Source organism: Coturnix japonica, chromosome 2, assembly GCF_054131305.1.
Source record: "Coturnix japonica strain WE chromosome 2, WE-NBRP24, whole genome shotgun sequence".
In the NCBI taxonomy this organism is placed as follows: Eukaryota; Metazoa; Chordata; class Aves; order Galliformes; family Phasianidae; genus Coturnix; species Coturnix japonica.
Genome location: NC_140664.1, coordinates 12,944,604 through 13,088,782, shown reverse-complemented (window position 1 = coordinate 13,088,782; position 144,179 = coordinate 12,944,604). Strand labels below are relative to the sequence as shown.

At 40.9% G+C, this 144,179-nt stretch overlaps 1 protein-coding gene and 1 long non-coding RNA gene across 2 annotated transcripts; both read left to right on the top strand.

Annotated features, from left to right (window-relative positions):
* Positions 1-41,212: 41,212 nt before the first annotated feature.
* On the top strand, positions 41,213-58,192 carry LOC146761699 (uncharacterized). Its single transcript, XR_014942460.1, has 3 exons — positions 41,213-41,395; positions 43,795-43,929; positions 57,396-58,192. It is a non-coding gene; the product is annotated as an uncharacterized LOC146761699 (long non-coding RNA).
* Positions 58,193-74,351: 16,159 nt separating this feature from the next.
* On the top strand, positions 74,352-96,947 carry SLC30A8 (solute carrier family 30 member 8). The gene is made up of 8 exons (XM_032442889.2): positions 74,352-74,575; positions 83,560-83,768; positions 87,562-87,708; positions 89,696-89,849; positions 90,351-90,540; positions 90,939-91,044; positions 93,098-93,232; positions 94,196-96,947. Exons 1-8 carry the CDS (start codon positions 74,496-74,498, stop codon positions 94,339-94,341), a joined length of 1,167 nt encoding a protein of 388 aa, XP_032298780.2. The 5' UTR covers positions 74,352-74,495; the 3' UTR covers positions 94,342-96,947.
* The last annotated feature ends 47,232 nt before the right edge of the window (positions 96,948-144,179 follow it).

Genomic DNA, 144,179 nt, shown 5'->3' with positions numbered 1-144,179 from the left:
CTTCAACCCACCTTCCTAAGGAAAGTAGGCTGTCTCTGTATTTCATCCACAAAGTATATAATCTTTGTAAAAAGGTTGAAAGCATCTTCCTACTGTGACATTTTTATGTATAAGGCTGACTGCTGTGGGGCTGAAGTTTCTGTTGGAAAAAATGTCATTTTCAAGGAAGATAAAATTCAGGCTTTTACTTTCAGTAATTTGAATGGTGAACTCTTTGAAATTATTCTTCTTGTTTCCCATCTTCAACAAGACTGACCAGCAAATGGTTCTGTAAACAAAACAAATTATTTTTCTATTAAATGAAATGTATTATGCTAAGGCATACAATGGAGAGTGGCCTTTTTCACTTTTTTTTTTCTTTTTTTTATTTTTAATCCTCATTATCATTTATTATTTGGTATTTTTCTACAAAAAGAAGAGATAATGTATTCAAAAAACTCTTATTACACTTTTTTGTCTTAATCACCTGCAGGAATGTTGGGTGTAACATACAAACAGACCCAGAGGAGGGTTGTGAAGATGACCAGAGGGCTGGAGCACCTCTACTGTGAAGGATGGCCGAGGGAGCTGGACTCCTTTAGCTTGGAGAAAAGAAGGCTCCAGGGAGACATCACTGCAGCCTTCAAGTACATGAAGGGAGCTTACAAGCAGGAGGGGGACTGATTTTTTACATCGTCAGATAGCGATAAACCAAGGGTGAATGGTTTTAAACTAAAAGAAGTTCTTTACACAGAGGACAGTGAGGAACTGGCACAGCTGCCCAGAGAATCTGTGGGTCTCCATCCCTGGAGGCATTCGAGGCCAGGTTGGATGGGGCCCTGGGCAGCCTGATCCAGTTGGTGGCAGCCCTGCCCAAGGCAGGGGGTTGGAAGTAGGTGAACTTTAAAGTCCCCTCCAACCTAAGGCATTCTATAATTCTATGAAGGATGTATGGGAATGATTAGGTCATAGCCTGAATTGGTGATTCAGTAGCTGGTGAGCATAGCCAGACCTGGGAGCACAGGTGCAAGCAATTCACCTTTGTGACCAGAAGTGGTAGACTCTGAGTCCTCCCCTCTCTAATCTCATTTAAGGGCTGGCAGCCAAAGGGGAAGCATCTTTACTTAGAGATTGCTTCTTTTGGGAGTTTTCCCTGCAAACCCTTATGCTTGGAAAAAGGTAAACTGTTCCTTTTTTGTTACTGAATTGTGATCAGTGCATTTCTTGGATGACCAGGAAGTTGTTCAATGGCAGCTAGAGCCTCTGCCTTATACAATACAAAGGGTATATTTTTTCTTGGTTATAGGGAGGTTGCTCTGCTTGACCTTCTTTACTATGAATATTTAATAACTGAAAAGTCATGAAAAAAATCAATGTTTTCTTCACATGCTGCTACCTTCCTAAACAATGCATCTAGAGCAAGTTTTCCTCCTGTACTATTCCAGAAGTTGATCTTCTAGTAACTGAGAGAACTCAAAAACATCCAGTCCTGATACTTTAGTCTTAAGGCTGATGTGGCTTCAGTAGTCACTGTGGTCTCTTCCTCAGAAGAAAGTCTGAAAATAGGGGTCCCCACAGGGTTTTGTTCTGTAGTTTACAGAGACTATAAGTATATTAATCAACCCTAATGATTCTCCAGAATATATTCACTTCAATACTAATGGCTAGATTGCCTGATAATGAAGAGAGATTTTATGATATTTTTGTCTAGTTCTATTGCACTTCTAGTGGCTGGAGAGATTCCATTTAAGTTAATCTTATGTTTCTCCTTCAGGAAGCAAGGTCAAGTTAAATATAAGGCACTACATCTATCAAGACTTTTGGATCTTGCAGTTCCAGGGGGCGATTTCAACACATGCAGTCCTTTGCTAATATTAAAGAGCAAAATTGCCTTAAGCATCACTAAAATTGTTGTGATTTTTTTGCATCTTCTGTTTGTCTCTCACTTGAATCTGACCTCTCCTTGCTTTTTGTGCCTTTGAAGGGTAAGATTTCTTTGGTGTTCTCTCTCTGTGCTCACTCTTCAGCACAACCCCTACTGCTCCTGGAACAGCTGTTTCTCTGTTGCTCCATCTCAGTTCTTTGGCTTCTTTCACTCTGTAAACAAGGCTGTATGTTTCAAATTGACTTTCCAACACTCATTCTCTGCTAGCATATAACAAACTTTATTAGTTACTGTTAGTATCTGCGAGTCCACTTTTGCCAATAGACTTTCCTAGCCAAGTGGGCTTCTTTCTATTCAGATCCTCCTTAAAGCTGCTGTAGTATCACTGGTGCTTCAAATCTCTACCTTATTCTTCAACGAGCCTGCATTCCTGCTTTCTGGTTTTCTTCAAGCCTTGTTCTCTTCAGCACCTCCTCTGTCAGATACAGCCACTCCCAATCCGCTGTCTCTTGGCACCCTCCAGATTTACACCCTCAGTCCTTCTCCTTTCATTTTTGTAGTATCTATTTTGGCTAACTCATCCTCCCCATCAGCTTCTGTTACTTATAACTCTCCCTCCTATTGAGGATGTTTACCTTCTTTGACATTGTCCTGCCATCCCCAACTCTCGTTGACTGGGGCTTTCTTAGCTATCTCAAGTATGCTCTTTTCTCCCACTTTCACTTATTCAAACTTGTACCATCTTCCTTGTCTTGCAGCTCTAATGTCAGTGTTGATTTCTCATTCTCCCCCTGTGACTCTGTCTACACACTTATTAAATCAGATTTTATTCCATATGGCATTAGCTAGTCTATCCATGGCAGTTTGTCTTCATTGCTTCAAGACTTGCTCATTTTTTGCTCATTTCCAAGCATCCTTTTGCTATTTTCTAAAACAAATTAGCTATGCTTATATTCATTCTTTTCTGACCATATCTCCCTCTAAGCCAAATCATTTCACCTACTTCCTGAGTCTTACTACATAAGCCCTTTGAATGCCCTGGATAACCTCTCTCTCCCTGAACCTCTTTGAATTTACCTACAACCTTCATTTTTTACCTTGCCAAAGTCCTCATTTCATTGTCATATCTTTTCAGGCTTCTTGCAGCCTAGGGAGGATGTAATTCTCTTCATTTTGGCTTTTTATCCTATTTCTCTCATTAGCAAACTAATTAATGACACCAAACACCAGCATGTGTGCTGGAGTGGCTACAGCAATGAGGTGAAGCTTCTGAAATGAACTTATGTCCCTCCAATTCATCACTGATTTGTCATTCTCCAGAAGTCTCATATCAGTGTTCACAATTTGTGATTGGCATCCTTTTGTCTCAGCAGCCCAGCAAGTTGGAGAGCAAAACAGAGAAAGGGAAAGAGCTTTTCTGCATTTCCTAAGAGTGGATTGAGTTAGATGAAGGAATAGTCTCATTCTGTTATGAAAAATATCAAGCACTCCCCTGCAGGAGACAGCTGGGAACACAAATAGTGCAATGGGAACATGTAGACAGCATTTTAGCCCTGAAAAAAACAGTGAAACTAGTGTTGTCTTTGTCTTTTTATGTACTGTTTTATAGGTCTGTCCTTCATTTTGTCTTACAGCAATACTCTTTGGCAGTTCAACAAAGACTGCTTTTGCAGTTATTAAAATGCTGAGGTGTTTACTCTCAAATTCTTTGTTGCAGCATTTTGTTTCTCTTGGGCACCAATCTTTATGGAGATGCATCAACAAAATTCCGTGGTACTTCCTTAATTCTGTCACTTTCTGATTCTAACTGCGCAGGGTGGTGCAGTATCCTCCTGCAGACCAAGTCCCCGCTGCATTTTTGAAGACAGCGATGTAGCACCTTTGGTAGGTGTCTGATGACAGCCTCAAAGGATGGAGTTGAGGTTACTGCCCCAGTTCATGCACTGTGCAGACTGCCTGATATTGCCTTACCTCTCTGTGTATGGCAGATACTGCCACCAGAGGACAATGTGGCAGTTATTGGATGTGTTGCTGCATTTGCCAATCGGATTCATTCATGGTGATGAGTTTTGTGATATGGACACGAGTATACTTTAAACCAGATGAAGTGAGTCCAGTGGTTTCAGTGAGTACATCAAGTAACCAGCAGATGGTAATTTTCATTAATGATTAGGCTGTTCTGGAATTTAATTGGGAACCTTCAGCGGAAGAGTGCTGCTAGATGCAATCTCTAGCACTGTGCTTTCTCCATCCTTGTTTGTGTTAATTTTGCTGTACCCTCAGATGTTTCTAAGATCTTATTTGATAAGTATTTGGGGCTGTATTTTACAGTCCCATAGGAAGATGGTGTAATATAAATGGGTTGCTCATATATTTTCATAATTTGCTATATAAAACCATAGTGGTTGAAAAGCAGAACACAGTAGTGCAATACTAGCAGAAGGCCTCCCAGCCCTGTAAGAAATGAAATACTTCTGTCACCTTGTTGGGAAAACATCTTTTATTTTGCTGGATTTACCTTGAAACCATAGAAGTCTGTTTCCTATTCTGTGCCTGGAACCACCCAGCAGGATTACAGCCTAGCAAAAATCCATGACAATAAAAAAAAAGTACAGCAATTGAAATTTACTGGAGAGCAGACAATGGAAGCTGTTAATGTGCAAGTGTGAAAAGTTCACCCAATTTTTTTAAATTTATCCAATGCACAAATGTTAATTACAGTTTTAAACGCCTGAAGCCTGCAAGTTTAAGTGCACAAAGGAAACTGTAGTAACCTGTTAGACACTTGTCCTTTGCTTGGACTTTTCTTTGGCACCCAGATAAGTGAGGGCTTAGTAGAAAGGCTGACAGCACAAGTGCATTTCTGATGCAAAGCACCAGGGCTGGGATGAACAGTCGGACTTCTAGGAGAAGAATGGGGCTTCTTTATTGTGGAAATGAAGCTGTGATAATGTTCCCAGACTATAAACTGGCTGTCTGGAATAGCAAAAACCATAGGAGCTTTTTCAAATTCTTTATCAGTGTCAGCAGATTATTTTTCTTTCTGTTGGGGTTTTAGTGAAGAAAAATGTGAAAATTTATGTGAGCAGTTTGATACTATATATAGCTCTTAGCAACGAGGCTGGAGAGCAGAAAGGCAAACATTTTATTGTCCATTCACGAGCAGATTAATGCTGTTAATGAGGGAAAATCCAATGGACTGAGGTGTTCTGTTTCCTGAAATTAGAATATTTTAACATGAAACAGTCTCTGCAAAAAGTGATCTGTGAGCAGGTATTTCATAGTCGTATGACTACATGCTTAATCTGTTTTACTCACAGAATGAAAGGGGCAGAACAACCTGAGGCACTGTCTGTCTCAGGATCTTGGTAAGCTGTTGTACTGATATGATTAATATCACAGAATGGTTTGAGTTGGAAGGGAACCTGAAAGGCCATCTAATCCAACTCCCCTGCAGTGAATAGGGACACCTACAGATAGAGCAGGTTGCTCAGAGCCTTGTCCAGCCTGACCTTGAATGTCTCTAGATATGGGGCATCCACCACTGGTCTGGGCAACCTGTGTCAGGTCAGTGCCTCACCACCCTTACCAACTCTTTGAAAGGGTAGATAACAGCAAGACAAGGGGAAATGGTTTTAAGTTGAAGGAGGGAAGATTCAGGTTGGATGTCAGGGGAAGTTCTTTCCTGTAAGAATGGTGAGGTGCTGGCGCAGGCTGCACAGAGAGGCTGTGGATGCCCCGTCCCTGGCGGTGTTCAAGGCCAGGTTGGATGGGGCCCTGCGCAATGTGGTCTGATATTAAATGTGGAGATTGGTGGCTCTGCCTGTGGCAGAGGAGGGTTGGAGCTTCGTGATCTTTGAGGTCCCTTCCAAGCCAGGCTATTCTGTGATTGTAAAATCTTTTCCTTATATGCAGTTTAGTCTCCCCTCCTGTGTCAGCATACAGCAGCTACCACCTTCTTGGCTATGGGTTGTGTTAAACAACTCAGTGTTAATGCCAGTGTGTGCTGACAGCATTGGCCACACACAGCAGAGTCTTCTTGTTTGGGGTTTATCAGTTATCTTGAATTCAACAGGACCACAAGTCTCTGGAGCTTATCAATTTGGGAGTTCTGGCTTTTTCTCGTGCTGTTTCCTGGTAACTTCTTCTGTATTCGTGCCTGGGGATAAGCCTGTGCCTAGTGCTAGCTCAAGTAGCAAAAAGCATCTTCAGGAGGCTGGTACAGCCCCTGGTGCTTGGTGACATGCTCTATGTGAAGGTCCTCTTTAATAAGATATAATTTAAAGCTCGCACAGATGCCTCTGTTCTGCACTGCTACTTTCACTGCAAACATAGGATTCTGACAGGGCATCTGCCCTGGAAATGCAAAAGTGTAGCCAGTGAAGACAAATGGTAAAATGAATGCAGAGAGAGAGATAAGAAATACATAAACCTGAAGATCATGTTGCACTGAATCTAATCTCTTGATTTTCTTAACATTCTGATGATTGCATTTTTTTTTCTTTCTTGAAAAAATAAAAGGGATCCCCAAGATGGTTAAATAATCAAGAAGTCAATGATGGATCTGGGCGAAAAACCCAGAGATGCCTCAAGACCAGTTGCCTGCCACAACCATTGAAAAAATCTTTATTCTTTTCCATGTGTTTTTGCTGAAATAATGACAATTCTTAAATTCAGCATAATGCAGCCTTCATTGCTAAGAACTTCTGACTCAATTCAGCACGGTCGGTTCCTCCACAGAATATCTGGATGGGGCTTTTCTACTTCACATTGATATATTCTTTTTCACAGAAGCCAACATTCCTCTACCCCATAAAGTTCAGAAAGGTGAACTACACATTTCTCATCACATATTATCCAGCCAGTCTTACAAGCCATGTTCCAAGATACGATCAAACCACTTAATGGTCAGCAGGATGGTGAAAATTAGACTAATTTGCTCTTGCCTGATATTGCCTACAACTCTCCCTGCATTTTTGCTCTGGAGATTGAGATGGAGAACTGATTTTAAAATGTATTTTAGTAGAAATTCTAGACAAACTTTGTAGATACAATAAGCTGAAAGTATAAAAATACCCAGAAGGGACTGAAAAACAACAATTTAATTCCCCAGCAATACACAACTGTTCTATGAATCCACTGTATGGGGACCAAATCATCAGGAACTGCATAGGGACTAAAATGAATGGAATAGCAAAACCCTCTGTTTTCCCATCTCTGTTCATGATTAGTCATATTCTTCACTAGTATCCATATTTGTAGTAGTTTCTACCTAGTCATCAAGCAAAGAAGTTGTGTCACCAAATCATAGAATGGCTTGGACTGAAAAGGACTAGGGTCATCTAGTTCCATCTCCGCTGGTGCAGCCAACCACTAAATCAAGCAGTAGATCAGGTTGCCTAGGGCTCCATCCACCATGGTCTTGAACATCGCCAGGAATGGGGCAAAAATGTAATCCAATTTCCTCTTGCTGATCTTTCAGTCTTTTAACATACCAATTGTTTAACAAAACACTGTGAATACTTTCTCATCTTCTTCTACTAGAAGTTTCATGCTCCCAATGGGACACAATTGGATGCTTAATACAGATGCTTTATGCTGTGGTGATTGATGGGACCCACTGCAATCCTAACAGCTTTGCGTGATTCAAAATAAAACAACAACAACAACAAAAATACCAAGCCCATGAACCACATCATAGGTTTTCAGTAACGCACATTACTGGTAATGGGTTTCTGAACCACCACAACTGGATGCTGCTGTGGCTGCTTTCAGCAGCAGGAGGAAGGCTGATATGGCCCCATCCCCATTCATCAGGGGCCAGGGCTCAAACACATTATTTCTGTTTAATTTGTCACATGCATTAAGCAGAAGTAAGATGAGGCTGGAGGGAGAGCACTCTGGAAATGTGTGTCTCCAGGGCCGTATTCCGATGTGGTAAAAACGCTGTCCAAGGCAAGCTGTAAATGAGCAAGGCTGAGTGCTGGAAGCAAACTGGCTGCAGTAGCACTGTGTTTTGCATCAGCAGTCTTGAGTAAAATTAATCCATGTGGAGCTCTGCTATAGTATGTCTGTAAGGATTCTCCTACCCATATTTTTTTTTATTTAAAAGTAGTTCAGGTGCCTGCCTGTCCCTGCAGCAAGCAGTGCTGGTGTATGCTCTGAAACCACACAAGGTCTGTTTCAGTTAACGTAAGGGAGGGACTGCATTTAGCAGCAGATGAGGATAACTTGAGTTATGACATCCCCAGTAATTTTGTAGTTACTTCCATCTGTAACTTAAATTTTGCCCATGCACAGTCTCCTACTAGCAATAATCATTATCACGTGATGCCTTGACTTCAAGGAGAGCTCAGCCCTAGCTAGTAGATGCAATGAGGAAAAATGGTTTACAACAAGCTACTAATGCTAAATCCAATCATTTCAGTAAGCATCTTGCTTACTTAAGCTAATCGATGAGCTTATGTTTGTACTAGTGAGCTAAGCAGAGGCCAGGTGGAGTGAAAAGCTATTGTCTATGCACAGAAGAAAGGTTTGAGTAGAGTAGAATCATCTGACATTAAAGCTTCTGTGCTCTGTTGGGGCATTCCAGCTAGCTGCAAACCACTACGGGCCCTGCAGGAAGAGGCTGTTTGTGTGACTGTTCCTTTGCCCTGTGAAGGTGGATTACTTCTAACTATTGCCAGAGCCCCGTGCATCTGGAGTGCTGTGTCCAGTTCTGGGCTCCCCAGCACAGGAGACACATGGAGGTGTTGGAGAGAGCCCAGCAAAGGAAGGGTGCAAAGGATGGAACCAGGTTTTGTTCAGGGGTGCCCAGTGCCAGTTCAAAAGGCAGTAGGTACAAGCTGGAACACAAGTCTCCTCTTGAACACCAGAAACACTTCGTTGTTGTGTTCAACCGAACATTGGCACAGGTTGCCCAGAAGTTGAGAATGTTCCACTTTGGAGATCTCCAAAAGCCACCTGGATGTGGCCCTGGGCCCCCTGTTCTGGGTTTCCCTGCTGGAGCGTGAGTTGAACCAGATGGACCCAGAGGTCCCTGCCAGCCTCAGCCATTCTGTGAATCTGTGATGCTTATCTTTATCTTGCTCTCTAAGTATATCCGAGTGAGATGGAATTTCAGTGTGATTGAAGTGTGACTGGTAATATGTTCCACCATCGAGATAAATTATACAGCTTTTACTTCACAAAGTACTATTTGCCATCAGTTGATCCACAATAACATTCTGTGCTTACACTCTCTTAACCCAGGAAAGATAAGTAAAAAAGACCTCCTGTTTGATCATGAGGCCACGGTATGTGGGTTCAGCCATCTCACGGAACTTTGCCCTCAGTCTGTGTTACACTGTGTAGGTTTTTGTCATTGCAGTGAGTTGCTTGGAGAAACCCAGAGGAGTAATAGAACTCACTTCAGGAAATTCTGTACTAGCCCTGTACAACCTGAGCTACCCAGCCATGGTGCAGGCTGCCCAAAAACCAGCAGGACAGAAAGAGTGCACTTTCACATTAAAACAGCAGAGAATGCCATGTGCAGCTTTGCTTGGAGCTAAGGGTGACTCCCCAGCTCATCCCCAATTTAACTTTTATTTTCCCTGGTCAAAGGGTAATTTCTGCAGGGAAAATCCACTCAAAGCCGTAAGTCTTTTGCTGACGGCAGGGAGGGGAGGACTGGAACATGCTCAGTGCAGACCAGATGCCCAGTGATATTTTCAGCAAATGTTCATTAAGTTCTGCCAAGCACTGTTTGTACAAATTGCACATATATTTTATAGATAATATAAAATACGTATATATTTTATATACATACATATATACATAATCTTGTTGTGTGTCCAAAGTACATTTTGTCATGGACACAGCGCAAGGTTTGCTAAGTTCTATTTTCTTATACCTATATGTAAATATAAAGAGTATGCTAAAGGGAAAAAAAGCTTATAAAATATTAGTTCAAGCTCCTGAAAAATTAGTGACATTTTTTCCCTTGTAATTCTGAGAAATAGTCGAACTGGCTGTACCAGAGCCTGAAAATCAAAACTAAACCATAACCAGCAAGAGTGAAGAAGGAAAGTGAAGTCTAAACAGTTGTGTTTGGCAAAGTGTAAGCTACTGAAAGCAAGGACTTCAGGGGAAGACATCAGACAGCCAGAATTACCAGGATCACCTATCATGGTCTGCTTTTTCATTTAATAAAGTTAAAAAGGAAATTAATGTTGACTATAATCAAATCACATTATGGTTTTATTTTGCATTTATAGGAAACATCTGGGAATGCTGGAACGTATTCAGACTTTATGATTCTTAACTCTTTTTTACCTCATCTCTGGGGTTTTTGAGACTCTCACAGTAGTCAGCAACTTTCATCTTTGCAACAGAAAGAGGAGAAATTCCCACAGAAGAAAAGAACAAATAACCAGATAAATACCAACCAAGCTTTAAATAGGAGTAGGATACTGAATCCCTTCCTACACCTAAATCAACCTGAACTTGCTAGGAAATTAATAGTGTGCAATATCCAGTGCAGGAAATGTCCAGCATTTCTGTGACTATTATCTTTTCACTGCTTTGCGTGATAGGCAAAACGTGATACCTATTGCTGATAAGAAAATGTTAAAGAAAACAGAGAATGATGAGAGAAGTACGTGCTTAGGGACTAAACTTCCACAGAAACTGAAGAATTCATTTGAAAAGTACTTAGGATTTATAGGGAAGGCTGGAGGAGATTGTCCCAAAAAAAAAAAAAAATCTTTTAAAATTCAATTATCTCTCTAAGTTATGGTCATGTAAAGTGGCAATTCTAATTTAAATGTTTGTAAGTAGAGAAGCAATCTGATGGATCTGTATGCTTATGCCTCTTCCTGTGTCTGTATATTTTGGAAGCCATATACCATTAAGCCTTTCACTGAAAGGCGTGTGAAATCATGTAATCACAGAATGGCCTGGGTTGAGAAGGACCTCAAAGATCATCTCGTTTCAACTCCCCTGCTATGTGCAGGGTCGCCAGCCACCAAACCAGGCTGGCTTTGAATGCCTCCAGGAATGGGGCATCCACAACCTCCTTGGGCAACCTGTTCCAGTGCGTCATCACCCTCTGTGTGAAAAACTCCTCCTAATATCTAATCTAAATCTCACCTACCTCAGTTTAGAACCACTCCCACTTGTCCTATCACCATCCACCCTCATAAACAGCCTTTCCCTACCCGGTTTATATGCTCCCCTCAAGTACTGGAAGGTCAAAATGAGGTCTCCCTGGAGCTTTCTCTAAGCTAAACAAGCCCAGTTCCCTCAACCTTTCCTCATAGGAGAGGTGCTTCAGCCCTCTGATCATCTTAGTGGCCCTCCTTTAGACCCACTCCAAGAGCTCCACATCCTTCTTGAAAAGATGAAATGAACATACCGGGGACAATCTAGCAAGATACTGGATGCTGTATCTCTGTTCAGTACCCCACTGCAACAACTGCCTCAAGACATACCCAAGAGTCCAGTGAGATGTGTTCATAGAGAGGGTGCTTAAGAGATTTGCTGGGCTTGGTTCAGAGGGCAGCTCTTTAGAAGATTAAGTCTGGATTAATTTGTTCACTTGCATTTGATAGTATATTTCAGCTTGTGTATCACTCACTTTTTGATCCTAATTATTTTTTGCTTCCTTTTCAAATTATGTAGATTGCCAATAAATACATATCCAGTAGTTTCCTCTCCAATGAAGGATTATTTTGGCTGACCGCAGCTCAAAAGAAGGAAATATCACTTGAAAAGTGTTTAAGGAATGCCTGTTCTTCTGATGAGCTCTCTAGCAATTACCTTTATGTTCCCACTCAGATTTATCTATCTGCCCTTTAAGAGTCACACTGCAATTTAGGCTGATGGTTGTCTTCTGCTAATAAAAACCTTCTCTTCTGTATTTAGCAGGAGGAGGTGCACTCTCAGAGTCACCAGGTTGCCAGAACTCTCCTGGATTTAGACACAGAAATGCAGAGACAGAGAAATAAAAACGAACTGTCAGCGGGTTTTGAATCCAGAGCATTGAATGTTGCCGTGAGCCCAGAATAACAAACTGTGTTTCAAGGCACAGGCACTGAAGATGAAGCACACATTCCTGAGATGGTTCTGACAGCGGCGTTATGGATAAGCTGCACAAGCTTCTTGTTCCGATCCAGTAGCAGAACATATGGCATTGTTTGGAAATTACAGCCGTGTTTTAGAGAGGGTGGAGGGAAAAGAGATGTTTATATCAGAGTTGGCAGTTTTACTTGTCTTTGGGGGAGAAAGGTTGCCTTTTTCAAAGCAGTGCCTACAGAGTAGTGCAAGAAAGGGCCTTTTCTCATTCTGAAGTTATTCTTCAACAATTTAATTTTGTCTATTTTTTTTGTTCTCAGTATTGCCTTGAAGTGCCTCTGCCCATTTCATCAGAACACCTGTCACTTCCTGGATTTAATGCTTTAAAGATACACAAACGACAGTGGTGCCGTGCAGCATTTTAACTTTCCTTCCTAGATTCTAACAGCTAAAGAATCCAAGGATGATTCATAAACACAGAAATGTGTAGGTGATAAAAATCAGCGCATATAAAATGTATGTAACTATAAAATTTAACTTCTAGCTATAAAAACTAGTATCTACAGACAGAGGAGAAGTTCACTTATTAACCCTCTTACTGTATTCCGGGCTTTTAAGGAGGTTTGTGGAATGAACAAATTTTACACTCATTTTGGTAAATGTGCCAAGGAAAGACCATATGGTGTTCTGCAGGCATAAAACCTATTATAAACTCCATATCCACTTCTCAGCTACTTTCTCGGAGCAGACAATGAGGACCCGCAGGCGATTTGTCACTTGGGATTCATGCATGCTCCATACTCCTGGGCTCCTCCTGCAGATCTCCACACTTTTGGTGGAGGTGTGAGAAAGCTGCACCTTGTGATCCAGTACTCACGTTAACTGTTATCCCTGACAATGTGCCTTCTGCATCTTCCCAAGAAAACACAGTTCTGACAGTTCTGGTGTATTTAACTCATGGAGGAAGACAGGATGCTAAACCTCCCCTGGTTAGTGAAAGCTGTGAGTGGGTTTGGAGGATGTTTGTCTCAAGCTGCCCATTGGTCACTCTGTGCACCCTGCTACTGCTGCAGATTTGGGGGAAGATGGAAAGCAGAGGGTGTTATGCTTCAAATAATGTTGTGGGCAAAAATTTGAATCCCATGATTTCTTGTTAGTGTGATTTAAATCTGTTTTAGTTTCAGCTGAGATGGAATTGTTTTCTTTAGAGTGTCTGGCATGATGCTGCGTTTTGGTTCTAGGAGAAAAACCATGTTGATAACACATCAACGTTTATAGTTGCTGCTGAGCAGTGTTGTAGAGAGCCAAGGCTGCTCTTGGTGAAGGGCCCAAGGAGCTGGGAGGGGACAAAATTAGGACAGCTGACTTAAACTGTCCAAAGTCATATTCCATAACACACGACATCAAACAGAATGACTTGTGAAGGGGGTGGGAGTTTATCTCACTCTCTTTCGCTGCTTGGGGGCTATCTGGGATTGGACAGGGAGTAGGGAGCAATTGCTTGTGCTCCTGTGGTTCCTTCTTCCTCATGCTTAGAATCTGTGTAGGGATCATTTCTGTGTGTCTGCTAACACACATCTGCACCTTGCTCTTTTTAATCCTGGTTTAACTCTGTCAGTCCATATTGCCTCCAAATTTACTCAGAAATTGGTGCATGTTATGTATGTTTAATTCTTGTTTTTAATTTCCCTTGTTGCTCCTAAAGGTGTTTCTGTCCAGATGCAGCATTTATCTAACAGGCAGTGGCTGAACTGGCTATAGCTGGAGGGTCTCTAGCACCAGCCTGCCCTCCATCCCTTCTCATCCCCTGCCTCTCTCCACTTCACTGCAGCCCACTCACCACTGCTCAGGAGCTCTGTTATCATGCCAACCCTGTAGTTCTCCGTACTTCATCATTATGTTAGTCACATATATCTCATTCTCCATGGAGTAACTGCTTGTTACAACTGTCCATATAATACTATGCTGATGCAATACAAGATAAAACAAAGCAAAATTTAGTAAACCAAATAAAAGCAAAACTCTGGGCAGGTCAAGACAACCTGACAACCTGCTCCTGAGCCCTGCAGATTGCAAGCACTCTGACCATCGCTCCAATGGCACTGCTCTGTTGCTGGCACAAGGGATCCTGCTCTGGGGTTCTTGCTCATTCCTTTGCATCACAAGGAGCTGTGCACTGGTCGGTTTGCCCTGTTTTCCTCCCTGTCTGTGTGTGGTGGCTGGAAGAAGCAGGCAAGCCAAAAAAGTGATATTCTGCAACTCTTCTGCGTTTTCTGTGTAAATGACTGTGAGTTTTATTTCAGTCTGGCAACAGAACGTTGATGGGAGAAGCTAACAAGCAATTTACTTCAATGAGGACATACTTGAGGCCCAATTTGTTTCTGACTGATGACAGCAGTAGTTTGCCATTGGCTTCAAAGAAAGCTCGATGAGCATTACTCAGAGGCAGTAATGCTGCATCTCCTGTAGTCTGCAATTGAAGTAGAAGAGATACTGCAATCTCTGTAATTGCTTCACTGTGTAACAAAGCTTTTGTCTTTGTAAAAGGCTTCGTCTTAATATGAGCTAGAAGGCATATAAAAGTATCTTCTGTAATAAAAATAGCTGTTGATTCACACTTCACAGGAAAGTCAGCATTGAAAAGAGAACAGGGAAAATGTGCTTATTTACATAGGAGAAACTTTAAAAAATATTTTCAATAACTTTTATAAATCATACATCTGAAAACTGAGAATGACAGTCTATTTAGAAATGCAAATTTCATCATAATAAAACTGTTGATGATTGGATAGCAAAATTAATAGGATAAAGAAAGCCCAGCATTATAATCTGTATGGTTGAACTCCAGTGTCTTCAGTGAGGATCTTATTGGTGCAAGATCCATTCTTAATTAAGGATTTTAATATGATTTCTGAATTTTTACTAGGCAGTTCCAAATGGTGCATTCATTGAGGTCTCTGTCCTTACTGGATGGATGTGTCGATGTCAGCACAGCACACTGGTCTCATGGCACTGTGGTCGCTTACATTCATCATTACAGCATTTGGGTGAGACATATTACCCCTTTGATATGCAAATATGATATTTTCTGCAGATAGGAAAAAAATTAATACTTAGATTGGACATTTTAAAAACCACCACGTACACACTTTGCTAAATAATGCACAGTTTACATAGCCTTCGTATCTCCACATCCTAAATACCATATTAGCATTAATAAAGAATGCTATGTAAACATTTTCCATCACAAATTAAAAAACAAATTACAAGCACGTGAGAAGGCTGATCATCACTTCTGTTCATGCTGTAAACAGCTACATTTGGGATCAGTAATTTTTGCTACTGTTGTCTTTGAAGGGGCTCATGCATTTCTTGAGAGCAATCTAATTGGCCTGCAAAATGAATATGAATTCATTTCTTGTTTTTGTTGCGGGCCTGCATGAGAGATAATGCCATGTTTTGCAGGATGATCAGTCTTACACAGGCAGCATCAAAGTAATCTCAAAGTAATTAACGAACGCTTGAGCTATCAGAGTTTAATAAGTAGATAATTGTAGACTCTCTGCCTTGCAGGGGCTGTGGCTACCGATCTGCACAGGGTGACCTTCCTGTTTCCGAACGCTATTAAGTCCTAATGGCAAGAGACCTCTGCATCCTGAGGGAAGGATTTAAACCACCAAATCCACGCTGGCTGGCAGAACAGAATTTACCAGCCCTTGGAGGAAAGCTAGATGAAATCTGAACAACCTCTGGAGCAGCCCGTGGCTGCACAGGAACCATCCACCCATGGAAGAGATGTTTGCACTGTTCGGGTGCTGCAGTGCTGTGCTGGCAGTTCCACCACAGCCCCCAGCAGAGGCATCTGGTGGGGCTGCCTCCAGCCCAGCTCAACAACATGAACTAAATGAGCCCAAGTGCTTTCTGAAAGCACAGCCGTGCCCAGATCAGAGCTGTTCCTGGCATTGCTAGGTGCGATTTTTCCATGCTCATAGCCAGCATAGCTATGCTTGTGAAACTTTGTAGTAGAGACCTGGCTGGAATCCTTCAGATCCTCGCTCTCAGTCTTGGCAAAGAAAGCCCTCTAACTCAGTTGGAGCCAAGGCAGCTACATTCTTCCCATTTAACAGTCCAGACCTTGTTCTTTCAGTGACCAAAAAAAGTTGTTCCTGTGGGAATGGCTTATCTCTCTGTTCATTGCTTCGTATCCTGCCTGAAACACAACCATGGGATGTATGGCTGCTCTACTGGATGCCAATATCCATCCTGCGCTTTTGGAAAGGCAATTCAAATTCTGTGCATGCACTTCTGGTATGCTGAAATCTTTTGGTTGCCTGTGTCCAAAGGGTTTACTTGTACATGTGTGCAGTGCTGTGATAGCTGGCAGAAAATACTACATTTCCAAACTCTCTGCAAGGAATCAGTGCTGAAGTTCTGCCTCCCTGATCTTGTATTGACGTTTCCTTTGCTAATGGTGTGTTAGAACACAAGTTTTATTTACCCAGGATAATATTACGTTTTGTCCATGTGCTGAAGTGTTAAAGTACTTAAATACATTAGATGATCTTTTTCCTAATGCTGTTCGGTGTGTTTGTGTGATATGGTGTGGTTAAGCAGTAGCTACAAAATTGCATAAAAAACATCTAAATCATAGAATCATAGAATCACAAGGTTGGAAAGGGCCTATAAGATCATCTAGTCCAACCATCCTCCCTTTACCATACCTACAGAAAGCTACTAAACCATATCTCCTAGGTCTCTATCCAGACACTTCTTGAACTCTGCCAGTGATGTGAGTTGGGGCTGTCTGCTGATATCCTCTAAAGCTACACAGCAGTGCGTCTACAAGAAGTAAGCAGAGGCAAAAATAAATGACTTAAACAAGTGCAAGATTATGGATCTGAAAACAATCAGGGTCCATAATGAAAACAGGACAAAGATATAGTGGGGCTCACATCACCTCTGTTCTATTTTAAGGAACCGTTGTTGATCACACCAGTCATGGAGAGTGATGTTGGATGTTCTCCCATTGATACTTTACAATGGTTTCAGTGGTAAATTTGCCCAGCTCTGTAAAATCCTGGTGTAAGGGAATGAGTTAATAAACATTAAGTTTATTGAAGCTCATTAATTTGATGAAATATATTGTGAGGATTGATTTATTCACAATATTAAGCAGCTGCTTACATGAAACTCTGCTTTCTGACTGGGAACATGAAAACACACATTGGTTGCTTGCTGATTTTGTTAATACTTACACAAAACCTTTTAGCAAAGCCGTATCAGCCTCTCTGTTTGTCTGCTGTTTCTCACAGTTTAGCAGACAGAAACATGCACTTAACAAAAACAGAGAGCTTTATTAGGCTTAGAGACATGTGCAAGAGACAGCTTCAGAAAAACTCTCAAGACATGCTAATTATCTCTAAGAAGAAAATATGTTATTGGCCCAGTAACCAAGGAACAGAGAAAGCCTTCAGGAGATATGCAGGCTTTAAAACAATCTGTAGTATAATTCCATACAAATGGCACCAAAGCAATCTCCAAGGGAGTTGCTGCATTGTTTTGTCACAGCTCAGCACAACACTTGGTCACTAAATGCTGCAGCTCTTTGATATCTCATTCTCCAAATCCAGATGATCTCTGCCCTGTGCATCAGTGGATGCTACAATCATCATGGCTTACGTCCCCATCCCACAGGAAGATCCACTGGGATTGTTTAGTCTGGGGAAAAGGAGGCTGAGGGGAGACCTTATTGCTCTCTTCCAGTACCTGAAAGGTGCTTATAGTGAGAGCGAGGCTGGTCTCTTCTCACCAGTGACAGGTGACAGGATGAGGGGAAATGGCCTCAAGTTGCACCAGGGTAAGTTTAGGTTGGATATCAGGAAAAACTTATTTATTTACTGAAAGGGCGGTTAAGCACTGGAATAGGCTCCTCAGGGAGGAGGTTGAGTCACCATCCCTGGATGTATTCAAAAACTCCTTGGATGTGGTGCTCAGGGACATGATTTAGCAGAGGGTTGTTAGAAGTCGGGCAGTATGTAACCATGAACTTGATCATCTTTGAGTCTTATCCAACCTGAGCAATTCTATGGTTCTATGATTCTGTGATTCCTGTTCTGGTCTTGGCCAGCACAGATCACTAACTCCAACCCCTGGCACCTGCACCATCCCAGCATTCCTTCTGCAGATTTGAAATTCAGCATAAACAAAACTCACCCAGGTCTAGGTGATAACCAGCCCTAGGCTTTAAAAACATGGTGTTGTCAATTTTAGTTTGAGTTTTGACTAAATATGCAAGGATTAATGGTGCAAGTGATTATTTCAGCATGTCGGAGAGGTCTTATCCTCTGTAAAGGTGAACAAACAGCATGACAGCAGTGGTGGGCTACCTGGCATGGGGTTGGTTCTTGTTGAAACAGTGAAACGGTCTCCTCCTCTTACCAAACAATATCTGCCCATGGTCTAATATTGAGTTAAATTGTTCTTACCTTAAATAAATGAAAGATATCTTAATGCTTCATTATTGCATATATTTTTGAGCTTGGATATGGCAACAGCTTGAGTAAGAACAAAACTAAATATGTCCCTCAGTCAAAGAATATACTAGGTTCTTTAGCTTCTCTTTGAAGGAGGTTTTAAATTAATAGAAGCAATACAATACAGTGATAACTCTTCACATTAAAAAATTATTTATTATACATACACTGTAAAAATAGGTAGCAGTTGTCCTTGGTGTGTATCTAGCATCGGCCCTGTTTAGTTTGGCAACCTGTGAGCAGAGCAATGTTCATTTAAGTGGTGGAGCACTCCCTCTGGGTAAGGATGCTCCAGCAGAGCACACTTGCTCTTCCAGGCAAGGCGGAACCCTTTGGCACTGGAACTGCCCAGGACAGGGATAACTTGCCTGAGCTAATGCTGAAGGGCTGTACCTCTGGGCTTCTTCCATTAACCGTACACATATGGAAATAAAAAATCTAATTCCAGCTCCATCTGTCAGTCTACTAGACATGTTTTCAAACTGTTACCAGTGATGCATGGAAGCAATATTTTTTGCCCTCTCTGCTTAAAAAAACAGTAATCCTGACACAAACCCACATGATACCCTACATACAATGCCATCTTTCAGCTACACCAGTTTTGTATTCTTCCCTTTCCATTTAGCTTTAAAAGTAGAAGAGCTGAATGACTCTCTGGTTCAATGGAATCTCTATTGTTAGAAGGAAGGATGATGAAGCAAGAGTGCATCTTGAGATACAGCAACTTCAAAATGCTGCAAGTCTACCGGCTTATGTAATTTGAAGAACGTAAAGCACTTTGTTGTCAGCCTGCTGGTACAAAGGACTGTTTGGCACAGTAAAGAACTATTAGGAATTCAGCAACAATTTTGAAACTAAGAACCCGTGCGTGATATTAACCAGGCAGCAGCAGAAAGTGTCTTGTAGTTCTCATCTCACATTTGTCTGTTTTACACCATTCTGCAAATCCACATAGATTCAACAGAAAACTGCTTTGAAATTAAAGCAACAGCAAGGAAAAGTTGCAAACAAGAATGAGCTGGCAACACCTTGAGACTCTCAGTTATTAAAGCAGATTTCAGCAAGAGCCTTGGAATCACCTAGCTGTTCATCTAGACTTTCTGGGACAGGTCATTCGAGGGTACATCAGGACTGGGCTATGTCCTGTGCTGCTCTTCACCAGCCGTGTAGCTCTCCTGCAGCCCTTCATCGACCCTTTCAGTGAAGTTGTGTTGCTTCCATCTTTGTATCAACTTTCATGTATATTCCATTCCTATCCACCTTCATCAAACAAGCAGAAAGCTGTACCATGATGGCATTGCACCATTACATATAGTACTGTGGTTATATCAAAAGGGAAAAAATCTTCTTGACAGAATTTTGCTCGTGTAAGTTGAAACCTGTTGAATTTCTCCCTGGCCAAACTTCCTTTCTTTGTGGCTTCTGTTCCTGGCGGGTCCTTCTGGAGCTGTGTCCTCCAGCTGCAGCCCGTGGCGGCTCTTTTGTAACAGCTCAGTTCTTTCCTCTCTTTCCATGGACAAAATCCCCAAACTGTCTTTTTCCTTGCTGCTGACATAATGCTGCTTCCTCCCAAGAACAACAAAAGCAGACTGGCAACACAATAGCTGGCCTTTAGTCTAAATATTTTGTAAATACCACATGAGTATTTTAGGATTAACGACCTATTTGCATTTGTCAGTTGGGGACTTTGTCTAAATCTCTGTCTTCTCACTTTGTTTTGCTTCTGTGTTAACTGGTGTCAATGTTCCCGTGTTAATCAATGCAAATGTCCCTAGTGGAGAGTACTGTTGATTTGGTGTCAATATTCCTCACACCATTAATCTCATAACAGCTATAATGCTTTGTTGTTAGCATGTTATGAGCTCTGAATATGTATATTTAAGCCATTAAAACATTTTTTTTCTTCTTTTAAGATTTTTCTTTTAACTATGCTGGTCAATTAACAATGAGAAGATCATTTCTTCAGTCTAAGCGGCAACCTTTGTGCTGACTATTGGACAAACAGAATGGCTTCATGGATTTAGGAGGAGAAAGAAATGAATGCAGAACTTCATTGAAAGGATTAATTGAATTGTTGCTCATTCAATAATGACATGTAGCTATATGCTGCAACCAGAGCAGCATTTGTGGAAGGCAAAAGGGATGCTCAGAGAATCATTTGAGGTTCCCTATCTTTAAAATTAAAAGGATGAGGATCTTGCTATAATACTGAAGACATTTGATCACAGACAAGTACAAATGAAGATAAGGGCAATAAGAAAAGATAGACAACTTAGGAAAAAATACTGAGAGGGTTGATAAACCATTTAGGAAATGTCTTCTAACAGAATGACAGTCTTGTTCATCATTGCTACTCAGGCAAAAATGACTTGTGCAACAAGGCTGTTAAGAGGTAAACAACAGACTAACTGGAAAATAAGATCATGGAAAAATTAGCATGGTTTGAAAAAGCAGGAGGACTGGAGGGTGCTTAACAACTACCAAGAGAAACTAAGTAAGGAGTTTCTTGCTGTACAAAGAACTGTTGAAGTTCTGAGCTCTGAATGGATGCTGGCAGCTAAGAAAAGGCAAACATTTTCCTGAACACGTATTTTGCTCTTTCATTCTCATTTTGACTTGCCAAGAAGTGTAAATGTGGTATTTCTTTCTCCTTCTAAGAGGAACAGAAAAGGACTACCCATATAAGCTTACCTTTCAATCAAGAGACAGAAACACAACTGACCTAATGCCTTCTGGAAGGACATCTCAGTACACATACAGGTGCAGATTCCCAAACATACACAAACACTATCTTGTGTATATTGACATGGAATCTTTTAATAAATGCAGATGTGGCACTCCAGAGGACTGTGCATGCCAGTTCTTGGATGTCACAGCTGCCTGAAGTTAAATAATTGTGCATTGAAATAAATACATTAGTGTCTGCATATATTTGGAGTACTGCACCTGAATACAACACAAGGCAGCCAAATACATCCACTAAGTATGAAAGGTTGCTTGATGAAAACAGATGTCCCAGTGTTTGGCTCCAGACGTCTGGGTACATCGTGCGCTGGGGTTGTGCATGTGATTTTTAGTGTGAACTTTATCACTATAAAGATGTTAGGTGCTGGCACTCTTGGTATGGGTGGGAGGATGCCCACTCAGTAGACTTCAGACCAGTTGCCAGATTTGTGTTTCATATGAGACCTTCAGCTTGAGTGCAGTTCCATAAAAGCAATGGAGCCCAGAGGTTTGTGCTGGCTGAGGATTTGGCCCATACGATCCTCTCTGGTAATGTTTGTGTGTAGAGGAATTACTTTCAATACGTTATTTATAAGTAGTCTGAAGTGAAGTGGAGTATTTAATTTCCATGGGGTGAGAGAGAGGGAGAGTAATCTTTTATCTAGATTCAAAAAATGCAGAAAGCACTGGAAGAATAGTAGTGATGAGCTTTTATTCAATAAATCAGTGCTCACAGAGGACATGAAAGCCCATCAAAATATGGACACCAGCCTCCGCATCCCAGATGAGCTCTTTGAGAGGTTTGGAGGAGAAAGGCCAGACCAGCTGGGGGCAAATGTCTCCACCTCCATTTCTTATCTCTTACTACTGCCCAGGCAGGAGGGATGCATGGTACCTGGTGACAGAGGAGGGCAGTTTGAGGTGGAATATGGGGCTGGAAAATGTCCATGTTTCACAGAAGCATTTGGAATTGATTCTTTCCTCATTCTCTTCCACTGGGCTTACTCCAGCTTCTATAAAAAATCATTGGAGTAAGGACTGGAATTTCAGTATTCTGTTTTTGATGAAAATGTTTGGCACTGAGGTATTTTTATGTTTCAGCAAGGAATAAACAAGATTATTTAGCATATTAACCCTATTCCTCTCACCACTATCAATTTCAACCTGTAATTCCCATCTGTAACTTTTCCTAATGTGTAGCTACAAGTCAAAACACACCATAAATGATAATGTCAGGCATCATTTTGCCAAGCCCAAATCATTACATCTCCGAGGTGGGAAAGTTACTTAGGAAGTCACCACGTAATACTGAGAAGGTTGCTTTCATCTTCATCTGCCTACACTTGAAAACCTCTAAGGAAAAAGGCACTGCAGCGTGCTGGGTAATGTGTTCCACAGATCCTCGGATGAAAAGACTTTCCCTTATGACCACTCAAAATCTCCCCTTTTCCAATTTATGGCAATTGCCTCTTGTATTCCCATGAGGCTTGTCCTCAAAGCCTGGCTCTGCGTTCTGAGTCACCTTCTCTCGAGCTGGGGTCCCCGATATTTTCTTGTCCCTGCTGTCTGCCTCTTCAACCTTATGGAGTCTAGAATTATGCATAGAGGCTTTTCAAAGCCACTCTTCCAAATTTCAGAATGTGTACAAGCCTTGTGAACAGGTTTCTTTCCTCTTCTTTTGGCCATTAGCAGATAATTATTTAATGTTTGAAACCCAGTGAAACACAATATCTAGCTCTGCAGATAAGAAGTTTCTCAAAATACTCCCTACAGTAAAGAGTCAGTATCACCAGATCTCACGTCAGCACAAAATCAGAGGACTTGAGGGAGATGTTGAGGCTTTCCTACTTATGCATGCAGAAAACTGTGCTAAATAGGCTTAGTCTGTGCTAAACCAAGATGACACGGTAATGAATTTGCATTGAACAGAATGATATAAGGGATAGATGGTATCGGACAGATCTATTGCAATATGCTGATATGAAGAAAATAACTCCAAACTTTTTTTCGGTTTATGGAAAGAATTTACATCAACATTTATAGCAGCTGCCTGCTGAGAATGTGGTTTAGGCAGCCACAGAGTAAGAAGAGAGAGCAGTACATCTTAGAGAACTGCATGGGAAAGGGAAAAGGCAGAAATGGAAATTAGTATGAGAAAACTAACAAACCACGAAGAAATATAATAGAGACTCAGCAGACGTACCCACAGCACTTAAATCAGGCATTCGTTTATTTGTATTATTTCTTGCATTATATGATCATTACTGTGGTTTGTACAATTATGACTCGGATATTTTATTTCACTATATGTCATAATGCTATAAAATGATTTTAAAGTAAAGCATTTCCAAAACTTTTCATGATGTTTTCAGTGTATTCAAGTTGAGATATGTAATGTACTAGGCAGAAGAAAACAGCCTTTGTTCCAAAGCAATTGCAAACTAATGACGTGAAGGTATAGATTCCTTAACCTCGTAGGTGGAATTAAGAAATTTGCTACTACAGAAGCCCGAGGTAAAGCTATGAAAATTCCCATTGTTTTGTTGTGTGTTTTGACAAAATGTGCAGTTTTGCAGATGCAAGCATTTTGCTCGGACCAGCAGCAGGGAAACCCGCAGGGTGAGGAGAACCATTTGACAAGTGGAAATTGTGAAATACGTTTGCCTATAAAATTTTAATTAAAATTGCTGCTCTTACCTTACTGCTGCTCAAAGCTATAAGGATAACAATTTAGCTCTCTTCCATCCCAAACAGTATGGATATTAGAGATAAGCAGAACTGTCTGGTAGAAACCTGGTTTATGATCTTACATAAGGATCCATGTAAATGATCCCATTTCTTAATGCAGTTGTCATAGTCCTCAGAAATATAGTGATTATGAAGCCACTAAGGCTTGCAGTTACCCATATCTTACGTACAGTTTAGGGCTCTAAATTAGAGTGATAATATGGTCATAGGCTCTGATTAGCTCTGCGTCAGGTTTTGTGCTGGCAGATGCCTGCTCAGCTTGTACAGATTTGGTGGGGTTTGTAGGGGGAGAGAACCCACCACAGGACAGGTTCCAGAGGTTGCTCCTCTGATGCTCTGTGCTTTAATTCTGTCCCTGGAGACATTCAAGTTTGGGCTGGGCTCGGCTCCGAGGAACCTGCTCTAGCTGTAGGTGCCTCTGTGCATTGCAGGGGAGTTGGACTAGCTAGCCTATAATCTCTTTTAACTCAAAGGATTCCATGATTCTATTATTCTACTCTGTGGAGCTCATGGGGCACTCCAGAGAAAGTCTTGGCCAAGATGGAGAAGAGTAGGATAATCAAGAGGGTGAGTACATAACTAAAGCCAAGGGAGTGAGTACACAAAGTTACTCGGAGGAGAGGAGTCTGCTTCCCAGCCTTTAGGAAGTGAAACTGTACTCTTAAAACTGCTATTGCGTACGCTTTTGCAGGTAGATAGAGTTGGAGCTAAAGATGAAAATGGCCTTGCCAGAGGTTACAGAACACATCAGCAATGGGAGACAGAAAAAGACTTACTCCTGAGTGGGAGTCTATTGATTTTTATCTGCCGTGCACATTTGACTGCTGACAGAGTCCTTGGGCTCAAATAAGATACAAGAATGAATAATTCACAGCAGACCTCAAAGATGAGACATGTTTTGGCTATGCGTCTTACTTCTTCCCTCATTTCTTTTCTCAATTATGTTAATGAAAGAGGGTGAAAAGTGATGTAGAGATAAAAAAAAAACCAACCCAAACAATGAACCTAATGGGATTTTGTCTTCAGCAGCATCTTCCACAGATAACATTGCGATTATGTTCTTAAAAATGAATTTCTGCACCTCATGAGCAGTAAAGTATGTCTCTGCAAGGGAACAGTGTCCAAAAGGATGACAGGAGCCATCCTGACCCCAGCTGTCAGCCATTCTGTTGCTTTCCTGGGTTCAGGGTTGGAGTCCCCTCCAGAAGACCTGCTGTCCATGCTGGTTTGTAGCATCCTCTGAGCACTGCATCACCCTGATAGGAGTGTGCCCCACTGGCAGCTCTAGGAATTCCTCATGTCAGAAAACAGAAGATGTAAGTCATAATCTTCTTGATCATTCTGTGACACAGAAGTTCATTCACTTCTGCTGATGGGAATGTAATTTGTACTTGATTATGTAAAATCCTAGCCTTCCTTAATTAACTTGGATTATTTAAAGTATTCAAAGTGTTCTGAAAATATAAACCACAGAGGGTTCAACATTCACCTTTTGCTAAAAAAAAGGTATAACTTTGTAAGAAATATAAATATCATTAATTCTTGATTCCTGCTTCTTGTATAAATTGTTTTAATTCCATTTTTTCCCACTCCATTACGTATATTTGGTGATGGACATCAGTGTCCTATAGGAATCTATTCATATTCATATGACTCTATGAAGAGTAAATACTCGAATATATGGCCTGGCTATTGAAAGTTCTTTCTTGTATTTCCGCTTTTAGCTCGTTCCTGTGTGAAGTATCTGCCTGTCATTATGTCTAAACATAAAATAAAGTTATAAATGACAATTTTTAGGCTTCCACAGCATTGTGGTTTGGAATGAGAACATTACGGAACAGTGAGATTACTGACCTGAGACATGCAGAATTATTACTGATGTGCTATTGATTGTATGTACATCTTTGGATGACTGTATGTCTCATGGCTCTGAACTCCTTCTGTAGACATTCTTATAGGAATGCAGCTCCTGAAGGAGAGCTCCTGAAAACAGAAGGTTGGGACGGGTCTGCTCAGACTTGGAGAAGTGCTGGCCCTGTTACCCTGTCACTGAGCTCCTGCTTTGGGTCTTGGCTGCCAGCATAAAGCTGTTTCACCCATACTTAGTTCAACAAGATTTTCAGATGTAGAGATAAGAATGATCACTGCAATGGTGCCAAAATAACTCATTGGTTGGATGTGTGTCAGACACTGTCTCAAAGTCTTTGACAGTAATGTGTGGAGGTGACTTACCGAGTGCACAGAATTACCTTGTGTAGTCTTAGTATCTAGAATGAATAATCATCCCAAATTTTAGAAGTTCTGCTTCATTCTGTCAGAGGAGTACATTTATGAGAAAAATGTACCTGAATCTCATTTGAAATCAGGAAGAATTTGGAATTCAATCAAGCTGTTATCTATATTTCACTGTATGCCTGGAATTGTGGTGCAGATTTTAAACCCTTTTCTTAGATTTCTGCCTCTAAAAAGTACAACTTTTTAAAAGGCACAGTGTCTTCTCAATTGTGAAGGACCAGCATGAAGAAGCAGATAGAAGCTGTTGATGCACTCAGCAATGCTGAGCTGCTCTGCACCCTCGCAGGTCTGAGCAATGTTAGTACAGACCTCTATGGATGGTACAGTTATAACTACATGAGTGTTCTTACCTTGAGGCTAAGGATTATTGGAAGGCAGAGACGAGAGGAAACAAGAGTCAAACTCCAAGAGCATCACAAGAGATTGTACTGGTGCTCCCTTCTACTGTGTGGACAGGATCTGACTCTCAGATCTCCCAGAGCAATTGCACTCTAATGAGCACCACACAATTAGGAGCTTGTCTGGACATACTGAATCTGCAGAATGGGGCTGTGCTGTGCAGTGGTGGGGCTGACAGAAGGGCAGAAGGGAAATTTTGTCTGTTTGAGTTAGTGAACCTATTGGTTCAGCTTGGATCACAAATGAGGGAGGTCAAAGTGTCTCTGAGCTCAACAGTTAACCAGAAAGTTTGCCCATCTAGAGGCCCCCAGGGTAGACCATGGCTATGGATCAACTTCGTTGATCCAAAGTTGGCTCAAATAAGGAAGACACTGCATCCTTCTGACTGAACAGTCTTATCAAGACTCATACAGTCTCAGGGCAGACAACCTACCCTGTCACTTGACAGCCATGGCTGTTGACAGACCTTGGATCACAGGGCTGTAATATTACTTTCACTTCATCAGAGCTATGAAATTAACTCACAATTTATAGCGCTGGTAAAATACTTCTGTCTTTTTTATGTTAGTTATTAACCAAGAATATTTTTCACTAGAGATTTATTTTGCTAAAAAGCTCTGAAATTACTTGCATCAGTGAACTATAATATAGGTAAAGCTCCATATAAATTATTTGATAGGGAATACAAAAATAACAAGACAGCAAAGTTTAGATAAATTATTCACTCTTTGATTGGACTTGAGACCCTGCAGGTGAATTGGCTGACTTTCCAGGAAATGTGAATTTTAAAACCAGGCCAACAAGATACATAGAATATCCTCAATCCAAACCAAAAGCCATGCCTGAAAGTGGAACACACAAGGTTTTAGCATATACTCAACTATGACTGACTGAGGTTTTTATTATTCCACACTGCCCAGGGGTCTCTCTTTTAATTAATATCAAACACTGCTGTACCAAAAGAAATACATTAAAAAGGAAATATTACTTTTTCCCCCAGCTGTTATTGCTAGATGTACCGCATTTTTGACTAGTGGTTATTAATAGAACACTACACCATAATTCTGGTGCTGCTCAATTACATATCTTAAAAGTCAAGAACAGCCTGGAAATGTGAACTCGGGACTGAGCTGTGAGATTATTATTTAATCTCTTTCACAGTGTGACCTTAGGAGACTCCCTCAATTTCCCTCTCCCTCCCCTAAGTTAATAACCACTTACTTCCCATGGCCAGTGTGAGATTTAATTAGTAACTCAGATTTATCTTAGATCTACAGTTCCTCTTCTTGTGCTGTAGACTTCAAGTGGAGGGAAGAAAGGGGAAGGTAGGGGAAGGTAAGGGAAGGTAAGGGAAGGTAAGGGAAGGTAGGGGAAGGTAAGGGAAGGTAAGGGAAGGGAAGGTAAGGGAAGGTAAGGGAAGGTAAGGGAAGGTAAGGGGAAGGGGAAGGGGAAGGGGAAGGGGAAGGGAAGGGGAAGGGGAAGGGGAAGGGGAAGGGGAAGGGGAAGGGGAAGGGGAAGGGGAGGGGAGGGGAGGGGAGGGAAGGGAAGGGAAGGGAAGGGAAGGGAAGGGAAGGGAAGGGAAGGGAAGGGAAGGGAAGGGAAGGGAAGGGAAGGGAAGGGAAGGGAAGGGAAGGGAAGGGAAGGGAAGGGAAGGGAAGGGAAGGGAAGGGAAGGGAAGGGAAGGGAAGGGAAGGGAAGGGAAGGGAAGGGAAGGGAAGGGAAGGGAAGGGAAGGGAAGGGAAGGGAAGGGAAGGGAAGGGAAGGGAAGGGAAGGGAAGGGAAGGGAAGGGAAGGGAAGGGAAGGGAAAGGATGTGCCTCTGAAAGAACTGCTGCCCTAGAACAGTAACTACAGTCTTCATAAAAGATGGAAAGCGACAATCAGTTTCTGTGATCTGTTATCTGGTCTCAAGGACAGAACTACAGAGAAGACTGGAACTATGGCCAGAATCCAAGGATTTCATTGCTTTGTGCCATTTCCTGAATAGCAGGCAATTAAAATGCAGCAACTTGTGCTGTTCCACTGCAGTGTTAAGCTTTGGTTTGTACATTAGGGTCCTATTTGGCAAGCAGAATATTTGTGCTTGCTGTGCAAAAAGACACTGCAGGATCATAGACATCCCTGAACACCCAGTGTGACCCTTCAGAAAATCTGAGTGTGATAAGCTTATGAGATCTGCTGAGCTGATGAAGGTTTCAAATACAGTAAGCCACTTTTATACTAGAAACACAGTACCACTATCAGACTGTTAATATAAATACAAAAGCATTCATGGTGTGGCCACCAGCAAACTTCCCTCCAAAATGAAAGAAAACAACAAGCAGTGTTTTGCTATAAAATCAAACTTTGCAGGGAGATTTTTGCCTGCACGCCAGGGTGAGCTGGGAACCACGGTTCTCAGTGTGCTTGACTGAAAACAACTTCTGCAAGCTGAGATGTGTGGACTCAGTAAACATGGCATCAGCGCTTTTGCTAACCAGGTCTCTATATCCATATTTAGGCCAGAAAAACTGACACAAAACCCAGAGACTCTTAACCTGGATAATCTGCAAGCAGAGTAAAACTGTGAGAGAGATGCAGCACCTAGAAACAGCAGGTCCCAAAAGTTTACTTGTGTGAGAGAACAATAAAGCCAAGGAAAAATTCTAGCTGAAAAGAAGGAATGAAGAAACATGTTTCAAAAACTTTCTCTTACTGTCCCAGAATTCAGACGAATGAGAGCACAGGTGTGATTTGATCTAAAGAAGGTAAAGGGAACTTGGAAAAATTCTGAAAAGAGGTGACACAAAGAGGAAAATCCCAGCTTAGCAGTAAATGGGAACAGGCACTAACAGTTCTAACAAAAGACAGGAGGAGATGCTGAGGAAAGGACATGCACAAGGGCTCTTCAGGCAGGTCCTGTATCTCCTTTGCTCTTGAAAGCACTTAGGAGTTTATTGTCTCCTAGCCAAACAGCATCCTGGGAGCTCCTAACAGAATGGAGTGCCATCATCTCTGCTCTCGACCTCACCCACTCCCATTTCTTGCTCAGATGCACTCTGAACCTTGCAGTTAGCTGTCTTCACCTCATGAATTTTCCTGATAAGTTAGATAACAAATGGAAGGATGCAGGGAGGAGAGCTTTAGGTGGTGGAGTTGGAGTAGCAGGGTATTTAGAGGCAGTGAACGTAAGACCAAGAGTCTCCCATCTCCTGCAGAAGGTAGCAGGTCAACGAGTTCTGCATGGGAAATGCCCAAGCCTGCCTCTGGTGCTTCCTCCATCTGAGGAGAACCTCAAAATCCTCATGTTTTCTGTGTCAAAGGATTATAGAACCATGGAATAGTTTGAGTTGGAAGGGACCTTTAAGATCATCTAGTTTCAGCACCCCTGCTGTAGGCAGGGACACCTCCCTCTAGACCAGGTTGCTCACAGTGCCATCCAGCCTGGCCTTGAGTGCTTCCAGGGAGAGGGTATCCACTACCTCACTGGGCAACCTGTTCCAGCATTTCACCGCCTTCACAGTAAAGGCTTTCTTCCTGATATCAAGTCTAAATCTATTCTCTTCCAGTTTAAAACCATTACCTTTTATCCTGTCTCTGTGTCCATGTGAAATAAATAAGACTGTAACATCCAACTTTTGCAGTCCTTTGTCTTGCAACTGGAGTGAAGAAGGAAATCACAGAATCATGAAGGTTGGAAAAGACCACTAAGACCATCCAGTCCAATCATCGACCCATCGTGGACAGGACTGAGATCTCTATCTGACTTTGAACTTTCAAAACTTTACAGACCTGAGAGCAATCTGAAACAGGCTGGTTGCTCTTTAGGTTTATGAGTTTCTTTATTACATGAGAATGGGAGCTTTCCAGATAATCTGATCTATAATACATTGTACCGAAATGACCATGTAAAAAGCATTAATTTTTACATGGTGCTCATTATTTTTAATTCTTTATCTATTTATTCCCAGAACTCCTCTGCCAAATGTATAAAAGTCCTATAGGTAATGGTTTATTTTCAGGCTGCACCAGTATCTGCAACAAACAGAGAAAAATGAGAAGACAATTATGGATGTTGTAACTGCAGAATGAACAATTTACACATAATAAAAATCTCCCACTTAAAAGGAGGGAACTATTTTAAGTTATCACAGGCATTTAAAAGCAGAAATCACTTCAGATCTCAACAATTTTTAAAGGTTTGTAGTACTTTTTAAAAACAGCTGCTGCATGTGGAGAGGTGTTCAGGATCTGCAAGATGAAGGTGCAGGACTCTATTCACTCTTATATTAATCTCAGTGGAAAAAAATACGTGACATTTGGAAAGCCAAGCTTCAGATCTGTCGCTGATGTCTGCTCAAGGGGCTGGTGCTGTGTTCAGCACAGGAGATTACGTGGCATGTGTCAGCAGCTGTCCCCATCCCAGTACAATACAATCAGAAAATGCCCATGGTGATACTTAGTCAGCTATTAAGCTCAATTCAATTTTTATGGCACGGTGTATTTGTGAGCTGTCTGTGCCCAGGGACAGGTAGGATACTGTGAGTATTGTGCAGGGTTGTACAAGGACAAGGGGAAATAATTTCAAATCAAAAGAGGGGAGATGATGTAGACTGGATACAAGGAAAAAGTTTTCTACAATAAAGGCAGTGAAACACTGGAGCAGGTTGCTTAGGGAGGTGGTTGATACCCTATCCTTGGAGATACTCAGGGTCAGGCTGGACAGGCTCTGAGCACCCTGCTCTAGCTGTAGACATCCCTGTTCATTATAGGAGAGTTGGACTAGATGGCCTTTAAGGATGCCCCCAAAATCAAATGGTTCCATGACTCTATGATTCCATGATTCTGTGCGGCAGTCAAGGCGGCACTGCTGTGGGTGATGATCTCTAACGTCAGAGGAAGGCAGTGCAACCTAAGCCAAGAAGTGATGATGGAGGGGTCAAGAAGGCTGTTGCAGCTCCTGAGCGGGGGCAGAGTGTGCTGCCACCCGCTCAGTGCACAGCAGCTGTGTCCTCTATAGCTGGGTGCGCAGCATCATATTTCTATCTCTAAGTTAATTCAATTAAATGGGCATCATGTTGTACAAATTGATGTATGGCTCTATTTCTGTTTCTGTTCTCAGTCCAAGCAAAACATATTGTTACATTTCAGGAGAGGATTTGACTTTAAGTACCTCTAGAAGGCATATTTGAAACAGTTGATGTGTGTACACAATACCAGCACTGCCATGGAAGAGCGGTGATGTTTGGGGACATGAGTAGTGTGACAACTGCAACAAATACCTTTTATGGTGATGATGTCTCCTCAGGGAAATCTCCTGAAACTCAGGGGCCTACTTAAAAAATGAATACATTTTCAAGAGTTCAGTCTTGATCTGCCTCCCCAACAAGGCAAGGCAAATTTTGTAATATCCCCATCATAAATTTCCACTATCTTGTATTAGAAAAAAAATACAATGCTCGACCCAACTAGAATGACATGAGTTTTGTCTTCACACTATTGGAGCTCTCCTCACATAAGGAAAGGTTGAAGGAAGTGTGCTTACTTAGCTTGGAGAAGATTCCATGGAGACCTCATTGTGACCTTCCAGTACTTTAAGGGAGCTTATAAACAGGAGGGGAACTGACTTTTTGCACTGTTTAATAGTGACAGGGCAAGAGGGAATAAATTCAGTCTGCCCAGAGAAGCTGTGGTACCTCATCCCTGGAAGTACTCAAGGCCAGGTTGGATGGGGCCCTGGGCAGCTGAACTGATGGGTGACAGCCCTGTCCAGGGCAGGGGGTTAGAAGCAGATGATCTGTAAGGTCTCTTCTACCCCAATGCATTGTATGGCTCTATGATCAACTGTCTTCAAAAAAAATGATTGTGAAGATGTTCCTAGGTTACAGAGCTCAATTAGCATTCTGTACTACACTGAGCTCTACTAAACTTTTCTTGTGGTCTTGCTGTGACTCCTTGGCTAGAATGACTGCTACGTAAGATGAATCATGTTTTAAGAAATTTTGAGAAATCCATCAGTTTTCTGAAGTCCTCAAGGTGACCTCAAGGATGTTCATATGGTCTCATGCCTGGTCCAATGACTCTCTAGTGACTGAGTTGCTTAGTCCCATCATTATGGAGTCTCTAAGGACTCAGCCATCTGGAAAACTTCCCTAAATTGTTTGCAAATTTGTAGCTGAACTGCCAAAGGTTTTGGACTTCAAAAGGAATCATTCATACAGCATGCTTAGAACGCTTTACTAAGCCCAGGAGAGATTAGAAACTCTGCATGTCATCAAGCTCACACAAAAATCTTCCAGAAATACTGAGATGTTTGCCACAGCTCTCATGTTTCAGGAGTTTGAATACAGATCCATCCTGTCATTAGAAATAGTGACGTAAATCTGTTCACCTCGCAGCTAAGAAAATGCCTTCTCACTCCCCAACTGCCCCAGCTTCCAGAGCCTGGTGAAAGCCCCGTTCTACCAAGTTAAGATTGTAAATGCTGTGTAATGGAAAATTATGCTTAACTGAAAAGCAGTAGAAGTGGAAAGAGAAGGTTAAAATAATCTCATCTATACTTGCATCTACCTACTCTAATTCATCTAATGTATGTCTGTCAAAACTGCCTTTCTCAGCTGTCAGTCTAAACATATCATTCATCTCCATGGATATTAACTTCCTCTGCACATTCTGTTACATTCCACTTTCTTCCTTTCACCAGTGCAGCACAACTTTTCCCTGTCCTCTGCCTCCATAACTGCAGATATTCTTTGTCAGTAATGACATGCTGCTCTTGCTCTGCAATTCCCTAACTGCCATCACTCCTTTTTGTCCATTTTGATGGAAAAAAAACCCTCAGAACTCCAGGTCACAGAGTTGCTGTCTGTGCCTTACTTAGTGTTGTATAGTTCCAAACAAACAACAACAACAAGCATTATAAATGTCAGGAGAAACATTTTTGTGTCTATGCTCAGAAATACATCTGCATCTAAACAGAAAGGAATAGAACAAATCTTTTTCATCCCCAAAAGCTCCTCACAAGCATCTGATTATTTTTTTCTTCAGTGGACATAAGCCATTTGAGGAAAAAATAGCTAATATGATACAAACCAGAAAGTGCTACTGAGTGGGAGAGAATTAATATGTAATATAGAAATGAAATGGTGATACCTGAAAAAGTCTTTGTTTCACCCAAAGAAAACTCTTGGTTCCACATGAGCTGGCTGTTGCTTTGGGGTAAGCAAGAAAACCTATTTAAAGCTGAACAGTGAAACCAGAACACTGTTCCTCACAGAGCACCCATAAACTAGCTTGGAATAAAATATCTTTCAAATGTCTCATTCTATAACAATATGTGTGAAACATTCTAGTGGAAATCATTTAAATCCAAATTGCAAACGTGCCTGGAAATCATATCAATTTTCCTAGAAGAAAGAGTGCTAGACACAAATATGATTGAAACCCTGCCTTTTTCCCTTTGTAATTAGAAACTTAACAAGATCACACTTTGCTGGGGGAATTGCTGGTTACGGCTGGAAGGATTATACAGCTCTGTTTTATTTGCTGGATCCAGTGGGTACACAATAACTTCTGTGTTTTAGCTCCCTGTTCCCTGCAATTTATGGCATCTTTGGCAATCCAACCTCTGCTGGGTTAAGTGGTTCAGCTGAGTTAATAAACGCTGTCTTCAATTCATGCAAACAGCGCGGTGAAATTTACTTCCCCAAAACACATCAGGTGTGATCAACACCCATCTGCTGCTTCTAATGACCTTGTTTAAACAAATAAAACAAGTCTGAGAAAAATGATGTTTTCCACGTTAGACCTGTTGCCATGTACAGAAGATCTCAGCAGTGGGTGGCAGCCAAGGCTTGGGGCACAGCGCAGTGGGGCTTTCGTCTCCATGGGGCTGAAGGATAAAAAAGCCATGACAAGCTACTGCTTTGATGAGACGCATCTTTGTAGCCTTGGCTAAAAACTCTCTTCCCCTGCAAAACCCCCAACCAAACGTCATGCCTATGTGTGGCCACCAGAGCTGTAAAGACACCTGTAAGAGAAATTCAAGAATGAAGGCTTTATGGGTGCACTATTTTGCCATTCGCTGCCCTTTTATCCCCTTGTTACTTCTGCAGGTGTCCTGACCATGGGTGTGTGATCCCACTGAGTTTTGCTTTCAAGGTATCAAAATAGCTCACTTGCATGACAAGAGCCTTGTTGCCCCATTTGTGTTCTCCCCAAGGCCCCACGTGGATCTGTTGGATCTGCACAGTCTTGGTACTCTGAAATCATGTTGGTGATGCCTTCTATCTCATAGTGATAAGGAGAGGGACATTAAATAAAGAGAGGAGTTGTTTTCCCTCTACCTCCCACCCCACATGATTTATGGGAGCTGTGGGTTATCAGCCCAGCCACGCTTATGTGCCATGAACCTCCTGAAGAAGCTGGAGGTCAGGTTTAGTTAAATAGAGCAAAAAAACCTTCCTTGGTCAGCAGGACAGCTCTGAAATAAAGTAGAAATGTGTCTTCAAGTTCTCAGCTCTGAAAGGTGATGTATTTATCTCTGGGGCTGAAGCCTCATTTGTTCATTTGCTTTATTTTGTGCTGATTGCTGCCAAGCAGAGGAGGAAGGGTTGGAAAGCAACCTGTCTCCTTAGCAGTGAGGAACAAGGTGTTCATCCGGTGAATCTTGTTGATTGCACTCTACTGGATGGCTTTAGCACCCTTCACTTCTAATTAACCAGCCTACAGTTGCTTGGTATTAGTGACTTGTCAGCATTTTGGAAGCTGATGCTAGGAATTTTAAATAACAACAGCATTTATTTTCTGCTTGGACACTGCAGTTGGGCTGATGAAGAGAAGAGTTACAGCAGGTTTTTCTAACATTGGGAGTGAAGGGTGAGAAAATATATATATATATATATATATATATATATATATATGTATGTAATTGCAAGAATAATGTCATCTAATATTATTATAGAGAAGAGATCTAAGCAGCCTTCTCATAAGTCAACGTTATGAAATGAGATTTCTATCCTGCCAACCTTTGCAGGGTCAGCCCATGGCCTCAGCTGCCAACCAAACTCCTCGTCTTCACACACAGAGCTGTGATACGAAGGGAGGAATCTCAGCCCCCATCTGGGGCAGCACTTCAGTCACTGCTGAAGTTCATTTCTATTCAATGCCAAATTTACACTCATCTTCCCAGCAGGCAATAAAGGGCTCTTAAATCTCACAGAGAGGGGCTTTAACCAGGAGGCAGATTAATTCAAATTAGAAACAAGGCACCCCTCATCCCCTGAAACATAAATAATAACAAGGATGGGGAGCAGCTGTCACTGCTAGGCGGGTGGAAGAAACAGGTTTTTCCCACGTGAATCTTCCAGCTCATGATGGAGCACCTTCTGGAAGTTAATGTGCTGGGCTCGGAGCAAGGCACTGTGAATCTCAAGGAGTCAGGCTGGAAAATCTGGTGCAGTGAGTCACCCAGCCTTAACACTTCCTATCCATAGCTGATCAACATTTGAGACTCCCTGTCAGAATTAGAGAGAACCAGATCTGTGTAAATACAGAGCTAGGGAGGGGGGAAATAAGTCATAATACCTTCAAATCTAGGCTGCATGTTAAGCTTTTTTATTAGCTTTTATACAATTCTTAGAAAATATACTGACAGCTCCACAGGGCATGTATTTAGGTGGTTTCTCATTTTGGAATCTATCAGCATGACAGCTAATGATAGGACAAGGGGAATAAAAAGAGGGGAGATCTGGGGGAAGTTTTTCAGAGAGTGGTGAGTGCTGGCACAGCTGCCCAGAGAGACTGTGGGTGCCCCATCCTGGAGATATTCAAGGCCAAGCTGGATGGGGCACTGGGCAGCCTGATCTAGTCTTTAATCTATCAACTGGTGACCTGGCCTGTAGCAGGGGTTGGAAGTAGATGATCCTTCAGACCCCTTCCAACACAAGCCATTCTATGATCCTATGATTCAACAGATGGGATTTATTATTATTATTTTTAACTGACAGATAATTGCAATTAAACTGTTGACCAAAGAAGTGCAAAGGAAAAATACTGCTGCTGAGTATATGTTTAAAGCCCTGTTAGGACTCCAGGTTACTTGAAAATAACGATTGCTGTCTCACCCAAACAATGAAATGAAAGCACCACTCGCTCTTGTTTATTTGTGCTATGGCAGCACCTAGAGGCTCCTGGCAGAGATGTTGCCGTGTTATAGCACTGAGCATTGTCTGCAACACACACACATAAATATGACTTAATGGCCACTGCCACCAGAAACTAAATTTTTAAACACATGTATGCCATGAGCTGGTCTTTCTTAGGATTCCCCTGAAGAGAAATTTTTCAGTAACTACTATTAATCTGCTTTGTTGGTAATAAATGGTTATTAAATGGTTATTGTTATTTGAGATTAATGACTGGTAAGTGATAAGGAGCTGAAACAATTACAGAATTCAAATAAACAGCAGTCAGTGTGCTGCTTGGACGGGTGGATAATTAATAGTTTATACTAAAATCAACTGTGGACAGATATTTTCTGCCTGACGGCAAGCACAGAAAGCTTACCGAGTGCTTTGGATCTGACTGGTAAGGGATAGAACATGATCAGTTCCCTACCCGAGGCACCTCCATTCAGTCATGGCTCAAACATCCTGGTCACTTCTTTCCTGAGTGAAAACAAAGCACTTGCAGTGTCTGGGCTTGGCTTAGCTTTGTCCATCTTCCTCCTGGTAATCTGCACAGGAAGGAACAACGCTGCATGTTGGCTATTAAGTGCAGCAGATTTGGAAGAGAAATCTCTAAGCTGTGTAGAAGCAAGCTCCACTTTTCTAACTGTAAGTTCAGCACTGAAGGATATGGCTTTGTCAAGGTTAACTTAGCCTTGCTCAGTGATTTGGATGGATTGGGATGTAAATCTTCAGGAGTTTGCAAAGCACAGAACACAAACACCGCAGCAGTAGAACAGTCGATAGCAGCAGTGCTGGTATTTGCAGCCCTGTCTCCTGCCCTCACGTCTGCTGTGTGATCGCTGATATGCGGAGGGCATCACACACATCCCAGCTCCGTTAACTAACACTGAGGCCAATCTCTAATTTAAATGATGGCAGAGCTAGTGCTGCTCATGAGAAGTACGCAGTACTCACACGGTGCGTATGTGACAAAGGGATTTATAGCATTTTCCCTCCAGCTGCTATTAGCAAGAAAATAAAGGGAAGATTGCCTAAATACAAAAGAGAAATTTAATCTCCAGCTAACCATAGTGATATATGATGGGGAGAAATACAATCCATCTGTGCTTTCTCTGACAATGCTTTCCACCATTTGTTTTAGAGAAAGACATAAAGTTCTCATAATGCATCTGGATGGTTATGAAATACTCCAGCTACTTGGAGAGAGGAGGAAGGCATTTCTTGCTGACTTCTGTCAGCAGCTCTTCCTGAGACATGAAGATGATCTCCTGTGATCATTATCCTGCCTAGGAGAGCTGCAGAGTCCCTGTTGAGTCAGAGCAACAGAGCTGCACTGGGTAATAGCAGGAATAACTCTGGATTTTCCTAAAATGGGGGGTGGGGTGGGGGGCGGGGGGGAAGGACCCAATTTTTTGAGAATACAACAAGATTTACTCAACATGTTGAAATTTTGGGTTTAACATCGGATAGACATGGGCGATGTCCCTTTGGGTCTCTCTGGATGGGATGCTTCTTGCTTTGAGGACATATGTTTTTCCTTGTTTGCTTTTTACACCAGAGGGTAAAATGCTGTGGCCCTCTCCTGTGCACCCACAGTGATACTCCTCTTACATATCTCATTTACATGTAAAGACAAAGCTGGGATCAGCCTTTGTGTGGCCGTGACATCCTATCCACCTGGCACAGGGCTATGCCACCCATCGCCACCCTGCCTGTCCTGGGTTCAAGCCCTAAGTGTCTGCAAAGGGAATTTCCCAAGGGAAAAGCCAGCAGCATCCCTTGCAGTTTCTAGCTGAAGGGTTGGACACACACTGGGGGCTGTGTCCCTGTTCATCAGGGCACCTCACAGTGAGCATCCTTTGGCCTGAGTCTGACCTGCCCCATCACAAGTACTTCTAACACTGCAGTGGGAGGGAGGTGGCAGCTGCACCTCCCTGAGCTTTGCTCCAGGAAAGGTTACTCTCAGTGAGCATGGAAAGCTCTCCCTGTACTTGTTCCCAGAGTGTGGGTACTTTCCCATCTTGTGACTCTTAAACTCTCACTGGACAGATGAACCTTCCCAAAGTGCTTAAGAAACTGTACCTCTGATGGGAGAACTCATAAGCAAACTTAAGGATTCTCTCAGTAACCTTAAAAAGGAGAGTAGAAACAAGGAGTAGACTTGGCTTAACACTGTCATGTTTAATTGGAATTTTTGCCTCCTGAAGAATCTCAGGACTGCCCTTTTGCAGGTTTAACCTCAGTCAGTCCTGTAACATTTGCACACAATTACTGCTAAACAAGGTATATGAACAAACTAGATTGTTTTAATTATCATTCTAACAAAGACCTGTCACCTAGACTTGCTATTTCAAATCAGAAAAGGAAATTAGAGGTAAGCACAAAAAAATCTTCAAGAGATGATCAAAGAGAATCTTTTGTGTGTCTCTACTGGTGTTAATTAACACTGCTTAGAGAGGTCTGGTTTGCACTGACAATTTCATTTTGGGGGACACTGGGGCTTGCATAAGATTAAAGGCTAATTTTAGACATATTTGGATTAAGGCATATACAGCCATTGCATAATTCAAAGGGTCAGATCTTCTAAGTACTAGGAATGTCCACCCCACTATGTAACACAGGGAATGATGCTGGCCGCGTTGTGATGGGAACCTCCTTTCCTACTTGGGTGAGGGAAGACAGGCAGGGCTGGAAAGGTGAGCCAGGGAAGGGGGAGTGTTGTGCAGCCTGCAGAGCCCTGAGGATGGAACTTCAGCCTTTTTTCCACCTGTCAGCTCTCTTTCTGCATCTCATTTCTTAGGCAGCATCGGACTGACAGAGGTCCCGATCCAGACTCGTGGGGTGAGTCTTGCTTGATGCAGGTGAAAGTGGCAGAGTTGATCTTCAAAGGAGTGGCATGAAGGTCTTCAAAGTCCTTTTGTAGATAAGAAATTACCCAGGGAGAAAAAAAAGCAAAATCTAAGCAAAGTTAAAATCCCATAAAAGTAAGCACTAGGGAGTCAAGGTCCCTTCCTAAGCCCAGGCTGGCTTATGGGGAGGGGACTGGATGGATGGAGCGGTTCTGAAGAGCAGAAACCAGGTGGAAGATGCTGCTCCCTCTGCTTTGCTGACACTGAGGCAGCCCTGCCAGAACAAATACCATGTATTTCATTCAGTGTCTTCACTCTTTCTTTACTGTTTTCATCCAGCGAGCAGACAGCTGAAATACTGCCAATGAAGGAAAACGGATTTTATGATGAATAGTCCTACACCATGAAAAACGAGATTAGGGGAACGCCTAAACTAATTTCAGGTTATTGCATTACAATCTTCATCTCGGCCTAATTCTCAGTAGCTTTATTCCAGGTTTATGGACAGAAATTTAAAGCCGGTACATTTTATCATCTGTATCTTTCAGTCTTTTATTTATTTTTTTTAAAAAAACAAAAGCTTCTTAGTGTTCTCTTTAATTTCCAGGAGAATGAATTTCACCTTTTATAACATTCAAAGACAATTATGCTGTCTTCGTGATGAATGATGTCACCCCGATCCCGGCAATAAAAGAGAATGTACTAATGCCAATAAATATATTAACTGTATCAATCATCCTCCTGAGTTTTCTTCTATTTTATTTCGTTGCTCGGAAGGAATAGCATGCAACCTTGAGCTTTTAATTGGTTAACACGTCCATAAACACCATAATGGCTCTTTAAATCTTTCTTTTGTCATGAGAGTGGGGAAAACATCATGAATAAATAATCGAATCCCAGAGCAGCACTCGGCGCTGATCTATGGGTCATTCGGGAGGTGAACTTGATCTAAAGATTTATTCAAACTTTACAAGACAGCCAGGCTGTTTGTGCTGGAAATAGCGCTACAGTACAATGTATTTTCTCATGCCTGTCCAATTAGAAAAGTATTCTTTGCCGTTACGCGATACTGCAGTTGGACAGTGGTGTGAAAACACGAACTGAATTCCACCGTGCTATGTATGTGGCTCTGCTTGGGCACGGCAATAAAGCCGGGGCTATTAGCAAAGGGTAATTTAAATCGGAAGATGGAATCAGAGGAGCTCTCTGCAAACCAGGGGGTGTCACGGTGGGACCACACCCCTGGATTTCAGACACATTTCCCTTTGCCTATGGCACTTGTCAAGCTGGGAGTCCCTTCAGTAGCTGCGTTTTGAAGCTGAGCAGTTTGGCTGAATGGAATGTTAATTTGATATTTAATAACATCACGTGTAAGCAGCATCGCTGACTCGAGAAGAGCTCTGAGCTCCGGCACGGCCCCTCTGTCCCCAGCCAACATAACAGTTCAATACAGACAGCCAGGAAAATTAATAAATAAATAAAATAAATTTAAAAAAAAAAAAAAAAAGAAGAAGAAAAGAAAGAAAGAAAAAAGAACTTCCCTCCCCCACATCCCTGCTTTATCCGAGCATTGATTTTTACAAAATGGCCGGAAAATGAGCGGTGAGCACCTCTCGAGCAAAGCGACAGAGTCGCTGCTGCCATCCGTGGGGCGCTGCTGCCACCTCGCGACAGAGGGATGCGGGGACGGAGGGATGCGGGGACCTTCCAACGGGGCGGCCCCGGCCCCGGGGCGCTGCTGGCAAAGCGGTAAGGAAATAAGGTAATATTCTGTGCGGGTGTCCCCTCTGCGAATCCCTCTTTGTTCTCTGCTGGCTGCAGAAATGAGCGTGCATGTGGCAGTCTGTGCTCTGTGAGCAGGAGTTGGCTGCTGAGCAGCGGGGGGTGTGGGTGTGTGACTCAGGACTGGCAGGAAGGAATGGGGTTTTCCTCAGCCTCACGCTGTCCCATAGACCTGCGTGGGCTGTTTTATTTCTCTGAGTGATTTTGTAAACCTGAGCTATGCCTCAGGTGCCAAAACTCACCGAGCTGAGAATCTTATCATAGATTCATAGAATGGCTTTGGTTGGAAGGGAGCTTGCAGATCATCGAGTGCTGACCCCCTCCCATGTGCAGGGCTGTGCCCGACAGCTCAGGATGCCCATGTCCCCATCCAACGCCTGCAGGGATGGGGCACCCACAGCTCCCCTGGGCAGCTGTGCCACTGCCTCACCACCCTCTGAGTATAGAATGCCTCCCTAACATCTAACAGAAATGTCCCCTCTTTTAGTTTAAAACCATTCTCCCTGGTCCTGTCACTATCAGACGGTGTAAAAAAAGTCAGTCCCCCCTACGTGTAAACTCCTGTAAAGTACTGCAAGGCTGCAGTGACATCTCCTCAGGGCCTTCTCTTCTCCCAGCTCCCTTAGCCTGTGTGGTTTCCAGGTGCCACCCCATCCTGTGTCCTCCCTCCCTTCTTGTCCTGCCCCTCAGTACAAGAAAGACACTGAAGCCCTGGAGTGTGTCCAGAGAAGAGCAATGAAACTGTGTAGGGTCTGGAGCACAAGTCTTATAGGGAGCAGCTGATGGAATTAGGATTGTTCAGTCTGGAGGAGAGGAGGCTCACGTGAGACCTTATCATTCCCTACAGCTGCTTGAAGGAAGGCTGTGATGAGCTGAGTGTTGGTCCTTTCTCCCAGGTAACAGCAATAGGCCTCAAGGAGATGGCCTTAAGTTGTGTGAGGAAAGGTTCAGGTTGGATATAAGGAAACATTTCTTCACAGAAGGAGTGGTGAGGTGTTAGGACAGACTGCCCAAGGAGGTGGTGGAGTCACTGTCACTGGGGGTGTTCAAGAAATGTGTAGATGTGGCTCTGAAGGATGTGGTTTAGTGGGCATGGTGAGCAAGGGTTGATAGCTGGACTGGGTGATCTTTGAGTTCTTTTTCAACCTTAATGGTTCTATGATTTTGTGATAACAAAGACATCTCCTGAATAGGCAGAGATCCTGAGCATTCCCTGCTTGGTGCATCAGTCAGCCTTTCACACGTGTATCTCTGTGTGCCTGAAGACTCCTCACCCCACAATCTCACTATGCAGCAGAAGGGTGATTGGGTATCTCTGCTCTATTCACCAGCAGCATGCTGCTTGGTTGCTGTCATTTAGCTTGTGGGCTGGAATTTTCTTTGGAGCAGGGCTCCCAGTCTCCTGCAGGGCTGCAAAATGCCACACGACTGCTGACTGTGATGACAAAGTCTGAAATTACAGAGGATAATTGACATGTGCAATAGGGTTAACCAGCTTAAATATAGCTGACAAAATACTGAATAATCTTTTAGCAGTAAGATAGTTCTCATTTGTCAAAAGCTATCTCATCTCCTTTAAGTATGGGAAAACGATGATCAAGAACTGAAACCCATGCTGAGTTTTTAATGGCAATGAGTGTTTCTGTGGCATGTGGCCCATACAGTCTCTCCTTAGAGAAGATAACAAAGTCCTATACAGCAGCAGTTTTCCACTGGCAAAACCTAGCAAATACACACAAAATAAAGTCTGCTTGCCTAATCACTGGGCTCTGAAACAAGTTCCCTATTGCTATAGATAACCACTTCATAACTGTCCTTTGCAAGTTCAGACTCAGCTCCTACAAGCTGTAGATTTGGCAGTCTGCAAAGGAGTTTGTGGTAGTTTTCACGATAATGGTGATAAAGGAAGAAAAACAATTTTTTCCTTTCCTGGGGAGCAAAACAACACCCACAATATTGGAAAACAGCGGGAAATTGGAGAGCTGCAAACAGGGTACAGAGTGTTCTTGCCTGTGATTCTTGTTGCAGGAGAATGAACTGTAAGGGAGCACAAAGGGTGGAAGCTACTGCAAAGCACAGAAGAAGAGCTGAGGATATTGTTCATTACTCCTGTATTTCCTCTCAAAAAACTGCTTCTGCAGATATAGAAAGGAAACGGGCAGGAAAGCATAGAGACAAAATAGACACTGAACCTACATGCCTGTGTGGTATTCAGGAATGTGTGAAAAGCTTTGGGCTCCGAGGTAAAGCCTGATTAAAAATAAGTAAAATAAAATACAATAAAATACAAAGAGAAATGGGATAACATTTGTTTTCTGAAGAGAAATGTGACTCTGGGTAGGTTTTGTGTGAAATCTCTCTTCTTTTTTCTGTGAGCAGATGAAGGTGAGTCACATATTGATATCAGACAACAAGTGCGTGGGAGGGAAGCTGGCTATCACCTCACACTCTCTGTTTAAACAAGAAATATTATTCACCTGCAGAAGATACAGCTTTCCCAGTCAGAGTGTACAGGTGAGTTAACTGAGCGTGGGCACCCTCTGTGCACAGCACTAACACAAATACAAGTGAGAAAGGAGAGCTGACCACTGAAAACCTTCTGCTGATTTAGTGTGTAAACACCATAGACCCTGTGACAAGGGGTACTGCCCTCAAGCACACATTGCTGTCGCTTTGGTATGAGCCCTTGTGGATCTCCTGGAGCCAGTGGCTGTGGGAGCCAAGTCAGTAATGAGTTGAGGGACGTGTGGGGCTGATTGGATCTCTCTTTGAACACCTGTAAAGTAACACAGTTCCATGTGGGTGTAAAGAAGAATGCGTGCTCTTCTCAAATGGTCCATTAAGCATTAAGAACAATTTGCCTCTAAAAGTACAAGTTGGGGCCCACATCATGCTGACTGCATCCTGTCTGCGTTCTGTATTGCCATTCTGCTGTGTGAGCATCTGAGATCTCTGGTCCTGTGTTTCCTCAGTTTTTCTTTTCTCCAGTTTCCAGAATCTGAAGCTATAGAACATAGCCCACATCATGATTCAGTCTGATTGCTTTCTCTGCACATTATTTCTGTGGCTGTTTTATGGCTGGAGTTTGACCTCCATTTAGAGACCTGTTTTTCAGCATCAGTGTTGTAGGGAAAGGCTGCCTTCAGCCTCCTTCTCTTGTCTGTGTCAATTCCTGTTCACATCCCTCTGTGGGGTCTCAGTGAAGATTCCCTCATCCCCTCAGTTTCTCATCTCTCCAGTTGATCCATGCAGATGTCAAGTCTCCAGACTATTACAGACTAATCTGTTAATGTTCTGCAGACATCTCTGCAATGGTAACATCTGCACTGTGACTGAACTGGCTGGGAATTCTATATCAAATATAACATCCCTGATAGTTTCTGCTTCCCGACACACGTTATTCAGCCAGTGCTCTGCATCTGGTTCATTTTGCAGAAACTGCAGCAGTACTTGGCTGAAAACGGCATCTGTAAGTAACACTCCCTGGATGATGGAGGAAAAGAAGGCTATGAAGCGCCTGCAGCCACCCAGCTCATGCCTTTATTCTGGTACTGGGCTCACCCCTGAGAGTACAACCTGAATTTTCTGAGGCACTGCAGAGGTCATACTAACGCGCCTTCAGGTTGCATACCAGTATTTTTAATTCGGTGAACAGTGGAAGTGCCACGCACCAGCCGTATAGACATGACCCTTGGAAAGCAGCAGCACTATCTCTTCCACACCATTACTTTTTATTGCATTCACTGCTATATCTCTGCAAAACAGGGAGACAAAATGCCTGCAGAGCTATTTCCATTTTTCGAAAGAACCAGTCTGCTGCACCTCATGTGTGTGACATGGAGAACATCAGTCATTTAGAGCCAAACTGCAGCTGAAAAGGTCACAGTCACAGTGTCAGGTAAATGAAATGTTTAATTCAAGTAGAACATCAGTTACATTTGCAGTGGTGCTCAAAGTCACTTGTGTTTCCCTTTCTTTTTTCTTCCCTAAAGCCCAGCACAGAGTGGTGCAGCGTCAGCTGAATGCACTGTCACATTACACAGCCCCTCCAGAAGGTGCTTTGATTACTTTGGTTTTATTTTAAAGACTGTTAAACCAAATGCAGCCGTCTGCATCATGCTGTCTATGCTCTGAGAGAAAGGAGTCTGCATTCATGCTGCTTGTATGGAGAGCTAATATTGGGTGGGGTTTCATCTCATGTTTTTTGGTGTTTTTTTTTCAGTGAATGTGAGTATTCCAAGAAGATCTTTTAAACAGAACCACTCAAAATGAGTGGTAAAGACAATGAAGAGGATGCATGAGACAGGCACAGCCCAGTGGCTCCATGGGTTGTTTATGGGGAGACAGAGAATTCTTTGCTCTGTGCTGACAGATGAAACTCAGCACCGTGACCCATAGACCCAGACTGCATTCAACCTTCTAGTTTCCTTTCAGTGTCCAAAGAGGAGCTGTAAGAAAGAAGGGGACAGACTCTTTAACAGGTCTGTTGTGACAGGACAAGGGAAAATGGTTTCACACTAAAAGGGTGAAGATCTAGGCTGGAATAAGGAAAAGTAATGTAGCGAGGCACGGGAACAGTGAGGAAGTACGGATGCTCTGTCTCTGTAGACATTCAGGGCCAGGCTGGACAGAGTTCTGAGCACCCTGATCAAGCTGTAGGAGTCCCTGTTCATTGCAGGGTAGTAGATGGCCTTTAAAGATCCCTTTCAACTCAAACTGTTCTGTGGTTCTGTGACTCTATGATTCAGTCGTGTACTTAACACTACTGTGGGCTCCAAGCTGAGAATCGATAAAATGAAAACATCCCCAGTACTGATAAGATCTGAATGGGGTGGTGAGAAATGGAATGCTGCCTGAGTGTGCAGGACAGCAGTGACCTGCAAAGCACCCAGCCCCTTCTGACACACTCACAGCCCCCAGGTTCCTTCCTCCTGGGTGACTGCAGAGGAGACGGCTCTATCACCCTCAGCTCCCCAGTTTTCTCAGGTTGGCTTTGCAGCTCAGCATAAACTTATGCCATCTTGTCACTGGCTGGTGAGCTGTGCTGCTTTCTTTGACACTCTAAGGCTGTGTATTTCCTAGAAAAAAAAAAAAAAGAAAAAGGAAAAAGGCTGAGGAAAGAAGAACTGTAGCAGGGATTTGAAGGTTTAGTGATCCGCACACAAAAGCGCTCTTCTCTCAGGCATGCTTGCCAAGTTCCCAGTTTCAGCCTCTGATGCCTTTTACTATTAAATTACAGCCACTGGAGCGGATCCTAAATTGGTGCCCCTAAAGACAACAGCAGTTGCTTCACTGAATGGCAGGAGTCCTAATAGCAGCCGCAGCAATCACAGGAACAGCAAGATCTCTCTGCTGTCTCTTTGTGGATGTCATCTTGATTTAGGCTCCAAATGTCACTGCTGTGAAGGGTTCTTCCTTTGGTGTTTCTCTCTGCTAATGTACCCATAAAATCATCTTCTTTCCTTTCCCTTCATACTTCATCTATTTCACAACACTCCCCTCGTAGTTCCTCTTTGTATGTGTGCAGTATTTATGTGTTGCTGCTGCATAGGACGTGTGTTGGCTCAGGTAGAAAGACAGCTCTGCTGCAATTGTGAATGTTCAGTGTGTATTTTGCATGGGACCACTCAGAGCAGAGAATCTATGTGCAGAAATTGAGGGCTTGAGTGATGAAGCTCTGATGTAAGAGTGCTCTAGAAGCCAGAAGGATCTTGCAATTAAAGAGGATGGGGAAATCATTGGAGTGGAGGAGGGCAGACTTCAGCTGAGCACTTCTGGTGACCTGGAGGGCATTTCCATGTGAAATATGACCAGCGGTCATTGACTCCTGTACTCCTGCAGGGCATATACTGGTCAGCTGCATCGTGTCAATGAAAACACTTTTGGAAATCCCTGTTGCTGTTTGGCTGCTTTTGCTCCTTTTCCCAGGCACTGTAAGAATCACTGAATAACAGAATGACTAGGGTTGGAAGGGACCTTAAGCCCATAAAGTTGCTGTGAGCAGGTTGCCACTTACCAGAGCAGGCTGCCCAGGGCCCCATCCAACCTGGCGCCATGGATGGGGCACCACAGCTTCTCTGGGCAAAATCTCTTTTAATACATACTCATGGGACACATTGCTGCTCCAGTTCACCTTTGGATTTAGGAAAGCATCACCTCCTCTACCAGCTTCCTGCATGTACTTAGTTGCAGCTGATCATCTCAAGGAATGGTCTCTAGGGCTTTTATCCATAAATACAAACCAAGATAAATATGATTAAGCATTTGTTTCTTTTGATGTGGCACACTCGGAAATGTTCATCATCCTGCTGATCCTGTACAACATAAAATGAAGTGGCTCCAAATTGCAACTATAAATACAGCTGCAAGAAATGCCCTAGAGTGAAGGCCATGTTAATGTGGCACATACATTTGAAAGAAGGTTTTCTGACTTCCATTCAACCTCTCTGAGCTGTTGTCCCACAGAATTGGTATAGGTCCCTCTTGTCCTGTAGAAAAGTACTGGCAATCCTGCCCATACCAGCAACCTCACAACCTTCAGTCTGGGCAAAGTACATTATGAGTAACAGCAACAGAGAAAGCAGGAAGAAGACTCTGTGTGGTGGATGTGTCCAAGCTGTCTGTCCTCTAGTCTTGCATCAGGAAAGTCTCTGACTCAGTAGGAGGCCAGAGCTTTGTAATAGTGAAAAAGATATGAGTGTTGAACCTAGAGCCTGGGGTTCAGGCTCTGAAGATCTAGTTTATAGACTTAGGGAAGCTGAGTGCAGTAGACAAAAATTTTTCTTACCAGATAGCAGATCCACAGTCTTTATGGTGATAGCCTGGAGTTAATGGCATCGTATTAACATGACATTAGCATGACATTTCTGTCTTTTGGGATTGTATGCAATTTCCTTCCATAGAGCAGGAACTTCAATGTGTACCTAGGTAAAACCTGTCTTCAGGGTAACAAGTAGTGACGCTGTTTGCCTTCAGCAAAACATCATCCTCAACAGAGTTTTGACTTTCCTTAAAACTGAAAAGCTTCTCTGAAAGTAATTTCTCCTATTTTATTTTGTTGGCCCAGGACATCAGACCTGGATGTTGGTAATACAGAAGTAGATATTGAATCTTTCTGCCTGTATTCCACTACATTTTGTTGCCGTGTGACAGATGGTAGCAGAGGGGCAGTCTGACAGTATGGGGACAGTCATGGAAGTGCAGATGAAGCAAAAATGTGTCACTGAATTCATAACTAAATACTTAATTTCCTTAGTAAATTATTTACTTACATTCCTGGTTTCACCAAGAAATAGGATAAAATTGATTTTTACCATCTTATTGCTGCAGCTTAGATCTATAGCAGATTGTGGCTAAAGGGCATTAGGGCACTCTTTCTGCCGGGACGAGGAGCTGAAATTAAGCTAACAGGTTGCATTAGTCCTGGCATTACCACTGCAGGGTTCCAAGGCAGGTTACTCACCCCCACTAGTCTGGACCCTGGCCCTTTCATTAATGACTCTACAAAAACTTAGGCCAGAAAAGAAGTTTGACCAAAACTGCAACTCTAACCCAGTGAGGTTGCTATCAATTGTTAGTGTTCCAATTGGCAGGGTCAGGCTTTGTAAGTAAGAACCAGCTGATGGATCACTTCTTCAATTGGAAAATGCAGTTGTGTTAAATTTGGGGAGTAGAGTTTGATTGCATTTTTCGAAAGGGAAAAAGTCCAGCTGGCCTGTTTTGACAGTGTCAAAATGCTCGTTATTTTCCATTTTTATTCAATAAATGAAAGACTGTGTGCAGTAGGAAACATTTTTTTCTTTTTCTTTTTTCTTATGCATGATATTATCACAGTGAAAAGATTTTGTTGTTTTGAATCAGTCTGTCTATCTGGACTTCCACTGATTGGCAAGTTTCTCCATGTTTGCTCTAATATTTTGTTTAAAATTGAGGATAGTGCCTGGAAAGTTACCATTTCCTAGAGAACAACGCACAGGCTTTTTTTTTTAGTCTACGTCTACTACTGACAAGGATTGGAGACAGAAATTGAGAGAAAATGGAAAAGATTTGGAAAAACTAGATAATATTCTCTAAAGAACAATATTTATGACATATTTCTATTATTATGAAGGCTCTTCCTGCTCTGTCAGAGGCTGGGTGGATAATTTACCAGAAAGTTGCGACGTAGTAGTGAATAAATTTGTTTATCTAGTATTATACATATGTTTTCATCCTCATTTTCTATTGTAAGGTTTATATAAAATTTCAGAGCAATTTAAGTGCCTGAACTTATCCTCGTATCTGAGCAGTAACTACAGAAATCAAACCCAAAGGTGAATTCCCTACTGGAATTCAGATTTGGTATTCTGCCCATCAGGATTTGCTTTTATTCAACACTGGCATTGGCATCGAAAAGTTAAACAACCAAGACCAACCTACTTATTGTCAGTGGAGACAAACAGGCTCGAAGGGTCTACCAAGTGTGGACAATTAGTGCCGCCTATCAGGAAGATTAAGTAAAAACAACATCTGAAATGTTCTGTTTTCCTGAGGAAAAGACAGGTTGTTTCAAAAGTAATGCCTCAAAATGGCAACAAAAATGTAATGCTATATTGTTGGGAAGGTTCAACCTCTATTGCCACGCCACCACAAACAGTCTCTGACATCATGGGCCAACATTCTGAAATAGGGGGCACTGAATATGAGGTTATGAGGAATACTGGAGCAGTCCTCATACCTTCTTTCTTGGAGGACACTTCAGTGATTTTTGCTTTCCTCAAACCTCATACAATGTACCTCCATTGCTTGTTTGATTTTGCCTTCTTTTATGCCTAACATTTTTTGACAGATGAAAGAAAATCTTTGGAGAATGATGTTTTACTCATAAAAGGGTATAAGCCATTTTTACACCTACACCCGTTTCCAAACCTAACATAGAGATTAACATAGCAGCTCCCCCAAAAAAGACCCACCCAAATTTACCATGAATTCCACCACACTCAGTGCTCTCTGCCTTCCTTCTCTGATTGAAGACTGATCTTCTCCTGCCCAGAATGCGTAAAGAACTCATTGCTCCTGCATCTTCACTCAGCAAGCTCCTCCTGCAAAGACATGACAGGTCAACGTCCTTGTGCTGTTAATCCACTGAACTAACAACTGAAACCTGGGAGGCTTTTTATCTAATTATAAATAAGCAAGTTATTAATGATTACAGTTACTCAGGCATGACTTTGCATTCCTCCCTTCCACCCTGCTACCTCTTTGGATAATGTTATCATCAAAAAGAAAAATCCTGATCTTGAAATGTTCTTGTACTCACAGACTTCAGCAGAAAGCTAACAGAAAATCTAATGCATGGTGACTCTCTCTTACAAAGAAGTTGAATTGTTTTTAGAGCAACTTAGTACCTGATAAACAATCCTCACCTGAAATAAGAGCAGAGCCTTGCTTTATTATTCTCCAACATGCTGTCACAGACACAGGGAAAATGAAATTCGAATCCTCAAAGGTGAACAAGCACATCAAGGTCAAGGGGTTTTACTTGAATTTCTCATCTGGAGAAATATAACTGCTGTTCCCTGCACTGCTGCAGACACCTTTGTACAGTGACCAGATCAACCCTGTCTAAGTGCTGGGTCGTTCACAGTGTGATGTGACCCGAGCAATGCTTTTCTAACCTCTGAGCATGGTACACTGACCAGAAGGATACACCATTGAGGGCCTGATGTTCTGCTAATCTTCTCAGGCATTTCATGCTTTTTCAAAGGTCACAAAGCCTGAACAGCTTCACAGTCATTTTACCTATCATTTAAGCACATGGTCTTATTTCACGGTGAATTAAGTTTTAGCTTTTTCTAGCAAAAGGGAAACAGCAATCATATGTGATCTTCCAGCATCTATTCCAGCACGTAATAGCTGAAGTGTGCTAGAAAGGTCTCAGTGAATGTGAGGAGTTTTCAGAGACCTTACCTAAGCTGCATGATTGGTCTGTGGGCTCCTCAGGTGATCAAGACAAAGAGCATCTGGAGAGCAATTCAGAGGAGGAACCTAAATTGGACCAAATTTAAGGTATCTGTTCCTCTTACACTCCCACTGGCAGCCTAGTTCCTGAGTTGAAATTGCTTAAAATTGATAGCCTAGCTCTAACTTGAAAATCTCCCCATCAACATTTTCTTCCTCAGACAGTCCCTGCAGTTTTTTCTCACCTTGTCCATAACTCTGGATGGACGAGAGGATTTGCTCTGCAAATGATTCCTAATCTTTTTGAGATACTATGAAGATGCCATGTAAAGCAACCCAAGGACAAAGATGTCGCTACCAAGCAGCTCCCAGTCATTTATTTATTTAGCTCCTCATTGTTCAAGACAGAAGGTGGAAATGAGCAGCACAGTTTCTCACTACTTACTTCTTGTTGGCTCTGCAAACAATTTCACAAAATCTACCCTCATCATGCAGGAAATGGTGGTCCTGGTGTTTCATTTGTATGACAGAAATCAAAATCAAGAGCAAGCTCAAAGCCTTTATGTCATATTTTATCGGTGGCAGAACCAAACCAAGCAGAACTGTGGGGAAGCACCTGCCTTTTTGGCTGTACATATACCGATGTGTCACGTAAGAAAATCTGCTAAGTAGTTTCTGCAAAAGGTTGTTTCAAATAAGATATTTTAATGAAATGCCATAGAAAGTGGTAGAAGTAATTCTTAATGCATGGATCTCTTTTGTTCTATTATGCATTGATGAGGGAATTTGCATGATCATTAGGGGATGACTGAAGTTTGGAATCTTTTTAATGAATATTACATTCTCATCTATTAATGGGAGGAATGACAGTAAATTTTTCTTGTAGCAAATTTCTGCCATCTGTGTAACTTTTCCCTAGAGCATTACTAGGAACTTAGTCAAAGAAGGCACCTAAATAGTACAAGGGATGAAATTTCAGCAGAGTAGAAAATGAAATCTAGCCAGCTTTCCATGTGTTTGATGTAACTGGTATTGCCTCTCTTTTCTACTTTCCTTTGTCCTATCTTTATTCTTTTCCTTTCTATCTCTTTCTCTCTATTATTTTTTTCTTTAATTACACTACACTCCATAAAATTCAACAGTTAACTGACCTGTGGTTCTTGTTCCTGCCTTTGAGAAATGTCATCAAACATGTAACCTTCTTCAGTTATATTCACTGAAGTATACTTGACAGAAGAGTTAGCATGGATAAGCATATAAACTAAACTCAGTCAATTCTGCAATAATTTTCTACTTCCTAGGCTCTACAACTTTCCAGTCTTTTTTACAGTTTAATTAAAGGAAGGCCAGATGGACCATTCACCTCATTTTCAAGAGCATGATTATATTTCAACAAGAATTTCACATATATGAGAGAAATACCAGTCTGTTTCTTAATTGAAATCCATGTTTTAAAAAGATAACTGGTCTTGATTGAGAAAGGACTGAGCACCAAGTACTTAATCACAGTAAGTACCAAATAGAACTGTTTAAAAAAATGTTTCCCTCCCCTTTAATTACTCTGAATTCTGAAATCAGTGTAATCTCTTTTCAGAATGCTTCTGAAAGCGACTCCCAACACAGGAGTTGTGATTTGCTTGAATTCACTGTAATTAAATCTCCTTAATTTAAGTCTCTCTTGTTATACTACTCTCTCTCTCATTGAAAATCTGTACTCATTATGAGACCTTCTGTAAAAAGAAGCATAATGAAAGAAGTAATCTTCAGGGTAACAGGGCAACACAGTGGTAAGCAGAATCATAAAGGCATCAGACAGTATATTTGAGCTGAAAATTATTAGTCTTCAGCTGAAAACTGAGGAACTTTTGGATTATCAGTATTAGATGATTCTTGTTAGAAAACCTTAACGTTTTCACAGAGAAAACCCTTTTTCCCTTAAATTCATTTATTCAGAAAACAAATGGAATCAATGTATTTTCAGTTATTCTGTCAGTTTAATTAATTCTCAAATTTATTTTCTAACTTCAGTCTCCATCCATTTGATATTATTGTTACAGAGCTGCCTGTAATTTCAGTAGAAAGTTTATTATTTGGTGTCTTTCTTTTGTAGATGTTTTTAACTGTTCTGCAATATTCTTTGGCTTTCAAACATTAAATAGGATCATATTGTTTGGTTTCCTCCCTCTAGGTCACAAACCCTTCCTACAGTTTCCTTCTGAAATCTTTTTAACTTCTGAATTTCTTTATGGACTATTTTCTGTGAGGATTTTTCCAGACTTACTATCACTGTCAAGCACACTTCACTCTCTTCGAGTGCAGGAATACTTCTAACTGCTTGTCTACAGTGGCTTACTACTCTGTTATACACTGGAAACAACTCTCCTCCTCAGGTCTGTTCACAAAACTTTGTCAATCCTCCCTGCCTATTAAAATGGCTAAAATTCCAAATTCTCAGAGGACTGGAGCTAAGCAGGTGTGCGGTGCCTCAGCTATCCATGCCAATGGAGAGCTTGGTTGACTGCACGTGTTTAGCTCCAATGGATAAAAGAGCGACCGTCATTACCCCTGCAACTACAGCTGGGCTAAGACTGGGAGCTCCACTGGTTTACCAAGGTTTACAATAGAGCTAAAAAATATACATTGATCTTAAGATGAGAATCAGATAGTGTTAAGAATGGTGTAACAATTCAATAAATCCATTGTATTTCTGTCAGTCTGAGCCAAGACCCAGAAGAGACGAGGTACTGAGTTGTACTGCTAGAATGTTTGCTAATCAGAGGAATTATCTATCTTGCCACTTCCAGGAATCCCAGACATGGTTGCTTCTTGTTTCCATAGTAGCACATTTAATGCAAAAGACTGAAGATAACAAAATATTTGATCTATGCTGAAGTGAAGTACCCAAATCCGTATGTAGCCCATCAAGATCATGATCTAATTTTCAGACACTCTCATAATCTCTCAGTTCCTGTGGGAAATGGAAGACTGGTTTGGAACGTGAATAGAATTTTCCTATTTTACTTGTCTTGCTCCAGTAAGACTTTATTTATTAAGAATACTTGTGCTGTTATCTGTTAATTATTTTGCTAGCGCTAGTCTGCTAAGGGTGGTCTGGAAAGCCGTATTCCTACTTATTGACTCACACATTTCATTTTTTCCTCACTTTTTAAAGACTATTTGATATACCTATGACACTGATATTTTGTCTCAACAGAAATGGTCAACATGCTCATTTGCTTGAGCAGATGACACTGCAGATTGTCATTCTCATTCCCTAGTTCTGCAAATAGTTTTCTTTAGGCACTTAAGCTCAATGGCAGTGCTTTCCGTATGGAAAGATTAACTATCCATGAAGATTATCCCCAGAATCTGGTGCTGCAGAGGGAGTTCCTGCCTCCCTCTGAGCAGCATATGATGCTTGCAGGCTTTAATCAGTGATTAAAGTTAACGGAGAATCAAAAATCCTTTGTATTCAGTACAGCCATTGAGATCAAAACCGAGATACCTAAATTAAGGTGTCACATAAGAACTTGATACAAGTACCTAAATATAGGTGCTTAGTGCTTTCTGAGATGTCTTTGTGGTCCTCTGGAAATGCTCATTTGGCCTTCAGCTGCAAATCCCAAAAAGTAAGGTTCTGTTGTAGGTCCTGTACTGTATCTTCCATCAGTGTACTGTATTTGCCAGATATCATAGGTCACCTTAAATGGCACTGGCCACCTATGTTTGTGAATTGAATGGAACCTGAATTGTTATTTGGGAGAGGAAAATATAGTTTATACAATCAGTAGAGGGATTTCGCTCCCACTATGTTGTTAGCTGGATCACCCTAAGTTCCACTGAGAATACTGTAAGAGCACTCTAGGAACCGACTTCAGAAATGGAAGTTTACTGGCAGATACCTAATTTTTAGGCAGCTCTTTCTTGAAGTGAGACTGACCCGCGGAGTCTTTGCTGTAACAAAGATGAATTCAGAAATGGAAGGCATTACCTGTGAAAATGGGAAGAATCCTCTTTAAGTCTTTGTCAGGAACTCAACAAATGATGCAAATATTTGACCCTCCCCCAGATGAGCTGGACAGTAAGAAACCAGATGACGTTTAACAAAAGCAAGTGTAGAGTCTTTCACCTGGGTAGAAATAATTGCATGCACCAGTACAGGCTGGGGGAAGACCTGCTGGAGAGGAGCTCTGCAGAGAGGGACCTGGGCGTCCTGGTGGACGACAGATTGACCATGAGCCAGCAGTGTGCCCTTGTAGCCAAAAAAGCCAATGGCATACTGGGGTGTATTAAAAAGAGCGTGCCCAGCAGGTCGAAGGAGGTGATCCTCCCCCTCTACTCTGCCCTGGTGAGGCCTCATCTGGAATACTGTGTCCAGTTCTGGGCTCCCCAGTACAAAAAAGACAGGGATCTCTTGGAAAGAGTCCAGCGGAGGGCCACTAAGATGGTGAAGGGCCTGGAGCATCTCCCCTATGAGGAGAGACTTAGGGAACTGGGTCTGTTTAGCCTTGAGAAAAGAAGGCTGAGAGGGGACTTGATCCAGGTTTATAAATACCTGAGGTGTGGGAGCCATAGTGGTGAGTCTGGTCTCTTTTCAGTAGTGTGTGGGGACAGGACTAGGGGTAATGGGATGAAAGTACAGCATAGGAAGTTCTGCATGAATGTGCGCAAGAACTTCTTTACAGTGAAGGTGACGGAGCACTGGAACAGGCTGCCCAGGGAGGTGGTGGAGTCTCCTTCTCTGGAGATATTTAAGACCCGCCTGGACGCCTACCTGTGTGACATGGTGTAGGGAGCCTGCTTTGGCAGGGGGGTTGGACTCGATGATCTCTAGGGGTCCCTTCCAACCCCTACAATTCTGTGATTCTGTGATTTTGTGATATTTAAATGGTCACTATGTCAACAGCACAGGTGATCATGAAAGGGCAACTTTCTCTTTTTTACCTTTGTGCCTCTGCTTTGGAAGTTCCCACACTTTTATCAGTGAGCAGTTGTAGAACAGAAATGATCACATTTTTACCAAAGCTATCCTGTTCTTCTATTAACACAATTGGCTTAAACACTTGTCACTGAATTAAAAATAATATGAACTTGATTGTGTCCTTCTGCTTCAATCAGGAATATTTTCCATACACTTGACAGAAAAGGACAATATTTAGTGGTAGAATATTTGATATGTTTCCAAAATTCACCTTCGAACTTCTTACACTATTAAAAACAGCTCTCTCCTGCTGCTCAATACAATTTGCATGAGGTGCTTAGGAGAAAATAACCTTGAATTGTCTTATTACTTCCATTCTGATATATCTCAAGGTGAGAGCAAATATGGATATAAGCCTCTCTTATAGCCATGTTACTGAATGACATTTCACTCAGAGATGTTCTTTATATTCTCCACTGCACAAAATACACAGAATTTTATTGGCAGCATCTCTTTGACAGATGTCACAACTGCCCCTGTTTAAACCAGCATTAAGACCTTAAACACAACATGAGAGAAAACAGCTGTTACCTCATTTTGTATTTAATGAAATACTAAAGTGAAGAACCAGAAACTAAAAATGAATCCTGAATTGACTAAAATAAAAATTCTGCATTACAGATGTGTAGTGTGGGGTAGTGAGTTCCAGAGAGTAATCCAAATGGGTGTAAAACTGAATAGTTTTCAAAATCAGCCAAGGATGTTCCAACCATTTGGGCCAAGACCCTACTTGTTCTCCTAACACCTCATTGAGTTTAACTGGTTTAATGACTGCTTTTTACACTGCTGTTTAGAAGAACAGCTAACTGTTTAGGAGCAGCTTTCCAAGGCAGCGCCGTACTGATAACATGAAATGTCACTAAATAACTCCTTCCTAAGAACAGTAGTCCCTGAAACTGATGAGACTCTTATTTCTAGGAGCAGAAAATGGTGCCCTCTCTGACCTGTTATCTTTATCTTCATCAAGATAATTATCACAAATTGTTCTGCACTGTAGAACAAGAATCCCAAATGTTCCCAGGTACATGTGGCCATCCAAGCATTATTCTTTGCCCCTCAGATTCTTCCTTTTTGCACCAATTCCTCCCATGACATCCTAAGTGAGAATTTCTGTAGCAGCGTGTTGGGTCCCTCAGAAGACTGATCATAGCGTTCTGTGACATCAGCCTGCAATCAAGACCTCCCACGCAGCTAATTGCACCAGCAGCAAGATTGTGAGCAAGTAGAGAGAAGTTTTCAATATTTCTTTGGAGCTGGTGCTGTGAAACTTGCTGCTAAGAAAGATAACAGCCTTCTACAAATCAGCAGGTTAGTGACCTGAATGGAAATAGCCTGGATATAACAGACCCAGTTCTTGCCTTATCTGATCTGATGGAGAAAAGGCAGTGGAGCTGTGCAGTCTGACAGGAGCCACATGTGGTCATGAAGCTGGGTCTCAGTATTCATTTTTGTCATTTATAATGCTTTTAATAACACTGAATTCCAACAGGGAACATTGCAAGCATAGACATATGCTTATGTAGCATACATTATAAGCTTATAGCTCATTCAGTATTGACATGCTTAGCTGTTATTAACGTAAACACATCAAGTGAATGGACCTGTCTAGTCATTCAAGAAAAACGCCTCAGAGAATATCTATTGTTGTTTCACAGAATGTGAAAAATGTCTGAAGTCAGCTTTGCAGGATGGGGAAAATGTTGCCTGCACAAATCTAATTACTATCACTATAAAATCTCCTGTTTAAAGATTGTCCTTTTATATTTATAGCTCCTGGGATAGTACAACCTATTTTTTTTTTCTTGTGTGTTATCTGTACATGTAATCATCAGAATTAAAAGTCTACACTAAGCATGATCTTGCCTGTGGTTTGCCACTTTTTATTTTCATTTGTTATTTATTTCACAGGGCATTGTCAGTGATTTCAGCTGAGCTTAGATGACTGTGATTTTTTTACTGTCATTGGTAAGCTATACACATTTTCAGGTTCTTCTGTACTTTTACAAGCTTACCTTTAGTGACTGTAAGCATTCTGGCCTCTGCCATCCCAGCAGGATGAAAGGGAACAGCCTCAAGTTGCACCAGGAAAAGCTCAGGTTTGATATAAGGAAAAGATTCCTCTCCAAAGGGATATAGGCACTGGAACGGACTGCCCAGGGAGGTGGTGCAGTCGCTGTCCTTGGAGGTGTTCAAGGGACATGGAGATATTGTACTAAGGGATATGGTTTAATGGTCAATATGAGTGGTAGGCTGGACCTGATGATCTTTTCCAACCTTCATGACTGTGTTATTCTGTGATTCTGTGAAGTATTCCTTAAGTCCGTATTAAAGAATAACTGAGAAAACAAAATCAGTCTAGCTCTTTTACCAAGAAATAATTTTCTTGACACTGAATTAAATACTCATAGATAAACAACTTCCAAGACAGTAAGAGTCAGAGAGCCGCTGCTTCCATCTGTAACCCCTTAGCAGCAGTTAGAACACAATAGAAAGGGACATCTTCCTGTTTCAGATTGAGATAGCTGACAAGAATAAGTAAGGGTAAAAATTGGAGGAATGTGGAAGGTATTAGAAATCCAAATTCAGTGAATTAATGCAAGCAGTATGAGCACAAACTCTAAAAGTCACTAAACTTTGACAAGCTTTGTGAAGCAACACAGTTCTGAAAGTAGAAAAATGTGTGTGAAGTGTGAAATAGCCCATAAGTTAATAGCTGAAATACTGCCTAATCTTTTCCAAGTTCCTTTACTAGGTCTAAACTGTCAGCAGCAGTGAGTGTAAATACAGCAGTTTCCTACAGCACCTGCGTTACTACCCTGATGTCAAGTGAGTGGAATTTCAGTAGGAAGAGTAAAATGTGGCCTATAACAAGAAAGCGAGGCACAGAGGAAATGACATTTAACAAAATATGGCAGAGAAATAGCACTGAGTGATTTTACTACATCTCACAAATTCAGGCAGGAGGGAATTGCAGGGGAGTGGGACAGGCTCTTCTCCAGCATAACATAATTCACATAATCTCTATACTGAATTTAGGTCCCTTCTTACTTGGAATCATTTGCAATGATTCAGGCTAATTTAGACACTCAGCCATAAGTACGTGGGTCCCCTTGCATGCAACTTTCATGCATGAAGTGGCCAAAATCCTCTTTTGGAAATTCACTTGCTGTCCATTGGAAGGGTTTAGAAAATCTGATCTCTGGGGAAAACAACCTTTTCTGCTATGAAAATATAAACACTGGTATTTTGCATACCTTCTTACAAGAATCTAGCAGTTTTCTCTGTGAAGAAAAACTGGACTTCTAAACATGGAGTCCACAATACTCTGAAAGTCAGCAAAAGCGACAGCTGATGAAAATAGCTCAAAAAGTGTGACGCTGCAGACTCTATCCCCCTGCTGAGACCACCCATCCTGTGCTGAAAGGCAGATGCCTGTATGGCTGGAGAAACATTATTACCTTCAAGCACTTTTCATGCAGCTCATCAGCAAGTTACTCTGCCTGCCCATGTTGGAATCAATCATGTACCAGTTGTACACTGAGGCTATAGCATCAAATAAGTCCTGTATACAGATTTTTTTGTTCATAGTGCTATGTAAAGCAGTGTACCTTCATTGTTCGCCAAAATGGCAGTATAGCAAAAGAGGGATCAGCTTCAGTTCAGTCTTTGTCCCTCAAGTCTGATTGAGAGGCCATAGAAGTAGCTGGAGTGGGTACAGTCATTTCCAGAGGGCTCGGAGCGCTCTTCTGGCTGTGTCTGGGAAGCCCTGAGTGGGCAGCAAGTAGTGCTTGCAGGGCTCTTTGTATTTATGGTTATAAACATAATCCTTCTTTCAGATGCTGCGATGTTGAAAGCAGTATAAATCCCCTCAGCTCCTATAAAGAGTGAGGCTGTTCTGTAAAAAGGGTTTGTGGTTTTTTTCCTTCCTGAAATACTGCAAAACATGCTTTGTTTTAAAGCAGTTTTTCAGCAGTTAATGGGTATTTATATTGACAGACTATCTGTTGAGTATTGCAACTTCATGATTCCCAATTGTTTTTTCTCCTACAATGATATTGAGTTCCTTTTATTTCAAAATGCTTTCCAGAGAAGGCCAGTGTCATTATTCTGCTTTAACAGCTATAGAACCTGAAATCCTCAGAACTTCATCTCCATGGGCTATCCCTGGCTCGTCTATATTTCAGTTTGAATAGGTCTTAGCTTACAGCCTTGTCTCACAGCACTTCCCGGTGGATGTATATTAAATAATTCCTTTAGGTTGTTTATCTCTTCAGACAAGCTGCAGCAGATGTCTTAGGTGATGTGATATTCCACCTCAAACTCTTAATCTGTTTGCTGCATAGTAGAGGGAGTAGTATCTTCATTGGTAAGTGAAAAATGAATTCCAGGAAAGTCATAGTTACTATTCAGCTTACTGCCTAAATAGGAGAAAATGTTGCACAAGTTAGTTAGAAATTTAGTTATTTGATGTCCAAAGAGCTTTACTTGATCAAAGATAAATATCCTCAATGTGAATTTTGCTCAGTGCGAATCTCTTTCATCTCTTCAGAGCTTCTGCTCTGTGTCTAGTCAAGAACTGGAAGATGAGGTGATCACAGACCCAAAGATCTATCAGTTCCTCCAGAGTGAGAGTCCTTGGAATAGGCATTTTTATATTTGCTCATACAGTGAGTACATTTCTTCTCTCCTCCTTCTGGAATACCTGCCATCTTATTTTTTCTCCCATCAAAACCTCCAAAACAACTTGGGACCATTTATTTCAAAATTCCCAGTCAAAATATGCAACTATTTCATGCATATGTGAATAAATGGGTTTCTCTTAATGCTGAGAGAGGTATCAAAGTCTTGTGAGGGCTGTTGAGGTTGCAGAGCAGGAGCTTCAATGTTTGAACAGAATTTTGTTCTATACTGTGTTCTCTACACTAAATATGAAGGAAAATTCATGAGGAAAAAGCCTTCAGTAATGCAGAAAAATGTACAGTTCCCCATTCTGGGAAATGCATGTGAGGATTAATTATGTTCAGATTTGTGTATGTATTGGTGACAGCCATTACTGATGGGTCAGGAAGTTTAGTTTACATTTCAGAGATGAAGAGTTTTATATGCCAACCCTGAAACAGTCATTTAAAATGCATCTCTATTAGTGCCTGATGCACTCAGGCCGTAATTAATTTGCTATCTCAACAGGTTTATGTGCTTCTAAATTAGTCCAGCAAGTGAAGCTTTCAAAGGAGAGCTTCAGTTCTACAGTGAAAAGCAGTGGAGTCTAGAGGATGGAATCTTTTGAGAAGGAGTAAAATTACTACCATGGAAACTAATAGGGCAATAACTAGTACAGACACTGTTCAGCTAATAGGGACTCCACTCTGGAGCTTAGCAAAAGCTGTGTATTTTCAGTTGTGAGATCAGTGGTTGAAGCTCAAGTAGTTCTCAAGCTGTAGTTGTGGTGTAGCTGGCAATAGGGGCTGTGCCTGGGTGGCTGGCCCTCAATTCCCAAGGGTGCCAGAGCAGCGGTCTGGAGATTCTCATCAGGTCCAGATGAAGATGCTGCTGCAAGGACCCTCTCAACAGAGACACCCTCTGCCACGTGGGCAGTAACCAAGGATGTTGTTTAAAGGATCTGAACATTACCTTATGCAAAGACCCTCAATCATTTTGTTTTTATTAAGTGCTCTGTCTGTGAGTGCCTGCTACTGAAGCAATGCTCCTGGGGCACTGACAGCATGTGCACAGCAGCCACCAAAGAAACAGGTTCACCCTCCTTCACTGTAGAGAGCAAACAGATCCTCTCACTTTTGAAACTCCTAGTATGGACTTCAGCTCTAATGCTAATGCATCTTTTATTATATTACTGAAAGTTAAGTGTCTTTAACAGAGACCTTCTGCCACCTTCTAGATATAATCTGGTGATTGACAGTGTCTTGACAGGAAGAATTGAATAAATTCTCTTTATGAATAGTTAAACTTGGATACTTTATATCCTAGGGGTCTATTGTAAGTACTCTATTTTGAGCAAGACCTCCCATGACCTCCTCAGCCATGTTGCTTCAGACTCTCCTCTCCTACTTCTAGGGGTCTACCTAAGAGACAGTAACTCAAGGCTCCCTCTTCAGAGAGCACTATGAAGGACAAATACATATCTATTTTAAACAGTTTGAAAGACCTTTGGTGACTGAGGTTACATGTTGCTAAGAAATTGATTAAATGTTCTTCAAACTAGACAGTTTTCTTTCCCAGCTTTATCCTCTGTCACACGTTGCCCTTATTCAGTTCTTGTCCTTGTCTTCTATCCCTCTGTCCAACCTCTGTGATACCACCTTCCTTTTGCCTTCCTGTCAGTTCTCTTAGCTGAGTCAAACCCGCTTGATTTAGTCATCCCCTACAGAAAATGTCACTTTTCTTAATACCAAGGAAAACATCTTCCTCTCTATGAATATGAAACATCTAAATGAGGACTCTCTGTCAAACTTAAGAAGTATTGATGAGAGGAGAGCTACTGAGCACTTTCCAGAATAACAGCCACCTTTCTGCCAACAGTACGACATCAATTACATCGTATTTAGATTATGATTCCCTATAATATTCTCTCACCCTTCTCCTGTACAGCTCTTTTTCATTTTTAAAATATATTTCTCTTTTCAAGTGTAACACATTTTCTGCTCACCTGTGATGTGTTTCATCTTCTTGATTTCAAATATTTTCTCCAATTTATTGCTTTAAATTCTAATGCTCCACCGTGCTTTCACTCCCCCTTTGCTCATTATTTTCACGTTTGAGGATCTTCATCCTGTTCCATTATTCAGGTCATTAGCGGGGATATTGAACAGCACATGTAATTCTGTAGGACAAAGCCTGTTATTGATAACAGAGTGCAATCTTAAAACAATTTGTACATTTATCTTTTAATCCATTCACTTAATGCTTATTTCATAAACTTCATTAAAACACAGTGGCCAGGCGGTTAAAATCAAGATGTGGTCGTGAGAATCTGGACTGCCAAAGTACCCATTTAGGCAGATTTTCAGCAATAAAACAGCAAACAAGCTTTTTCTAGAAATCTCCTAAAATCTTTGGCAGAACCTTAAGTTGCAGTGATGGAAAACCTGTGGCAAAATAGGACTGACCTCCTTGGGCTTTACGTACCAATCTTTGTGCCCAAACGTCCGTTACTCAGAATCATTGCTAAGGTTTTAGTTTGAGCTCTCCAGAATGTCTTTTTGTTTATTTTCATGAGATCTACTACAAATGAGCATCTCTCTGGGCATCAGTGTAATAGAATAGAATGCTGGGCACATACCTGTGGGAAAGTTGGGCTCAGTGAAATCTGGGGCTCTGGCTGCTGTTAAAGTTATTGCTGGCTCAAGTTACTAAATTTTTTAACTCCTTGATAAGTCATTCGAAACATAAGCTTCTCAGACTGTTTCAGTTTATTACTCTTCTTAAGTGAACTGATCTAAATTGGAATCTCCAGGGATCAATAGCTCGTTTTTATCACAGAGCATTTGAACTGTATCATATAGACCAGATAAATCATCTTTCACTGCACTAGAAAGTTATAAAACTGCAAATCTGCAAGATAAAACTACTGTAGATTTGGTGCTAGGAAAATGATAAGTTATGACTATCTCTATCTACCTACAGATATTTCTGATGTCAGGCTCAAGCACAGCAATTATTTTAATTGTAGATGTTTCCTCATGCTGCATTATGCATTTATCTCTCTTAAAGCAGACTGTTTACTAATACAATACAACCAACATCTCCTCATTGGGTAACGTAGGTGCTGCTCAGCTTATTTACATTGTTTGAAACAGTGAATAATGTATGTGAAACATAGAATCATAGAATGTCTTGGACTGGAAGGGACCCCAAGGATCATCAAGTTCCAACCTCCCTGCCACAGGCAGAGCCACCAACCTCCAGGCTGCCCAGGGCCTCTACCAACCTGATCTTGAACATCTCCAGGAATGGGGCATCCACAGCTCGTCTGGGCAGCACCTCAATGCTCTTTCTGTAAAGAACTTCCTCCTCACATCCAATCTAAACCTTCCCTTGGAAAAGGGAAAACATTGCCTTGTCCTGTCACTGTCTACCCTTGTAAAAAGTTGATTCCCCTCCTTCTTATAGTCCCCTTTTAAAAACTGGAAGGCTGCAATGGGGTCTCCTCACAGCCTTCTCCAGGCTGAACAAGACCAGCTCCCTTAGCCTGTTTTCATAGGGGAAGTGCTCCAGCTCTCTGATCACCTTTGTGGCCCCTCCTCTGGACCCTCTCCAACAGCTCCACATTTTTCCTGTACTGGGGGTCCCAGACCTGGATTCAGTACTGCAGGTGGGGCCTCACAAAGTCAAAGTAGAGAGGGACTTGGATGTGGTGCTGAGGAATATGATTTAGCCTGGAAGTATTGGTAATGGTTGGACTAGATGATCTTCTAGGTCTTTTCCAACCTTGATAATTCTGTGATAATTCTGTGATAATTCTGTGATTCTGTGACTTCTCTGTCTGTGCTGGCCACCTGTCTCCTGATGGAGCCCATGATACCATTAGCCTTCCAAGCTGCAAGAGAACACTGCTGGCTCACGTTTAGTTTTTCATCCAACAGGATGAAACAGGTCCTTCTCCACAGGGCTACTTTCAAGAGGTTTTTATCCCAGAATACATGAGATCCAGACCGAAATGATTAAGTACCTCCAATATGGAAGTAATCTGGACCGATCCCAGAATCATTAGATAGTTTACGGTGGTCAGAATCTGCAGAGCTCTGTATTCCACCCCCCTATTCAAAGCAGGATCTGCACTGAGATCAGACCAGATTGCTCTAGTTCGTGTCTAAATGGGGCATTAAACTCTTCCAGGATGGAGACTGTACAGCCCTGGTAACCTGATCCAATATCTGACTGTCTTCATGGGGGAAAAATCTGATACATAGCCTCAGTTTTTTTCTTTTTTATTGTTATGTCCCACGCACAGCTGTGAAGAGCTTGGCTTCATCTGTGTGACTATCTCCTCGTGGCTATTGGGCTGCTGTCAGGTCCCCCAGTGCTGTCCCCTCCCCAGCTGAGCCAGCCCAGCCTGTGCATCTCCGTGTCCCTCAGCTGAACTCACTCCAGATAACAGATGCCTTTCCGGTGACATTTTGCCTTCCAAAGATGATTGCTCTTTGATTTTCATCCTGCTTTAGTTCATGTATTAAGCCATTATATGCTGTCGGCTGATCAAGAACTGCCACAGTTAAGGTCATTACAGGAATTTCAGAAGCAGATGACATTGAATAAAACCACTTCAATTTTTCTTTTATTTTTTTTCTGAAACATCTCTTTTCTTTTTCCCCCTATGAAAAATAACCTTGCAAACAAAATGTGTGGGTTTTTTTTTGTTTGTTTTTTTTTTTTTTGGAGCAATGTTTTAATTTTTGTTGTTGTTCTTTTTTTTCAACATGGAATGTTCGTAAGCATTTAGGGGAGATGTTTCCCCCTCATCTTGCCTAATTCACAATAAGTAAAAATAATCAATGGATTTTTAACGTCTGTTTAAGGTATAATCCTTTATAGAAAATGAGCCTTGCCATGTTTCAATGCAGAACACCTGATGTACTGGGGCATCTGCAGAGCCACATGAGCAGGAACACATGTAGGGTACTGGTGGGGAACTGTAGCCACTGGAACCTACAGTAAACTCTGTCCATAAGTCTTCTTCACATGGCAAGCTTTCAGAAAGCCATCAGATTCAGATTAGAAGTTTCCCTATGTTTTTAGGTTCAGGAGTTAAAGAAAACGCTAAGCACGATTTGCAGGATATTATCTATCATTCCTAGTCAAAGTGTGGTCCAAGAAAGCAGTTACACACCTAACGGAAAATAAGGACTAATTTGTCATGACAGCTTCCAAAGATTTTCACTGTGTTAGCATTGTTTCTGCCAGACTTGCAGCACCTCAGCATTTTAGATGCTGCCTTACAAGGCTACCTATAATCATCTCACTGCGTTGCCATAGCTGTGGGTGGGTAACCACTTCTGTGAGTTCAGTGTTAATTGTTTAATATCCACTGCAACTTGTATACTTTAAATCACTTTAATTCATTAGGTCAGTGTTCCACTGTGGTCCATTCTGCACCAGCATTATTCAGTGTTTGCATTATCACTACAGACAGTGGCATACAGAATATGTTTATTAACTTTTTAGATGACCTCCATCTGGAAAATGTTACCTGGATGACTGCAAAATGAGATTAGAATTCAGAATGCTTTTGACAAATTGGATAAAATATTTAAACAGAAAAAGAATATGCAATTCAATCAAGCCAACTGCAAGGTTTTTATACACAGGCAGAGATAATAATCTACTCAAATATATGACCACACACATCAGGTAAGAACCAGTCTAATAGGAGAAGATTTGACTTGGAAAGGGTACATTTAGTAAATCACAAGGTGAACCAAAGTCAATAAGATTGTACTGTTTCCAGACAGGTATCTACTGCTGTGAGTTGTATGAGCAGCATTTTGTCTATGAGACACATGGTGGGAGCCTTTCTCCTTGCAGTGCTGGCATGGTCTCAGCTGGAGCACGCACCCAGCCTGGCACGGTGCAGCTACTGGTGTGTGTCCAGGGGATGCAATGGGCCAGAACCACTGCCTGGAGGAACCTGAGCTGCCTGCTGAAAGGGAGAGAACATGGAGACAGAATCAGTGCCTCCAGCACATAGAAAATAGCTGTAGAGGGTGAAGGAATTAATTCTGTGTTATGAAATCATGGCTTAAATTACAGTGAGCTTTAAGTTAGACACTAGGAAAAGTTTTCTAATAGCAGGAGTAATTAAGCATGAAAACAGACTGCATGAGGAATATCCAGCACTTGAGGCTTTTAAGAAGAGGCAAGAAAAGTATGCGTGAGCTGTATAGGAATGGACAACCCAGCCACAGGATTGAGTAGCTCTGGTTTCAGTGCTAGTGAACAGAGAGGACTGGGTTTTTCTGTGTGTAAACACCATGGCTGTGATAAACTGTGATCTGTAGAGCACTAGCACACAGATGGCCTGGAGCAAGCACTCCATTTACTGACGTTTGCTAACCCCAATAAGAAGGCTTGTTTTGACAGATAACACACAAAAATAATAGGAACACAGAGGACGGGGCATTACAACAAACTTGATTCTCCCCTTGGTATGAGTTTAGCCCAGAGGCAATGCAGAATTCTGTGCTCAGCTGAAGCCTCAGCATGATGGTTTGCACCTATAGGAGGAAGCTCTGACCTAGTGAGTGAACACAACCAAACTCTGTAATAGTCAGCATACTCGGGTGCTTCCCTGGCAGGTTTTGCTTAGGCAAAATTTCTCATTCATATTTGATAACTCTGGGCAATGAAGAAGGGAGGAAGGAGTTAAAGAAGGAATACTTTTATAGCAGGAACACCGATATATATTTTAACCAAAACAGCTCATACATAGTTATCCCAAAGATATCTGCAGAACCCAGATCCTTTGAAAAGAGGAAAGTAGGTCCAAATTTATCAACAGATTTTAATACTAGAAAAAGCAAGCACCAGACTATTTACATGTCATATTAAATGCAAACTTATCAGTATTTACCATCCCTGGTAACATCAGGAAGCTCAGGGACTTGATTACAGTCATCATGACAATGCTGTAATAAAAGATTATGAATAGTTTCTTGCTGACTTGGGAGCAATCTAGGAATCTTGTGTCATAAAATTGGCATTCAGTCTCTTTAACTTTATTATACTAAAAAAGTTATAAAAACTCTCTTTGTAATTTTTACTGTGCTCTATGCACAGGAGAGCCATTATTTAACTCTTCATTTAATTTCCAGATGCTGTGTATGCACCATATAAAAGGTATCCAGAGAACCTAAGCAGGAAACAGGCTTATGGTAGGCAGCTCAGAGGTAAGTGTGTGTGGAAAATGCCATTAAAATTATAGCTTATCTAGTGTGTTTTGCTTCCCTAAACTAGGAATATTTTGACAATTTCCATGGGTTGAGGGCTCTAGGGCTGACATCCCTGCATCCTGCCAAGTTGGCTGGGAGTCCAGGACAGTGCCCTGGGGGATCATGTATGTGCTGCAATGTGAGGTGATGAATACAGGACCCTCTGGTGTTGTCTGCCATGAAACTCAGATGATGTGTCACACTGGGAGCCCCTGCAAGGGTGCATCACTTCATGCCAGAGTATGAAGCAAGAGTGGCAGTCTTTGGTGTCACAGGAATCCTGCTGCTCTTGGCCTTTCATCTTCCACCAGAGACAAATGGAGCACCACATTTAGATCTTCCATTTGCTCTCCAAAGTGTCAGAATCAAGTTCAAAGCTTGTGTGACTGCCTTGGACATCGTCCTTATGTCTGTGGACACAGTTGCCTGATGCTCCTTGCGGCAAGTGTGGCAACCTCTCTGTGACCCACGGTACTGCCAGCCTGGCCGTCACTCCATGCCAGACTACATGCCAGCTCTGCAGCTAAATCCCTGTAAAGCCCATTGGTTGCAGTGGTAATAGCCTTCAGTTCACATTGAGTGTGGACAAGAGCAGCCTCTGGATCTCATGTTACATATTTTTTGCAAAGAAAAGTTCAGAAGTTCTCCAGGAAAGAAAAGTTCTGGAGTGGTGACCCGCATGGCGCAGGAAGGCAGGATGTGGGCACTGTTTGAACAGTGGAGCACTCAAGAATTCCTGGTTGCTTGGTAAGCCTTTATGTAAGATGTCCCTACAAATGCTTTTACCAGGTTGCTCTGTCCTTTCCCTAATTCAAACTGCAATTATAAGGATGATAAAAGGAAAAATAAAAATATGCAGGCAAAAGATGAGAAAAAAAAACCACAACACAACAATTAGTTTTGCACTGGTGAGAAATAATGCAGACCTCATTGTGTCCTTAACAATCTGGTTTTCAATATATATTGTAATGTATGCTCATGACCCAAATATACTTGGAAGAGCATGACAACAAAATCTATGTTTGCAAGTGTAATAAGGGAACAAGCACAGTAAAGTTCCTGTTTTTTATTAGCAGGAGAAAACAATTAAAATGATATCCAGGTAGTAACTTAGGAGCCAAATGTCATAGTGCTCTCTTTTGCTGCCAAAATATGTGTACTCTCTTCCTAACAGTTTCTTTCCCCAAGGAAAAATAAATGTATCTAAGAAATACTTGTTAGCAATGCAATTACAGGCTTAATTCCCCAACCAACTTCAGACATCATAAAAACAAAAACAAGCAGAAGCCCTTTGCTTTCGGAAACGAGAGGAAAAAACACTTAGTGTTCAGAGAAAGATAATAATATATTTCTATAACAAAAGCTGACACACATTTTGACAATAACATTTGAGGAGTTATTAGCATTTGTTTTTCCACCACACTGTCCTTTTCTTTTAAGCTACAGCCTAGAATGAAAATCCATTTCTAAGGGCAGATTATTTGCTACCACAGAACAGGAGTTTTGGGACACTCCAGCACCAAAGTAGCTTGCTAGAGTCTCAGGAAAGCAAAGCAGTTGTATCAAAATAACATTTCTTGGCATTGCTTATTTCTCAAGCTCTGGTCTGCCCAAGGAACTTAATCAGAGCTGGGTTATATGGGCAATGTGGATTCCACCATGACAGATGATACACTGGGAAGCTTATCCAGATCATTTTTGAAATGCTGGCCCTAGGAAGATATGATAAAATAAATAGCTTAAATAATTAAAATAAAAAGAGATAAAAAGTGATAAACCTGATTATTTATTTATTTATTTATTTGTGACTGTACAGATTAAAAACATGTTCATATCATACCTGGATAAAAAATGTCCTTTAAGAGGTCTGGCATTGGGCATAGGACATTTGCAAAGTTTGTATATGTGGTATCTTTCAAGACACCCACACTGATGTCTAGACTCATCCTACATCTCCTCACACGTTTATTATGGGCACTGAGCCTGGGCACACCTGGTCTCTCACTATCCACAAAAGGTCTTGAGCTTTTTCAGAGATGCCTGCCTGGGCTCTGGAATGGATATCTCATATACCATTTGCTTCACAAGGAGCCTAAGAGAATCTGAGCTTAGATACTTCCGAGCATGGAATGTGGGTTTCTGATACTCTTCTGTAGAAGCATTCATATTTGGTTTGATAGCAGCATAGACTTTTACTGTTGGAGGTAATGGTATACACCACAAAATGGTTCCATGCTCTGCTCTTCTAACACTTAATTCCCTATGCATATCTCTCTTTGACAAGGACTTGAAAAGTAAGAAGTCTTTTTTTTTCTCTGAAAGCTGTTTAATTGGAAATAACCTAAGACATTGTAGAGGACATCTCCCCTCAGAAGCGACATAGCCAGTACCTATCATAACCTATCATTCTCCATTCTTTTAAAATATTGCAATCAAACCCAAGATAAAAACATTGATGTTTAAAAATTCAGTATTTTAAAATATTGAATGTTAACATCCTCGTAATGATTTTTAAATTGGCTCTAAATCAGGGCAGACATTTTCCTTACCACTGTCATTTATAAAAGGTTACTGCATTCCTAATTTCACAAGAAGAGAGGTGCTTTTTCTCACAGTTTGTCATTAGAGAAGGCCTTCAGCTCTGTATCCTAAAATGACTTACTGTAGAAGTACAGGATCCTTAGAGATGGAAGGGACCTCTGAGGGCCAACTAGTCCAGCTCCCCTGCAATGAACAGGGACACGACAGTTGGATCAGGATGCCCAGAGCCTGCTCCAGCCTTGCCTTAAAAGTCTCCAAGGACAGGGCATCAACCACATCACTAGGCAACCTGTTTCAGTGCCTCACCACCCTCACTGTAAAGGTGTTTTCCTTATATCTAATCTAATTTACCTTCACTGAGCTTGAATCTATCTTGTCTTCTTCTGTTACCATGGACCCTGCTGAGGAGTCTGTCCCCTTCTTTCCTGAAGCTCCCATTTAGATACTAAAAGACCACTATCAGGTCACCTCATGGCCTTCTCTTCTCCAGGCTGAAGAGCCCCAGCTCTCTCAGCCTGTCTGCAGAGGAGAGGTGTTCCATCCCTTGCATCATTTTTTGGCCCTTCTCTAGACGTGTTCCAACAGGTCTATGTCTCTCCCATAATGAGGACTCCACATCTGGATGCAATACTCCAGGTGAGGTCTGACCAGTGCAGAGCAGAGGGGCAGGATCATCTCCCTTGCCCTTCTGGCCATGCACCTTTTGATGCAACCCAGGATACAGCTGGCATTCTGGGCTTTGAGGGCACATTGCTGGCTCATACCCAGCTTGCCATCCACCAGTACGCCTAGATCTTTTTCAGCAGCTCTCAATCCTTTCATCCCCCAGTTTGTGTTGATAATGTAGGTTGCCTCAACTCAGGAGCAAAACCTTGCACTTACTAAGATTTGTTGAACCTCATGAGGTTCACCTTGGCCCACTGCTCAAGCCTATCTAGGCCCCTGTGTTTCCATGATTCTATGATTCTATAGATGGCATCCTGACCCTCTGGTGTGTTGACTGCACCCCACAGCTTGGTGTCATCAGCAAACTTGCTGAGGGTACACTCAGCCCCACTATTGATGTCTTATTCCTGGAAAGGTTCTGTCCAAAGGCACTGGAGCTCCACATGGGTGAACAAACATATCCTCAATATAAATGCAAACGTTCTAATAATCAAGCCCTGATATCACAAGTACCCAGTGTCCCAAGTCATGGGGAATGAAGTACAGGTCTACTTAAGTTGATGCCAGGGAAAGGAGAATAACTTCGCTGATGATCTATAAGATATTTTGTGCCTGGTAAAACTGACTCCCTTCACTGGCATTTTCAACTAATAGAGGTTCAGAGTTTCCCCCTGTACATTTAAGCTTTCAGTATCTACTGTCATAATGGTAAGATTAGAGTTTCTATTTTTTCACTTTTAAAGTGTGGCTGATTAGGGTTGAAATGGTATGATATTCTTTCTTTTTACTGATGGAGATTTTGGATAATAATGGTAAGAGACTTTCATTTGCAAAAGCCAGTGTGATGTCTCACATGTCTGTATCGGATGCAAATTTGGAGAAATGTCCTTGACTGCTGTTGTTAGAACTGGCATGATTGGATGTGTGACATTTTAATGTAGATTCAGAAACAAACTGTATTATTACTGGAAGCAGAAGATGAATTTATTGAGATGGCCTGAATAACTCTACAGACAGCTGATGTCTCTTTCTTAATGAGTTTTAGTGTTTGCAAAAGGAGGAAACCCAAGGCTTTATGGAAAACTGAAGAGATTTCTTTCTATCCTGCCTCACAGCCTGTTTGCTGGAAAGTATAACCTTCAGTGCTGACAACAATAAACACAAAACAAAGGTTTTGGGAGTGATCTGTGGCTTTGTTTCACTGTTTTGCAAAGGCTCAGGGCCCCTCTGCAAACTGATGGAAGCTCACCTCTCTCACTAACAGAAGTTATGTGCTTCCAGTGTTTGAAAGAGAAATAGTCTTTATCTGCAGTCTTCTAGGTAGATTACAAGATTTTCTTATACTGAGGCTGTTTAGGTTTGGTACTTTGGCGTGGCATATTAGAAAGACTGAGATTTGTTGTAAACAAGGTTACAGTCCACATTTAATCAGCGACAGAATGTTGGTATTTGCTAATTTCTAAAGGAAATGTGAGTTGGGAAGCACAGAAGGAAAGTGAAGGAAGGTGGCATTTGTGTTGCCCCAGTGTTGCAAGGTGGTATTCCTACCACTGCGCCACCGGGGCACACACCGGGGAGTGATGAGGTACATAGGAATAGGCTGCCTAAGGAGGTGGTAGAGTCACCATCTCTGGAGGTTCTGTAAGCAAAGGGTGGATGTGGCACTGAGGGACATGGTCTAGAGTGGTCACAGGCATGAGTTGATGGTTGGACTAGATGGTCTTATTGGTCATTCCAACTTTAATGATTCAATGATTCTATGATAGCATTCATCCTGCGAGCTGAGGCTCCTCTCAAAGCTAGTCTTGCCAGTCATCTACTTTGTCAGGCCCCAGTAAGTGGCTGCAACTTTAAAAAAAAACAAAAAACATTAAAGAACAAATTTGTAATACCAAGAAAAATCTATGAAGTCCCAAAAATGAGCTAGAAAATCAATCTATTCCACCAGACTGGCTTTAAAGGTGTGTAGATGTATATAAGAATCTGGGAAAATGCTCTTGAGTAAAGGACAGTAGAGAGGCAGTGATGATAGAAATTGTAGGGAAAAAAATGCATATTTCTATCACTTTCTGGTGGCTGTTGAAAAGTACATTCAAGATACTTGAGCTCACAGGCTCTGGGGAAGTGCTGGCACAGCTGACACATGAAAGGCAATATGCGGATGCCATAAAAATAAGCTTTTCACGGATATGATGTACAGAGCCTTCTCCACAAAGGAACCTCAGGCAGGGTATGTGTACATATGTCCTGCAGGCTGGGCAAAAGGAGGGGAGATCCCTGATTACTGCGTACCAACTAGGCTACTCATGGCAAAAAATATAATAAAAAGCATTTGCTCACTGCACATTTCTAGTCTGTGTTCCACTACTTTCTATAAAGCAAGATGCTGGCAGCACCAGTACAAAGTTCACCATCAGCTTCACAGCCCGTGCCCAAGATGAGGCTGCAGTGAGACCTTCTCCTCCTCCTTGGACCAAACTCATGTGGAGCTGCAGAAGGAAGATTGTGCCAGTGAGGGTGAGGAAGATGTGCTTTCCTTCCAGTCTGAGGAAGCAAATGGACAAACAGTGTTTTGACTGTTTCCAGGCAAATCAGGCTTTTATTCCCCTTCTCTCTCCCTTTCAGCACGTGTAAATCAGTGTGCATGATGGGTCAGGGTCTGACCCTGAGTCAGCAGTGCGAGAGCACTTATTCAGCACGTGACAGGAATCATGTCACGCATGAAGGGGGAAAAAAGAAAAAAGAAAAAAGGGAAAGAGGCTCAAGCCCTCCAATCTTTCATTCTCAGCGAATTACTGTTTGGCGTGTTAGTGACGCCACTAGCAATAGGAAAGCTGCTTTCTCTTGCTGTGGGTTTATTGAGAAGATTATTAAAACTTTTTCATTGAAAACCACTTGGCAGAGACTTCTGAATAAGTTCCAAGGACGTTTTTGCCTGCATCCACCTCCAACGGAGCAAGTAGCACTTTTGGGGGAGAAAAAAAGCAAGCAAAACCCCAGCAACAGTCCTCATGGCTGCCAAAAAGGGTCCTGAGCGAGTGTGCCTTGTGAGTGAGAGGGACACCAAGAGGTACTCCTTAGCCATAGACAGGTAACGCAGCTCTGTGCTTCCTTCTCTGCCATTGCTTTATCTTTGTCAGAAACATGAGGTCACTCATGTGCAGATGGGCCACCAAAGCTGAAATATGGGGAATTTCACTGCATGTATAGAGATCAGCTTTTACTACTTTCCAAATGTTTTGTTCAATATTTTTTTCATTTCCAAACTTTCTTAGTAAATGTGTGATGTATTTACCATACAGCAGCCTGGTGTATCTGCACCTGTGATGGATTGAACTTATCTATTGCTGAAGCAAGTGTCTCCTGCTATGTATTTCATAAGCTGACTAGATTTATTGAAAGATGCAAAACCTCATGGATTACGTTACGGTTTTAGGCTGAATTATAATAGTGCTATTGACATCGTGTTTGATTCAAAGCTTCTTCATGCTTGAATGTCTAAATACTCTATTTGCTGTGAAAGAAATGTGAAGCTACTGGGGACTTGATCCTGCAAAACCTTATTCATGTGGATACTCTATTAGGCTTGAAGCCGATGTGCCTCTCATGTGCCAGAGGTCCTATGAGTAAATGCCTGCCCAAGTGAAGAAAGACCCTCTGAAAACATAAAATTTGTTATAACTTGGGTTCAAAATGAGTACAAATGTCAATCATAAAACAGCTTTACAGTTAAACTTATTTTCATTCTTCTTCTTGACTCAGAGCAGCAAGCATTTATTTTTTTAACTATCTGTTCAGTTACAGCTTAGCACCTCTTGACATTTCCATTATCTCACTGGTTTTCAGGTTATTTGTTGCTTGGCTCTCCTGAGATGCCTGGGACAGAAACTTGGCATAAATGCTGTCAGTTCCAATGGAAATCCATTTCTCCATGTTCTTATACTGGAGTCACTTCCATCATATTTTAGTCATTTGAATGTCTGGGTTATTATTTAAATATTATTACACTCTCCAAAATGACTTTTATGGTAATATTTCTGTTTTTAAAAAATCCCACATGATTCTACAGTTCATTTTTTGTTACTAAAGTATCTCAGAGTCTTTTCAATAGCTTGCAGTTGTGTGGGCACAACTTTAGTGGCTGAAGTCCTTTGGCCCCTCTGGATACAGGGGCATCTCTGGACAAAACCTTTACAATGTACAGGGAAAGGTGTCCTGAGGCAGAAATGATTGTTAGGAAAGGGAGGTCACCAAGGTGTGACATTTTTTCCTGTATCTCTTATGTCATTTTTTATCAGGTGAAGTTTTATTAACTGCAAGATCTGATTATTCATCCACATAGATTATCATCAATACATTTCAGGAACCATTTGGATTTGTTATGTCCTGCTGTGTTGTCCCTCCAACAGATAGCAGGATGATTGAAGTCCTCCATAAGAACCAGGGCTTGTGAACCTAAGGCTGTACCTATCTTTCTATGGAGGCCCTATCTGCTTGATCTTCCTGGTAAGGTAGCCTATAGCAGATTGTCACTATTATGTCACCTAGCCCTATTTTCCCTTTAATCCTGACTCATAAACTCTCAGCTGCCTCCTCATCCATCAATGGGGATGCAGCCTGCTGGGATCAAGCTTGCACAGACCAGCAGTGGGCAAAGCCTCAGGTGTCTTAAGCCGATCAGTAGCAGTAAGCTCATTTTAGCCTTTGGTATAAATTACCATATTTTTCCATTCCCTATGTGTAGGCTTAATGAACAGCTCCAGTGCTTTCAACAGAATCTATTTTGCACACAGATTGCTTCTTTCTTTGCCAGCCCCCAGTTTCTTTCTTTTTAATAAATGCCATTATTACAATACACAGGGAACAAAAAACTGTTTTTATCTCAATCATGTGAGTAGGAAATCTGAATACAGGCCCCATTCCCTGTGCACAGCCTGTGAGGAAGAGTGTTTTAGACATGCCAAGACTGTCAGTAGTCACAAGTGGGTTTGGATGTGCTGAGATTTCCCTTGCCAAACTTTAAATGCTTAAAAGGAGCCTGTCTTTAACTGAGCTCTCTGAAAATCAGATCAGCTGTAGGCTCACAGGATAATTCAGGCTGAAAGAAACCTCAGGAGGTCTCTGGTCTGACCTCATGCTCGAAGTAGGGTCAGCTCAGATATCAAACAGGGTTGCTCAGGGCTTTATCTGTTCTAGTCTTGAAGATATCTCTTAGGATGTAGACTGCAAAACATCTCTGGACAATCTGCTCCAATACTGAATTATTGTCACAATAATTTTTTCCTCTTATATTTGGTCTCCATCCTCTTGTTTCAGTTCATGGCTGTTGTCCTCATCTTTCCTTCATGCAAATCAACTAAGCACTATCTTATCACTAACCTCTTAATAATCATTGGCAGGCTGCTACTAGGTTCCCTTGAAGCCACCTCTTCTCTAGGCTGGAACTTCAGTTCCCTCATGGCAAATGCTCCAGCCTCCAACCATCTTGGTGGCCATCAGTTAATCTCTTATCATTTTATTGTTTTTTCACCCTGCACCGGTGTCTTTAAAACTGTACACAGTATTCTATATGTAGTCTCAAATGTCTGTTCCAAATGTAGGCTTTTGCACTCATTCTTGCTGAATTTCATAGGTTAACTAACAGCTCAGTTGCACCTCTGGGTTGGAATTATCCTTCAGTTTGGTCAAGGTGTACTCTATGTCCTCCTCCAGGTTATGGATAAAGATATTAAACAGACCTCGTCCCAGGACAGATGACACAATCCACTTAGAATCATGGAACCATAGAATCATAAAGGTTGGAAAGACCAATAAGATCATCTAGTCCAATCATCAACCCATGTCTGTGATCATTCTAGACCACATCACTCAGTGCAACATCTCTTCTTTTAAAAACCTCCAGGGCTGGTGACTCAGCCTCCGCCTTGGCAGCCTGTTCCGATACCTTACCACTCTTTCCGAGAAGAATTTTTTCCTAATATCCAACTCAGTATCCAACTTCTCACCATTCTCCAAGAAGAATATTAATCACAGTTGCAACAGAATCTGAAGCTGAGCACTGACAACTTGCTGCCTTGTTCAAAAGGTGTCTATAAGTCAAATCAGAGGATATTCACTTATCTTTAGATTAGGCCTATGATAGTTTTCTACTTTATTGTAGCAGTAGATACAGTAGTGTGGGAAGATAAATTCTTCAGACAGTTAATAATTTGATATGTCTGTTATTTATCAAGTGATCTAGATAATAACTTTTAAAAGACTAAGAAATGTATTGACCAAATTATTCAGGTCCCTACGAATGAAGACAGGTCAGACTATTTTATTTCTTGCTGGTAATAGATCAGTGTAATGTTGAACAGAAATATTCAATATCACACTTTGTAAACCGATGGGTTTATATCAGATTGTGCCAGCTACACTGTGTACAAGATTTTGGCTTGATTTGCATTTCTGATTTTGTTCTTTATATGTCATTACAGTGTGATTTGAATACCATCAAACAAGTAAAGCTCAAAGCTTCTTGTCTCAAGGTTTTTGTTTTTATTTTGCTATAACCGAAATGCAAAGACTGGCATATGCAGAGCTAGAAAGACTCAAAGCTTTAACTGACCTTGGTCTAAACACATAGAATTACAGTGGAAAACCAACCTCTACATTTACTTCTGCCATTGAACCCACATGATGGAAATCCAGTTTTATTGCTCTTTGCTAAATCACCGTGACATCTATGCCACATTACTGCTGAGGTCTATGAGGTACAGAAGATCTGAGTCTTACCATGTTCAACTAGGATGCATAACAGTAGCACTCTGAGAAAAGAGGCACAAAAAGGGCAATGCTGGAAGCAGGAAAGATGTGTAGAAACTTTAGAGCTAATCTTGATGTAGAAGCTTTTAACATGATTTAAACTTGACCAGTAGTTATTCTTATCTATCGGTGAAGGCTTAGGCTTGCACTTGATTCCTGTCATCCAGGCACATACCACTAGATGAAAAGTTTGAAGAGAGCTTGGAGTGTCATCGGGTGGAGACTGATTTTCTATTATGTTTGTTTAGGGAATATTTTTTTTCTTTTTCTATCTTCCTGCAAATGATATGAAAACTCTTATTGGGTCCAATAAAAGCTTTCCACCACTCTTAGTGACTTGTGGAGGTCAGTGATTAGGAAAGAGGTTGGTTTAGGCCCTGTGGTTATCTCCTTCATACTTGCTTGCCATCTGGACAAAGCAGTGTTGTGGCAATCTCATCAAAACCAATGTGATTGCTTTTGGCCTCATGAAAGCTGGTATAAAGACACTGCAGGAAGAACTGTGTCTGCCATACACCATATACCATAGTACAGTTATTCCCATTTCATCTCAGAAAAAGAAGAAAATTAGCACCAAAATGTTGAGTGCTATGAAACAAATTAAATAACTCAGTCTCAGGAAACTGATGGTGGAGGCTGATATACGATACATATGATACCAATGATGCATAAAATCATGATTGATGTGATAAAGGTAAACAGGGAATGATCATTCAAAATTTATAACAGTAGAACTAATTCAAACATCAGGCAGACAGCTTAAGACTAACAAAGATTGCATTATTTTTATCTAAATAATAATTAAACTGTGTAACTAACCACATTTAAATCAGCCAGATTCACAGAGCTGTAGATTTAAAGAATGGATGAGGTTGTCAGGGACCTCTGGGTCCATCTGGCCAACCCGTGCCCAAGCAAGGACACACAGAGCAGGGGATCCAGAGCCATGCTGAGGTGTCATTTGAAGATCTCCAAGGTGGAGACCCCACAGCCTTTCGGCAACCCGTGCCAGTACTCTGTCACCTGCACAGCACAGAAGCACTTCCTGGTGTTCAGGGGGAACCTTCTGTGTTCCGTTTGGTGTCCATTGCCTTGCCTTGGTACTGGGCACCACTGAAAAGAGTCTGGGTCCATCTTCTGCTCCTTCCTTTCAGGTACTGATAGACATTGATAGACCCCCCTGAGCCTCCTCTTCTCTTTGAGATGCTGAGAACACTCCCAGCTCTCTCAGCCTCTCCATACAGGAGAGGTGCTCTAGTCCCTTCATCATCTTGGTGGCCCTCTGATGGACTCTCCAGTGTATCCATGTCTCTCTTGCTTATTGGGGGCTCCAGAAAACAGAATACACTCGAGGTACACAGCCTTACCAGTGCTAAGTAGGGGGGACAGGTCACCTCCTTTGACCTGCTAGCCACATTTTGCAAAGAATACTATTAGCCTTCATAGCAGCGAGGTCACATTACTGGCTCACGTTCAATTTATTGTTCACCAGGATTTCCAGGTTCTTCTCTGTGGAGCTGCTTCCCAGCTCAGTGTGCCTTGAGTTGTTGTGGTTCCTGGAGGAAAGGTCTGTGAAGGGCTGTTAGGAGCAAGCTGTGGTTCAGCTAGCTCCCAGCCTCCAGGTTTGTGCAGCCTGGGAGAAGCATCAGGGAAGCAGCACTCCGGACATCTTTCTTGTTTTGTCTGTGTGTGTCCCCTTGTTCTCACAACAGAGTTTGGAAATGTGGCTCTGAACACTTTTGCTCTAACTCTGTACAGCTGTTGTAATTTTATACAGAAGGAAATTTGCTCACAACAGATTTATGCACACGTGCTCAGACTCTCAAAATGAGACGAAATAAAATCATCGTAGGTGCAATTGCAATCTAATAGGCATCTAAATGTGTGCATATACAGAAATATTGCCTTTGTTTTGTGCCCAAAATACTGTGGGAGGAAAAGAAGAATCTGAATGGACAAGCTATAAACAAGGTATTAAGTGACTTAGAGATGTTCAAGATGAATGAAATGTTCAGTTGAAATCAGAGTTGTGTCAGCATAAGTGATGTGACTATGGCTTAGATAATTTTTATCTCTGAAGGCATTTTCATACCCTTTCAGACACCAAAAATTACTCTTGTCCCTTGTGACAGAGGTGCTCTCCTGCAGGAAGTGCAATAATTCCACATTTTGCTCTTGTCACTGGGGTTCTCATAGCAGTCTAGGATGGCAATTATTCTTGTCAGATCAAAGCACCCAACAGATCAAGTGAAAACAAACAAAGGGAAGTTGCAATCAAAAGCTCTTGCTAATGATTTGTGTGGAATTTACAATATGTATTAATATTTTCTTCCCTCCGTATACACATGACTCAGTAGGTGCCTTTCTCTGATGTTTTCCCCAGCCGTCTTTTTTAAAGGAAAGAGAATTTGAAATGGAGAAAAAAAAAAAAATCAAAAATCTTTTAATCTGGAACTCTTGTTGCAGTGTGCTGAAGCGGAGATCTGATGCTCAAAGGCTACATCTTGCTCTAAAGCACTCAGGAGGGGTTTACAGATTGACATAGCTGATCTCTGCACCTTAAGCTTTTGATTCACACTTTTACAAAACTGCCTCTTAGATTCTTTTAATTAGTGGCAGGCTGGTCTCGGAAGCAAAAAATAAAATAAAATGAACAGTTATGCACCAGAGCTGGCAGGAACCTTCCTAACTTGTGGGACCAGAAGCTGTTCTGTGAGTTCAAAGGGAGCAGCAATGCTCACCACCTCTGCCAATAAGGTCACTTTTACTTAGGCACTTTTAGATAGAAAAGTGTCACATTTATGGGTTTATGCTGCCTCCATTTGCTTTTGCATCTGCTCAGTCAGGTCTGTGGACAGTGTTTTCCTAGCCCTCAGCAGAACTCTGAGGTTTTGTTTTCTGATGGAGAGATCTGAAGATTAAAAAAGGGATGGAGGTCAGAAAGTGACCCACTTTGTTAGCAGCAAGGAGAGGATTTGGTGGCTCCAAAGTTGGCAGGGGTAATTTTGGCATCCCTGCCCTGACAGGCTGTTGAAAGGATCATGACTCATGTCGTTAAGATGATTTTAACATTCAGTGCCAGCTGATGAAAATCAAGTTAAGGGGAAATTAATTTTACATGCAAACTGCAGAAGAGCATTGGAAGTTAACTCCAGAGAGGGATCACGAGAAAGAAAACCTTGCATGCCCCGATCTCCTGGGGAGAGTGAGAAAACTACAGTATTTTAGTCAGCCATCTGGAAGGAATCAGTTTGTGGTACCTTCTGAGTCTAATTCATCAGCAAAAACATTGTGTGCAAGTGACACGGTGCACACGAGGAGTCTGATGAATGCAGAGTTCAGGCACTGGAAGAGGACTGGCTGCAGGCACCCTGGCTGCCATATGGGCAGCCCATTCCCCAGATGGCTCAGCTCCCATTTATTTGCTGTTGTGGTGAAAATAAAGAAAAACATGGGGGAAAAAAAAGGACTGAGAAAACTAAGTGTCTCCCAGGCATTGGGCATTGCTCTTTCATGCAGGCTCCTGGAAGCAAACACAGGGAATCAGTGGTGAGCAAACAGAGACCACATGCTAACCTAGCTGGGAAACAAGCTGACTCAGGGGAACATGCTGAAGCCTTGGAACATCTCAAAAATATTTACAAATCCAAATTCACACTGATTATGTACAGTTGCAGGGCCTGACTGCCATGAAAGCAGACAAAGTGCTATTGATCAGATAGAGCAAGAGTATATGAAGAGCTGAAGAACCCAATGGGCTGATTCTTATTCATCAGTGGATGAAGGCTGTACGGTGCTCTGGTGAGACCAGTGGAGCAATTGCAGGCTGCTCCAACTGCCCAAAAGGCAGCTGGAAAGGTTTGTGACTACAGTGTCTATCTTTTCTTGACACTGATCACTGCTGATTGGCAGCCACTGCTGCAACTTCTTTTCAGCAAGATTTCAGGCAACTTTCCACTTCCATCAGCAGTACAGAAACACCACAGAAAGTCACAAAGATGCTTGTACTTCCCCAGAGCATGTGTCTCCTTCGTGAAGCTGATGAAACTGCTCTTCTAGGTCTTGAAGAAAAGTCTCTACTCCTTTAAATGGGGAAAATAGGCTGTCATTACAAGGGGCAGGGAAGCAAATAGCTGGAATGTGATTATACAAACATTACAAATATCCATCTGGGCATAATTCACCTTTGGATACTGCAGTGCACTCTTAGGAGCAGCAGCAGCAGCCACAAATGCTGTAGCTGGAGTGACATAATGATTTTTTAATTTATTTTTGTTTTCCATTTGGGTTCTTCTCAGTTGGGAGATACAGAAGTGGGACCATCCTTGCTTAACAAACCACCTTAAGGCTTCCAAGAATAAACTCTGGGATGCCCTAAAGCAAGCAGCACATGTGATGGTTATTCAGGAGTTCCTGCAGCCACAATGCATCACGCCTCTGCGTGTCTCTTCTCCTATCCCTTATTTCCCAGGAAAGCCCTGAGAAGGACAGCACTGAGGTTTTGTGACAGATCAGATGTGGATGGGAAATTACCTTGGGATAAGATGATGCTATGAGAGCTGCTTCTGCTGAACTTTTCTCCTTTTCATGGCACAAAGGGCTCAGCGTGCTTTGAAGAATTGATTTCTTTGATTTTTTAAATGCCTTTGAAACCTTTGAACTAATATCTTCCATGCTCAGGCCCTGCTGGAAGAGGGAGAGTTTTTGTGCTTGAGTGGAAATTTGAGATAAAACAGTTCTGCGTGCAGAGAGAGGAAAGAAATAGCTTTAGTCAATTATATTAACAAAATAAAAGATTTTAAAAAATATATTTTTGCATTGTCTTCGTAATAAAGCTGTTGGAAATAGAAAACCAAAAAATTCCCACAGAATTACCTCCATGCTACGTTGAACTTGGTTGGTATCTGCCTCAGGTATGACTTTCTGAATTTCTTGTGCTGAGCAGTTGGAGTCCTTTCTTTTCTGTCACCTTTTTCATTATGTGCACAATGTACACAAGCCAGAGAAAGTCACCCTCTGCTTCATAAACTGGTAAATGATGTAGGAGAGCCTGGAGAGCTTGGAAACACTGCCAGAGCTTCATTTCATGTGCAGCTCCCTCCCACAGAGTCCTGCTTGCATGAGCAAGCCTCCTCGATGAACCACTGTTCCCAGTGCTGCTTTTATCCTACAGAAGCATTAATTACATACTTTCTGGGGCTGCAGGGTTAGATGCCAGAATAACTGGGGTTTTTCTTTTTTAACCTTCTGTTCCTTTCAATCCCAAAGGTTGAGCTGGCATCAGAAGAATTTCAATGAAGAGAGGCAGCAGCGGGAAGAAGAAAATGCTGAAGCTAGTCAAGCATATCACTGTCATGGATACTCACAGGCCTATGAGAACAGGAAAAGGGAGCAGCACCAAGCACGGAGGAAGCTCTATACAGCATCAGTAATTTGCATCATCTTCATGGTTGCTGAGATTACAGGGGAGTATCTTTGCTCAAAGGGAGCTCAGTTGTATGCCCAGTACATCTGTACTCTTGCCCTTTTGCATTCACTCTGCCTGCAGTGACCCCCACTGCACAGAGGTGACCCCACCTGGGATCAAGTAACACCCCTTCCTTTCCACTCTTTAAAGGAATAATTTTCTTTTCTCTAGTTAAATTAACAAAATAAGGTAGGTCTAGGAGGATCAGTTAATGGCCTCAACTGTTCTCTCAGGTATTTCAGTTCAGAAAAAAGTGGCTACCATGTCTCAGCATCATGTCACAAAAGGATTCTTAATAATTTAATTTCATTTTCTTGGAAAAGATAAAAGGATTTTGCATATTTATTCAGGCCAATGAGCCTTCAGCACTGGAGAGGGTCGCTTGCAGCAGGATCTGATATTAAATGCAAAAGTCCAAGGAAATCCATGGCCAGATTCACCATCTGCTTTTCCTCAGTTAAGTCAATGTATTTATACCAGAGCACGTTTATCTCTTAAACTGGCCTGCTGCTGTGCCTCTGGATCAATGGATGATTATTCCCTGTCTAATTAGCTTTCACTTCTTGACCTATCCTACAACATCCAATACAAGGTTTTGGCTGTCTCCTGAAGAGTTTGCTTTCATTTTGTCTCCTGATCTGCCCTCTGCATTGCTTCTGTAATACTGATAAACACATGATAGTTGATGGCTCTTTAATTTCCCCTTCTCTGTGGTGAGATAAGGAATCCCATGAGGAATCCCACAGGTCTTTGCCACATGTATCCCAAGGGTATGAAAAAATCAGCCAGAAAGGTCTCTGAAACCCATGTTTTCCCAGAGCCTGAATATGGAGCCCCATGAAAACAAAACAGAAAGTCTTTGCCTTCCTCACGAGTGAGAATTGGAAGCACTGATGGAGTCATTGCGTTTCTGTCTTCGCTCTTGGCTGCCAAACCTAGCAGAGATTTCTCTGTCTCTTTCTTTGCACAGGTTTCTTCTGCATGAAGCCCTCTTATTTGTAGGTTGTGTGCATTTTGCCCATGAAAATTGGTGCATGCCACTAATCTCCATGCAGCAATTTCCAGTGCCAGAAGAAATGCATTATTAGCAAAACCATGTAATCAGCAGGCCTAAGTTTGGTGAATGCAGCAATGCTAGAGGATAATTGGAAGGACAGATGATACGTTAACTAAATGTTTCATTTTGCTTAATGAATCATACAGCTTTTTTGTAGTGACAGCTTAAGTAACAGGCTTGAAGACCATTTTGCTTCAGACCATTAAACTTTGACAAACCAGTTATTAACAGCAGTTACAGACAGCAATCTATGGAGATTTTTGTAATTATGAACCACACATTTAATTTTTTTAATCACTGGGCTAGACAGCATGTGCCTGATGATTGACCAGAGAATGACTGGCATTTTCTACTGCTTTGTGGTATGCAAAGCTATAAACAGCCATGATGAGTAATAGTAACTCATAAAGGCCACTTGTTGGGAGTATTGATACAGAGCAGTAAAAGCCTGTAAGCATCACACAGGTTTTCCTCTTGAGAGCAAACAAGATGTCCCCCTTCCTTTTAGTTTTAGGGACAAACAACTTCTCTAGCATTATGATGATAAACAAGAAACAAAGGTACATCAGTCTCAATGATGTTGACAAATTGTGTTTCAATGAACCCCTAGATATTTCCTGCCATGTTGCTTTTTTTTTCACTCAAACCATCTGTGCTGTCCCATATTGCTTTCCCAAAAGGGGCACTGCTGGCCCAGCCTGCTGCACAAACTATATCAGAAAGACGACTGCCTTCTCTTCTCCCAATTCAATTCCACTGCGATCTCCAGAGATCTGGAGATATCAGTCAAGCCAATGACACCCTGTGTACAGCCCTGATACAAAAGTACTGTCTAAGGATTTTTAGTGGCTAAGGACCAAATATGAATTTCAAAGTATTTTTTTTTCCACTTGGACAGAGAAACAAACCTAGTGTGTGTTATCATGTCAAAAAGCAACATAAAGACTTGACCAAGTTGCTAAGATAAATGGACTGAGATCTCAGAAACTCACCCAAGGCATCAGTTATGGCTGCAATACATAAAAAAATAATTTCCCAACATTTTTTCAGAGACAGCAGGCTAGAAGAAAGCTTTTGTAAGGTTGTCCCAAGAACATGGAAATACATAATCTAAAATGCAATAGGGCTTTGCAGGCAGCTCGTGCTCTACGTGTTTGTTTGCTGAAAGCCCTGGCTGTTAACATCTGTGCTCTGTCAGACAAGCCTGCTTCCCTCTGCTGTGTAGATCTGTTTTCCACCTGTGAAAGAGCTGCCCTGCAAACAGTGAAAGTCTGGTCTATGTAATGACCAAAAAATGAATGCTCTTTTACATCTGCTTATGTTCTGGGAAATCCTCATGTCATTGAATTTACATTTTACTATGGGGAACGGGATGCAGCAAAATTCTACAGTCCTTCCCTTTCCCTTCTGGGGGGTGACTCACAGGCAGCTGTAAGTGGAATGTATAGGGAGGCAACAGAAGAAACAAAATAAATATGTTCCTTATACATGTGATGAGCATTTTGCTGGGGTGGCATATCACACAGCATAATGCATTCCAGTGTAAAATCTGAATATGAGGAAATCAAACAGGTAGTGCATCTTGCTGGCATGAAGACTTTACATCTATAAGGAAATGAGATTTGTCTACATGTCCACTAGACAGTGGTATTTTGCTGAGGGTTTGAAAGAAGCGTTTGGGGTATTACAGTTTTTTTTCAGGATTCATTTATTTTCATCTGGGCTCTGGTCAAGGGAAGTGAGTGAGTTGAAGTTAATTAAACTGAAGAAGGACAGAAATACATTGTCAGATGCAGAAACTAGATGTTTTGTCTCTATCATTTCACGATTCCCATTATTTTACATCTGTGATGAAAACATTCCCCTGCTACACCGAGTTGGCAGGACAGCTTTCTGCCTGTGGTCTGTGTCTTTTCTTGAAGCCACTGGCAGCTGGGATTCGTTTAGAATAATCTTCAGTTTCTTTGGCTTTGCCTTTAGCCCTGAGACATGGTTACAAGTACTTGGCAAAACAGCACTTGGATTGCTGGGTAAAAGAAATGCGATTTCAGAATTCACATGAAAATCACCCTCCTCACTCCCAGAGTAAAATGACATTCAGCCACATTTTTTCAGCTCCAACAGCAAAATTAAATCGTGCATTACAGCTGCAAAATGGTAGATTAGTCCTGCAAACAGGACATTTTTCTCCATGCCCTTGCTAATATGGCTGGTTGTTTATCACAACTCTTATGCTGGAAACTTCCCTTTTATTCCTATTTTAATTTTGCCTGTGACAAACAAAAGGTCTGGCATCCAGTCATTAGGAGTAACATGCATCTTTCCTGTTATAAATAGAGAAATAATTCCATAAACAACATAATATTGAATTTTTGTGCATACATACAATTTCAGCAATCTGAAATACCACAGTGGAAGGGTACTGGAAATGTGATGCCTAAGCCTGGCTTTCACCAATAAAGACATTAAAGTAGTTTTAGTAAAGTAGTCCAATAGTAATATAAACACAGCAGTTGTGAACCACAGCTCTTATCCTTACGACACTCTGTTATGTATCTGGGACAAATATCTTTTTATTAATTTGTACCTTTCATTGCATGAATGAAGTACAAAATGAAGCAATCTATGAAGAGTTTTGAGTCATGGGTACAATCCGTGAAAACAAAATATACCCTAGATCCCATGTTTGATCCAGTTGGCTTCAACACCTGAGCAGAGCCATGACAGGGACATGTTCATCCCACAGGTGGGCAGATCGCTGGCAGCCTGGCGGTGATGAGCGATGCAGCACACATCCTGGTGGACCTCACAAGCTTCCTCATCAGTCTCTTCTCGCTGTGGCTGGCCTCCAAGCCTCCCACCAAGCAGCTGACTTTTGGGTGGCACCGAGCAGGTAGCAAATGGGAGAACTGCATCCAATATCCATTATCACTGCCCATTTAGTTTCATTCTGTGATAGTTATATAGTTATATATATATAGATAGTTATGTTTCTTGCTCGATTTCCCAAGTGTATTTCCAGCTTAATGTGCAGGTGGGTGCCTTATCAGAGGAGCTGAGAGCAGTCAGGTGGGTAGCAGTCACTGAGTACTGACTGCTAGTCTTGCAGCTTTCTGTGGCACTGGAAGCATTTTGCCTCTTTTCTCAGACTGATAGATTGGCTTTGTCACACAAAACTGTATGACAGGGCTCAGATTTAGCAGGAGCCACCTGAATGCCTTGGGTGTACTAAGCCAGGCAGCAGAACAAGTCAGGACAGCCGTCCTACACAATCCTTTGGGTATGCAGCTACATTCAACAGCAAGGTTAGAAGCATGGCATTGAATGAGGCTGATGAATGAGTCAGACTTACCACCACATAGGAAAGTTCTCTTCAGCTGCAATTTCTTTCCCTTACAGTCAAAAGTTTCCCAAGCAATCCCTTGGTATCACATGCTGTACTCTGCTGGTGCTAGCAGTCCTGAAGAAATTTAACAGAATATTTAAAGTAAAATGTTTAGTGCTATAGAACTGGTCTGGAAGATTTGCTGGGATTTTGCTAAGCTTCTATGTTGAAAAATAATGTAAAGATGATCTAGCACTTACAGTGGTGTAGTACATACACGGGTACAGGCACATTCACAAAGGCTGCTGGCTCCTAAATAGCTATCAGCACCTTCCTCTGGGCCAAGTCTGCAAGGTTTCATTCTGCAATTTCGAAAATATAAACACCACAAATATTAAACACCACTTTTCTCTATGATGTCCTTTTAATTAAAACTAGACTTCCCGGACGTTGCAGTTTCATTCATTAATCATTGCTTTTAGACAAAATAGTTATTGATAAACATCTGAGGCCCAGACCGATGCAGAATTTGTGTCTGTCATTAAAATATATTCAAAACTGTACACTGAGTTTTAGCTACTTTCACAGATTATCAGCAGAGGTCCATGCAAGTGATTTGTTCTATATGGCTCTCTACTTCTTTACTGTTAATTTTCATTTCCCTTGAAATTTTGTCAGTTGTGCTCATAAAGTGCTGCATTTACCTATTCAAGTCACATGGCAATTACTAGTTCCACATCCTGTAAAAAATATTCTGCACGTTCATATAAACATCCCCAGACCTTGCCTATGGCAGTTTAATAAACGTTGGCCTTGGGGACTTCGGATTTACTTGAGCACAACTCAGAGCCAATAGAGACAAAATTGAATTTTGCTGCCCCGGGGACAAAAGAAAATTATTTTGTCCTTATCACCACTGGTGGCATTGGTTGGAACAAGTCTCAGGAGAGAGGAAGGAGGGGCTTTGCTGGCCTTGTTGGGGGCACTCATTGGTTTTCTGCATTGTGAAATGAAGAGAAGTGGACAGAAATAAGGGAGACTGTTGGAGGGCGTTATGTCTTCCAGCAGGTCTGAGTGAGCCATGTCTCTCTCTTTCCCTCCCACATCTACTCCTCTGACTGAGCTAATCTCACTGTAGAAGGAGGGCTGGTTCCTCAGCCCTCACAACACATTGGCTGGGCCAGGCAAGTACACAGGATGTAAAAGAATTGCTCTTTTATTCCTTCTTCCCATTCCTGTTCCTTTTACTCCACCCAAAGCTACTGAAACAGTCCTTTTCAATTGCTCCAAGTACTCCATAAGCTCCACACTGGGAAGCAGACAAAAGAAGAAGGTAGAAAGGCCACCATGTGCATAGGGTTGTCCAGGACAGCCACTGGATTTGCCTATGACCAAAATATGCCGTGGCCCATTCTTTCTGTGCACCTATCTGTTTAGACAGAAGTAATTCTCTCGGCTCTCTTTCCACAAACTTGGAATAACTAACATCAAACTCTTCATAATTCTTGTGCTTCTGTTACCATTTCTGTTAAAATTAGATTTTTAAAATTCATAGAAATTCTGGGAGCTTTGATGGCTATGATAATCATTTGGATGGTGACTGGTGTGCTGACATATTTGGCTATCATGAGGCTGCTACACCCTGATTATGATATTGATGCCGCAGTGATGCTCACCACCTCTGCTTGTGCTGTGTGCGCCAATATCCTGTAAGTTACCTTGTTTTCCATTCCAAATAACTTTAGAACAGGGAATCTGCTGGTGTATTTCAGTAAAAGACAATGGAGAGATATTGATCTCAAAAATACCAAGTTTGCAATGAGTTTTATGAGAGTATGAATTGGATAGAGAAGAGAGATTCCACTGCTCTCCTACTTTCTCTTTGCTGCCAAACTGAGGAGGGAAATTACAAACATGGAAACTCTATGAAAAAAAAAAAATGCATATATGTTTCTGTCTCATATTTTATTAGACATCAGAAGATTCAAGAACTCTATAGAAAATCAGTTCTCATTAATTCCTGCTCATAGACTTTTCTGTTTGTATGCAAAACAGTGAAAAAATTAGCAATTATCTGCTTAGCCACTCTGTGTTATTACCTAGTGTGTCTGATTGTACTGCTCAGCATTCAGAAATGAAAGAGGTAATGACGTGTGTGATGTCACTGCTTTCAAAGACACAGTAACCTCAGCATTTTATATCTTTTGCAGACTAAGCCTGATTCTACACCAGACTGGACATGGGCATTGCCATGGGGCACAAGCCAGGGAAACCACGCTGGCCCCTCTGGAAAAGCCAGCTCTGAGCAATGCCAGCCTGCGTGCAGCCTTTGTGCATGCCATTGGGGATTTATTCCAGAGTGTTAGTGTGCTAATTAGTGCACTTATCATCTTCTTTAAGGTTAGTTTCATTAGTTCACTTGCTGTCCTTGCAATTAAGGATAACGATTTTTTTTTTTTCACAGCATTGTAAAACTGGGTTCTGTGTAAATATTTTCTGTGTTTTAATGATACACATTTTAATTTAGTTAAGGACAATTATACTCGTTCTTGGGAATTGAAAAGGCTATTGGGAGTGTCACAGTTTCTTGTTGGTGTTTAAACTGAATGAAGGATATTTTTATGCCTCTCTCTTTATTCACTCGTAGCACCTTCGCCCCCTGCACTAACTGGCAAACGAGGTCAACACTGATTCTGTACTAAAAGAATGGAATGTATTGTTCTTCCAGATTAACTAATTAAAATTGGCAATAACCAACAAAAATGAAATTAACAGAGTGTTGTGTTCATATTTTTTAGCCAGAATACAAAATAGCTGATCCAATCTGCACGTTTGTGTTTTCCATCTTTGTTTTGGCAACCACCATCGCCATGTTAAGGGATATTTTGATTGTGTTAATGGAAGGTAGGACCTGATTCCAGACTCAATTGTTATATTTTGTTTCTTCTCTCTGTCACTCCATATTTCTTGCGCTTGCTCACAAAACCATAATAGAATGCCTCTCTATCAATTTCCAACTCTCATAACTGTGATCATGCTATAATTCTAATTAAAATTTTAATCCAAACTCTTCTCTACCATTACACTGGAAAAATTACACACTCCAATTTTTGTAAAAATTGGTCTATTGGTGTTTAATTAACAAACCCCCAGTGTATTCCTAAAGCTTTAGTTTGTCATAACATTACTTTATATCATCCCTTCAGCAAAGATGTCTACTTGCTTTGTTCACTGTGTAATTCCTTTACCCATGTGAAATACAAGTCTGCCAAAAAGACCAAAGAAAAGAGAAAGGCTGTTCTTTGAACCGTGTCTGTAAAACAGACAGGGTGCAAGAGACAGAAGTTTCGAAGATTTTCAGTTATGCCCATCCAGAAAAGCAAGCTGATGGAGCTTTCCAGTCACGTTTGTGTGCAAGGAAATAGACAATTCCCAGCACATCAACATGAAGGCAACAAGAACTATACTCAGTAATATTTAATCCTGCCAGCTATGGGTCTGAACATTTGATGTGCAAGGCCAAACGTCTGGAGCAAGTCACAGATGCATGTTTTTGCCTTCCTTACACACTGAATAATGCAGTGCAACCTCTTTCTCAGCTATGAAGATTTAAGCTAAAAAGGAAAAGTAGCTAAAATAATGCAGGTTTTGAATGTATACAAGTTACTCAATGTGACAATCTGCATGGCTATTTAATTCTCTTTCATTTTTCCCCTACTGCTGCTTCAGGAAAGGAAATTTTCAACGTTGTTTTACAGTAAAGCTACATTCTAGTATTGATCTTCTTTCAGTGACTGTGAGATAGTTTACATTTGTGTAGAAGTGTACCTGGATAGAAGGCAGCAGCTGGCTGTATCTTGGCTGCTGACAAATCAGAAGATCTCTTGATTACTGAAAAACTAGACTACCGAGGAGGCCTGGCAGCCCTGAGGTACAGGGATCTCTTTCTCAGAGCAGTGATTGCCAGATGCTGTAAGCAGCGCTCACATGCAAATGCTTTGCTCCTCTGTGCCACAAGCCTCTTCAAGCTTGAACTCCAGGGAATTCTGTGAAGCCAGTCTCCTGCCTCCTAAGTAGCATATTTCTGCCCAGAATTTTCCAAAGAGAAATTGGATATTGGAGTTAGTGGCTTATTAGCATCAGTTATGGTATGAAAGACCCAATTAATCAATACTATACTTATCATTTTTATACTTCATAATTGGTGTCATTGAAAATACTTTGTCAATTTACTGATCCAGTCAAAGCATGATGAACACAGTTGTTCAAGTAGGCATAAAGGTGCACTTTTAATATTCCCATGTCTCATGACAGGGAAGACCCATAATTCAATTCTTTGGGCAAATTTGGACTGAACTCTGAATTTCATGTTGCAACTAGCTCTGTCAGATGGGTCCTCGTTCTGAATAACCCTGAATAAGGGTTGTCATTGTCATTATCCTATTTTGTACAAAGGCCCATCTAAGAAGACAATCACTTATCTACTAATTAACTAGACCTGTAATCTTGTTTTGTCTAATTTAATATTCCTGGGGCAAATCATTTTAATATTTGTCTTTGCCTCTCCATTAACCTGATGCTTCCTGATGCTGCTCAGTCATTTATGGAGGACAAAATTCCTCAGAGATGCTCAGGTGAGGCCATAAAATCAGCACTCACAAAAGACATCAGTGCTGAATCGAGACATGATCTGATTAAATAGTTTACCTCCCTATGCAAATAGGACCAATAGAATGCCTCCTAACATGGGCATGTTTGATTCCATAGAGAAGTATAAAACAAAGGATAGAAATGAAGTTTACACTGAACTCAGAAATAAACGGGCTTCCAAAGGCAGAGTGTTTTAATAAAAATTGAACTTAAAATTGAAAAAAGGTTCATGATGCGTTTCCCTCTAATGATTATATTTCTTCCCTCTTAAAATTTGTTTGCTTTTTCTTTCTCCACAATTTCTAAGGAACAGAGAAAGGACTTTCTTACGATGCAGTGAAAGCAAGAATTTTAGCCGTTGAGAAAGTGGAGTCTGTTCACAACCTTCATCTTTGGTCTCTGACAATGAATCAAACGATTCTATCTGCTCACGTGGCCACAGGTCAGTAAATTTCTGTAAACAGGGAGGAAGTATTCAGCAGCTGCCTGGGAAAGGTCAGGTACTTCTGATTGGTACCACTGGCTGTATGTCTGTTGCTTGTTAAAATAAATGTCATCGTTTTAGTGGAAAAATAAGAAAAGTAAAATGAAAAGCTTTCAAATCCTCCTCTCAGAAATCCTGCCAAAACAACAGGGACTTGTAGTTAACATAAAACTTGGAACTGCCGAGGCTGTGGAACAAGGAGGTAAACTACAGCATTCTTTAAATAAATTAAAAGAATTAGACCCAGACCAGACTATTCTCAGAATATCAAATTGATTTTGGAGTTGTTTTGTCAAATGTGAAAACTGTTGATTGCTATAACAAAAACATACAGGGCAAATCTGCATTCCTGATGCCTCTCCAGCTGTAAAACAATCCCTAAAAAATAGTTTGGAGCATAGGGGTAACTCCAGGGCAAACATTTCTTCTTTAATGATATCTTATTAATAATATCTTTATCCCTGTTGACAAATTGCCCATTATCCACATCAATTTTCTCATCTGTCTGTTCGCTTTTTACAACCTGTACCTGCTACAGTTCGTGTGAGAAAACTTCACTTATGTAGTGTTCCACAGGCAAAGTCCCCATGAAGTCCCACCTTCCCTGGAAGAGAAGGTCTATTCCCAATCATTTAGCACTGTTATTGCTCCCTGACTTGGTGAACAAATCTTTTGACCAGAACTTACCTTCTGCCAAACTGAATTTCTTTGATGCTTAAAGGTGGGTCTTGCCACAGTTGCGTATTCTAGCCACATTCAAATGAACATACCTTTGATGCCATGTAGAGGGATGGAAAGGGCAAGGGACATTGCTCAAAACCAGCTGCTTTGTGGAAGTGCTAGGCTGTTTGTGAATGGTTTCTGTCACTCTAAACTATTACACTGTATTCAATTTGTTTGTTTTCTGCTTGCTGTCTATAGCAGACACTACGAACAGTCAGAAGATTTTGAAAGACATCACCCAAGCCCTGTTTGAGCACTACAGCTTCCACTCTATCACCATTCAGATTGAATCAGGAGAGGATCAGAAACAAAACTGTGTCTTCTGTCAGGAGCCAAGGGATTAAAGGAAGCATTATGTTATGCAAAATAATGATCGCTCTTACAGGTCAATGAAGACTATGTGTGCTGGTTATTTGCAATTGATTAATAATAAATGGTAATTAACTGAACTAAAATGCCCTGCCACTGAGAGCAGTTCATGGACCATTATTTGTTGGTATTAGGTCCATCCATCAGATATATTACCAATCCATCAGTGGCTATCTTCAATTACAAGAGATTCTAAATTATTCCTCACTGGCATGACAGACTGGCACTAAAGCAACATTGAAGAGTCCCTGTTTGTAATCACAGGTAACGAAAAACTAATCAACCTTCAAATTACCCACAGACTAATTATCAAAAAAGGTAATGAAATGTAAATTTGGTATTAGCAAAGCTCAACACTGTTAGTCAGGATGAAGGAGAAAATTTAAGCTTGCATGAGGGATGAAGAGATCTGGAAAACAAAGGCATGCTGATAAGTGCTTTCTTTGCCTTCCTCCTCAGATGTGCACCATATTCTGCAGTATTTATCACAAGAGGATTAATTCCATTCAAAGTCGGCAAATAGTTCTTCATTGCATGGCTACCTCTATTTAATTTTTCAGCTAGCCCTCAGCCAAACTCTTCTACCAGACACAGGCAATATTCCACACTACTGAGACAACCTATAACTCACATTGCCCAACACAATGACAAACTGTGATGGAACATTTGGAGCAGATTGTTGGAAGTCCTTGTCACAAAGTGCTGCTGGATTGTGGCAATAAAAAAAGACCAAGTGCTCCTAGAAAATGAAAATGTAATTAGGACAAAAAAAGACTTAGGGGACTTTGTGAACATTAAGTCTAACACCCTTTGTAGTAATGTCTGTGGACTGTAACCCATTAACACTACATCTCTGAAATCATATCAGATAATTAAAAATCCTTTGGCACGTCACACAGTCATTCGCTGATCAGGGAAGGGATATACCTGCCCTTTGGGAAGCAAATTCTCAGATTTCCTGACCAAGGTATATGTTAAATCTTCCTCTTCAACGTGTTCTATGATCACTATAGAAATGGAAACCAGAGTTTGTCTTGCTGCAGTCCTTCTACTTTTGTCCAACTAACTGACTAACTCTCACTTGTCAGCAAAAATAATGCTAGCACTTGAAAATGTATACTCAAGTGTTCCTTTGCAAAACAATTTCAGTTCAGCTCTTGACCATAACAGTGGATCTTCAGCGTCCATGCAGAAATAATGTTTTCCAGCTCCACACTTCTTGCTTCCTCAGCTGTAGGGCACACTTTATTAACAAGTTCCTTAAACATAAGGTATGTGAAACCAGGTGGTACTGAGTTCCTAAGCTGGCAGCTGGAAAGAGCACCGAGGTATTAAGCATTAAGGTATAAAAACTTATTCCTTTTTATGGAATTCAAGTTCTATTTGCAATAGGTTCACATTAATTTTCTACCTTATCATCCTAAAAAGATTAGAACTTATTATTAGGGGCTTTTGGCTATGGATAATTCATAACTATGTGATGAGAGACCAATGCATTAAGCTGGCAATCATTACCTGTTAAGGGGAAAAACAAATTACTCTGCTTTGTGGAAGCTTCCCGGAAGATCTTGTTAGATAAACCTCTCAGTGAAAGCAGATAAGGTATTAAAATACAACACTCATTAAGAATTTCATGAGTATCTCATTATTTAGTGGCTTATAAGAACAAAGAAAGCAGCTGTGGTATTCAGTACAATGGTAAAGTCAATTCTTGCCCTTAACATCTGAAACTCCCAAAGATAAGACATAGATAAATCAGATCACAGTAAAAAAAAACTTGGAATGAAGAAATGAATTTTAATTTGGCAAGTTTTTCTGCTGCTGTAAGTTAGCATTTTTGCCTCATAGCAAAACCATGTTGATAGGTAACATGTACATCATCTTTATTAGAAGGGGAGGATTCTTCTGGCCTTCACAGAAGAATGTTTTGAATGAGATGAGGATACAGACCTGGACATAATGAGGAATTTGAGGGCGCAGTTGCATTGTCAAGGACAATATAAATGTTAACGAGTTGGTGAAAGAAGCATCCCCAAGAGATACAGATTCAGTTCTGAGATTTAAGTTGAGATAGAGGTGAAAACAGGAAGTTTAAAATGAAGTGTTTATCTTAGGAAACGTTTTAACCACAAAAGTGACAAATTCGACCAAGAAGGTAAAGTTGGGCAGCAGATCTGTGGAAAAGCTGGGCGGAAGCAAAAAAATGATTCAGCAGCCAGAACAAGCACTGATGAGGATATTGCCCAAATGAATGGAACAGACATGGAAGGCTTACATTACAATTTGGGAAAAAGTGATGAAACGTGAAGACATGAGGAAAGAAAATGTTAGCCCCAAACACTGATCCTTAATGAAAAGAAGGAAAAAGATGTAAAAGAAGGTGTGAGAAAGAAATAAGAAGGCAGCTGCCATCCAGTATAAGGTTGTTTTCAGAAAAAAAACATCGGGCTGTCTGAAATTTCTGCAAAAGGCCACAAAATTTAGAGACAATTTCTAGGCTTTTCTGCTTCTATTAAGTTTACATTCTTTTGATCATCTGCAGAATCACTGTAAGAAAAATGATAAAAAGTTGTTTTCTCTACATCTGTTCTTGGAACTATTGTGTAAAAGAGAAGTATTTATCAAGAAAGCAGTCTGTTTCCACATCTATGTGTATTTTGGTGGAATTCACTTCACATGGACAAGTTACTGGCTTACTGGTAACACTGAAATGTTAAGTACATGAGTATGTTCATGTCTCTGTAAATGTTAATGTAGCCCTTTTACAGCTTGTAAATTATATAATTCTGTAACCACTAAGCAACCCTCCCTATCTTTCCTTCTCTACAACCAAAATCTCACCTAGAGCTTGGAGGATGAGGAGTTTGTAGGAGATCAAGGTGTTTTGAGTAGACACCACTTATCTGACCAACACAAAGCTGAACTATCCTCATTCAGCACTGACAAAGGACCAAGGTGCCAATATTGCACTGAGATGCTCCCCAAAAAAACAACAGAAATACTTATAGTGACTCGAAATGGAAACATGTAAGGTGCAAACCTGTCCTTAGCACCACAGGAATAGTCCCTTTCTGTAACTGTCATCATAACCATGAGTGTTTTCTTTCCTGCTGTAAAGCTGACATGCTATACCAGTCTTTTCTCAGTGCCGTACTCTCAGCAATAATGCACATATACATTCTTTCTTCCTTCCCTCCGTTTTCATCCCCTTGGACCGTTGTCCCCCACTCCTCTATTTTTTTCCCATTTTTCTTTTTTTTCTTTTTCTGCAAAGCCTTCACTGTTTCCCTATTCAAATTCCAATGCAAACATAACATTTTTTCACCTATTTTTTTCTGCTTATAGCCTCTCCTATTTTTCTTCACCCTATGTGGTGAAGAAAGAGGCTGCCAGGAGGCTCCATGTCTGCTGAAAATATGGCATGAATAATCTTTTTTCATTTGACTTTATTTTAAGCACAGTTAATATGGGGTCCTAATAAAAATCTTACAGGCATTGCACGTTAGACCATGTCAAGCACAACGACATATTTAGTTTGTATTGAAGTTATTTATAAGTTTTATATCCAAAACGTCATCTGCACTAGCTCCAGCTTAAGGTACTCCTTCATAATCTCAAGCCAGCTGATAACGTTCAGCTGAGAAAATAAAATCCTTTCCCACCTGAGTAAACACAATTTAATCAAGAAAAGAATTAGAGACATTCAGTTGCCTAACTGCCTCCTGAATCATCGCCTTCCCCAGGTCATTCAGCAGAACTTCTCACTGCCAGGACTTTGTGTCAGTTTCTAGCAAGAACAGACTGTGTTGAAGAATGCTTTGGAGAGCAGCCCAGAGAGAGAAATGGCTGCAATGGAAGTACAGGTTAGATATTAGGAAAAATTTCCTCTCAAAAGGAGTGATGAGGTATTGGAATAGGCTGTCCAGGGAAGTGGTGGAGTCACCCTTCCCTGAGGATCTTCAAGAAAAGGGTAGGTGTGTCACTGAGTGGCATGTTCTAGTGTGATCACAGGCACAGGTTGATGGCTGGTCTAGGTGATCTTAATGGTCTTTCCAAACTTAATGTTTCTCTGTGATCCAATACAACAGGGGAGTTTTAAGTTGGTTAAGTTCAGATGCACGTTCAAAGCTTTCCATCACAGCTGTTACATTGCTGAGAAAGGTGACTGCTTTTCAATGAAATCTTGGATTGTCACTTTTGATTTAAAAAACAAAAATAAATGAAAAGAAGGAAGGAACAGAAGTTAAAAGGGCTGTTTTGTAATACACTTCTGCTGATATCGGAGGTGCTTTACCTCATGGTTTGCATCCTTCTGTAGCAGCAGGGCTTGCTAGCTTTGCATCCCAAACTGCACTGTGGTCTGCTTTGACACAGTGTGCTGTCTCTCCTTGCCAAACACTACAGAATAAAAGAGAATCCATTTATTCTGGGGATTGGGGACACAAAACATCCAAGGTATGAATGCCATGACAAACTGTGAAAGATGTCCTGCTGTGACAGATGCTATAGGACTCCTTGCACGCTATGCCTATGAGCTTCTTAGCTATTGGGAACAACCATCAACCATTTGGGCTTTGTGAAGCACTGATTTTTTTCTTTTTTTTTTTTTTCTTATTTTGTTATTTCCTGCTATGTAGTTATATTCTGTACTACTTTTCTTCTTGGAGACTGAAGCTGACTGGAACTATTCACATAGCTTCTGTCTAAAGGAGAAAGAACAGGAGTTCATTAATCATATCACAACTTGCTCAGCCACAAAGAGACATGAGCACTCTGGGCTAGCTGCTGGACTAGGCAGTAATTCTGATGTCAGAACGCATGGAACTGGTGTGCTTCCCAGCAGCAGCATGCAACCCGGATCTTTAACTTTTGGCTCCTGCCCTACTTTTTAATTTGCTGTTAGGGAACTGTAAGAAATACTTTGAAGGATGCACTGTGCTTTGAAGGATGTGGTGCACTTTGAAGAAGCAGCAGAAACTACTGATGAGCTTATGGGGACATCACATCCAGCCCTTTGCCACAGAGGTTTTTTGCAAAAGCAGTTCCTTTGTAGGAAGCAAGAGAAAATGATAAGGGCATAAATGGGAATTCCTGTGGACTTCAGTGCTATCACAGTGCCAGTCATCTGGGAAATGCTTGGGAACAAGCTGCAGAGCTGCAGTCAGCCTACAAAGGGGTGCAGCTCCCCTCAAAATGCATGAGCAGCAGGAACAACTCCACGGGGTGCCAGCGGGAGGAGAGTGTGAATGTGAAGGGAAATTTAACAACTCCCTCTGCCCTTTCAACTACACTTACAGAATTAAATGCAGAATCTAGGATCATAAAAATAAAAAATAAAAAAATAAAAAAAAATTTAAAAAAAAACAGAAAAGAGAATGCCTTCTTTGAAAGAATAGTTTCAACTTTCTCTGAGTACTTTCTTCACCGTACGTGTTTTTTAGAATTGATCAGGCACATTCATTTCTACTGTGTATTATCAGAAAGTAGCTGGTCATCCATTAGTCTCCTGCTGAGTTTCAATTGCAAAGATATAACTGAAATCTGGTATTAGCTGTGACAGAGAGGTTTAAGAGCCACACAGGATTCAATATTGTATAAAAGACATGAGTCAATAAGGCCTTTCAAAAGTGGATTAATGCCATTAATTCATATTCTTGAAGCATGTAGGTTTTGTACCAGGTACAGCTCAGGTTCATACAAGAACATGAGCCCCCCCAAAAGTTCTACTCAGCCTCGAACAGAGGACATCAGAACACCACCCTGTGAGGACAGGCTGAGAGAGCTGGGGCTGTTCAGTCTGGAGAAAAGAAGGCTCCAGGGAGACCTGAGGTCGGCCTTTCTCTAAAGAGTCAGTAAAGAAGAAAGGAACAGGCTCTTTAGCAGGGTCTATCATGACAGGACAAGGGAAGATGTTTCCAGACTAAAAGAGGGGAGATTTGGATTGGACAGAAGGAAAAGGGTTTTACAATAAGGGTGATGAGGCACTGGGACAAGTTGCCCAGAGAAGTAGGTATCCCATCACTGGAGACCTTCAAGGTGAGTCTGGACAGGGCTCCAAGGAATCTGATGGAGCTGTAGGTGTCCCTGTTTATTGAAGGGGAGTCAGCCTAGATGGCCTTTACAGATCTCATCCAACTCAAATGATTCTATGATTCTCTAAGTTTTCTTGGCCATACTGTGGAAGAAGAGATTTGCCTTCCCTGAGCCCTGCAGTACATCACTCCTGTAGTGTCCAAGCAGACATCCTGGATGATGGCAACACGGTTAGTAAAGGAGACAGAGAGGAATGAACAAAGTATTTGTCTTCAACCAAACAAAATATGAAACTTCTTGTTTTTATCGTGTCCCTTCCTTTTTCTAAAAAAATAAAGAATGCTGCAGACCTACTCAACCATGCAAACATTCTGAGCCCCGTCTGCAAGTATGAGTCACTTTTTTTTGACTAGAAACAAGAACAATGAATTTTTCATGTTATGATTCACTAAATGGATAGAGGAGATACCCTGCCATGGAACAATAAATTTAAGCTTAAATCCCGAGGGTGGGGGAAAAAAAAAAAAAAAGATTTTATCTTTCCTTGCGGAATTTTTCAAGAAACTTTTAAATTTCCCCAGTGTATTTTAAGTCTCAGCTAACACTGTGCTATTCCATTCTGTTTTTGCCTAAGAATACTTTATATATATTATTCTGTTTCTTTTCACTTACATAATTTCAATTCTTCTGTAACATAGAAATGTCTTCTAATCAGACCCAGGTTACTGCAGCTGAGGTGACCCCCAGCTGTTCTTCTTAGTATTAAAAAACATGTTTCCTGCAAGGGAGAGTTACAGAAGGAGGGCATGTTGCCACCACTTTATGGCAAGGAAACAGAGAAGATCAGCCCTTGCTTTCCACATACTGTCAGTGCAAACTTTATTCATGGAATATTTCTCACTTACCCAGAGTCACAGGATCCCTCAGGAGCTCATCTGTAGCTGGCCATTAGTAGAAGTGATTTAAACAATCATCTTCTTTAAGGTCTCAAGTTTGAACCCCAAATCCTATGGAATGTTGCTTTTCCTTGTTAGAGGTTTATCTAGTTGGGAAGTCCCAGAGCCAAGGGGTTCTTACATTGTCTCCTGTGACACTCTTTCTTTCATGGTAAACCTACTTGGAAACCACTTGGGATTCAGCCAGAGAATGAGATTTCAGCTCCTTGGAAAAATAACCTCTGAGTCTTTATAAGGATTCCCCATCATGCAGCTGTCATTTATAAAGAACCCTGGGGATAAAATAATCTGCGCAGCCACTGCACAGCATCTCATTTACAGCTTCCACCAAAATACTGATTTAAGTGAATACTTAAACCCTGAAGAAAACACTTAAAAATCAGTAGAAATATTAGCTATTAAAAAGCAGCAAAACACTAGGAATTTTCTTTGTTTTTTTTTTTTTTTTTCCAATTTATATAGCAAAACATTATTGAGAGGGAAAAAATGTAGTCAATACGGAGTAGCATTATAGCTAGCTGTGCAGCAATTTGATGCTTGAAATGGATTAAGGTGACAGGAAAAGTCAATGCAGTCTTAAATTAAAGGTGAGAAAGTCAATGAAAAGTCAAAGCTGGTTAGGAGTCCGTGAAGTAACGAAGGCTACAGCTCTGTAAGCACAAAGTGCCTTCATAACCCCACCTTATGACTAATTCTGTGTTTTACATGTTCCTTCAAAGAGGTAACTGAGTATATTTGTTTGCAGTTTGAACCATTAAATCACTGGATTGCATTGGGTTATTTCAAAGAGGATTCGCAAAAGGGGGGATGTCTGCTTTTGTGTACTTTTCCTTAAAGAATAAGCAGGTAGATTTTCCCCTATAGGTTTCATTTTTACATTAGAAATATAGATCCTGATTTTTTCTTTTCTTTCTTTTTTTTTCTTTTTCTTTTTTTTCTTTCCTGAAAGAACCTACAAAATAAACTAATAAACTCACTCAGAACAAACATGCTTATGACATTACTAGTACCAGAAGAAAATCTTTTATTTAAGGGGGATTTCTTTTTTACTCACAGTTTTAGCTTGAATTGTAGCTTTGCTTTTTTATATTAAAGCAAACGATAAGGAGAAAAATCCTCTTCATTCCAGAAACACCTAATCCTATAAATCTCTGGGGGTTTAGAAACCCTCCAATAAATGAAGAAAATACAACCAAGCATTTCCCTTATTTCTTTTTAAAAGGTAACTTTTGTCTCTGGATTTTTTCTAATGCTGAAAAATGAGAGCTTCATTAGCCCCAAAGTTCTGTCCACGGTCTCTGTCCTTGATATCCAGTATGATTTCTGCCTGAGAAATCAGACAGAGCTTTCTCTTGCTTTTAGCATCTCCCAGGTGTGTAACAGGACTTGAAGGAACTTGCATCTCATGCACTGGCTGATGCTGGGTGACAGGATGTTTTTTCATTGCAGCCCTGGTTGGGTTTTGCTCTTTTGATGCTTTTGCCACAGTACGTAGAACAGCTGTAATAGTTGTAGACTGTGTGTAATCTGCTGAAATAGTATGCTTAACAAAGCTCATTTTCCTAAACACAGTCTACAACATGAAAATGTGTGATGAAAGTAAATGACACCAAACTGGAAAGAAATGTCAGTCTGCCTGGGGGTAGCAAGGCCCTGCAGAGGGATCTGGAAAGGCTGGATCACTGGGCTGAGGCCAATGGCATGAAGTTCAACAAGACCAAGTGCTGGGTCCTGTACTTTGGCCACAACAACCCCAGTCAATGTTACAGGCTTGGGGCAGAGTAGTTGGAGACTGTGTAGAAGAAATGGACCTGGGGCTGTTGGTCAGCGCTTGGCTGAACATGCACCAGCAGCGTGCCCAGGTAGCCAAGAAAGTCAACGGCATCCTGGCTTGTATCAGAAACAGTGCAACCAGCAGGAGCAGGGAAGTGATTGTTCCTCTGTACACAGCCCTGGTGAGGCCATAGCCGGAGTATTGTGTTCAGTTTTGGACCCCTCATTACAAGAAAGACATCGAGGCCCTGGAATGTGTTCAGAGAAGGGCAGAGAAACTGAAAGAGCTGGGAGTAGAAGTCCTATGGAGAGCTGCTGAGAGTGCTGAGATTGTTCAGTCTGCAGAAGAGAAGGTTCAGGGGAGACTTATTGCTCTCTACAACTGCTTGAAAGGAGGTTGCGGCAAGGTGGGAGTCAGCATCTTCTCCTGGGTAACAACAATAGGATGAGATGTAATGGCCTGAAGATGTGCCAGGGGAGGTTCAGGTTGGATGTTAGGAAAAATGTCTTCTCCAAAAGAGTGGTCAGGCACTGGAACAGGCAGTCCAGGGACGTGGTGGAGTCACCATCCCTGGAAGTGTTCAAGAAATGTTTAAATGTTGTACAGAGGGACATGGTTTAGTAGGAAAATTATTGGTGGTAGGTGGATGGTTAGACTGGATGATTTTGCAGGTCTTTTTAGGCCTTGTTGATTTTAGGATTCTATGATGCTGCCCTCAGTCACCATAGCCAGACAAACACAGGATTTTATGACATGTAATGTCATGAAGTATACCTTATGTCTTCCCTTTCTGCAGAAGATCAAACTTTCTCACAAATATAGGTGATAGAAGTCTTTGCCATCACAGAATACAGAAAGTGCTGCAAAACAGTTAGCATGCTGGGCAGAAATTCTGTGGCTGCCAGTGTTCAGTTCTAGCTTACAAACATATCCTTTTACTTCAAGAGCAAGAGAAAAAAGTTATAATAGTTCAGATATTTCACTGTAGTCTTGCCATCTTCACTGGCTCCTCTGGCGGAGGCGGTTAGAAACTCAGCTGTGAATGGTATTGACTTCCACTCCAGCAACCAAAGAATTCAATGCAGTTTGTATTACTTCACATAGAAAGCCAGGAGAGAGAGTTTGAATGTACACATTATTAAGACTCAGCTTTCTTGTTTATTTGTTTTCATTGTTCTGTTGATCATTAATAAGATTACAAACAGTAAGGACAATGAGACATAGGCACTAGTTTATTTATCTACTTTTCTTGTGGAGGAATATGTGAAAGATGTTGAAATAATTTGAAGGGATAGTGTTGCTCTCTAACTGAGAGATGCATTCTGCTATTTATAGGTGAACAACAAGCAGAAAGTAATTGAAGTGGTAACAACCACCTTAAAGTCCATACCTAGCTCTTTTTACAGTGAAATAAATCCAGACTTTCTGCTAATTGTAGGTAGTTCTTCAGCAGATTCATGGTAATGATCAACTTAGTTGATTTGTTTCTGGTTCCAAAAACATCATAAAATACAGTATGACAGCCTCAATCATTACATGGATCTCTTTATAAAATCTATATTGGAAGTATATCCAGTCTCACATTGTTCATTCACAGCCAGCCCTAGTGGCCTCTCAATGCTCAAAATGCTTTGAGTATCACTGGGTGATAAATCTCATGGTTCAATAGTGACATTAAGCCTGTTTTCTTGTCTGGTGCTTTGGCCTGTTTTCTCGTCTGTTTTGTGACTGTTCCAAAAGGCAGAGGAAAGAGACTGGGGCTCAAGTGTATTCTTTGTGTTTCAGACTCAGAAGATACGGTGTTTTTACACCGCCTCCATTGTGATTTCACTCTGAGCTCAGTAGGGAATTGCATCCCACTGCCTAAGGGTGTGAGTTCACCATAAATTCTGATGTGTTGGTCAGCAAACCCAAAAGACACTGACTGGAGAGAGTTTTGCAAACTGGGGAGCCATTCTAGGATCTCTACTATTCTGATAGCTCTTAACACCCAAAGATATGGACTGTTCATGAAGGTTTTTACAAGTTTGCAGAGACTTACTTAATCCATAGTTTCCATGGAGGCTAATAGTACTCCTCAGAAAACTCTCAGAATCAATCTAACTCTCCTACACAGATTTGCCCTACTTAACTAAATGCCCACTTATTTTTGAAGTTTCTTTGCCATGCTTACCACTCACCTGCCACACGGCTACCGTTACAGTCTCTTGCATCAGCTGGGTCCAAACAGCAGGGTATCAGAATCACAGAATAATTAAGGTTGGAAAAGATAACTTAGTTCATCTAGACCATCCATCAAACCACCCCCACCATGCTCACTAACCATGTCGCTCAGTGTCACATCTATAAGTTTTCTAAACACCTCCAGGGATGGTGACTCCCTGGGCAGCCTGTTCCTGTACCTCACTGAAATATAGAACATATTTCTGCTGGGAATATTCCACTGTGCCTCTGTGGCAACAGAATTATCCAGATCAAATTGTGGCATCAAAAGGAGTTCTGTCTTACATCCTCCAGGATTTAAAAAGTCCACATGAGCCTGAGAGCACTGTTCTTGGATGGGTATCCAGATGATTTGGCTTTGAGAGAAATAAGTGGGGTTAGAAAAGCTGATTACTGAAATATTTAGCAATTTTGGCAGCTTAAGGGGAGAAAAAGAAACTGAGGAGAAAGGACATTGCATTTTTAATGGGATGTTGCTGCACTGAATACATTTTTGCAGGGGTTTTAAAGTTCATGAGTTTTTGAAGACTCAGGTCTGTACTTCTGCTAATATAGTTCACATTCAACCTTGCCTTCATAATCAAAGCAAAAATGAATGAGTTTTCAGCCCATAAATCCATCACATACACATGCTGTTCTAATCTTCCTTGAACACCAAGGGAATTTGTTTCTCTACCTAAATCCCTAACACAACATTACACTGATAACTTGACAGCTTACATAACAAACACCATTTGGGCTGGTGAATGTGTACAGGGAGTGTGAAGAAAATAATAAAATAAGAAGTAGCTCATATATGAGGGGAAGATGCATTGTGAATTATTCTACTCTACAAATATTTTCTTCAGCAGCAAGCATGCCAGTGTGGAACAAGATGAAGCACTGAGATTAACCTGAAAAAAAAGAGTTGTGCTGAGTTCTTAAAGGAAAATCTAGCCAGAAAGCTCTCAGGCTTTATCTGCTCTCATTAACTTCACTGATACATTTTCCTCAGATTTCAGAGGAAGTGGACTTGGTCACAGGATAGTTCTTATAACTTTATTTTATTATGGTTCAACCAAATGGCTGTAATAACGTTCTCTGCTTCTCTTGAGGTCCTGAACCAGCAGCTGCAGCTGAAACATACAGTGTGTCATTAGACTTTCCTAAGGCCTTACTCTTTTACTCAAAACAAACCCTTTAAGGAGTATGACACATAAAGTGCCTTTATGCTCCAGATGCTGGATCATCTGTAGCGAACTTTCAGTCCCTTTCTTCTGACTAAGTGTGGTCTCCCAAGTAATGCTCAGGACTGTACATTCCCAAACAGACCATAGAGTCATAGAATCATTACGGTTGGAAGAGATCTAAGATCGTCTAATCCAACCATCAACACATCCCCACCATGCCCACTAAACCACGTTCTTCAGTGCCACATCTCCAGCTTTATTGAGCACCTCCAGGAAAGGTGACTCCATCAGTTCCCTGGGCAGTCTGTGCCAGTAACAGGTCATAGTGGTACTCAGTGGAGCAGAAGCTGGAAGCAAGAATTTTCTTCCTCATTGCCACTCCAGCCTGTCAAACCTTTTTTGCACTGCAAAGCCTGAAGTGATAATCACAAACAATTCTGTGGACAAAGGAATCATCCATTAAGGAGTAACTAAAGTTCTCAGTAGAAACTTTGTTGTCTCTACATTTATTTATTTATTTATTTATTTTGTTCTTTCATTGGGAGATATCCATCTTAGCACTCAGACTGTAACAGGTTAAGATGAATGTTGTGCACTTTGCAGTACAGACTTCCAAGAAACGCCAACTTTGGTGATGAATTCTCAATGGGAGCTCAAAGTCAGGCTTTAATATAAAGTTTAATACAACAATGAAAGCAACCTACATCAATTCACTGAAGTTGTTACTCTAATCCTCTTATGTGAATCAGCACTTCTTCCTCAGGGGACATAACATGTGTGCAGAGCTTCATTATCGCCGTTCTTCCAAGCTTAAATAGGCAACCTACCCACCGATGAGGGAAGAGCCTTTCCAGTTCCAAATTTGCTGAAGGGACTGTAAGGCACTTGATGTAGCACACATGCTGTGTTTGATTTTATAAAGCAGAAGCTGATTTTGGAGAGTACCTGTTATGAGGATTTTGGCTTTTCTCACTGCTAGCACTTTCATCAGCGTACATCCTGCATGTAGCAAGGTCACTGTTATGTTACAGCCCCAGAAACACAAAAGGAAGTAGGTAAGGATAATCTCTCTGAGCATCCTGCCACAAGTGAGAGCTAACCAAACACCTAGGTCAGCTTTGGTAAACTGTATCTGTTGGTTAATATTTGGTTTTCATAACCTTTTCTATTACACTGCAATCTGTAAATGTGAATGGTTTCAACAAGCCCTTTGTCTCATACATAAAAAACCTCTCTGTGGAAATGCTTAACTTTTTAATTTTAAGGACATATTTAAAGAGTTCCCCTGAGGCACTCTGGTTTACAGCTGAGCCCCAGGACAGCTCTATGCCCGCTGTTATCTTTCATGAATCCAACAGATTTGGGTTTTGATCCCAATGTAAAAATTCAAGCTATCAGTAACAAAGAATTATCTAGCATGGTTCTCATTTCTAGATGAATTGACAAAATTAAAAGAATGCTGCCCATTAGCTGCCCAATATATCTCTTTTATTTTTTAAAATCTTGGTTTCTTTGTTTTAAGATAGATCACTTATTCAATAGAAAAACAGTTTCATCCACGATAACTGAGAAAATTGGCTCATATTTTCTTTTTTATTTCCTTTTTTTATTTCCTTTTTTTTGTAGTTTGTTAGCTATATTCAGTATTTCCAGTACTGCTCTGTGCACTGACCCCTACCTCATGGGAATTTTCTGTGTGCTTTTATTCAAAGACTAGTTCAAGGATTCGCTATGGCTCCTGCTTTTCTGTTTTCTTTTCTTTTTATTTCCTCTCTTGGCTCTAAGAGGAAGGCAGCTTCACTTCAGAGGGTGGTGATGTGAACTGCTGGAATCTCAAGTAGGATGACAGCTGACCCAGTGGGTAACTGGTGGTTTGGTGATGGAGAGGAGATGGCAATTACTTCGTTCACAGGATCAGAGCAGCTTGTTTCGTGCTGCTGAGATTCTAAATGCATAACAAGTAACATAATATGACATAATATGATGTGCTTTATCATTGCATCTAACCATCACTGATAGGCAACAGCATATGACAAAAGCAGGTTTCTGCTGTGGATTATACCACGGAGCTATCATGTGGAGGTGGTTTGGGACCCTGGCACCATGGACTAGTTCTGCTGATTCTACCCAGAGGACTCCTGGAACACATTCATTGAGGGAGGAAAATATATTTATGTGCCATTTATCAGCTACAGGAAAAGGGAGAGAAGGGCATATCACCTTTCTAGTGTCCCTTCTGTACCCTGTGACATACTGACATTAAACAAGTCCTGTGGAAAATCTTTTCAATTACAAACTCTTGGGCTCCTAGAGTATTCTGGAAAACTATTAAATCTTTGTTGTGATCAAAATGTGACCAAGTCATGTGTTTGCTGGCTATTTTAATGATCTGCTGTGCAGCTAAGCAGATACTCATGTCCCCTAGGATGCTAAATTATGCAAATCATTTTCAATTTATATTGAAGAAAAAACAACAAATTCATTATGCAGAGTTTTCTTTCCCTTCCAGCTGTGTCTTGATACTCTTGTGAAATGAAATCCTACTAGAGGCTATATGGCAATGCTAGGTACCCAGAAAGCTTTCAGCTTCTGAAATGAGCTGAATCAAGGTAGAATCCAACCTAGTATTTTGGAGAGGAGAAGGGTCTCTGCACCAGGGTGAACAAAGGTCTTCAAATCTACAGAACTATATTTTTGGGACCAGGTCTAAATATTAACAGAGCAAGAAATTCACTGTATATGAACTACTGATAGAATATTATATCAGGATCATACAATCATACAATCATAATCGATTGGGTTGGAAGTGACCTAAAAGACCATTCACTTCCAACCCCTTGCTGTGGACAGAGACAATTCTCACTGAGTCTGACTGCCCAGGGCTCCATCCAAGCTGGTCTTGAATCCCTCCAAAGATGAGACATCTACAGATTCTCTGGACAATCTGTTCCAGCACTCCACCACCCTCCAAGTGAACAACTTCCTGCCTTCATCTAATCTAAGTCTCCCTCCTTCTAGTTTAAAGCCATTCCTTCTTGCCCTATTATTGTCAGGCAGCATAAGAAGTCAGTATAACCTCCTGTTTATAAGCTCCTTTTAAGTACTGGAAGGAAATAAGGTGCCCCCAGACACATCTCCAGGAGGAGCAAGCCCAATTCCTTCAGCCTTTCTTTCATCAGAGAGGAACTCTAGTCCTCTGATCATTTTTATGGCCCTTCTCTGGACATACTCCAACAGCTCTATGTTTTAATTTTGCTGGGGGGCCCTAACCTAGATACAGTACTCCAGGTAGGACTTCATGATGGCAGAGCAGAGCTGGACAGCTACCTCCCTTTCTTTTCTGGCCACTCCTCTTTTGATACAGCCCAGGATACAGCTGGCCTCCTGGGCCATGGGCACACACTGTTGACTCTCTTCAAGCTTTTCATCCACCAGAATAGTCAAGTCCTTCTCACGGGGCTACTCTCAATGAGTTCTTTCAATTTGTACACATATCAGGGACTGCAGAGACCCAGGTGCAATAATTTGTACTTGACCTTGCTGAATCTCATGAGATTTTCATGGGTACATCTTTCAAGCTTGTCTAGGTCTCTTTGAATGGCAGCCCTTCCTTCTGTTGAATCAACTGCATTATTCAGCTTGGTCTCATCAGCAAACTTGCTGAGTGTGCACTCAATCTCACTGTCCATGTCACTGATAAATATGCTAAGAGCACTTGTCCCAAGACAGACTGCTGGGGGACCTCACTCATGACTGGCCTCCTCCTGCACATAGAATCACTGACTGCAACCCTCTGGCTGTGACCATCCAATCATTTAATTTTCCACTGAATAGCCCAACCTTCCAATCCATATTTCTCCAATTTAGAGATAAGGATATGATGTGAGACCATGTCAATGGCCTTGAAGAAGACCAATTAGATGACATTGGTTGCACTTCCTTGTCTATTACTCCATCACAGAAGGCCACTGGATTGGCCACCATCACCTTCCCTTTATTGAAATCAATCTGGCTTTCTTGGACCACCTCCATGTCTCACATATGCCTTAACATGTCTTTCAGGAGCATCTGTTCCATGACCTTCCCAGACACAGAAGAGAGGTTCACCAGCCTGTAGTTCCCCAAGTCATCCTTTCTCCCTTTCTCCAAAAAGGGAGTGATGCTTCCCTTTCTCCAGTCATCAGGGATTTTGCCTGACAGCCACGACTTTTCAAATATGATAGAGAGTGACTTAGCAAACATATCAGCCAGTACCTTCAAGACACTGGGATGCATATCATCTGTCAGCATGGACTTACTTGTACATGTTCAGTCTCATGAGGTTTCAGACTTGCTCTTCTCATACAGTGGAAAGGAATTTACTCCCCCTACTCCTGCCTAGAGATTCAAGGACACAAGAGATATGGATGCCTGGCAGCCAGTGAAAACAGGCAAAGATCTCAGTGAGTATCTCAGTCTTCTCCATGCTAATTCTCCCTTTGTATTTATAAAATGATTTTTCTTTATTTTGTTTTATTTTTATCTATCTTGTTATTTTTTCACATCCCTCACCAAGTTCAGTTCCATGTGAGCCTTGGCTTTCCTGATCCAACTTCTGCACATCCAGACAGTGTCCCTGTATTCTTCCCATTAGCTCCATCTCAGAACAAGAAAGATAAAGGACCCTCTGTGTAAGTGCTACATGAATGCTAACACCCTCATTCTCACAGTTAAGAAGTTATTCTACCTACTTAAATTTGTAGAGAAGTGAGAGGCAGAAAGAGTATGTGATTATCATAGAATCATAGAACAGCCTGGGACCTCAAAGGTCATCTAGTTTCAACCTCCCTGCTATGTGCATGGCCACCAACTACTAGACTAGGCTACCCAGAGACACATCCAGCCTGCCCTTAAATGCCTCCAGGGATGGGGCGTTCACAACCACTCTGGGCAACCTGTGGAGTCACCACACTCTGTGTGAAAAAATCCTTCCTTATACCTAACCTAAATCTACCCTGTTTAGTTTAAGACCATTCCCCTTGTTCCATCACCACCAACCCATGTAAACAGCCATTCCCCCCACTCTGTTTATAAGCTCCTTTCAAATAATGGAAGGCCACAATGAGGTCTCCCCAGAGCCTTCTCCAAGCTAAACAAGCCTGGTTCCCTCAACCTTTCCTCACAGGAGAGGTGCTCCAGCCTTCTGATCATTATCCAAGGTCATAGTCAAAACCTATGGCACAGATAAGAACTAAATCCTGATAGTTAAACAATGAATTCCATATTTGAAGTGCAAGATGGCCCTGTCTTAATTATATAAACAGGTAGTTGCATGACTTTCTGATGTGAAAATGATTTAATAAACCTGGCAAATGTGGTACAATTCCATGTTTATTGTATTGAAATACCTCTCAGATTTAACTGCACATCCCAATCTGTCCTCCATTCCTTTTGCTGGCTCAGCAAAATGTCACATAAAATTTGTCTTTGAAGTTAACACATTAAGTATTTATTGATCTCAGCATGTTACAGTCAAATATGACCAGTGCTTTAATGAGAGAAACAAAAGGTCATTTACAATACTCATACAGCAACTGCAATGAAATACAAAATATTGGCTATTGTAAGAGCAGAATAAAGAAAAAAGAAAGTATTACAGTCTCAGATCCAAATTGAAAATTATCATATTTTTTTCTGATGTGCTTTATCCTAAATAACAAACATGTTATCTTCTATCACTATAAAAATCCTTGCCCATATTCACCTACTTCTAGCAAAACAAACATGTTATATTCTATCACTATAAAAATCCTTGCCTGAAATCAGCTACTTCTAGCAAAAGTTACTTCACTTCTAAACTACCAATACAGAACAAACAGAGTCACTGCTTTGTCCTTTTCCTGGACAAGGTATCAAAAGGAGATTAAAATGAGCTTTGAAAAGAAATCTTTTTTAATGGAAAGCCTCTCTTCTCCTTGGTTCCCTGGGAAGCCAAGCCTTGCCCTCTTTCAGCATTAGCAGAGAGGGAAAATCTGCAGGTGAAATCTTTACTTTTCTCAGGGAAATGTCAAAATACTGGTTGATTTAAGGCCATAGTTTGACTCCTAGGGCAAGAGAAAGAAACAAGAGAAAAGCAGCCTATAACTAAGATCTCTGCCTTACAATGATGTCTGCACCTGCATCTGAAGCTACATGTTTTTGCCAGCTGTTTTAGATGACTGGGAGGGAGTAGCTTCTCTTGTTTGATAAGGAACCTCCTGCTAGACTTCAGATATCCTTGCCTTCACCTATCAAAACTTTGGAGATAGGAGTGGTGTAGTACTTACTGACTTGCAGACTCTTGAAGAGAGAAAGCCTGAGGGTAAAGCGGGATAATTGCTCTTCAGATCCTAAGCCTTCACAGAAAGGCACATTAATTTCTCTTTTACAAATGGTCAATTTAATTCAGAAGAGACATGGCCTAGAGGGTGTCCTGGTGACACTCAGTTTTATATTTCTACCTCAGAATGTGTTTGAGAACCTCAGGAAACATCTTGATGTGGATGTGGTAAATGACAGTGAGGAAACAACAAATTTGGGTAAGATCAAAGAGGACATGAAATACTGATGCTGTTTTATACTGTCGCTGTTTCACAAGAGCTAGTGCTGGAAATTTGGGCAATGATTCAGAGATACTCAGGGTGCAGTGAGAATTAGGGACTTGATTGTCTTTTGAAGTGCTCCTTCTCTCCCAGCAGATCCAAAATGGATTCTTCACTTAGAATCCTAGAATTCTGCAATGAACAAGGACTTCCAGAGCCAGGGTCCGATCCAGCCTTGCCTTCAAAGTCTCCAGGGACCTGGGCAACCAGTTCTTGTGCCTCACCACACTCACTGTAAGACTTTTTCCTTTTATCTAACCTAATCTACCTTGACTAAACTTGAAACCATTTCCCCTTGTTCTGTCACCACAGATGCTGCTGAAGAGTCTGTCCCCTTCTTTTCTGTAGCTCCCCTTTAGATTCTGAAAGGCAGCTATCAGGCCACCTCGCAGCCTTCTCTTCTCCAGACTGAACAGTCCAAGGTTCCTCAGCCTGTCCTCATAAGAGAGGCATTCCATCTCTTGGATCATTTTTGTGGCCCTCCTCTGGACATGCTCCAACTGGTCTATGTCTTTCCTGTACTGAGGACTCCACATCTGGATACAGTACTCCAGGTGAGGCCTAACCAGCACAAAGCAGAGGGGCAGGATCACCTTCCTTGTCCTGTTAGCCATATTTCTTTTGATGCAGCCCAGGATGCAGCTGGCTTTCTGGGCTGCAAGGGCACACTGTTGGCTCATATCCAGCTTACCATCCACCTGTACCCCCAAGTCCTTTACAGTGCTAAATGCTTCTATGTCTCAGTTTCTATTGGTACTGGATGTTGCCTCAATTCAGGTGCAAAATCTTACTTTTGGATTTGTTGATCCTTGTGTGGCTCACTTGGTCCCTCTGGATTGCATCCTAACCCTCTGGTGCACAACTCTGTGCACCCTGCAGCTTGGTGTTATCACCAAACTTGCTGAGGTTGCACTCGTCCCCACTGCCAATGTCACTGATGAAGATATTAAAGAATATGGATACCAGCACTGATCCCTGGGGGACTCCATTCATCACTGATCTCCATCTAGATACTGACCGCTGACCACCACTCTCTGGACTTGATCCTGCAGCCAGTTCTTCATCCGTTGAACAGACCACCCATCAAATCCATAACTTTCCAATTTGGAGATAAGGATGTTGTGAATGTGATACTGTGTCAAAGGCCTTTCTGAATCCAGATAGATGACATCAGTGGCTCTTCCTTTGTCCATTGTAGCAGTTACACCATCATAAAAGTCCACTAGGTTGGTCAAGCAGGATTTGCTCCTTGTGAAGCTATGCTTGTTCTACTGTATCACCACTCTGCCTTCCATATGCCTTAGCATAGCTTCCAGGAGGATCTGCTCCATGATCTTCTCTGGCACAGAGGTGAGACTGATGGGTCAGTAATTCCTGGGGTCATCCTTCTTTCCCTCATTAAAAATGGATGTAATGTTTAATTTTTTACAGTCACCAGGGACTCTGCCTGTTGCCACTACTTTTCAAATGTTATTGAGAGTGGCTTGGCCACTGCATCAACCAATTCCCTTAGGTCTCTGGGTTGCATCTCACTGGGACTCATAGACTTGTGAATGTTCAAGTTCCTCAAGTGGTCACAAACCCGAACTTTACTTACTGTGGGAGGGATGTTGCTTCCCCAGTCTCCTCCTACCATACCAAACATTTGAGGGATGTGTGATGAGCAATTATCACAGAAGAACAAGGCAGTTGTAAAGTACCTCAGCCTTCTCCTTGTCTGTTGCTACCAGCTTGTCTGTGTCACTCGGGTACACCATCCTGGACTTTCCTTTTCTGATTAAGGTACCTGTAGAAGCCTTTCTTCTTCTTCACATCACTTACCAAGTTTAGATCAAACCGGGCCCTGGCTTTCTTGAACCCATCCCTACTTAGAGTTCCTCACCACATTCTGCAGAATTTCTCTTGTAAGGGCTCCTTGGGAACATAAGTAATGAAAGGAGACGCAAGGTGTTTTGGGGTCCTTCAAGCTCCCTCCTGCCAACCCTTGCCCTACCAGTTCTTTAACAACTGCTGTAACGCCATCAAGTCCCATGGCTCATCTTGACGAAATGCCCTGGTACAGTCCTTGATGATTTCCATCTCCCTCAGCCCTAGAGACAGCAAGTGAGTGATGAGTACTTTGTCATTTCTTCTGACAGTGAAGATGTCAACACAAATAAAAAATTTTCTCATAGCAGCTGGGTTGTTTAAACTTTAATAAACCTTTTATCTTAGCTCTGTCCTCTGCCTGACCCTGTCTGTAGTGGCCAGGCAGAGGGGACTCAGGACTCAGTCCTGATGCTGGCAAGCAGATGGACCTCAGTGTTTTGCTGGGCTCTGAAATGCTGTTCTTCCAGTAAAATTCCAACTGCAGTGCATCAGCATGGCTCCATGAAGGACACCGTCACCCTGAAAAGCACAGCACAAATAAGTTCTCCAAGGAAAAAAAAAAGAAAAAAAAAGATACAGAAATGCAGAAATGTAAAAATACACATTTATCAAGGGAGTTGAATTGTCTTGAATTGTCTTCTTTCCTCCAGCGCATCACTGCCTTTCACTTCTCCAAAACTCATTTGAGGTTAAACCACTACTGAAAATAGGGATTGGCCCATTTCTGACAGAGTCATAGAAATCAAAGAATAATTTAGGTTGGAAAGACCTTTAAGATCATCTAATCCAATCATCCACTAATCCCCACCATGCCCACTAGACCATGTCCTTCAGTGCCACACCTACAAATTTCCCAAGCATCTCCAGGGACAGTGACTCCACCACTTCCTGGGTGGCCTGTTCTAGTGCCTGACCGCTCTTTCAGAGAAGAAATTATTCCTAATATCTAATTCTCATCGTATTGCTGTTACTTGAGAGAAGACACCAATCCCCACCTCACCACAACCTCCTTTCTGGAAGTTGTAGACAGCAATAAGGTCTCCCCTGATCCTGCTCTTCTATGACTGAACAATCCCAGCTCCCTCAGCTTCTCCCCATAAGACTTGTGCTCCAGACACTTCACAGCTTCACTGCTCTTCTCTGGACACACTCCAGGGCCTCAATGTCTTTCTTGCAGTGAAGGGCCCAAACCTGAACACAATACTTTTGTGGACATGTAGGCAGTTAAAAACTTCAGCAAAAGGCACACAGGAAAAAAAAAGAAAAAAAAAAACCTTTCTGATAAAGAAGAATATTCTTATTTGATCTACCCTAAACTTTCTGTGACCAGTAAAAAGTTTCAGACAGACATTTGGAAAGGTAACTATATGGGCAATGGGCAAGGTTTATATGGAAATAAGAATATGAATCTGACAGAAGCTTTTCATGCCCCCAGTTCTGCTTGCTGTAAAAGTGCACTCTGTATTATTTATTCCTGCAAAGCCAAAGTCAGATTCCTCACACTTTTCAGAATATGTGGTGCTGACAACTGTCAGTATTTCATTCATTCTCGCAGTAGTTTATGGTTTACCTCTGGAAATTTACCTCTGAAAATAAGTGATGCAGTGCCAATCTCAGCTCCTGCAGCTCCTTTTATTTGAAGGTAGCTACAAGGTCCAACCTAACAGTCATTGGGAAATTTGGAAATGTAACACAAATGCCGCCTTCCTACCAGGCTTAAGAATCAGGTAGTAAATATAATAAATCTTACCTTTCATTCAATCTTGTGAGTTTCACGCCAGTCTCATATTATTTGGAGCTGGAGCATGACCTTTGAATGCTTGGGGATGGGCAATAATAAAGTCTTCTTGTCTTCTCTGATAGAAGGTTATGCCCCTCTGTCCTTTTGTTTCTCCTGAGGGTGATTTCTCATCCAAGTTGGCTGCCTATATTTGGTCTGTGAGGCATTTAATGCAACAATTATACAAAAAAAGAATCAAAAAATTCCTGGCAATTGCACATGAAAGGCCTTTCTTCTGATTTAATTTTGTATGCCTCTAAAAATATATCTAAACTACTTTGGGAACTTTCCTCATAAGACAGCAGATGATTTAGCTAATATTGGACACACAAGCATACAATTAGAATTGGGAGAGTCTGAAATTTATCTTTGCTGAAAGATGACAGCTATGATTTTTGATATTCATGTTTAAACTTAAATTATTGTAATATTTTTGTCCATTTCATGTGTTTGAATGGTACTTATTTATCAAAACAGAAATTCTTCTGACCAAGTGCTGTCAGAGTTAGTCAAAAACTTTGTGAGAGAAACTGATGAATTCCTGACATGTGTGGACACCACGGACACGGGCAGACCATTTACTGGCAGTTCAGGAATTGATTGCCTTCAGGAAATGATGCCTGGTCATTTTTCCAGCAATGAAGTGCAGTTTTTCCTTTATTACCAAGTGCAAATTCAGCCATAGAGGCATTAAATGTGATTTTCCTTTCTGAGAGTTGCATCAAATTGTATTCATTAGCACTATGTATAATTCAAAGTCTTTTGACATTTAGATTGAAGCTCCTTTCCAAAAGACTTTTTCTCCAGTTCTGGAGACATTTCCTTCCTTATGCTGTATTAAATGCAGTCTTCAGGATCACACAGAAGATGCTCATTAACATTTTCTGTCACTTGGAAGACTTCATCATTTTATTTGCAGTCATATCTGGAAAGCTATAAAGTGATCAAATATTTGATTTATTGGTGGTGATGTTGTCCATTAGTTTCAACAATGAAGAGAATGGCTGCCTCCTGATTTCAATTGATAAATAAAGAGTTGTTTGTGAACAGAAAGTAGAAAGCAAACCTTTAACAAAATCAGAATCAAAGAATCATAGGGGTTGGAAAGAAGCTCGAGTGGGTCATCAAGTCCACCACTTCTGCCAGAACAGGTTCCCTAAATGCCACTTCTATTTTTATAATTTCTGAGCAGATGTTTCAGCTTTGTCACTTTTGTCATCTGTTAGTTGATTCCTCTTGAGGAAGAAAACCAGAAACTCATGCACCGTGCTGACTACCGTCAAGAAAAAAACACCGCTATGATGGGGAGTATGAAAATCCTTCGTGGGAACACCAACACCCAAACTTCAAAACAAAAAGGTTTTGTTGCCTTAGCAATCCTGTGCTCTATCAATGGGAAATGCAACAAACACGTGACAAGGCAATGACAAGGGAAGATGCTCTTGAAACAAATATTGTTCAGGATCCTGTGTTCTGTGATGATTTATTCCCATGCTGTGGGACCAATTAGGCAATTTAACAATACAAGGCTCTGAGTACAAGAGAAAGCTGTTCAAAATATCACTCTTGAGAGAATAAGTATGCACTGGGGAAAAGAAAAAAGACACATTTAATACCAAAATATAACTTTAAATATTTATTTATCCTTTTTCTTTTATTAAATCAAAGAATGTAATAAAATACATAAGTATACTAATTGACTGTGACTGATTAAAATAGAAGCCCTTGGAGCATCCTTACAAATTGCAGACATAACAGAGACAGTGCTCAAGAGGTTCTTTCACCGAGGGACTCTGAGGACACACAGCCACTTCAAACACTGAACTATGCCAATGGGATATGGCATGGTTACCTCTGTGTCACCTCATGCTTTGAGTCTGCCCGGCTTATCTCTCTTGATGTATATATCTGGATAATTTCTTACATATAGGTAAGTGTGCGGAGGGGTTTTTGTGCACATGGGAGAAGATGAAAGCAAACACGCTGTTTTCTAGTTTAAAACATACTGTTTGAAACTGCTTTGATGAAAGCTAATGAAAGCTCAGGGGAGTTACAATTTACAGCACCACTTTGCTGACATTTACTGAGAAATCAGAACTAATGAAGATGGCACAAAGTGTTCCTGTTAACAGGAATAAATAAAATCCAGTTCAATCCTTTCATTTCTTAGTAAGAGATTCTCTCAAAGCAGAAGCATGAGCACAGGAGAGAAATCAGAACAAACAGTAGGACAAATCAAAAGAGACAATAATAATTAAAAAAAAAAAAAAAAGTAAAACCAGGAGAAGGAACATTTTTCACCTGCGTGCTCCCAAGAATAGCATGATCCCACAGCACTGAGCTGCCTGAAATCCCTGCTGCAGTGGGAAGGTGAACCCTGACACATCATTCCACATGCAGGATGTCAAGCTGACAGTGTGGTCCTGCTGCAGTGGCTCTGGCAATCATCAAAGCAATAGTGATGGATGGACTGTTGACTACAGATGACAGCAAGAAAATAACAAGAAGATATGGCAGAAAGCAGCAGTCTGGGTTTACAATGACAGAAGCTGCAGAAATGGAGATGCCCCATCCACATGTGTCATGAATAAACAGGAATGAGGCTGGTAATTCCATGGAACATATCAGTATGAGTGCTTATGCAGTGTCTTAAACCTACATATATGAGCTTTGTGTAAATATATGCCAGCATAAATCAGATGAACTTTGAATTTCTGGATTAAAGGTTTCTGAGCGTTGATTTCATTTCCTGACAAAAAACAGGCTTTGAGGGGATGCAGATGTTTTCCACAAATGTTTCTGTTGTACTAGAAAGCTGCTTTTGTTATAAAGGAGAAACATCAGAAAGAATCTTCTCAGGATCCTTGTGAAAAATGGAGCGAGAACAAGACTGTGCAGTAAAAGCGTATTTTTTTACAAGGGAAAAGCTTGATGAAAACATATAAGTTCACTTATAGGAGAGATCCAATAGAATAAAAATAAGTTCACATCCGTGTTCAATTGCTTTTCTTTTTCTGCCATTCCCTATTACTTCACATATGTATATTGCAGGATCATGGAATCATTTGGGTTGGAAGGGACCTTTAAAGGCTCCTGTATTAACGTTTGCAACCCCAGTGTTTGTAACCTGAATGAAAACACTTCTTGGGGTTTATATCATCATTTTAACTCTGAGTTTCCTTACAACAGTAGTGCAATTTTTTCAAGATTTTGCTTGAAGAAGAAGATGAAGGGCGACAGTTTTTCCTTACCCCAGCATGTTGTATTTTTCCTCCACCGCATTGCAGTATAACAACTGCTTTGGTTGGCAGAATGACATTTCATTACCTAGACATATGGGAATTGATTTAAAAAATAGCTAAAGAATGAGAGCGTCCAATTAATAACAATAGTTGAGAGTTAATTCCCACTGATTGAAAATTTCTACTAAGTAGTGTAAGTATGAATTGCATATAAATCTATGAAGACTATGTGCCTAAATCAATCATCTGAAGGAATTTCTGACTTACTCTCCTTGTTTAATGCATCAGGAATGAGATTTGAGTCTCTAGCAGTTTTTCTACCTCTAAATGGAAAAGGGCATTTGTTTTTATAGTGCAGCATCACACCTGTAACCACAGAAGCAGCAGAGGCCACAGACAATCAGTTTGCAGCAGTTTCCCCTTTTCTGGATGAAATCTTGAGCCCCTCATTATATACTTTAAAACATGTTGGAAGATCGCCATTTCAGGCGTCTTTGAAGAGTAGAGAATAAGGACTCATTTCCCTAGCTATAAGCAAATCCTTTCACTCTCTTGAAATGTAGCTAGAGAGTTAGGAAAGGAAAAGTAGTATTTTAGAAAGGAAATGGCTCTTTTGTAAGAGCACCTTCTGGGAAGAAAGAGATTGGACAAAATTATTAATAACTGAAAAATCATATTCTGTACATCTGCCTTGAATTTGCATAAAGCTGCCTTAATCAGTGTTCAAACCAAAGGCAGTTCGAGCAAACAGAAGAATCTCTGACTGAATTCGTTACAAACATGAGAGATGAGAAAGGCTAAGCTCGAAGTATGTGCAGGTTTACGTTGAAAGCATATTGTAGCTTACATTATAGCGCGGTGAAAAATATTCAATTCATGCGCAGTTTTGTTATTATAATTGCCAAAATGGTTCAGTATCGTTTTAGTTATTAAGGCAGCAGTGAATCTTTAAACACTTGCTGAGCCCCAATAATGTTATAGATTTACTTGTGGGATACAAAAAAAAAAAGCATCGTTTAAATGTTTATTTCTCCCAAGGTGGGAATGTTCATAATTTGAGGAAGGTTTCATATGCTTTCATTTTGTGTAATATCAAGGCATGCAGTTATAGCTAGTCACTTCAGTGCCATATAAAATTGATGAAAGAGATAGAATTGCAAAGGTAACTGATAAATAAGTAATATAAAACCAGGGAGAGGCAGATAGACCCTTTATTCATGTGCTGTGTCTCCAGAAACAATGTTTTTTGTTCCTCCCCTCTGAAAACAGAGCTCTGAGAGATGTGACACAGCTCAGCCTCCCTTGATTGAACCTAGGCATGTAACTTACAACTGATGCCAGGCTGTGCCAGGCACCTTCTCACTGGTTTCCACTCTCCCAAGGAGCTGCTTTTAGAACGGCAAGACAGCCCAAAACCTAGAGGTACTCCAACCTTAGGCACAGCAGTGCCTGCTGGATGGCCACTAGAATCACTGCCAATCCTGAAGCAGACCAATGAGTATTGGTCACTCCAAAAGTAATGCCTCCTATTTATTTCCATGAAGACTACAACAGAAACAAAGAGCACAATAATGCTATTTGGTAGAGCAAATTATCAGCTACCAAACACTGTTTTTCAGCTTAGTCAGACTGCACCTCTGCTGCCATGCATTGCACATCAACAAAATGTAACAGAATACTATAGGGAAGGTTTGACCTCCACCACCAATATTCACCTCTGACATCATGGGCCAGCATAATAAAATACGAGGCATTGGTTTTGGAGCAGCCCTCATGCCATCTCAAATGGTCACTAATCACTGAATTCAGCAGGGCAGGCATTTAACTTTGCATGAAAAATGAATGTTACCATATGCTGGACAATCAATAGCAGGCTGCTGACTTCCACTGTATTTATCCAGACAGCAGTGTCTGTTTCCGGGATGTCAGTCTTCCATTCACTGATGGTTTTTGTGAACTGACTATATCTATAATCTTACAATTCATTCTGACAGAAAGCTGAAAGTTTTTAGCTAATAATTCAGCATAAATCATAAGCAGACCAGATGTTTTGTTATTAAGGTACAGGCAAAATTGTCCTCCAAATTTTAGTTATTTTAGAGGTATTTACTAATAGGGCTGTCTTCTGTATGAATCACGACCTGACCCTGGTAACTTGGCAACTGCATTTTGTATTTGGCAGCTCACACTGACTGCATGTTAAGAAGCTGAACAGATCTTCTTTTCTGTAACCAATCTCATTTCCTAGGGCTATTCTAATTGCTGTGCTCTTGGAGCTGATTGCTCCCACCACTGATGGCAATTGCAAGGACTTCACACACTCCTGTTGCTGATGCTGTGAATTTTGCAGGAAAACTACCATAACGCAGAGATTTGTTCCTTTCTGAATAAATGGACTGGTTTCCTTTAAGATGGACATCAATGAGCTGTTCAAGGTACTGGATGAGAAAGTCCAGTCCTGTCCCAGTTTGTGATTGAAAAGGAGTGGAGGCTTAAAAGAGCCAAGGAATAAGAAAAAGAATAAAAGAAAGAAGAGATGAGAAAAGATTATCTTTCCCCTGTCCTATGTGAACCCTTTTTCTCCAAATCACCCTTAAAACCCTTTTCAGGACATCACCGGGAGAAAGAATTACTTGTCAAATGCATGTTTGATAAACCTCAGACCCATCTATTTCTCTGTTAAATGGTGGAGATGGTAGAATGGAGATTAACTGCCTGCAGCTAAGAACCATGCTAGAAGGGGGAAAAAAAAGCAGCAACAAAATAAGAAAATCTTAATGTCATAGGAAACATGCAAGGTTAAATATCCTATTAGCTATCAGGAGCAAATGGCTTTCCTGCAATTAGCGTTAATCAAATGTGAGGAAGGGACTCAGAAGTATTGACTTTCTGACCCTTTGTACTAATCTGCTAGATCTAAGAAATGTAAGTATTTTCTTATTAAAATCAAAGTTATATCTACTAATATTGGGTATTATGTAATATGACAGAAAATCTAATTGTTTTCTAAATAATATCTATAAAGTTGTCTGGAAGAAAGTTAGGACAACTAATGCTATTATATTCACTCTGGAAATAGTATAATTGAAGTAGACATGGAGGAAATAAAGAAAAACCACCCAGATACAATACATCTGGACACAGCACAGTGTCTTTAATCTTCTCTGGCCATAAAGAAGTTGCACTCTTTCAACCAGTGTAGTCGACACTGGCTATGTCTATACTGCTGAATTAAATAGTGTCCATGGGTCCTGGGAATGATAACTCAGTGATTTACATTGTTAAACCCTTAGAACAAATTCTGGCATGATTTTGCAGAAAGTCAATTAGTTTCTTCCTAAATATTTCACAGGCAACGAGTGAGCACTCGTTTCCATTGCCAACCATAACACGTTAATCTGTTTTGGACAGGTGGGTACAGGCTATGGCATAGCAGTTGGCCTCTGTCTTGGAAGCCAGTCCTGGACATACTTAATTTACCTGTTTGGCACAAACTCTGTAGAGAAATATGGTTCTCTCTGGAATAATGTGCAGTGTAAACCTGATTGAGAGTAATAAGGAAATTTAAAATCTTCTTACTCATCGGAAAAGCTACAAAGAGACACATAAATGTCACAGAAAGGACTGAGTTGTGTTAGTCCCCAAATTTAAGTATTGTTAATGTGAATGCCCATATTTTTTCCAGATGTTTTTTCTTTCCAAAGCTGCTGGTTTACTTGGATAGCATTGCCAGTCAATACCCTTTGAATGAAACAGCAAAGACATGTATTTTTCTCTTGTCAAATGCAATAAATTCTACATCTAGACCTGGATTTATTTTTTTGATGTGGAGAAAATTTATTTTTTCCCCTTTATCTCTCCTTCTGGTAATGCATCTTTTCTTAAATGAAAGTGTCTACACTTCGCTAGTACCATTTCTGCTCTGGAGGAAGAATGGTACCCTGATATATTTTATATCTGACCACCACTGGTAGTGCGGAGTGCACAAACAAATTTGTAGAACATGTAGAGGAAAGTAAACGGAATGTAAGTCTGGTGTAAATGGGCAATGGATATAAATTTCTGACAGTGTTCTGAAGGCACTTACTAATTAGCAGCTCATCACAACCCTTGTACTAATGTACACTAATGTACTAGATGCTAAATGCATCTCCTGAGGACAGATGAGTCTGAGAAAAAGGACAGTGAGGAAACCCCAGTGACCACTCATACAGGTGGGATTGGGTGGAGAGACTAACCACCACCAGGCCCCAAGGGCAAACATGCAGAAATCAACACTTGGTTCCCAAGCCAAGAGGCAAAATGAGGAGTGGATAGCTGGTGTTTTTGTTCTCCATCAAGAATCCTGAACAGATCAGATGCATTCAGGCATTTTGGATGCTAGACAGATCGCCTGAGTGCACATGCCCTAGTGCTTGTGCATATGTGGGTATAAAGTTGTGACCATGAAGGAATGGCACTTCCTTTGTCTTATAATAAGACAAATTAATTTAAAAAAAAAATTAATTTAAAAAAAAAAATAAAATAATATTGCCTTCCTGCAAATTCTTCCATTTAACTTCACCATACTGTTGCTGCAGCATTATAGCTCTTTTACTGATCTCAATAAATTCAGAGGAAAGGAGGCCTCAGAGATTCTAATTTCTGAACATAGCATTCAAATTTGAAAACTGGTTGGAAGATTAGGCAGCTGAAATCTGATGGTTTTAATTTGTTATTGAAAATTACTTACAATAGATATATATATTTTAAAAAATCTTAGAACTCTATTAAATTATATTAATACGGTGTACGTTTTGTAAGCTTTGTTTGCATGTTCTCCTAGGTATTTAATTGATCTTTCCCACAGAGTTTCTTCTAGAGCCTGGTCTAATTCTGTTAGAAATCATCCACATTCATTTTTCCCCACCTTATGCTTACTATGTTGCTATGGTACATTTACTACATAAAGACACTCTGTGTAATATATGTGTGTATGCATAGTAATCGCTAAGCTTCTTCTTAGCTACAGATTTACTTTTGTTTATAATCCTATTAAACCAGGATGACTGCAGAATGCATCTCTTTTATGTACTTAACATCACTCTTCATTTATTTAGAAAGTATTTGATCACAGATTGCCTCAGCTTCCATAATGAAGGTAAGTTCTGTCTTAATATTTATCATGGAAATGGCAAGAGTAAGCATTATAGGAAAATTTGTTCTGAAATAAACCTCAGGAGTTGTCTAGTCCAGCCTCAGGATCAAAGTAGTGTCAGCTCAAAGACCAGATTAGGGATTTATCCAGATAGGTATTCCAGTAAACTTCCACTGAAGGAGATTGCATGTGTATCAATAGATACTGTCTTCAAAGCTTAAAATTATAATTCTAATGGTGACTCTATACTTTTCTGTTTCTCTACTGATATTTCAGGAAACTCCATCTCTATCCAAATCTGAAGTGAAGGCTATATATTTATTATTCCCTGATCACCACAAAGCTTCTTTTGCTCCAGCTACAAAATGATGTTGACTCACAAAGATTATTTCTTAGTCATGACATCTTCTCCCTTGTTAGCAAGCTATGGTAGCTCACTCATACAATTAATTTTTCTCTAAATTTTTCCTTTCCAACTGCTTCTTCCAAATGAATATAAGTGGATGATTCCTCCACAAATGTCAGATAAACAGTTCTTACTTCTAAATGCTCGTCGCTGTAGGCAGAATGATTAAAATAATAAGGCCCAGATAGAACATGTTTAAAAATTTGCAAATTCAGAGCCTTTATTCTTCTACTGAGTTGGCTTAAACTACATCCATGTGGAAATAATGGGAGCTGGTATAAACACACAAGAGAAGCAACAAAATGTAGTCAGTAGGAGCAAGGACAAAATGAAAAGTAATAAAGATTTCTTAAAGTTCTAAGTAGCCATGGTATGGAGAATGGGATATGTATACTGATTCTAACTACACATATCTGAATAGGAAAGCTAGGTTTTAATGTAGATGATAGTTCAGCTAAGAGACAATCAAAGATCCTACTTGTTATGTGAGATATTCTGTAGCGCTTAAGAGACAAACATTTGCAAGCTTTCATTTGAAATGCTGACTGTAAATGCTGCTTTTCAAGTGATACTTTATTCTGTCATAAATGAAAACCACCTACTCGTGACAAATGAACAATCTTTTCCAGACGCCTCATAGGAAAAAGTGTAAGAAGTCTGAGTTTAGATGTCTAAAAGGATCTCTGGAATGTCCAGTAAGCTAGGCCTTGAACAACTGCCCTCAGTTTTAACTCAAAAATTATTACTGAAAAATGGCAAAACAAACAAACAAACAGAAATCCCAGAAAAGATGACACAGCCAGCTGTTATTGTAGAAAAATTAAATCAGAATTTAACCCCTTCTTTGCAGTTCTGTTATCTATCAGAACTTGTATTTCCATTTGAAGGCATTTTGAAAATAAATGATACACAGAGAAATACACAGAGTGAAGAAAATAAATCTTAAACTGAAGTAGAGTAAGAGGAATGTGCAAGGAACTGGAGGCTTTTAAGTAAATTAAGAGGAACTAATTTAATGAAGTATGTGCATGTATGTTTACATACATCAGCAGTCTCGGTGAGAGTGGTGAGTATGCATATTGTAAACATGCATGGATAGACAACATGTAAACCAAGGTAGGTTAAATCAGCACAAGACATCTTAGGAAACAGAATAAAACAGCCAGTCATTGTAAAGGAGTTTTTGTAGGAATAACTCATTGGAAATCTTACCTAAGAAAACATGGTGGAAAGGGAAAAATTCCTGGAAATAAATAAGCATTAGTAGCAATATGTGAGGTATTATCAAATATTAACTTGTCATTTGACATCAGGGAATTTGTTAATAAGAAAGCACAATAAGGAAATTACTTACGCTTTTTCTCCTGACTTATTTTATGAAAACATTTATTTCTTCATTCGTCTTCCATTTTCACAGAGTTCATTTTTAGAGATTTTCTATCTGCCATTCTCTTGTTCAAATAATTTGTACAGTTCTTATTTAAAATTAGTGATTTGGACTAGGACCATAACTAGAATTATTCCTTACCTATTATTTCAATGAAGTGGCATGATAATTCATTCTTAACATGAGCTCTGTAGAGTTCATTTCAATTTATTACTCCTTTTAAGTGAAGTAATCTAAATTAAAATCTCCTTGAATCAAGACCTCATTTCTATCGTAGAGTATTCTAACTGTATCATAAAAATCATTCATCCTCTCTTGTATCTGGCAAAGCTAAAATGAATTTGTGGTGAAAATTGGCTTTTTTTTTACCAGATGGATTTATACATATAGGGGAGCTGGCATTAGAGAAAAACTCCCCAGGATGTCCACCTCTCAGAGCATCAGGTCTTTCTGTATTGTCTAGCCAGCACACTCTAATTATTTACCTTTGCATTCCTACGGGATTATTCCATACATACTAAAACACTATCTAGATGAAAGATTACAGTTCTATACCAATCATGGTATATGAATTAATTCTGTATGCTTTCATTTTCCTATTTAAACAAACAGGGAAAAGTCAAAACAAATAGCCATATTGTATTAATTGTAATGAACATTACTGTAATCATTCTGATTTTCATGTTTTCAGTGTTTTGCTGATGAACTGAAAGAATTTTCTGAACAGACTTTATTCTAATGTTACATCTTTATGCGGAGGTAATGGAAGTTGGAAAGCAAGGGATGGAAGATTTGTTCTCCTGACAAAGACTGTAAAATCTTTTAGAAGACTTACTCAGTCACATCATGTTCTTTTCATGGTTCTATTATGTCCCACTTGTACTACGTATTCCACAGTCAATTCATAAAATGCCATAAAAAACCTTGTTTTATACACACGTGAATTGGCATACCTGCATAAAAAAGGTACTGCAGATATTTTATGTTCAGAATCCCAAATGCCCCTACATATTTCTTCAATACTTTTCTCTTTATTTCTTGGCTTTCTCAGTTATTATTATGATTTTTCAAGTGTAAATGGTATGAAAGAATGTTTCAACGTGCCCACATTCAGCAAAGCACTTCAGCTTGTGCCTACCTTTAATGATATGGATGGTTCCCTTGAAGCCCTTTGGATTTCTGTGCTAAAATATCTTTGTCATTTCAGTGAACACTGAATACTCTGTGCATCAAAAGCACTCTTCAGCAAATGCGTATCTCTAAGCTTTTTTCTACTTTAATCCTTAAAACCAAGAATGTAGTTAAAGAGTCCAGAGGACTCATTGACTGATGCTACAGATGGACATCTGCAACCGAGCCTCCTTTCCATGTCTTGGCACACAAAAATGAGGTCTCTATACTCTGGGGAAAATACAGTCATATCCTTCCTCTACACGTGCTAGGAGGTGTTTTCTGAATGGTTAGGGTGCAAGGAACACAGTGTGCATCAAAAGATACACCTGGATGCTGCTCTGGGTGCTGATCATGTTGCTGCAAGGGAAAATGTAGACTTTAGAAACAAAAAAGGGTCTGTGAGATATGGCAGGAGAGAGGTGTCTGCATGTGGACTGGCTATAAAAAACACACAAGCTATTTAGTCTCTAACAGACCCTTTCAGTCTAAGCTTAACTTTGCCTTGGTGTTGGAACATAAGTCTCTATATTCTGTGATTCACTGATTCACTTCTTTCTCAAGAGCACGTGAATATGCCATAAAAGAGACACACTACTTGCAGCCTTGTGGAGATCATCTTAAAAGGAAACATCAGTCACTAGAACTGACAGGTCTTATAAGAACAAATCTGATCTTCCAGCACCTTCCTTCAGCTTTCCGATTGTTTTTCCATGCTGTCAACCTCTTCTACCTCCTTTAGGGGAGAAAGTCTACTGGAGACCAAAACAGAAACATTCCCACCAGGTTATAAATGTAGCTCCTCTACGCAATTGCTGTTGCCCCTAACAACTCTCAAAAAAGTGGTAAGTGATCACACTTACCTGTCAATCAAGCTATATTTTAGATCTGAGAGGACAACTCTTAGGAAAAGTATGATAAACACTCTATGTCTGTCCAATTGCTTACATCAGAAGCAAGGAATGGAAGGCATGTACCATTTCTAACTACTGTCTCACCTCAATGAGGAAAGTTAGCTAAAATGAGATTAATGCATCTCCAGGACAGTTCCTTCTTGATGTGGGGTAGAATGGACTCAACTCTGATAGCCTCTTCCTTGACATTAAAGTCAAGACATCAAAATGATTCCAGATCAAACATCTTTAATACAGGAATTGTGAATGAGGTCATACGAAAACAGGACATAGCTCTTCTGATACTTATGAGTGTTCTCTCAGCCTGTGCTTGAAATTAGTGACAGTAAAATTCCTAATTCCCAAATGTTTCACTAAAAGCACGCAGAAAGAAAAATAGGATCCTATACATACAAAGTTGTGGTGAGATAAGTAAAAGTGAAGATTTATCATATTGTTCATTCTGCATTAGTCTTTCATTAAAAAGATATTTGCTGTGCTGGGAGCGAGGGAAGGAAAAGGTCAATTTTTCAGAAGATCAATCTACTTCAATTTGGTTTTGCTGGCAAATAGCATATTTGTATAGCATATACTGTGTAGCATATTGCAAACAATGTCACCAAGACCAGATTCCATAGGCAGATAGGTATCTAACTTATACTACAAGACGTAAGAGCTTATCAGCTTATCAGCAGCCATCAGATTCAGATTGTTACAGAAAATTTACTTCTAGATAAATCTGGGTCAGATTTCTTTCCACATAAAGTTGCATAAAATAGAATTTAACCCATTGAGAAATGGAACAAAAGTGTAAGCTGTTGTAAAACTTAGAATCCCTCTTTGGGAACAGAAAAGTTTGAAGACATCTCTATCTCTGTGGAAATCTCCTTCCCTCTCCTCCCTGAATGCAGTACCAAATGCTGTCACACAGTTGGAACAAAAGTGCTCTACAAAGTAAGAAGCTGTTTTTCCCTCATCTGGCCTGAGGTAAAAAGAAATGTCAATATCCATGTAACTGCTAGCTGAACCCTGAAAAGCTAGGAGCAATGGTTTGGCAGCAAAATTAGTTTAGTTCAAAGCAGCAAATATGTTGTGGCCTTATTGCTTTAGGCAGACATATTTATCAGCGTTAGTGATAGGATCCCACAGAGAAACTGGGCAGGAGTTCAAGAATCAGAGAGGCATTAACCGTACCTCCTTGTGTGGATCAGTGGCTTCTGAGGAGAGGTAGATAGGGATCAGTCATCCTCCCCTAGATCGTCTGAGACTGTTCTTTCCAGCTGACCAGTAATACCTCTTTGCCTGCTCTGTTCAGGAAAGGAGCATTTATTACTCTTTATAAATCATTAAGACAACAGCATTTGTTATTGTTCTAGTTTTATTCTACTGATATTAGACCATAGCTCCAAAATAAAACACTTCTGCTTGGCCTGGTAAGTAAACCAGAGAGCAGACAAAAATCTGTGATCTGAGCTAATGCTGAGTATGAGATTTCTTCTGCTGTGAGGATGAGAAAGGTCATCAAACCCAAGTGATGATGGAGTAAAGCTAAACCTTGATCTTCGATTTTGGATGTTGAAGTTTGAAAGTGTTCACATAAGAGTTTTCAATTCTCTTTGCTACAAAGTTATTAGTGTAAGGCAGTAGGCAAGGCATGCATTTTGTCTTAAGTGTTATACTGTCTTCCATCACCCAGTGTTCAGTATGGGTCACAAATCAGTAACACAGGTAATTGCAGCCAGTCCCATTTCTTACACAAAGTGCCATGAGTAAAGAACAACCTTCCCATCAATTTGATGATCACTTACTGATTGCTTTGTTATTGACAATTTACACCATGGATTATTTGGAACTGTGGCAAATGACACCTGCATCCACTTTTGTATTCATGTAACTGGAATTGCTCAGTCACTGAGATGAAGAGTTTTGAGGGCTTGAATGCTTAAGGAATTGAAAATGATGATAGAGAATATATAAAAACACATTGTTTGTCCTTGAAACAGAGATGGCATGTGCAAGAGACTGGCTAAGTTCACATCTTCCTTGTCTCATCTTTCTAAGTAACATTTACATGGGATTGATATGAGCATAAATCTAGCTCTAGTTATCAGATCTTACAGGATTTTGGGGACATATGAGAGAATGAACACAGACACTCAGGTGATCTTGTACATAAATCTGCATAGACGCATTTTCATCCAGGAGGTTTTAGATGTAAAGTTATTCTCTTCAGGAAAAGAGAGATATGGAGACATCTCTAGGCTGAGCATGCTGAACAGGGACTCTGCAATGACTACACAGTATTAAATTTCTACTTCCAGTCATATTTTATATGAAAAGCTTTTATATGATAGCAATCACTTATGTAGTGCTGGTGCCATGCTATGACACAGGCCAGGGTGCTGTTGGCCTTCTTGGCCACCGGGGCACACCGCTAGCACGTGCATCTATCCAGCCACTCTTCCTTGAGTTTATATAATTGTATGTAGTTCATATAACCCAAGTTCGTATAGCCTGTTTTATTATGTTGGTCAAATATGTCAGAGACAGATGTTGGTGATTGATATGGCAGTAGAGGTTGAACCTTCCTGACCATACTCAGTTATATATTGTTGCCATGTGACATATGACAACAGAGGAACAGTCTGACAAAATGACATCTGACATGGGAGTGTGTATGAAGCAAAGGTGTGAAATCGAATTCTTCCACGAGGAAAAAAATGGAACCCACTGACAGTCGTTAACAAAAATATTAAGAAAAAGGATCCCAATAATGAATCCTGGGAAACACTGCATGCGAGCAACCCCAAACCAGTTTTTATTCCACTCACAATGGTCCTTTGGGCCTGGCCATTCAGCCATTTTTAACCTAGAAAACTGTATATCTACCCAAGCCATGAGCAACCAGTTTCTCCAAGAGAAGGCTGCACTGAGCCCCTTCATGCAGAACACCGCTAGCTGTAAATGGAGAAATGCTTGGAAAAAGACTTTGAGGTCTCTGAGAGATCCAAATGATGGCGTATCAGTACTCCCATGGCATACAGTTGCAGGGGGTTTTCTGAAGTTATTGGAGCTTACAGTTCAGTTGAGTGAGAATCAGTTATCTGTATTGCACCTAAAATATGTGTTGCAGTTTCCTCGTAGCAAACCTTATTCCATGCCAGCATTTTTGCTCCTTTTATGAGAAGAACTCAGGAAACGGCTGTATCCATAATTCTCAATATTTTGTTATTTCTCAGGTTGTCACATAGACTAATGATGGAAAAGGCAGCTAAAATTTATGGCGTGCTGAAGGCCCATCTGTGGGAAGCTAATTGTTTTTCCTCAGCTACTTCCATATTTATTTTCTTCTTCATCATCTCTGTAACTGCATTTGAACCAGAGGCCACAGCAATCATGGCAACCACCCACGCTGACAGCACATGCTTTTATTTTTCTTGGCAACAATTATTTATCCAGCTTGTCAAGTTACTGATGACATTGAAATAGCATCTGTTTCACACTGTCTCCATTACTTACTGCAGAAAGACACAGTTCTCTGGCCTGTTTTATTGATTCTTGTGATGTTTCTCTCTATTTAAGTTCTCTGTATTTGGCATTCTTTCTTTCTCTTGGCCTTGACTTGTGCACCATATCCTTCTTCTTTTTATTAGTTTTCAAGCTGCAGATAGGTAACTATTTCATTCTTGCAATGAACTCTTTGAAGACTAGTCTCCAAATCTTTCCATTGTTCCCCATGCTGTCTTAGAGTTGTGCAACCCATGCATAGTCCCTGGAGCAATGCTTGATCTGCAACGCTTCTGTGCTAAAATAAAAAATTGCTTGGAAAACAATATAAGACTAATGTGCAACAGGCAAAATAGTTGCAAAAAGAGACAGGCTAGGCATGCCTGCTACCTCAGATGCTGAAAGCTGTGACTCTCAGAAACACCACAGTAATGACCACCCTATGATCTTGCTGTCTCTAGGAGAACTGGGTTATGGTTTGACACCACAGCTCTTGTCTGCTAGAGGTAGAAAGTAGAAAAAAGTCATTGAATATCCTGAGTTAGAAGGGCCCCAGAGGGCTCATAGAGTCCGCTTCCACCTCTTGCCTCCAAAGAGTTACTGTGTAGTATGAAGCATACCTTACTTCCAAGGTCTTTCAAGATCCATATTTTAATCCTCAGTTTATCTTACATGAAGGAGATTTCATAGAATTGCAAGCAGCTGGGCTCTGCAGAGGGCCATGTGAATGGTAGGTTGTCTGCATTTTTTCAGTAAGTTTATCTTTTTGCATAATGCAACATATTCAAGCCCTTCTCCAACCAAAGTGAAACTATGAGTCTTTTTCCTTTCCATATAGTACCTCAGTATTGCCATTGCAGAAAGGCAGAAATTGTTCCTTCCTCCAGTAATAGTTTCACTCTGGACTGCCTAGCTACACACATTATATAGAAAACGTGAGTGTAATAATCTAGTTATCTAGGCACTTACTGTGAATATGGTGAGGAAAGATTCCAGGACTTTGTATTTAGTATAAGAAAACAGAAAGAGCTACCTGTAATGTATTTTTAAGACATTTCTTTGAAAAAAAAAATAAATAAATAAAGTGGCAAGCTTACTGGATTTGGCATATTTTAGTAGGTACCACCTTGAGGGCCAGAAGTCTTGTACTTCAGCCATCTCTGGCACGTAATACTTGCAGTTCCTAGACTAGGAATAGATACTCATGCTCTCCTGAATTAAACTGTAAATAGAAAAGTGCTTCTAGAATTCCTGTTGGATCCATTGCATGAATGGACAGTCCCAGAGGGTTGGCATGTTTACTGTTACTAGAACCTTATACTGTTAGCACAACCCAGATACACAGGTGTCAAGCATGGCTAGAATACATTGGTACCTCAAGTATCACCTCTACTTTTTTAACTGTGAACTTGCTGCTAATTGCCCTGTTTATATTTGCCTGCTAATGGGATCAGCTCTGTGAATTTGCTTTCAAACTACAATTCGCACCACTTACTTCTGGTGTTCTACAGTAAATCCTTTCCTTCCTGATGAGACCATATACCTTAGATTACCTTAAGAAAAATGCACCTCTACTTTTTGGAGAACTGCAATCAGACTGATATATATACATAAGAGATATTAAAGAATGGATGATTGAAGATTATAAATAAATATAAGAAATCTTCATGATATGCACTATTCTTAGGGAGTGCATTGTATAACTACTCCACCTCAGTGCTGGTTTATGTCAGTTCCCTGCAAGGTTCAGTGCTGCATTAAGTGTATGCCTAGAGCATTTGACATTCAAGCTTAGTCTACCACACTGTAAATCACACGCATGTGTGATTCTTGGCAAATTAATGAACTTTTTGCTTGAACAAAAATAACCGCGCTGTCCTTGTACTTGATAAAAAGACACTAACCCTACTAAATTTCAGTCAGAAGTGAGCTATTCCACTTATTAGTCAATATTATTTGGTAGATTTCTGTGATTAAAGCTGAAACAGTCTCCTGAGCAAATTCCACCATGAGAAGTGACTATTCCAATCCCCTTAGGGCATGTCTACGCAGGAAGGAACAAACTGAACCATACCTTCTGCTAACACTCTGAAAAGGCCAGATGTAATCTAATGTGGGTCCAAAAGCAACATTAGTGTGGCACTGTGCCCAAGCTAATAAGTCTTGCTGACAAGACTAGGACCAGATACAGAAGTAGGCTGGTGCTGTGCCAACACTTTCCCCTCATGTCACCACTCATAGCTGTCTTCTTCCACAGGGTATTTCCTCTTCAGTCCCACATTTTGGTAATCATGTGTGCCTCAGACTACGCATGGATCAAAAACTTGTGCAAGGAGGGTGGTCTAATTCCCCAAACTCTTTGGTTCATGCTGCATCCAGGCCGATCTCCAGACATAACCGCATGATCAGATTTCCTGCATGTTCACACTGTCACATCACACCCAGGCAATCATGCGTGGTTTCTCTCTGTAAAGCTACACAGCCCATGCAGGTTCTCAGTCATCTCTCATATTGATCGGCATGCACGTCAAATAGCAGTGATTCCCACAAGGCAGGGCCTTGGGAGGAGGTATTTGTGGAGATGGCTCCTGTGCAGGAATTAAAGCCCAGAGCTTGCCATGGGGCTTGTCATGAGGTTATCTCTCACTGCTACTGTTGATGTTAAGCCACCTGTATTCTTTCTGGAATGGACACTAAACATGGAAGAGGCAAACTGGAGCTGCCATACCAAAACACCTACTCTAATATTACTTGTGAAAACATACAATACTAATCTATACGGGTGGATTCTGTTACCCATGGGACAACTGACATTTTGCTGATGGTTTGTGTGTTTGCACATGTTCTTGGCAGAGATGGAGATAGCAGAGTGTTGTCTCACAGAGAGGGTAACTGATGAACATGGATATATCCTGGCTGGTGGAGCAGAACTGCTTCCATCCTTCCTTTGACATCTAGGATTTGCATGTCAAAGTAGAGCAGAATATTCATCAGCCTTGCAGGCTCTATCCCTTTTCTGCCCTTTATTCTACTTGGAGTCCCTCTTCCACCCTCCCATTTCTAAAAGCCACTCTTAGTGACTCCTGGTGGTGGTCTCCACTAACTTATTGTCATTACACTGTCATATTCTGGAGAAAGAAACTCCTGCCCAGGCTGTAACGTACTTCATCCTAAATGAGGGTTTATAGCACAGTGAAAGTAATAAAGTTTTTTAGTATAGTAGTTCCTTCGAAGACCTTGGAAACTGAAAGTGGGTGAGTTTAGGCTGTCCCGAATTGACTGAAGCAGCTGTTGACTACATTGTCTTTAGCAGCATAACTATGAAATGACCTTTACAGTCTTATCATCTTTGATTATACCACAAAATACCAGCCTGGTCCTAGGTAAGCATGGAAATCAGAGAACAACCTTATGAGTTGTTCCAGGTGAGCTCCCTGAAGATTTATGGTTTCTGTTGTCTTCGAGGGGTATTCGTGCAAGGGAAATCCTTAAACATGGGTTTCTGCATACAGTCGTAGTACTCCCACGACATTTTTTGCTGCTACCTTTTGAAATATTACCAAATTGAACTCAAGCAAACTGAACAAGCAATGTCTTGCAACCTGGACCTTATCATGATCTTTCCCTCCCAGTGCTTATACACACATACTGCGCTTCACCCCCACAGACAGACTCCTATCTCTCCAGGCCTTTGTGTGCTTTTATGGTCATGCAAGTGCAATTCTTTGAAGACAGTCTGTGGGTTTTGTTGTTTGCCTATGGTCTTTGTAATTGACCTCACACACTAAAATAAGTAGGTTTCAGTAGGAGCAATGTGAACTCTGGTTCAGAGATCTCCAAACTTCACTTTTTAGGTTCTTCACAGGAAAACTGTTGCCTATGGGGGAAGACTATATCATGGTGCCTTCAAGTTTTCAGCCCTTGATGTCTTGAGGTGAGGACACTGGAGAATGACCCAAAATCATGCCCAGAGATACTCTCAGTGCCTGATGTTTGAATAGGGTGGGTGGTTCTCACAGCTGACCAGACAGAGCAATGTAAATAGTGATTCTCATGTTTTCTAATAAGAAAAGGACCAGCCTTAGCTATTGCTAGAGGCTTATACTGTAATGAAATATGCCAAGAAATCTCTTCTAAATGTTTGTAGAAAATCTGTACAACTCTTAGAAAGACTTTTTGGCCACTGATACAGGAAACTGTATTTTTTATTGTGGTAATGGATGTAATCAGTTAACAGATAGCAAAGGAGTAGTCAGGGAGCAATAGGGACTTCAGGGATTCAGCAAGACTGTTATCCATACTTTATATGGTGAAGCTACAGGCTAGAGGATGGGGGTTGGGAGGAAATCACAGAGTATCAAAAATGCATTTTTAAGCTGTCGGCTAGATTGCTTTGTTAGGTGGAACAGAATTTTCCTGTGGAATATGAAGTATGAGGGCTCTCAGAGGTCAGATACTGACCTGGCACTATGAACCCATTATCCAGAGGCAGATTTTAAATGCATTGGATTGACATGAGGGTGAATCATTATGGTAAAGAAGAACTCTGGGTACATTCACACAAAAACTTAGCAGACACACTCTGAACTCTATCACTTCATATTGCAGAGCTCCTTTACTGGATGGCAATGATGGAATTAGCATTGCAGAAGACATCGTAACAGTTCTGGACTGGTATTCTGGGAAAGAAGTGCAACACAGTCAAGAAAACAGAGATAAAATGGAACAGATCGAAAAGTAGCAACTTGAAAGAGCCCCTGCGGCTGGTGTAGGAAATTGGACGGAAAAGGTACATTATCTCTCAAGGCAGGGTGGATTTTCAAGCTGCCATAGACTTGAGTGAACATGGGGTATGATATTCTCTCAAGTTGATTAAAGTGCTATTGTTGATTTCAGTGGTACAAGATTGAGTCCCGGGGTTACTTCTGTGCAGGAGAGGGTGAAGGTGCTATGTAAAGAAAAGGAAATAAAAGCAGAAAGGAATTTTCTGACTGCCTTGATTCATAGACCTCAGCAATAATTGCATATTACCTCTCTGCCCACAAGCCATGGAGTCAGTCAGGGCCCTATGAATCAGACAGCATAGCTGGAAGCTGGTTTAGCCCTCAGAGGGAGACAAACACAGGTGACTCTAAGCCCCAGCTGGATCTCAAAGGCTCCCTCTGATTTGTGAAAAGCAAAAAGCTTCTCCACTGGTTGCTCAGAATACAAAACGGAAGATCCTGCTCTGACAGTCTGCCTAGATGGTTTAGTTTGCACACTACTGTGGTGAGCATAGAGACGTAGCACAGGCACTTAAATTAGGTGCTTCAAGGATTAAACCTAAAGAGCTTCTTCTGAGGTTTGGGGCTGATAATAATTTTGCTAAGAAACAGATGGAAACATAGCTCATATCCACTGATAACAACATCCATGGCACAACCAATAAACACTGAAGAAAAGTAACGTTTGGTCAGACCAAAAGTCTTCCTAGCCCAATGTACTCTGCTTAACAGCAGCCCTAAAAAGAGACTTGTACAAAATAGAACACTGTGAGCATATATGGATTTTCCCATGCATGTTTATTCAGCCAGAGAGCAGGCATTGTCAGCACAAGTCGTCCTAATCCAAACATAGTATTCTGTGGTCTGTTTGTCTTCATGAGTGTGCACAGCCTCTCCTGAACCAAGATTAATCAATGTCACATGACTATAATATCAGCACCAGCTTTGCAAACTGAAGGTGTGTGGCAAAATCCATCTCTGCCAGATGGCGAAGCTAAGTGGGGCCACAATGAACAGAGAAAGGATGATTTAGCTTCTTTTAGAGGTTGTTTTTTGTGTGTTTTTTGGTTTTATTTTGTGGGTGGTTTTTTTTGGTTTTGTTTTTTTTTTTGGCTTATTTATTATTTTTATTTTATTTTATTTTGAAACTCCTTATCTGCACACAGCTTTTAAGATAGCTTGTGGAAACCACGTGCTGCTCTTCCTCTATATTATGAATGATGGTGCTACAAGAAAAAGATATTAGTGTTGCTAGCCTGGGAAAATTGTGCAGTTCTTGTATGAACTAGTTCCTTTCTGTGCCTTTCCATCAGAGATGTGAAAGGGAACAGTTGGCTCAAATCTGCAGTTAAGGAAGTAGTTAAGGTAGTTAAGGACCTCTTGACAGCTGGGAAGAAAGAGGTGGACCACTCTAGGTCTGAGATGCTTATTACAGTTGGCTGAACTTCACTGGAAGTTTTCCAGCTCTGCAAATCAAAAACTCTTGAAAACTACAGAAACAAAGAGAAAAACATCAGCTTCCAGATAATTAGATACAATCATATATTTAAGAAGTACTGTTAGTCACCAATACATACACCAATTCCAGTACTTACTCCTCAAGCATGACCAATTAATAGTTCCTGTGGCTTAAAATATGAGTGTGCAGGAAAACAGTATGAGCGATTTGTACCCGAAGCAACACAGAAGCCTCAAAAAACCCCAGCACTGAAGTTTGTCATTCCTTGGAATAAATGCTATAGATTTTCCAAAGAACTCCAATAAGATTTGCCAGCATAAATACACACTCGCAGAACTTTGTAAGTCAGATAGCGGAGTTGTGCTGTGGTCACTTCAAAAGCGAGATAACTTGCTGGAGTTATTTCACAGAGCTCTGAAATATGGATGAGGAAGGCACAACCTGAGAAAAAAAAAAAAGGAATACAGACTTTTCGTTAAAGCCTTTCTATCCATAAAGTCCTGGAGACTGAACTGCATGAAATGCTTGCTGAAAATCCCATCACAGCTCTTTTCTTTGGTGTAGTCAGAAACACCCCGAATGACAACTGTTGTATTTGTCAAATAATATTAGAACCTGTGAGTGAATTCCAAGTATCTACAGCTAAGGATAAGACAATTCAACTGATCATAAAATTGTATGAGCAAGCTGGAGACAACACTTGCCAATATTTTGCATATGTGCTTTTCAGCAGTGAGTCAGCTCCTCAGGCGTGACATCTCCATAAATCTCTTAATGGTGCAGCTGACTTGAGAACTTGTCACTACTGCTAGCCCATCAAAATAGCAGATGCATATTATAAACAAAGCTCTTTATGAGTGAATAAGAGACCACTTCAAAACTGTAGGTACATAGGGCTGGGAGAGACTTTGTGGGGTTGCCTTGTCTCTCCTCTTACTCAGAGATAGGATGAATTACACCAGACATGCCTGACAGATACTTGTTTAAGCTGCTTTAAAAGACTTCCAGTGAATGAGATTTCATAATACTTCCAAAGAGGTTGCTTCAGCATCTAACTGTTCCTTCTTGTATTTCCAAATGTACCACTCTCAAACTGTACTAATTACTGATTTCAGACAGTCCACATGACTACATAAAATTATCTCAACTGTGTACTTGGTTTACTCTGTCTTGAATCCCATTTCTCCAAGTTCCAGGTTAAGATGTTTGTTTGGTTTGTTATGGTTAAGTTTGTGCAACTTCTCCTTCATTTCTGAAATTCATGCTGGAATGTTGTGTTTACATCACCTACAGAAACTTTAACCACACTCATCTGTGTTCAGTGTGATTGCTAATCTAGAATGTGGATTGGATGCCTTGGGGTTATTGATGAAGTTGCATATCTGAGCAAAACTCAGCTCAATTTTAAGATTGCAGAATGAGTTTTTAGACTAGAGGGGAAAGTCAGTCTTTCTAACACAGAGACACACACACAAAAAAGGGCAAATTGGATGTTATTTAATAACTCTTGGAAAGAACATTTTTACAAAAAGGAAAAATAGTTTTTTAATTTAAATTGTTTGGAGCACTTTGTTTATCCAAACAATCTACCAGTGTGAATTACTTGTTATCTGACCAAAAAATGAAGAGCATCAAGGCAGAAATAGGATAAGACTACCTTCAGCCACTGCAATTTGATCATTTGGTCATGAATGTGCGGAAGAACTTCTTTATGGTGAGGGTGACAGAGCACTGGAACAGGCTGCCCAGGGGGGTTGTGGACTCTCCTTCTCTGGAGATATTCAAGAACTGCCTGGATGCCTATCTGTGCGATGTGGTGTAGGGAACCTGCTTTGTCAGGGGGGTTGGACTCAATGATCTCTGGAGGTCCCTTCCAACCCCTGTGATTCTGTGATTTATATTACAGGCCACCTCATTTGCAAGCATCCATCATGCACTTTTTAAATATACTCTTCTCAGAGAAATGAAATGCACAGACATAACTATGGCTGGAGGAAAGCTTTGTGAAAACTGGAGAACTGTTTTCATTGCTGGAAAGGAATTCACTTCGATAAACTGTTTATACAACCTTTTGACAAAGGCTAATAATTCTGCCTCACAAGCATTCCCGCTGAAGGCAAGCAGCTGATTAGCAGAAAATAAATAGCCTCATAATAACAATCACTCCCACTGCTGTATGGTAGGAAAGCATCAGCTTAGCTTTATATTTTTAAGCACACACTGAGAGAGCTTCACATTCTGGACTGTTCCACGGCAAACCAGAAGTTAAAAACAAGAATGTCTTCCAACATCCACATGATAGTACAGAGGGAGTTTAATCACATCCCCTCCTCCCCAGGTAGATCAGCCACGTGACTGAAGGAACACTGTGTGCACTGCTTTTATTCTCAGCAAGAGGCGATAATTCATTATAGGTGCAAAAAATGTGCCTAAGCCTACTGCACATTGAGAATATGAGCGCTGAATGAGGATAGCAGCAACCTGTAACAGGACTCTGTGAGACACAATGGAGCACTTAACTCAATTAGCAGAGTTCACAAAGCTCAAGCCTATTACCATAACAAGCTGCTCTCCCTGTGCAAACCAAACATCACACTTCGATTAAGTAAAAATCCACAAGTGGTAGTAAAAAAACCAATGTTTTGGGGTGTTTTTTTTTAACCTTGATTGAAGATTGGGAACAGGAAATGTGCCCTCTAGTATTTTAATATTCTCTGTGATATTTCCTTAAAACTATGATTCACTAACTTCTTTTCCACAGGTGAGACAAACTGATGGTTAGACTGGATGATCTTGAAGGTCTTTTCTAACTTCGGTGATTCTGTGGTTTTGTGATTCTGTGAAATGTCTCTTATTTTAGAACAAGTACTCAGCTCTTGGATAATTCTTGTTGGGACAAGATGCCAGCAGCTACATTCACTCACACTGTTTGTTAGACCCGTAAGTGTGACAGTTTCCCTGATTTTCACTTTTTGTACTGATAAAATGAATGCTGTCTGCTTACCAACAGGTGAGTCAGTCTGAGTTTTAAAATGGAAGTGGTTGTGCTGGTCTTCTGACAACAGTTTATTGTCCAGTTTGGCCAGGTTCCATGACTAATGGGGTGGGGGGACCCACAGACCCATGCCTTGGGAGACACATGATGGACCCATGGTCTACACTGGCCTCTTCCCTGAGGACTCTGGGATGCATCTCATCAAGACCCATAGACCTGTGGATGATTTACGTGACATGATTGACTTGTTTTGGCCAACTTTCATAATGTGTGTTAGAGTTCTGCAGTGCAAGAGCCAAATTATACTATTTTGTTACAATTTATGCTGTTACACGGAAGATGCATTTTGCTTGGAAGAAAATAAATGGATTGAGCAGCACTAATTGTAAACAAGATGGATGAATATCCAGCCTCACAGACGCAGCTCACTCAAGTTTCTGCAGCTATTCATGGTCTTCTTTCATACCATCTTCCAAGTGCTGGGCAGATGGAAATCAACCTGTGACATCATTTCTCTGAACTTCAGAAGGGGAAATCAAGGATAATTATTGGAAAAATTTGAAAAAAGAAAAAAATATCATATAAAATAGAAATGTTCTCTATTTCTCACAGCATGATCATCTACGAGTATTTCAGCAGCATGAAACTTGTAAATAGCTGATAGACCAGCAACCCGTGGTTACCTCTAAGCAGGTGCCACCTCAGCTCTCATTGAATTCAAGGACAGCATTTCTGCTTGTTGATTTTAAATCAAGAATTTGATATCTATTCCATCACTAAATCATTTCAGTGTGCACATGACTTACAGCAGAAAACTACAGTTGTATTCAGTGTATTTGTAAACAGGAAAGCATTGACAGGGCAGTGAACTACATACTGACATTTTATAGGGGAACTTTATGATTTTCCATTTTCTTTCCAGATTTCTTCCGTGTTCCTCTTTTACAGTTTTCTTTTACTGTTCTCACTAGAAGGTTTGTTGAGCACAGGCTGAAAAAAAACACCACAACAAAACAAAAACATTGACATGTCCTGAAGCTTCTTGCGAAGCTAATTCAGAATAATCTTGCAAAATTTGAATTCAAACACCCAATCCTTGTATCTGTGAAGTTATCTGTATCACTTTAATCTCACAGAGCTCCTTCATTGACGTAGCCACTGTGCCTAAGGGAATCATATTGTTCCATCTGTCAGGTGTCTGGAATCCAGCTCGAACAATTTTCCATTCCCCTGATCCAAATCCAGAAAATACCCATGCTAACAAATACCATGACCTTTAAACAGAAAAATCAAATGTTCCTTAGCCTGAGTCTTTCTTTGCTTACTACCAACTCTCAGCATGTTGATTTATGAAGCATTAGAAAAGTGAAATATTGCTTGGTTAATGTAAGGTGCAAGAGAATTGGGCTCAGCTGCAGAAGCATCCACAAGATTTTCTTCATGCCGTTAAATACAGAGATTTTCATTCCAGTCTTGCAATGTGTACATTCTTCAGCCAGGTTCTGAAACTCACGCACCTACATCTGATCCTTTTGGTGTATACATGGACCTAAGCCTGAAGTTACCGGTAGAAAGTTTTCTGTGCTTCCCACTGGAATGGATTATGGCTGGAGTCCTTATTTGAGATATAGGAAATCATGGTGCAAGTTCTAATTCTAACCCCCTCTGCACAGGTCAGTATGTGTCAGGGTTTCACTGTGAGACTTGTGTTCTCATTAGGTGCACATTTAATTAATTTAGAGAGTGAGAAATTTGCAAGAGTAAAGCTGGTTAGTGAGGGCAGGTTCCCTGAGACACAGGATCAATCATCCAGATCAGAGATTTTAACCTGAGTTTCCTGTGCAAGTTAAAAACCAGGAAGCTGATTGACCTAAGCAGTATCCTCCATCCCTTAACAAACACCTCATAGACATGTATGAGAATCGATCCTTCACTGTCTAAATAGCCTGGGAATTAGTCATTACAAAACTGCAATTAGATTTAGACATGGCCATTTAAAATTCACCTCCTGTGAGGATGGAGAGCATGCAGGAAGAGAGGAAAACAATGATGTCCCACTGTTTCCAACACCTTTAGTTTCAGTTCCAAAAGTTAATTGATTTTGGTACACAAAGGTGTTTTGCTGAGACTGATGTCCTTACATTCCTTAGGTGTTAAACAGTCCCTTTTTTCTATTTTCCCTTCTGCATTTCAGCCCCTTGCATCTATTTCAAAGATAGGTGAGAGTTTCTTATCTTAAAATGTAGTTTAAAACTCAACTGTATATCCCACTGATAATGGGAACTTCTAAAAACTGTCATAGGAGCTTTTCATGGAGTCGTAGAACCATAGAATTGTGAAGGTAGGAAAGCCCACTAAGATCATCTAGTCTAACCATCAGCACATCCCCACCATGCCCACTAACCCATGCCCCTCAATGCTGCATATCCA

Excerpts from the sequence above, each read along its gene's own strand:
- SLC30A8 (XM_032442889.2), top strand. The coding sequence starts at position 74,496 with ATGGCTGCCAAAAAGGGTCCTGAGCGAGTGTGCCTTGTGAGTGAGAGG. Across the intron at positions 74,576-83,559 it reads TACTCCTTAGCCATAGACAG|GTTGAGCTGGCATCAGAAGA; the intron begins GTAACGCAGCTC and ends TCAATCCCAAAG. Across the intron at positions 89,850-90,350 it reads GCTGTGTGCGCCAATATCCT|ACTAAGCCTGATTCTACACC; the intron begins GTAAGTTACCTT and ends TATCTTTTGCAG.